Raw genomic sequence first — 144179 nt, forward strand, 5'->3', positions numbered from 1 at the left:
GGTCAACCATGGTTGAATTTCACATTGTCACAAGGATTGTCTCACCATGAGTAAATCATGTTTATTTTAGTCTTTCTAATATTTATATTTGGGTTTACAAATGTTGGGTTTATAATATTAGTCCCTTGGGCTTAATATTATTCCGTTGGGTTCATAGTCCCTTGGGGTTTTATTATTAATCCCTTGGGTTTATTATTCATTTGGGTTTATAATGTAAATAAGTTGGGTTTACTATTCCCTTAGGTTTATAATATCAATCATGGTCAACCATTGTCAATCATACCCAACCATGGTCAACCATGTTTGAATGTTGCATTGTGACAAGGATTGTCTCACCATCAAAATAACCATGTTTATTTTAGTGTTTGTAGTATTTATATTTCCATGAACATCCGGTCAAAGATTCATTATAACTGAACAATGGGTTAAGGCCCCTTTTATTAATACTTGGTCAAATGATTTATCAAACAACTAACCACAGTTTGTCCCTTGATCCATCCTTTACATTCACCCTCGTTAATCCTTAGGCCTGCATATATAAGCCAACCCCCTAAACCATTATTAAACTTTGAGTCATAGATAGGCTAACCCACAAATCGTTGTCGATGCTTTAATACTATTATAAACCCTTTATAATAGATATCACATAAACCCACATAAATCATACCTTTTTTCGTCTTTCATAAGCCTTTGCACAGTTCCCAAGACTTGCCTTTATCACAGTCGCTCATCACAGTCCTCTGCGCTCATATGATTCTTACCACTCCTTCTGCATCCAATATGTGACTATTGGAATCGTTTAACGCCACTTTTACATTAAAAGACTCGGACCCCACTTTAACCGTAATACATAGAATTACATTAAAATTTCGCTCTGAAACAGATAAGCGAATCTCAAATATTATACACCGGCATTCATATTTATCGTCAGGTCCGTTAATACCAAGTCTTTCCGCATTGTTGCTCCGATTTCTGAAACACTGACCTCTGATCGCCCCGACCTCTGATCTCCGATCAGCGCTTATCGCTATAGGCTATCACACCGTCTTTCAGCTCCTAACCTTTATGATATGCAATTACATCTCAACCATCGATCATGGTCGTGATCCGGTGGTTGATGATTAATCCCATGATCGCAATCGCTTATTCCCTTGGGCCATCCAACAACACTTGAAGGGTTTCCGCTGGTGCGATATTCCTCTGTCTCCTCTGCGATTGGATTTGGTCCATTGATATGTTAGATCCAACGGTTGTTGTACACCACCTCTTCACTTCTCCACTCTTCTTTTTGCTTATGATTTTACGCTATTTCTTTAGCATTTGTATGGTTCTGGATTTCTTCAAGGTTTTGATCCTTTGGTTGTTTCACTACACACTCCCTCCTGAGCTTGATTTTGATCCTTCTAATGGATTCAACAATCCATCAAGATCCTCTTCATCATGCTTCTCTTTGTGTATTTGCCGAACTCCACCTGTAACTCTGTGTTTCACCGAATATACTAATTCATTCATTCATCATTCAATATTCAATAGCGCATTTATAGAAATTGGAATTTGAATCTCTATGCATATATATATATATATATATATATATCACCAAAAAATTACATAAATATTAAATTTTAAACATTATATTTCAGATTTAATATTATATGTTTATATTAAAATTTATGTAAAGTTTAATAATAACATTAAAATTTATATGAGGTTTAACTTTAATATATATTAGGTTTTATAGGTTTAATGTTTATATTGAACTAGTCATTAATAATATCATTATGGTAATATTTTAATATTTAATTTTGTTGTTGTTAATATTAATATTAATATTAATATCCCTATCAATTATTATATTAGTTGGGCTTAACAATGTTGGGTTTATAATATTAGTCCCATGGGCTTAATATTATTTCCTTGGGTTCATAATCCCTTGGGGTTTTCATATTAATCACTTAGTTTTATTATTCCTTGGGGTTTATAATATCAATGCCTTGGGTTTATTATCCCTTAGGTTTATAATATCGATCATGGTCAACCATTGTCAATCATAGACAACTATGGCCAACCGGTTGAATGTCACATTGTGACAAGGATTCTCTCACCATGAAAGTAAACCATGTTTATTTTAGTCTTTCTAATATTATATTACGGTTTACCAATGTTAGGTTTATAATATTAGTCCCTTGTGTTTAACATTATTTTCTTCAGTTCATAATCCCTTGGGGTTTTAGTATTAATTCTTTGGATTTATTATTAACTTGGGTTTAGAATATCAATCATGGTCATCTTTATGTTTCTCTTGTGTTTGTAATATCAATTCCTTGAGCTTTTTGATCCCTTAGGTTTTTAATATCTATCCGTTGGGTTCACTAGTTCCTTAGGTTTATAATATTAAAGAGTTGGGTTTATTAATTCCTTGGGTTTATAGTATTAGTCCCTTTTGTTTAATATTATTCCCGTTGGTTCATAATCCCTTGGGATTTTAGTATTAAACCCTTAAGTAATAATAAACAGAAGGGACTAATATTATAAACCCAATATATAAAAACCTTAAGATAAATATTAAAAATATTAAAGCCCAAGAATAATAATAATAATAGTTTATATTATTATAATAATATTCATATAATAATTATAAATATATAAATATATAAGAATATAGTTGTTATTATTTGCATAGTTATTAATTATCATAAATAATTGGTCTTTATTGTTATTGTTATAATAATATATTATTATAATATTGATTATATTATTATTATATTATTATTATTATTATAAAATATAATAATAATAATGATATCTCATTATAATATTATATTTGTATATTATTATTATAATATTATAATAAGATATTATTATTATTATTATTATATTTTATCATTATAATAAAAATACAATATAATTGTTATTATTTTTTTATAATTTTATATTATTAATAATACAACATTATTATGAGCTATTCTTATTATTAATTAATATATATATTGGGAGTTTATAATATTTATATAATAATATATATAAATAATCTGGCTGTTAATATTTATATAGTTACTAATAATTCTAAATACCGATAATAATTAACGCAATGTATACAAACCCTAAGATAAATATTAAAAATAATAAAGCCTAAGAATAATAATAATAATTAATAATACTAATATTATTATGAGTTTATGTTATTATAATAATATTAATATAATAATCATAAATATATAAATAAATAAGAATATAGCTGTTATTATTTGTATAGTTATTAATTATCATAAATAATAAATAATTAGTCTTTATTGTTATTATTATAATAAAATACAATATAATTGTTATTATTTTTCTTATAATTTTATATTATTATGAGCTATTCTTATTATTAATTAATATATATTAGGAGTTTATATTATTATTATAATATTAATATAATATTTATATAATAATATATAAATAATCTGGTTGCTAATATTTATATAGTTATTAATAATCCTAAATACTGATAATAATTATTATTGTGGTTGATATAAGCCTATCGGCGTATATTGACCACAATGGAAAATGTGGTTGTATATATGTTCCATATACGCCTATCTGCGTTTATCAATCACATTGGTAAATGTGATTGTGCTAGTTTAATGTTAATGAAATTGTAATTTTTAATTATTTAAAATGTATTTTTAAATATATTCATAAATTTAACACATTTAAATCTTATGAATTACATCCTTTTCAAACTTATAATTATAATGTAGCTATATACACATAGTGAAAACTGGGAAACTGATGAGCCCCAATTTTTGGTACAATTTGGGCTCATTTGGCCTACTTGCTCTGCTCAAACCATTCATTTTTTATTGCTTATGCATTCATTTCTTGGTTTATTCGTGTTGTTTGTAGGAAGAAGGGTAGGCATTCTATCTACGTGACTAATACATGATGATTTCAGGTCTTTGGCATTAAAAGGGAGAAAAGACCACGAGAAAGGAGACAAGGAGACAATGAGGTGGCACTGCTGGTTTTTAGGAGAGGATGTCCACGGTCTTGGGGACCTTCCTCGTGATTCCCACCATAGCTCCGAGCTCCAATCCATCTCCCCACCGAGCTTAGAGGCAGCCAACTGTTCTACAGGAACAACAGTTATAACTGTTCTACAGGAACAACAGTTATGACTGTCCTACAGGATCAGCAGTTTAAACTTCAGTTGGACAGCCGAGCTCCTCAAATCAAGCACACCTGTTGGATGATCATTTTGCATAAATACTGAGGCCGTAGCCTTGGATAGAAGCTTTTTGAACTTTTGTATTGCTCTTGTAATTTGGAAGTACGAGCTACAACTCTGTTTTTTGTTCCTTTTGTAAGCCATTTTGGCATGTCATCAGACTTTCGTTTATGAATAAAGGCAGGCAGATTTTGATCTCATTCTGAGTTTCTAAGGGAGCTATAGCTCTTAGGTTAGGGCCCAACCTGAGAGCAATAGATCTCCTCGGTGTTGTAATGTTGTTGCATTTCGTTCCAGCACTTTGAGTTTCTACTTTCACATGCAATTCGAATTTACAGTTTGTTAGTTTAGTCTTTTTCATGAGTTTAGATGGGATTAGTTTATGGTGAATTTGTTTCAGTTGCTTAGATTCGATAGGAGGATAGTTATAAATTATTGGAGCTCCAGCAAAAGGTTGTTAAGGCTCACTGCCATCTCTGTTAGGGATTGGGGTGCAGTCCATAACCAACCACCAAAAAGAAACGCAGTTCTTCTCACTTCCATGCAAGCTGCAACATAGACATTTTCATTGAAGATCCATCCATGTACTTTCAACATTGAACCATACTTCTACATTTCACTTCCATGCACGAGTTTCATTTCTTGGTTTTCCATTGCTATTCATAGGTTTCATGGCACAGTTATCATAGGTTAATGAATTTCTCGTTTTTGGTGCATAAGTCATTTGTTTCATTTACGCTGCTCCACACCATTCCACTTCCTTTTTCTTCTTCTTGATATCCCCTCAATCCACCTACTCAGCCTCTGTCCAACTCATCCATTGATCACTTAGCTCCATTTCCTTACACTTTCGTTGATCCCATCTTTCCAACCATCAAATCACTCATGCACTCTTCCTCCATCTGATTTTTCTGCTCCTGAGCCATCACCAGCTCCATCTCCATCTCACCTATCCTCCCACACCACTCCAACACTTCACCATCTCCCAAAACCTTCCACGGCCAACATCCTGTAGAATTGCACAGACTTCCTGTAGAAATCTCTGAGTTTCCTGTAGGATCCCCTGCAGACTTCCTGTAGAAGCCTGCAAACTCGGTTGCTGAGCATCCGAACGTGGTAGACTTCTATGGACTGATGCTAGAGACCCTCTGGGACCTCCCCTAGCCATCCTGACCTTGCCCATGCTTTCCTTCCATTCCAACCGTTCCTGCACAACCAAACCCTAACTAAAAGCATCATCACAATAAATCCAACCACTTAATGAAAAAATACAAAAACATGTCTTTTCAGATGCAAGTAGCTTAGATGCATGTATTTCAGTTCACTGCAAGTAATGGCATTCTTGGTAGTAGTTTCATTCACAGTTTTGCATTGTAAGGGTCTAGCTAGTCAAATTAGGGTTTACTAGGGTTTTCATGCTTTATTGGCTTTCAGTTTCTTTCTGCAACTAGATTAGTCTCCTTTCAGTTAGCTTTCGTCCATCACCCATAAAGCTTCTTCTGTGAGCCTATAGAAGTTGGCTTGAGCCCTAGCGGACTTGTGCCAGCTGACCAAGTGACAGCTGCGACAAGAGCTAGTACTTGTGCATACAACACCGTCACTTCCAAGTTTGTACGAACTACCGGGATGATAAAATTAGAGATAGGAAGCTCCAGGAGTTGTAGCATTATTGCTACAATACTGGAGCCCACCATATTTTTGGCGTCGTTGCCGGGGAAGCGTCAGAGTATTAGTAATTGTTGCTTTTCTTCTACTTTCTTACTCTTGCCTTCTGCTAAGTAGTTTACTTCATTTCCATTCTGCAAGAGTAGCATAGACATTTCCTGCTTTCATAGATTAGCATTTCCTGCTTCCATAGATTAGCATTTCCTGCTTTCATAGATTAGCATTTCCTTTCTGCAAGCGTAGACTAGCATTTCCATTCTTGCAATTTCCTTTGAGCAAAGTAGATTAGTTCTTTCCTGCTTTCAGTTTAATTTCGCATCTTTCATAGTTAGTTGTAGATCAATCTGTCTCAGTTTTGCAGGTACCAAAAGAAAAGCAAAGCAAAAGAAATCAAAAGAAAAAGAAAGTCTTTTCCATTTCATGCCTCGTAGGAACCGAGATAGATCAGGCAAATTCCTACCAAACACCCCCACCACATCACTAAGTCACCCTTCTCTCTTCTTTGGTGACAGTGACCCAGAAGAACCTATAGGTGAACATCCTGAGATATCCAAAGACCCTATAGTAGAAGAAGAGTTAGAGACCACTCCATCTGAAGCTATGGCTAACAATAGAAGAGAAGATGAGAGAATAGAAGGTGCCTTTCCCATCCGAGAGACCAATGGAGAGATTAAAATGAAGAACATTAGCCCCTCCGCCTTACCTCACTTCCATGGGCTGACCACTGAAGATCTGGATACCTTCCTGTTTGAGTTTGCTGTCCTTTGTAGAACCTATGACTATACTGAAGATGAGCAAAAGTTGAAACTTTTCCCTTCCACTCTTAAGGATGCAGCACTACGCTGGTTCATGGGCTTACCTAGGAATAGTATCACCACTTGGGCTCAGATGCAACAAGCTTTCAACACCAAGTACCGGGATTACTGTAGGTCCAAGGAGACAAAGGGGGAAATCTTTCGGATGTCCATGGGAAATGATGAGTCCTTAGAGGATTACGAGGAGAGGTTCCAACTAAGCTATAAGCGGGCCAGGTGCACACTTGACCTTGAATCCCTCAAGTTGGTCTTGCTCCGAGGAGTCCCTGAAGACCTCTTAGATACCCTTCACATGTTAGCTGGGGGGGACATTTACCAACTGCCTTATGAGGACATCAAGACTGTATTTAGAAACCACTCCAGGGCAGCTCGGAAACGAGGTAGAGGAAACCACCTCTCAACTAGTGTCCCTTTCTCTAAGCATGAGCTTACAAATCAATTAGAAGATCTTAAGAGTGAGGTGAGACAAACCATTGCCATGCAGCTTGACACATTCAGGATTTAGCAAAAGAAAGAAGAGGCTGAGAGAGCCTTGGCTGTCTTCTGCCCTAGGTGCACAAGGAGGCACCCTAAGAACGAATGTCCATTGCATTCGGTTGAAGTGTGTTTCGTTTGTGAGGAGGACCATCCCACAAATCAGTGTCCAACCTTACCTGGGTTTAAATCCATGTACCAAGGGACAGAAGCTCCCACAGAGCCTCTCTATTACCTCAACCAAAGGAGGCCACAGGGATCTAGACCTTATCAGCAAGGGATGCAAGGGGCATCTCAAGCCTATTACAGCCCCAACCAATCGACTCTTATGCCTTCCTGGGGTCCCCCTGCTCATCCTTCATGGTCCATGCCTCCTCCATGGTCTTATCCACCTCAGTACCCCACTCAAACTACTTCTCATTCATATCACTCGCATGCCCAGCCACAGCCTCAATGGAATGCACCTCAGTCGGGGTGGAGGCCCCAATACAACACTCCTCCTGCCATCTTGCCTCCACCACCAGTTCAACCTCATCCATTACCTCCTGCTCCTCCAAGGCAACCTCAAATGCCTGCTCAACCAAACCCGAACCCCAACAATAGACAGGCCCAACAGGTATACACTGGGGAAACCTCATGCCCTACCTATGCTGTGGAGATCCAGGAGATCAATCTTCGATCTGGAAAGACTCTACCAGATCGCCAACCTCCTCCCCCAGAGGATGAGGAAGATAAACAGGAAAGTGAACCAAAGGCTATTCCACCCTTTCCTGAGAGACTAACAACCACCACACAACCCAACCCAGAGGAGGATGAGCTTCTGGGTGAGCTCAAGCAGTTGTGTGTAAAAATACCACTTCTCCAAGCCATCAAGGATGTGCCAATATACAACAAACTGGTTAAGGAGAAGTGTTTCAAACACCTAGGCAGACGGAAGAAAGATGCCTCAACTATCAATGTCATAGGACAACTGTCTGACCTTATGTTAGGGAAAGTCATCTGCCCAAAGTACCTAGATCCTGGAAGTCCTGTAGTAGATGTTCACATCAATGGCACCATTATACCTCACACCTTGATTGATCTGGGGGCTGCCATTAATGTGATGACCAGGGATACCATGCTTAAGCTTAATCTTCAGGGTTCCTTGAGGAAGACCTCGACAGTACTGCAATTAGTAGATCGCTCCACCGTGACTCCCGAAGGGATTGTGGAGGATTTCTTGGTCTCTATTGACTCTTGGGAATACCCTGCAGACTTCCTGGTTCTGCAACCAAAGGCCAAGCTTACTGGATATCCTCTCATTTTGGGAAGGCCTTGGTTAGCTACTGCAGATGCTTACATAAGTTGTCGTGCAGGAAACATGACCATCAAAAATGGTCCCATGTCCAAGCAGCTAGTCCTATACCCTCCTGCCCAACCCTCCTTAGAGCATGACTTACCACTCTGGTTGGAAGAAGGAGAGGAAGACGAGGTGTACTCAGCACCTCTGTGCACCTTAGATACCACTAGAATAGACCCCCCAACCGAGGATGACTTGATTGAGACCTTGATCCAGAATCCACCTTCCAGTGCATTACCCTTAGAGAAATTGGTGGAAGATGCCCAAGCTAGCACCCTAGTGGATCTTTGTACAACCAACCCTGTTGCTCCCAGAGTCAAGAATGTGGAGTTCGGCCCTGAGAAAGCATTGAAGATCAGCTCCTCCCTATCTCCTTCCCAGGAAAAGGAGCTGTGTAGTCTGTTGGCCAACCACCTAGATGCTTTTGCTTGGAGCTATAAGGAGATGAAAGGAGTCCATCCTTCGGTCTGTACCCATCATATATACATCAAAGAGGACTGTAAACCAGTTAGGCAACCTCAGAGGAGAATGAATCCAGCCCTTAAGGACATTGTCAAGGAAGAATTGCAAAAACTGTTGGATGTCGGATTCATCTACCCCATCTCAGATAGTGAATGGGTGTCCCCTCTAGTGTTGGTTCCCAAGAAAAATGGGAAATGGAGGATCTGTGTGGACTACCGAGAACTGAACAAAGCTACCAAGAAGGACCATTTCCCTCTACCTTTCATAGATCAAGTGTTGGATGGACTGGCAGGAAAGAAATTCTTCTCTTTCCTGGATGGGTTTAGCGGGTACAACCAAATCCAAATCAGCCCGGAAGACCAAGATAAGACCACCTTCACTTGTCCTTGGGGTACCTTTGCCTATCGAGTCCTTCCCTTTGGGCTATGCAATGCTCCTGCTACCTTTCAGAGAGCTCTCTTGAGCATCTTCTCGGAGGTGGTCCATGATGCAGTAGAAATCTATATGGATGACTTTACTCCTTATGGGGCCAACTTCCAGGAAGCATTGTCCAACTTGGGAAAAGTCCTAACCAAATGCACCGAGATGAACTTGTCCCTTAGTCCTGAAAAATGTGAATTCCTAATGACTGAAGGGACCGTGCTAGGCCATACCATTTCTTGCCAAGGATTGCAGGTGGATCCTAACAAAATTGCTCTCATCAAGAGGGTTCCACCTCCTCAAAAGGTCAGGGATGTCCGGAGTTTCTTGGGATTAGCAGGATACTACCAGAGATTCATTAAAGATTTCAGCAAGCTAGCCTCGCCATTGTTTGGCCTATTGGCAAAAGATGTGGAGTTTAATTGGACTGACGATTGTCAGAGGGCTTTAAAGGAATTAAAGGACAAATTGGTGTCAGCCCCAATCCTGAGAGGTCCAAACTGGGCCCTACCTTTCCACATCCACACTGATGCCTCGAACAAAGCCATAGGTGCAGCTTTAGGACAAGTTGAGCAGAAACTTCCATATGCCATTTACTTTGTTAGCAAAAACTTGTCCAAAGCTGAGCTGAATTACACTGTAACCGAGAAAGAATTCTTGGCTATGGTCCATGCATTGAACAAGTTCCGACATTATATTACTGGTTACCAGACCTTTGTACATACCGACCATGCTGCTATTAGATATTTAATGAATAAACCAGAAGTGAATGCTTGTATTATTAGATGGTTACTTTTATTGCAGCAGTTTGATTTGACCATTGTTGACAAACCAGGTAGAGAAAATGTTGTTGCTGACTTTTTATCTAGATTGGATTTGTCTGCAGATGAGGATGGAACAGTGGACGACCAGATGCCTGATGAACATCTGTTTGCTATTTCAGTACTCTCTCCATGGTTTGCTGATATAGCAAACTATCTTGTTTCAGCACAGTTCCCTCCACACCTATCTTCCAGAGAGAAGAGCAGAATCATCAGAAAAAGTGCCTCATTTACTTGGATCGGGGGCAACCTGTTCAAGCTTGGCCCCGATCAGATCTTAAGGCGTTGTGTAAGGGAGGAGGAGGTCTTTGATATCCTCCTCACTTGTCATGATGGGCCTTGTGGAGGAAATTTTGCAGCAAAGAGAACTGCCTTCAAAATCCTGCAAGCAGGCTACTATTGGCCCACACTTCATCAAGATGTCAGAAGATATGTCAGTCAGTGTGACCAATGCCAAAGAATGGGGAAACCGACCCAAAGGGATGAGATGTCTCTCCAACCTCAAGTGACTCTTGAGCCATTTGAGAAGTGGGGCATGGACTTTGTGGGCCCAATCAACCCCTCTTCGAGGCAAAGGACTTACATCATTGTGTGTACTGACTATTTGACAAAGTGGGCAGAGACCAAAGCAATTAAAGCAACAACAGAAGAAAAGGTGGCCGAGTTCCTAAGAGAGAACATCTTCTATAAGTTTGGCTATCCAAGAGAGCTGGTCACCGATCAAGGGAGCCAGTTCACCTCCAACCTGGTTGAAGATCTCCTAGCTCATCACAAGATCAAGCATAGGACTTCCACCCCTTATCACCCTCAAGCAAATGGGCAGGTGGAAGTCACCAATAGAGCATTAGAAGGGATCTTGACTAAAGTGGTGAGCAATAGCAGAAAGGACTAGGCAGATCGCCTGGTTGAAGCCACATGGGCTTACAACACCACTTGGAAGACCACCACCGGCTTCACACCGTATGAGCTGGTTTATGGGAAGAGAGATTTGCTGTCCATTGAGTTTGAATACAACACTTTGAGGATGGCAGATCAGCTGGACCTAGATCTCAGCCATGCACAACAAGAAAGGCTACTGCAGCTGAATGGCTTGGATGAGCACCGGATGCAGGCCCTCCTTCACTCAGAAGTGGTTCAACTTCAGAGAAAGGTGTGGCATGACCAACATCTCCATGACAAGCAATTTCAGCCGGGAGATTGGGCTTTGTTGTATGACTCAAGATACAAAGATTTCAAGGGGAAGCTGAGAACCAGATGGCTAGGACCATATTCAGTGGAGAAATGCCATGACAATGGATCTGTCCTCATTCGAACCATTGATGAGGAAGTCATTCCCATGCTTGTCAATGGGCATCGTTTGAAGATCTACAGGAAACCTCTCTCAAGACAAGAGTTCATCAAAACTATGGAGAAATCTGTATTGGTCATAGAGAAGGGTTCTGCCTCTGCTTTTGGCATACCCTGAGGGATATGAAAAATATATATATATATATATATATATATATATATATATATATATATATATATATAAGAGAAAAAAGAAAAAGAAAAAAAAAGAAAAATAAATAAAGATCCTTGGGTGAAAACCTCTCAAAGGCACCCAAGGCAGGTAGTAGGGGTGAAAACCTCATTGAGGCGCCCCTATTGTCTTTCAAAAAAAAGAAAAAAGAAAAAAAAAGATAAAAGGTGAAAAAGATCCTTGAGTGAAAACCTCTCTGAGGCGCTCAGGGCAGATGGCACGGGTGAAAACCTCTTTGAGGCGCCCCTGTTATCTTTCAAAAAAAAAAAAAGAGAAAAAGAAAAAAACAATAAGCAAAATATGGTAAAATTGCATGCAGGTTGCAGATGTTCTATGGAGGAGAGGAAGCCCTCTAACTCAAAGCCAAGGGTCCTTATCATGCTGTCAAGGAACCTCACCAGCACCTCCTCCAAGAGTACCCATGTTCTTTCAAGGTATGTGCAATTTTATCATGGTTTGAATCTTCTACAGGAAGATGCTGTCTTTCTACACGAAGATGCAGTCTTTCTACAGGAAGGCGCGGATTTTCTACAGGAAAGTACAGACTTTCTACAGGAAGGCCGAACTTTCTACAGGAAGCTCTGTGTTCTACAAGAAACTTCCTGTAGGAGTTTTGGACGGCTAGAATTCATCTTAAAAGAATATTTAGTGACTATGGATTGGTATGGATGCATGCAAGCCTCTGTTGGCACCCTTGCACATTGCTGTCACCTTGCTCCACCATCCTTGTCGACATGCGACCAAGTTCCCTGCACCAACAAAGAAGATCGATGAGTTCTCGCGGGAAAAGCCATTTTCAAAGTTAAACAAATGCTGGGATCTCATACCGCAGGCATCAAAAGCTCCGGGAACGCGATTGAAAGGCCAGAACCTCCGTCATGCAGCATGCACCCAAGGAGAAAGGATTGTTACGAGACACCTCGCGGGAATCCTGTAACAGTTCAACCTGATCGAGTGGATACCATTCACAGCACCGCCATCTGAAATGAAACGCGGGCGCATGCAAGCAAAACATCCACTCCCTCATTGGCAGCCTGTAACCACGAGCCTCCGGGTCTGTGTAAGTCACATGCAGCAGGTAGATCCACTCACCATCGTCCAAGAACTGGAAAAATCGTGTGCAGCCATGCAGGTAAGTGTCCCAACCCTTCCTTCCATCAAATTGCATGAATCTTACTTTGCAATTGTTTGCAAAGCGTAAAATTGAATGGTTGAGCGGCCGTATGGCCAGTCGACTGGCCACGTCGGCTAGTTAAAGTGTAATTGGATGTTTGGGTGGCGGCCACGACAAGGAGAATGAACGGCACGCACGTGAGAACACTCTCGTCAGAGCATGAGTTTAACAGGAAGAGGCGGCGGCAAATCTGTGGGAATGGATGCGGCAGCAAGTGAATACGCAGGCGGATGATGGATGACATCGCCCAACGGTCCGGCGGGGACAGATCAGCCCTCGCGCCACGGATTGCGCCGATTCAAAATCTAATCGGCTAGATCATGCGCATGCATTTATCATCCAACACTTCAAACTCGGGTGGCTATTCTGATCTCCTCTGCACTTTGATACGCCGAGCTGTTGGCTACCAGAACGCCGGTAAAGCACACTTCGAGCGCGGGCCAACTACAGTCCTCCCCGAGAATTGCGCACTGCTTCTACAGGAACGCAGTTCTACAGGAACGCAGTTCTACAGGAACGCAGTCTACAGGAACGCAGTCTACAGGAAAGCGGGTCCCTCACGAAAAAAGGTGGCCAATTAAAGAGGTAACCCTGAACTCTTCGTGCAACTGGTTAGTAAAAGTAGCAAGACCATCGTCCACAGTCGGTTCATAAAGATATTGGTGGGAATTGTTGTTTGATGTGCCTATGCTGTCGTTCTACAGGATGTCAGTTTAGGTAGACTGTGTTGAATTTTTTGGATTATATGCATGCTCCTTCTTAATAGACCAAATCTCTTTTGCATTTGCCACCTTTAATTAAAACGACCGTGTTCATCATGCCGGGTGGGTTTATAAGATGAGAACCCACTGATTCAACCAAATTAAGGGAAAACCCGGCAGTGGTAGAGCTCTTCACCAGAGCACAATGGATGCCTTTTTGTGATAAGCTGCAGGGCTACGATGATGAAGTGGCCGAAGAATTCTTGCAGGCTCTGAAGCCTAAATCTCAGACACTGGCCACAGTGAACTTCAGAGGTCTAAGCCTCAAGCTCACCCCAGAACATATCAGTCGGATCACAGAACTTCCTATGGGTTTGCCGTGGGATAAGGAAGAGCGAAAGCTGAGCCAGCAGGCGAAGAAGGAATTCTTTCCACCTGAGGAAGAATTCTCGGAGGACAAAAATGGGGTGCGAAGAACGAGCCTGTTGCCACCTTGGAACGAAGTCAGTTTGCAAATCATGAAATATATTACTTGTGAAGGTCGTTTCAGCATCGTGTATGCATATCACTTTCGGCTGCTCACTGAATTGAGGCACCGAATTGACCTTCCTGTAGAACAAAAACTGAGCATCCCTTATTACCTCCTGCAGTCTCTAATGGAGTGTGCTACAAAGCTGAAAGAGGGAATACCAGATTAGATAGCCCACCATGGATTGATCAAGCTTCTTGTGGAGGATGCATTGCATTCATATAAGGTTCCCCTCTCATGGGAATCCTTCCGGAATTTGACAAAAGATGGGGACATTAAAATGTTGATCGAAGAAACGGGTTCCTCCAGCAGTGAGGAACACGAAGCAGTGGCCGAGGAACAGAGGGAAGAAGGCCAAGAGACCCCGACAACAGTACAGAAGAAAGAACAAAGGAAGAAGCATGAGGAAAAGGAGGACAAAGAAAAAGGTGGCACACCTATCTTGTCAGCAAGGGAAAAGAGGATGAAGAGCAGAATGGATAAAGCTGAGGTGGTCCACGTCAGCCCAAGTACCTCAACAGCACCTGCAACCAAAGCAAAAAGTAAAACTCAGGCAGGCAAGCAAGCGGAGGTGGCGACACCTGTGTCTACAGGAAAGCAGAAACAGGCTTCTACAGGAAGCCCGAAAATCATTGAGAAACAGGCTTCTACAGGAAGCCCGAAAACAAAAACAAAGGCTTCTACAGGAAGCCCGAAGATCATTGAGAAGCAGGCTTCTACAGGAAGCCCAAAAGCAAAGACCAAGGCTTCTATAGGAAGCCCGAAAATCGTTGGAGAACAGGCTTCTACAGGAAGCCCAAAAACGGAGACAAAGGCTTCTACAGGAAGCCCGAAATTGCAAAAACAGGTTTCTACAGGAAGCCCGAAGACAGAGACAAGGGCTTCTACAGGAAGCCCAAAATTGGAAAAAGGGGCTTCTACAAGAAGCCCGAAGGTCATTGAGAAACAGTCTCCTACAGGAAGTCTGAAGACAGAGAGAGGGCCTTCTACAGGAATCCCGGGAGCAGCTAAATCCGGGTCTTCTACAGGAAGCCCAAAAGCGGGAAAGAAAGAATCTTCTATAGGAAACCCGAAATCTGAAAAGGAGGGGCCCTCTACAAGGAGCTCTGAGAGAGCAAAACGCAAGAAAGAGAAGGCTGGTATTCTAGAAAATGAGGCAGCAGCGGCGCTGGCCGCCTTCAGTACACCTCCAAAGCCGAAGGAAAAGAGAGAGAGGGAGACCCCTCTACCATCTGAGGCCAGGAAAAGCAAGCGGATAACCACGGGCAAGCCACAGCCTCCACCCGGCAGCCAAACCACTTTAGGGGATGTCCCTACTTCACCCAGTGCAAGAACCCCCTCTAAAACATCAGCCACCCCCGAGAAGGGGAGCCCAAAAATAACTTCCTGGACACGAAAAATAGGCCAATCGCCTTCCGAAGCCCGGCTCAAGGAAATAGGGAAGGGGGAAGAAGCACCACCTTCGTCACCACCAGGGGCAGCAAAGGCAGGGCCGTCAAAAACAGGGAAGGAAAAGCACGCTCCGGGCTTTAGTTCTCGGCCAAAGATGAGGAGCCAGGGCAAAGTTGCTCAAGGATGAGCAAATAGTTTAGCTGGGGGGTGATGATGAGCCCCAATTTTTGGTACAATTTGGGCTCATTTGGCCTACTTGCTCTGCTCAAACCATTCATTTTTTATTGCTTATGCATTCATTTCTTGGTTTATTCATGTTGTTTGTAGGAAGAAGGGTAGGCATTCTATGTACGTGACTAATACATGATGATTTCAGGTCTTTGGCATTAAAAGGGAGAAAAGACCACGAGAAAGGAGACAAGGAGACAATGAGGTGGCACTACTGGTTTTTAGGAGAGGATGTCCACGGTCTTGGGGACCTTCCTCGTGATTCCCACCATAGCTCCGAGCTCCAATCCATCTCCCCACCGAGCTTAGAGGCAGCCAACTGTTCTACAGGAACAGCAGTTATAACTGTTCTACAGGAACAACAGTTATGACTGTCCTACAAGATCAGCAGTTTAAACTTCAGTTGGACAGCCGAGCTCCTCAAATCAAGGACACCTGTTGGATGATCATTTTGCATAAATACTGAGGCCGTAGCCTTGGATAGAAGCTTTTTGAACTTTTGTATTGCTCTTGTAATTTGGAAGTACGAGCTACAGCTCTGTTTTTTGTTCCTTTTGTAAGCCATTTTGGCATGTCATCAGACTTTCGTTTATAAATAAAGGCAGGAAGATTTTGATCTCATTCTGAGTTTCTAAGGGAGCTATAGCTCTTAGGTTAGGGCCCAACCTGAGAGAAATAGATCTCCTCGGTGTTGTAATGTTGTTGCATTTCGTTACAACACTTTGAGTTTCTACTTTCACATGCAATTCGAATTTACAGTTTGTTAGTTTAGTCTTTTTCATGAGCTTAGATGGGATTAGTTTATGGTGAATTTGTTTCAGTTGCTTAGATTCGATAGGAGGATAGTTATAAATTATTGGAGCTCCAGCAAAAGGTTGTTAAGGCTCACTGCCATCTCTGTTAGGGATTGAGGTGCAGTCCATAACCAACCACCAAAAAGAAACGCAGTTCTTCTCACTTCCATGCAAGCTGCAACATAGACATTTTCATTGAAGATCCATCCATGTACTTTCGACATTGAACCATACTTTTACATTTCACTTCCATGCACGAGTTTCATTTCTTGGTTTTCCATTGCTGTTCATAGGTTTCATGGCACAGTTATCATAGGTTAATGAATTTCTCGTTTTTGGTGCATAAGTCATTTGTTTCATTTACGTTGCTCCACACCATTCCACTTCCTTCTTCTTCTTCTTGATCTCCCCTCAATCCACCTACTCAGCCTCTGTCCAACTCATCCATTGATCACTTAGCTCCATTTCCTTACACTTTCATTGATCCCATCCTTCCAACCATCAAATCACTGCATGCACTCTTCCTCCATATGATTTTTCTGCTCCTGAGCCATCACCAGCTCCATCTCCATCTCAACTATCCTCCCACACCACTCCAACACTTCACCATCTCCCAAAACCTTCCACAGCCAACATCCTGTAGAATTGCACAGACTTCTTGTAGAAATCTCTGAGTTTCCTGTAGGATCCCCTGCAGACTTCCTGTAGAAGCCTGCAAACTCGGTTGTTGAGCATCCGAACGTGGTAGACTTCTATGGACTGATGCTAGAGACCCTCTGGGACCTCCCCTAGCCATCCTGACCTTGCCCATGCTTTCCTTCCATTCCAACCGCTCCTGCACAACCAAACCCTAACCAAAAGCATCATCACAATAAATCCAACCACTTAATGAAAAAATACAAAAACATGTCTTTTCAGATGCAAGTAGCTTAGATGCATGTATTTCAGTTCACTGCAAGTAATGGCATTCTTGGTAGTAGTTTCATTCACAGTTTTGCATTGTAAGGGTCTAGCTAGTCAAATTAGGGTTTACTAGGGTTTTCATGCTTTATTGGCTTTCAGTTTCTTTCTGCAACTAGATTAGTCTTCTTTCAGTTAGCTTTCGTCCATCACTCATAAAGCTTCTTCTGTGAGCCTATAGAAGTTGGCTTGAGCCCTAGCGGACTTGTGCCAGCTGACCAAGTGACAGCTGCGACAAGAGCTAGTACTTGTGCATACAACACCGTCGCTTCCAAGTTTGTACGAACTACCGAGTTGATAAAATTAGAGATAGGAAGCTCCAGGAGTTGTAGCATTATTGCTACAATACTGGAGCCCACCAGAAACCTCCTTTATAGAATGTTTAAAATGTACATATACCAATATCTGAACTGAGAAAATGATTTTGACAATTGGGTCGAAGCCCATTGCCTACCAGGCGACGCAACAAATCGAAAAAGCATCACGCAGTCTTCCTTTCAAGCTTTCCTCTGTAATGATTCAAATGTCTCAAAAGTTCCAGAAATATTTGGGGTCAAAGAAGATGTATTCTTCTTGTTGCTCCTCCTACCAACTTGGAATGAACTCCCACAATGACGCCTCCTCGATAGACGAGATTTTCTCCAAATTCAGGCCACCATTGTCCTCAAATGGAGACACCCACAAGTCCAAGTTCGGCGCCTTGGAGATCTGCCAACTGTCACATGCCCACTCAGTTTCTGAAACCGAAGACGTTTTGATGGCGACACTGGCTTCTCACTCACCTTGTTCTTAATATTTGTGATATTCTACAGAGAGGGCAAAGTTGAAGGGATTACGTCTAGGGCCTATTTGGCTGCAACAACCTGAATTTTTGCACGAGTTAGTGAAGACAAGGATGGAATGGAGGGCACGGAATCGGGAAAGCTGAATTTGGCATTGGTCCCTTTCAGGCAATACACTCCAGCGTCATAAGTATGGGTAGCCTGCTTAGCGGTTTTGTATGACCCCAGCCATATCTTCTCTCTGGTATTGGGCATCTAAATTTCAGACACCTAACTCCCCCATTTCGCATCCAGATTCCCTTAAATTTACAGCAATTTTGTCTACAATCTTCCTCTGATAGAGAGAGTGAAAGTTACTTTCAGGAGGTTTTATTCATAACTCACGACATAATGCCAATTCTGTGCGGATGCAGGGAAAACAATGAATCGCAATGTAGTAGATATTTTGCAGTTTGTTTACGCTGAACTGAAAATCTCAAACCAAATGAAGATGCAATATGTTGAGGATTTAAGATGTGGAGGTGCATATTTATATGTATGGTCGAAGCAATTATTGATTGTAGTCGCTGGAAAAAATGTGAGCAGGGGACTGTGCCAGCAATATTTAAAACGTGAGCGAAAATGTACATGAAAATAAAGTAATTTATCCCTATTAAATTCCAAATATTTTAGAATATGCAATCTAATTATGCTCAAGTTAATCTAAACAACAACTCATTATGAAATCATCAATCAAATGGTAACCTAGAATCTCGTTAAATAGATTATCGGAATTAAATGAACAATGCATCCTCAAAGATCATTGATGTTATCTTTAATTGTGTGTGGTAAGCTTTCAATTTGAATTAAAAATAAATATGTCATTTACAGTGGCTTTCATGCCTACGGAATGACATTTACATGTATCTACTAATTCTATTAAACAATCTCAATGCACCACCGAAAGCTAATCATTTTGAATTAGAGTGCATTTTAAAAGAGATTCTAAGCCAAGATTTTAAAAACAGTGCGATGTTGGTGGGGGCCCGACTCTATTGTTGACATCGCTTGCCACCTTAACATTGACAATTTACTTCATAAACAAATGGTAGTTACACATAGATGAAATCAACAACATGCAAGATGTGTTTTGCATTAATGAAAATGACTTGTCCCTGGTCCATTAAGAATTATCAAATTCCACATTGATTCCACTATTGAGGAACGTTTGACACAATGAACTCTATGCGTATTCCACAGTGATCATGGGTTGTATTTGATGCAACTATTATAACTACTTTTTACGCAATGTCACACATATATTCTCATTTATTTATCCATCTCCCTTTCTAAGTATGGAGATCTCTTAGCGATCACATGAATTTGACTTTTGACTTTCTATTAATATATTACAAATAATGTTTCTAAATATTTGTAGGATATTTATTCACTAAATTTAATATTAAAATATATATGCAGGCTGGCGGAGGAGACTTGGACCATCTTATAGCGTTCGTAAGTAGAAGGTTATCCAAGGTGGAGAAGAACTATTCCACCACCGAGCGTGAAGGGTTAGCCATGATATACACACTCCAAAAGTTTTGACACTACTTGTTGGGTGGCCATTTTAAGATGTATACTGATCACTCCGCGTTGAAATACCTAGTCAATAAGCCTGTGTTGGGGGGGAGAATCTGCAGGTGGTTTTTATTGTTCCAGGAGTATGATTTTGAAGTTATTGTGAACCTTGGACCACTGAACATGGGACCAGACCATCTATCACACATCAAAATAGGGGAAGAGCCCTCTAATTTGGAAGAAGGATTGCCTGACGTGCAACTATTTGTAGTGCGCGTCGCGGATGGTAATTTTGAGTATATCATACACTTCCTAACGACAGAAACTACCCTGGAAGGATACACCATCCAGCAGAAGGAGTTAGTGGTGCACATGGCGGATTTTTCTGTCATTGTTGGGCATCTATACAAAATTGTGTCAGATGAGATATTGCGACGATATGTACCAGAGTTTGAAAGAAGAAGTATCCTTGCTGACGCTCATGGGGGCGTCGTGGGAGGAAATTAAGCAAGGAGAGCGACCATGCAGAAGATTCTACGTGTAGGGTTGTGGTGGCCAACCCTCCATCAAGATTCAAAAGCTTACTGCAAAGCATGCGATGTTTTTCAAAGCACTAGCAGGCCATCATGGAGGGATGAGATGACTATGAATCCACATATGACATTACAACCCTTTGAGAAACGGGCAACAGATTTTGTGGGACCCATCCAACCCCAAGGAAAGACGGGAGCAAGGTACATTATCACCGCAATGAAGTATTTGACTCGATGGGCGGAGGCATAGCTTGTGAAGGATTGCACAGGAACGACTACTGCAAAGTTCCTCTTTGATTATGTACTGACGTGATTTTGTTGTCCAAAGATTTTGATGAGTGATCGTGATACGCACTTTCTGAATGAGAAGATCAGTGCGTTAACAAAGGAATTTCAGGTATATCACTAGAAGAGCACACCTTGTCACTCGCAGGCTAACGAGACAATGGAAGCACTCAATAAAGTGCTAGAGAATGCATTGACCAAGGTTTTGCAACACTTAGCGAAGTGATTAGGACCCACGCATACCTGCAGTAGTATGGGCCTATCAGACGACATGCAAAAAGTTGACTGGACAAACACCCTTTAGGCTTGTCTATGGTGTTGAAGCAGTAATGCCCATGGAATACATCGTGCCTAGTCTGCGCATAGCATCACTCACAGGTATGACAGATCGCAGAGCCTTGGAAGAAAGGCTCGCATAGCTGGCTGAACTTGAGGAAGAGAGATTTCTAGCTCGATTTCACCAACAGGTCCAAAAACAGCGTGAAAAAGCATGGCATGATTGGCACATTAAGTTGCGAACCTTTAAGGTAAATGATCTCGTTTTGTTATATGACAACAAGTTTGATAAATTTCCAACGAAATTCAGAATGCACTAGCTAGGGCCCTATGTCATTAAGGAGATTACCGACAAAGGAGCAGTACAGCTGGTCAAATTGAATGGAGATCCCTTCCCAGGAAAGGTGAATGGCAGTCGATTGAAGCCATACATCAGTGGTCTAACCATGTGACAAGATGAAGGTAGCATAGTCTTAGTGCTCCAAGTAGCTGAAAGGAGGCACAAGACTATAAACTACACTGCCCGCATTGGGGAGCTGCGTGATTGGAGGATTGTGCGAAGCCGAGGGTGTTGACCCTATCACTCGGTTGCCTAAGTATGTCCCTCAGTGCAAGGGCAAGACAAAGGTGCCAAAAGAAATTGATGAGAGCAAGGTCCCCTTGAGAACCCCTTTGTTGCCAGATGAAATTGTTTTTGAAGGATCGCGCATAGGGCGGGTTCCTCTATTGAAACTTGAAGACTAGGACTTGGTTGACCATGAGAAGTTCCCACACCTGGCAACTGAGCAGTTGATGCATCGCATCATCGATACAACCACTAAAATGACCACATTGGAGCCACGGAGGTGGCTCAGAGTAGTAGACAAGGCAGGGTTTCTCAACTTGCTTTAGGTGTCGCACTACAACCGCACCCTGGTTGTAGTATTCGTCATCAAGCAACTGTTGTGCTTAGTGCATGATGGGTGTCTGTGGCTGGAGGAGCCAATACCCATCATGGTTAGATTGATCCACAGGATAACGTGGTTTCCTTAAATAGGAGAGAATCTAGACATGATATTTGGCGAAAAAGGTGGTGAGCAGGCCCTCGCAAAGTCCATGAAAGAAAAATTTAAGCTGGCGAAGAAGCCACGCGGATATGCCATATCCAGCATCTGTGACCCTGCTGTAAAGGTAGCTATGAAAATTTAGCAAGGCAGGTGATGAGGAAGTGTTGCGTCAATGAGGTGTCAGTGCTTGTTGTCGCGCTAGCAGCCCAGTGTGCCGAAGGAGTCCAATTCAACTGGGCGGACTATCTACGCAATGAGTTCCTTGCGAATTGTCACGAGGCACAGGAGCTCAGCAAGATGTTCCACTATGTGTGGCTCTTGTTGCCGATTGTGCTGGTAGCATGGGAGCTGCCAGAGGACAGTCAATTCCTTTCGGTCATGCCAAACCTACCAGAAGCAGCAAAGTATGCTTCGCTGTGGGTGACCAAGGACGTGTAGTGCGTCAAGGACAACAAGATCTTCAGGATCTTGATGGAGATGAACATCCACATGGCCATCAATCACAAATCATGATTTTTTCCTATTGTGTATGCCAACCTACAAGGCTATGCAGAGTTTAAAGCAGACTTTCACCATGTGTTCATCAAGGCACGGAGGGACCCTGTGCAAAAATGGTACGACTTACCTTACCTAGCAACGGTTGACACCATTGATGCAGTACTTGATCAATGGCCGACAGAATGGTGCACTACAGTAGACTTGGTGGTGGGAGGGAGCAAGTTTGCCACGTAGAGAAAGGAGGAGGAGGCCAAGCTAAAGATGACTCAACTGGCTGAAAAACAAAGAAGGAGGCCGCTGACAAGGCCCAAGTGGAGCGCGATGCTGCTCAACAAACAGAGAAGCAAACAGGTGGTACAGAGTGGGGCTCTGACAAAGGCATGAGGTCGCCTTCACCTGAGACAAATGAGGAGACGGACGAGCAAACAGAACAACACAGTACAGACCCACAAGCAACGTCTGCCTGCATGAAGTGCCCAAGGGAGCAGGAGAAAGGAGGGTCCAGGAACAAATCAAAGGCTACCAAGACATCACTGGACCCAATCATGCTAACATAGGGTGATCTGCATGACATCAGTGACACGGTGCGACATGTCACCATGGAAGCCCTACAACAGTTTGAGCAGCAACAACAAATAATGTTGGGGGCTATCCAGACAGGTTTGAAGGAGCTGCAGACCCACACATCACAAGTTGGCATGGTGTCTACTAGCCTTGATATCGTCACTTCAGCAGCTGCCAAGATGTTGTGCGCAAAGGCCTCTAGTGCGATAGTGCTGCTTGATGGAGCACTGACCACAGAGAACGAAGCTGACAGGCCCACTGTCAACACCCTAAAGGAAGTAGGATTGAATATGGTAGTGCTCCCTGGTGAAGCACTCCACCTTTTGCAAGATGTAGTGATTGTGGAGCTGAGGGCCCATGGGCACCTCACCCTCTAGGTGATTAGTGAGCACCGGATTAACAATGAGTAGATAGCACTACAACGAGACTCTATCATCGTCGTTGTGACCGAGGTGACCAATCAGAATAAGAATATTATGCAAGTCATCGAGGAGGTGTGTCGAATGCTCCCGGAGTTGGCCATTCCTGAGGAAGAGCCAGTCGAGGTGCGTGCCCGTAAGCTGGCTATGGGGGTGCACGACACTCGGACAGAAATGGTGAGGGTTTAGTTGGAGTTGAACCTGCATATCACAAAGTTATAGTTGAAGGCCCATCCTTCAACTCTGCCAAAAGTAAAGGAGCAGCGAGCGACTGCTGTCACAAAAGCAATAGCAGAGGTTAACAGTGTAGTAGTAGACTGCACGTAACTTTTTAAGCAGTTGTTTGAGGTCCTGACGAGCTTGCAGGAGGACCCCAATGTACAACGACTGTGGACAGAAGCATGAGAGCTATAGCAGTGCCATGATGATGTCAAAGGCACAACATGAACCATCACGCTCACACAGAGACTAGCGAAGCTGCAGGAGGTCAAGCAGCTGAAGGAATAGGTGGATGAAGCATTTCACAAGGAAGCAGTATTGAAGGCACGACTAAATCCATGGCTAGATGAGGCTTACACGGAAATAGGCTCTATTGAAAGAAAGCTTGCGCCTCTGCAAGCAACTCATCAAAAGCTTCAGGTCGACAGTTCAGGAGCAGTGACCAAGAAGATGGTTGAAGACGCGAAGCAAGTGGCCGCACAATGCACTGTTGAGGTTGTGGTCATACAAGTCAAACTGGAAGGTATTCACGCTAAGATCTCCATGCTTTCCAAGTGACTCAGGGCTAGTTATGATGTTTGTGTTGGGGGCCTGTTGGGAATGGGATCCCCCAAGGACAATTTTGGGGTGAAAAGCCCATTTTTTGGGTCAAATTTTGTAGTAAAGTTGTAAAGTCTCCACATTTTGTGGTCACGGAGCGTGAATGTGTCATGAGTCATAAAGGGTTGTCCGCCCTTATTTTTGTAAAGTAAAGTCGACTGTAAAAGATCTACCCATGGTCTGCAGACCATGGGATTGTATAAAAAGAGCAAAGTAAGTAAGATTTAAGTAGTTTTTTAGAGTTAGAGAGTGATAGCATTGAAGTAAGAAGCTTAAATTTTGGATCATACGTAGTTAGTGGCTCTGTAGCTGAGTGTGCAGAGGCTTAGGGTGAAAGTCTGTAGCTGAGCGCGTGAACCCTTGCAGCTGTGTGCACAGGGTGGATAGAATCTATAATCATCTGAATATATCAATAAAGAGAAGCATTCTACGAATTTTGTGTCTTTGTTTCCTGTTAATGCATCTTGACATGTTATGTATGAACTTCATTTATAATGCTTATATGATGAGAAAATGTATGTAGTTACGCTGGTTAAGTGAATGCAACTAAGAACATTTTTTTACGCGGTGTTAACTATGATTGTTTAATAAGATAAGTAAGACACTTAAACTAGTTTGGGAATCTGCATGGTATGCTTCCCTAACAGTGCGAAAGTACCTGAGCCGCAGGTTAGGGCTGCGTGAAGGCCAATTGTACCTTTTCGCAGGGGTACTGAAAGGTGGAATAAAGGACTAGTCTGGCAAAATCTAGAACTAAGTGACTTGCGTGAAAGCAGGAATAGAAGGGATAAACCAGCATCAAAACCATCTCACGGTGCAGAAACTTGGTTCCAGCATCCCCCCATACTGCTTTGGGTGAGACTTCGGTCTGCACTCCACGGGCTGATGCCGAAAGGGCTAGTAGTGTAGGGATTTGTTTGGCTAATTAACATTGAACCTAGGTCAGGCCCCACCAAGCCAACAAGTTCATAGGAAAAGAGGGAAGGTGAAAGGTTCATCCTTCAGGACTACGCTATGAGTTCAAAGGGAAAGGAGTATTTACAGAGAGCACAATTTAACTAGTCGAAGGTAGAGAGGAGGCTTCCTCCATCCTTCCCTACTGCATCATGCACTCTATAGGTATAGGTTAATACAATTTTGGGTGCACATTGTATTGGGGAAGGGGGAAGGGTGAGGCTTCTACCTTCGAGAGTGCGCCATTCCCTCAAAGGAAGGGAGGCTTGAAAGAAATTTAAATTATCTTCAAAAAGGGGTGATTGCTGATTTTCAACTCTATTTTCATTCTATACTAGCAAATGTTTACCCAACAGTGGGCACTTGACCATTTAGAGTGTGTTATTCATTGCTCGAGGCCATAGGTATGAAGGCAGTTCGCTTAGGAGGGTTTTCACTACATTGGGAGGATAGGAGGATCTTTGCATTGCATTTTTTTCCTCTACAAAAGGGTGAAATAGGTCCATGATGTCATCTAGGAGTGCTCTATGTTCCACGCAAGGTAAAAGTGACCAAAAATCAATGTAGTGAGTCAACACGATCAATAATGGTCAATTGACTGCCCTTGGGAGGATCATAATGTGAAACATATTTAGGGTGGCCTTGAGAGTGACTTATTGCAACAATTTTTGGTAGTATGATTTCATCACTAAGGCCTATGGGTATGTCGATATCAAATTTGATGGGATGGCCCAAGGCTTCACAACTTGCAGTGGGCTAATGGACCAACAAGGGCTCCAAAATGGCTAAATGTGGGATCAACAATGTAAAAGAGGGAAATACATCCAGACATGACTCAAACTTGGATAACACATGCAAAACCATCAATATAAGCCATAAGGATACACATGATTCATGAATAAAAATCACACCTCGAAACGACAACAAAGCGACACTTATGTCTAAGTTTGACAGTTGAAACAACACATTATGACACTTAGAACACAAGCTACGACAATTATGATGACTGTGACCGAACAGTACGCTAAGCTATAGGAACATGTATAACACATATTTTAATGATATGTAATACAATCCAATGGAGTAGAGTGCGCTAGAACTAACTTTGGTGATATGCAAAAGGTTTGACACATGCATGAGTGAAAATCACAAAGGTGACACCTGTGACATGATGAAAACATAAGACATCACTTGCAAGATGTGAATGACCTTGAAAGTGACACATGTCATAGTGAATATAACGTTAAAATTACACTCAAATTTAAATCAAGTCAAAATGACAATTGAGAATATGAAAACGACACTTGTGAAAGTGAAAATGCACAAAAGGTGACAGTTGAGAAAACTCACCAAAATAAAAGTAAAAACACAAAAACGTGAGGGGGACTATCAATAAAAGTGAACACTTATTGTTGACATGATTTGAACATCACACCATGACTCTCTTGATAGGCGGTGTTATGTTTGTTCTAGCTTTCATAAAGGAAGTGTTCTCATGAAATCATTAAAGACTATGCATGTGAGTGCAAGTGAATTGATAGTTCAAAATTAGGAAGAAGACTTGAATGCTTTGAAAAAAATTAAGTGATCATGGGGTAACCATAGAGCGAAAGATTTTAAGATCGTCATTAAGCTACAAAATTCAAGTGTGAGAAAAAATTTGGAGGGTGTCAATCGCAACGACAACACTTGGTTACACATTGGTAGAACTCTAGATTCTTTGTTTATGTTTAATTCTCTAAGAACAAGGTCTTTGTATTTCTGGGAGTATTGATTCATCTCACATATTCCCTTGGCTTCCCTACTTAACTATATTAGAGATATAGTCCCATTCATTCCATTACTGGGTTAGACGCATAACAAGGCTTGGAAAATCTCAATTGTTTCGATTTGGGAAGTGGTATATATGCGGTGATTTTAGGATATTCAAATAATAAGTTTCATCTCTAGTGTTTCTCCATTGCCAGCAGGCCTGAACAATAGACCGACAAAGCCACTACAGTGGCATAAGCATTTCTTCACTGCAAACGAACCTCGATAGTACCCCGACAAAGTCACTTGCTTCACCTCCTTGCATAGGAAGATTTTCTCTTCTTTCATCCTTTATTTATTTATGTAATAGGGTTGTTCTTTGGCACTTATTATTTTGAATGAGAAGAACAGGGACCTTGACTTATTGAGAGCAGAGGAGGTTTCCCTTTCAAAGAAGTCTTTATATAACATCTAATATATTTTGCTATCTTTAGATTTCCCTTTATCCTTTTTCTACTTGACTGGATTGGAAATAAAGACATTATTTACTTAAAATACTGAGTTGAGGAATGAGAATTGTAAAATAGATACGGGATTTATATTTTGACCAAAATATTTCCATTCAAGTGGATCATATTTTCCTTTCAGACATCATTGAACTTAAAGATATACAAACCTAAGATAGAGAAGAGGTAATAAATTAGCCAAGCATTGTTCGTCATCACAATTTCCCTTTTCTATTTTTTCCACATTGTATTTTGAGCCAAATAGGAGTGTTTTTCATGCAAATTAATATTAAACAAAAAAGAGGAAAATATATGACTAAACAATGAAACAAATAAAAAATAACCAAGCCAAATGAGGTGGAACATAAAAACAATATGTTGAATACATGTAAAGAAAACAAACATATGCATATACTTGATGAAGAGCAAGATAGAGGGTGGATGAAATGCAAGGGAAACTAAATGCAACTAAGCGTACTCCTAACCTAATCAACTAGAAGTTCAGGGCTAAGTGTAATGATATTTCAGTTGTAGCCATCATCATTCCTGACCTACAACCACAAAGATACAAGCAATTAAAATCAAAATAAAATTGTGTGCGATAGAAAATATAAGAACTTTGAAAACTTGAACAATAAACTAACGGTCTTTCTTATTACAAAAATAATGTGTCATACTAAATGGTTTGTGTCAAATTCATGATTTACCTTGTTGTTTGAAATGTTGGTTATAGAAACCTTGTAGGATTCTTGCAAGTGTACATTCATCTACGCTCACGGTTCTTGAAAACATTAAAAAGGATAGGAACTTATTATTTGCATAGGAGGTTGCCATGTAACATTACTCTAACCATTCAGCAATTGGATCAAATTGGGACTCATGGGAATATGAATTTTCAATTAATCTATTCATATCACAATGAAAATATTTGGTATTCTGATCATATTGATCGATTATCATATAATTTTCTTGATTCTCTATTGGTTCCCTATGTATCCAATTATGTGCAATGTAAACAATAAGAAATATTAGGGAATTTAAGACAATTTTTGAGATTATGAATCTAGGAAACCAAACAGGATAATGAGTTGACAAAATATTAGAAACAAATGATAGATCAAACTCGATGCTAACATAATGGATTTGGTCAACTAAATGAATGAAACAATTGCAATTATTCTAAAAAATGAAATGTGCCATGGATATTAGTAGCTTCATGATATGCACCAAAGACATAATGAGATGATATGATTCAGAAAAGTTTAATAGAGAAAAATATTTCTATCCAAAATTACCTTTATCTCGGTCATCAAAATGGCATGCCTTGAAACTATAAGGACCCATGAAAGGTGTGCTCTGCAACACTCGGTCTAGCTCAAGGGGTTGACATGAAAAGGGACTAAATAAACTAGAGTCTTTCATCTGATTAGAAATTATATCTTGGAGATCATGAAGATCAACTTGAAAATACCAAGAGTCCTTTAAGGATGAGCTCATAACCAGTGGATCAATGTTAAGGAAATAATTATGCATGAAAATATGGATCTAAATTAGTTCGGATATCTCAACAAAATTGTGAGAACCTGACATAAGCATCAAATTTTTTTGAAGTTCCTGGAATTTCTGACAGGTCTCTGAACTTTTGGATGTTGGATCATCAAATATGGATGGCTTGGAAAAATCAATTGGTATATATGCATCACTATCAACAAATGTATCAATCAAAACATTGTTAATGCCACTTGGTTGATCATATTTAATATTAAACACACGATATTCTTGATGGATAGGAAATTGAAATACAGCAATTAGAAAAATACCTTGATCATTCAAGGTTGGAACATATTCGTCCTGATTTGTGAAAGATTTACAGTTGAGTAGATCATGAATAATAGATTCAAACTTTTCATCCTCTTCTTGTACTATCACACCATCCTGTACCTAATTGCAACCATGATCAACCGGATAAATATCTTGGTACAATGAATAATGTGCTAGAGGTGAAGAATGATTAAAAGATTCAAGAGGAGGAGCAACAATTATACTTAAATTAGATTGAACTTGAAAGAAAAATGGATCAACATCATTGTCATTAGTATAATGGTCCAAGATAGGCATACCAATATGACACTCAGATTGAATAGGATCTTCAAAATCCTTACAAATTACCACTTCAGATTTTCCATCCAAGGATGCATGAATTAGAGAAGATTCAGGATCATTTGAATTGAAAGAGCATCCATATTCACAAATGGAGACTGTAAAGTATGATAAAAAGGTTTTGAATCGATACCTTGCAAATTTAATCCCTTAGAAGAAGAGAAGATATCATCCAATATAATTGTATGCTCACCACCACATGTGTTAATGGAAACATGGATATCACAGTGACGATTATCCAAAGTCTCTACTTGGATGTGAGGTTGTGCAACCCCCTTATTATATTGTTGAGACCATGTAGTCCCATATTGCTATTATTGTGCCCCATAGGAGCCCACTATTGTTATTTTTGTGCGCTTACATTATTATTGTTATGTCGACTTTGATTATATTATGACCCCTTAGACTCCTATATATAGAAATGAGGTCTTATCATTTGTATCATACAAGAATTGTTCATTTGTGTAATGCAAAGGAGGTTTCCCCATAGAAGGGGCTGATTTTGAAGTCGTTGATCTATCTTTTCTATCTTTTTGTGAGCTGGTTTCATAAAATTTGGTATTAGAGTTTTGGATTCTAGGGTTTCACTACACCAAATAGGTAATCGTGGAATGTTCACTATAACTTTTTCTCTAGGAAGTTTCAGAAGCTAAAAAGAAAATCCATTTGAGTCGAACTCGTTTTGAAGTTCGGGTTCAAATTTCAGATATTGTCTCGTTACATTTTCGGAGATATGATCTGAGGAAGTTAAGGTTTTTGCAGACTCCCGAATTACATTCCAACAGGTGGCCTTGGGAAACTCGTCATAACTTTATCTCTGAAAATCAGATTAAAATTTCGTAAGAAATAATAGAAAGAGGACGGACTCTAGTTTTCAGTATAGAATTTTCAGATCCGAAGGTGGAAAAATGGATACGTGAAACTTCATACAAATCTGCTCTACTAAAGATGTCTATAATCTAGTCAGTGTGGGATATTTGGCCTAACTCTTTCTTGAAGACTCCAATATTGATCAGACCTATGGGACTAGAAAGAGGTTTTAGAAGGCTACTACAAGATGTAATTTTAGAACTTGGAGATCTTAAATTATAGAGTTACAGTTGTTTCAAAATCAAACTCCTAAAATCAAGAAAAATCGATATGAGGAAGTTTGATGGCAAGGATCCAGTAAATTGAATACTACGGATGGAGCAATATTTTGATCAACATGAAGTACAACTGTTACAAAAGGTACATATTGCATCTTCATATTTAGAACCAAATCAATTTGTATGGTATAAAGGGCTTTGTTCTCATAAACCACTTGTCACCTGGTCAATTTTCATGGAGGAAATGATAGCACATTATGAGGATACAAAAAGAAACACCTTCTTTAGCCAATTGATAAATCTCAAACAAAAGGGTTCAATGGCATAGCACATTGAGGACCTCCAAAAATTGAATATAAGGGTAAATGATATTCCATAGAAGTAGAGGATTGATGTCTTCATAGGGACTTTAAAGGATAACATTCAACATGAGGTTCATCTTTAGGAACCTGATTCATTGGAGAAGACATTTAGTTTGGCAATAAAAATGGAAAGAAAAATTGTGGCAACAAGGAAGCCTAGCACTCACAACTATAAAGAGCAAAAGGGCTTTGTTACAATTGTGATAACAAATACATTAAAGGTCATAATTCTGCTGAGAAGAAATTATTTTACATAGATTGTGAAGAGGAGGAAGAAAAGGATCAAGAAATGTCAAAAGAAGAGGATATAAACTAGGAACCAACCCCAGATAAAGAAGAAATGAATTTGACCATATCTTGTAAAGCATTGGCAAGAATTACCACTCCTCAAACTCTCAGGATGGAAGGGCATATCGAGAATAAAAAGGTTCAAAAAGTGAAAGATCACATCGAGCATCAAGAAATAAATCTGACCATATCTTGTAATGCAATGGAAGGAATTACCACTCCTCAAACTCTTAGGATAAAAGGACATATCAAGAAGAAAAAGGTTCAAGCAGTGAAATATCACATTGAGCATCAACAACAAGTTCTCCAACTTTTAAAGGATAACCCCACTTTGGTGCAGAATCAAATGAAACAAAAGGGAAATCAATATTGCAGTGAAAGAAGTTTTGATATAGGCGATTGGGTACTTTTACAACTACAACCATACAAACAAATGTCCCTCAAGCAAGCTAAGAAGGATAATAAATTATCACCAAATTACTATGGTCCTTACAAGGTGATGTAAAAGATTGGTACTATGGAATACAAATTGGAGCTTCTTGCATCTTCCTGAGTACCCCTAGCTTTCCATATTTCATGCTTAAAGAAGGTTATAGGTGACAAGCTCCCAATTCAAACAATATTGTCGGAACTTAACGGTGAAGCAATCACGGAAAAAAGAACCTAATAGCTATAGAATCGATCAATTTCCAAGTACCTCATCAAGTGGAAGAACTTACCCACTAAAGACTCCACATGGGAGAATAAGAATTTTATACAGAAGCATCCAGAACTACTCAAGCGTTGAAGACAACACTTTTTGAAGGAGAGGGGTATGTTAGGTCCTTATACTACTAGCGTAACCCCTTATTGTTAATAGTGCAACCCCCTTATTATATTTTTGTGCCCATGTAGTCCCCATATTGTTATTATTGTGCCTCATAGAAGCCCACTATTGTTGTTGTTGCGACCTTACATTATTATTGTTATGTCAACTCTGATTATATTATGACCCCTTAGACTCCTAAATATAGAGAGGAGGTCTTGTCATCTGTATCATCTAAGAATTGTTCATTTGTGTAATGTAAAGGAGGTTTCCCCCTTGAAGAGGTTGATTTTGAAGTCGTTGATCTATCTTTTCTATATTTTTGTGAGCTAGTTTCATAATAGATACACATTTACCATTATGATGAAACCTGTACAAATTACAATTTGACAATGATGACATGGACTTCATGATGAGGTGGAAATGGCAAGCTATCTTCCTTGATGCTTCATATTTCCTTCTTAATCTTCATGAAAGATCCACTTTATTGTTTATCTTCACCCTTCAAAGGGTATTTGATCAATATCAAAATCCTCTGAGTGACCATGAAATGTCTTCTTTCTATCACGATCCATGATCTGCCTCATGTCTCCATGGTAGCTCTCTTTGTGCTTCTTCTCTGCAAGTGTTCTTTGTTCATATTATTTACCATCTTCCTTGATTGTCACTTTTTCATGTTGAGATAGTACTCCTGCTAATGAATATCATTCATGGAAAGGAAAAATCGGTGTTAAAATAGCAATTCTATCACTACTTACCTCTTGGAATGATCTTATCATGATAGGCCTATGAGAGGGTCGAAACAAGGCTTGATTAAGAGGGCAAAATAAAAGTCATCAGTGGATCACAAAAGCTCCATTCATTTTTACTATGCCATGCACTATGAATAGGAGTTCTCCTTGGTCCATCACAGCGAGGGAAGCTCAAGGGACATGGTGGAAAGCTTTATTCTTCAAGGATGCGCTATGCGCTCCAAAGAAAAGAGAAGAAAGCTTACGACCATAGTTTGACCAGTCAAAGGTGAAGGGAGCATCCTTCAGCCTTCCCTACTGCACCATGTGCTCAAAGGAAGGTCAAAGGAAGGTTATGGGCACATGAGAGCATAGGGAGGGTGAAAGGTTCAGCCTTCGAGACTGCGCTATGCACTCAAATGGAAAGGAGTCTTCAAAAAGAGAACAATTTGATTGGTCAAAGGTAGAGAAGAGGCTTTCTTAAGCCTTCCCTATGGACCCATGTGCTATATAGGAAGAGGTTATTCCAAGCTTTGTCATGGAGCACATTACGCAAGGGGTAAGGGTGAGGCTTCAACCTTCGGAAGTGCGCCATGCGCTCAAAGGAAGAAGAGGCCTAAAAGAAAGCAAAAATTTCTTGAATAAGGGGTCACTGTTGTATTTTACTTCATTTTTCATCCTAGGCTAGCATAGTTTGACCCATTAGTGGGTGCTTTACCATTTGTAGTGTGCTCTTTATTGAGGGAGGTCATAGGGATGAAGCCACTTTTCCTAGGAGGGTTTTCACTGTAACCAAAGCATAGTAAGATATTTGAATTGCATGTTCTACCTTTGCAAAAGGGTGAAAGAGGCCCATTTTGTTATCTAGTAGTGCTTTGTGTGCCATTTAGGGAAAAATTCACCAAAATTCAATGTAGTGAGTCTTTATGAACAAGAAGGGTCAAGTGACTGCTCTTGGGGAGGATCATATTCTGCAACATATTTAGGGCGACCTTGAGAGGGACGTATTGCATAAATATTTGGGAGCAGGATTGTATCACTAAGGCCTATGGGTAGGTTGATATCTACACTCAATAGGAGGGCAAAAGGCTTCACAACTTACACTAGGCTAACGGACGAAGAAGGGCTCTAAAATAACTAAATGTGGGATCGATAAAATAAAATATAGAAATGCATTCAAACATGACTCAAACTTGGATCACGCACGTAAAACCATCAATACAAGATAGAAGGATACACATAACTCATAAATAAAAATCACACCTCGAAATGACAAAAAAGCTACACTTATCTCTAATTGTGACACTTGAAACGACACATTATGACACTTGGAACACAAGTAATGACAACTATGACAATTGTGACCAAACAGTGCACTAAGTTCTACGAACATGTCTAACACATATTCTAATGATATGTAATACCCTATAATGCATAAGAGTGCACCAGAACTAACTTTGGTGATATGAAAAAGGTGTGACACATGCAAGAGTGAAAATCACAAAGGTGACAACTGAACATGAGAAAACATAATATGACACTTACAAAATTTGAATGACTATGAAAGCTACACATTCCAGAGTGAATATAACATGAAAACGCCACTTATAAAAGTAAAATAAAGTCAAAACGACAGTCACACATATGACAATGACACTTGTGAAAGTGAAAATGTTCAAAAGGTGACAGTTGAGAAAACTCACCAAAATAGAGGTACAAACGTAACAAATTGAGGGAGGTTGTTAATAAAAATTCACATTGATTATTGACATGAGTTGAACATCACACGGGCATTATCTTGATGGATGGTGTTATTCTTGTTCTAGCTTGCATAAAGGAAGTGTTCTCATGAAATCATTGAATATAGTGCATGTGGCTACAAGTGACTAGACAGTTTCAAACTAGGAAGAAGACATGAATGCTTTGCAAAACTTCAAACACTCATGGAGTAACTATAGAGTGACAGATCATAAGATCCTCAGTAGGCTCTAAAATTCAAGTATGAGAAAAAATTTAGATGGTGTTTATCGCAACGACAACAAATTCCTATTCTACCAACCTTAATACTCAATAACTAGTCATGTTGTAGGAGAAAGGAAGAGACCATATGGAAACCACACATATGAGTGACTAGAAGTCATTGTAGGATCCATTATAACAACATTGCTCTAGTTGATCTTCTCTGAAGAGAATAAACATAGCCATCGATAGGGGAGTATACTAAGAAACTATCAAGTTCATTACCATTTTCTACTCCTACGATGGACATATTTCTATAAATGTGTCCAAACATGATAGCATATTCTCTATTTCAGTCACCCACATTGAAGGACTTGTAAAATAGCTAGAAGATACAAGTTTTTATTATGCATCCTATGGTGATCCAAATAACTTGACTCACAAACACAGATTTTTGGGATGATAGGGTCAGGTGTCCAATCTTGAGATCTTGCATGAGATCTTCAATAGTTGAGACTATTGAATTCATCACTCTAGAAGTAGCTAAGCCTACTAATATACTAACAGTGTCCCTCCCCATAATGGATGGGGAAAAATTTATTAAATATTAATGCTATTGATTTATATAAACTAAATTTACTCTAATTTATTATTAACTAGAGTTTCCTTTCCATATGAATAACATATGTATGTGTTCCAAGAATTCTAGTTATAGGTGTTGGTATAAACTAGGCGAAAATACAATTTAAATGATAAATTTAATGTTCTCCATGAACTCATAAACCATGTCTTTCCTCTTTGAAACTATTAAGTAATAAACAACTACCTTACATGTTTTTTCTCTGTACTGGGTTCCTTCATTGGTGATGTTGTTGGTACTTTCCTAGATGTGGGGTCACTTGACAAAGTGGATTCAATTGAATTAACTGCATATTTGATTTTAGGAGCTAGTGTCTTCATGGTTTCTATTCTTTCTCCATCCCTTTAATGTAGTGAACTATATAGCACTGTAGCCACTTTACTAGGAAAGCACGTCTTTAAGCACACATCTAATAAGAAAATTCTTAATTTAAAGGAGTTTTACAAAGGTACTAGGTATCGCTAGCCTCTCTTCAAAATGTGTATAAGATTGATCATATAATTTTATTTTGAATTATGATTTAAAACTACAATTATTTTTTCCTAACAACCTTTTTTTTCAAATTTTAATCAATATCATGATATATATTATTTAAGATAAAATTTATAAAGAAAAATTTTTTTTAATATATTTATCTATATTAAATTATATATATATATATATATATTTATTTATTATCATTAGTCATATGATATAGAATAATATAACCTCAAAGCTATGAATTACAAATTTCATTAACGCAATTTAATTTATTACTCACGTATTATACGAGTACCCTTAATTTAGAAGATAACACAACCTAAATGAGCAATAATATGTTTATGCGTCTAATTATCCCCGACATCCCATGGAATCTATTTATTCCCAAAATTCATTGACAGCTATGTCTAATCTACCTTATGCATCAATATAATATCTCAACTTGCTTTGAAATGTATGGCGTTTTTTTTTTTTAATATAGTACGAGTTAATATTATGTATTTATTTTAAACAAATGAACAATAATATTTTATAAAAAAAATGGTAAATAAAATAATTTTAATGTCATAAATATATATAAATTAAATTTATAAATTATTATTAAAAATATAATACTTATAATGTAGACACGCCAATGGTTAATCACTGATTTTTTTTTTTTAATTAAAAGGCATTTTTGGATGAGTAGAGTTTCAATGACATATATGTGGAGAAGCATATAGATTCCTACCATTGTTTGGTATTTTCTATCAAAAATTTGACGATTCCTTTCCTTCCATATTTCTCAGACTAACAAGAAGTGGATTAGGGATGAGAGTCTATTGAGAATGGGTGTTTGTAAGGGGATCAAGCTCTATTTTTTTAAGGTCTTAGTGATGTTGTTCATTTTTTTTCCATGCCTATAAAAGCCATGTGTATTCTTTCCCATATTTGACTGGCAATGGGACAAGAATCGAATAGACGGTCAATTGATTCCTATGAGGATCAACACATGGAGCACCACGGCGAGCCAATGAAGCCTCATTTGGTAAGATTATCCCAAAGGATGCGCCTTCTGAAAAGGAGCCAAGTGAAGATGCCCATATTTGGTTAGAGGTGCAAGTCCCATAAATTCGACCAATATGGGTCCAAGTCTTGATTTTGGGTTTACGAGTAAATGTTATAAGCTTATTTGACACTGAAAGTACCTGAATATTTGTATCCCCACCTTGAAATGTCTGGCCATTTTTTTTTTTTAGCATTATATTAGCTAGAGCCTCCTATAGACCAGGACCATTTGAATTTGTGTCTTCCTCTTGTGCTAGAGTGAGGAGGATCCATTTGCGTCTTTCCTGAGAAGGGTCTCTTGCCAGTATTGTGAAACTAATGACCTATCTTAGGCATGAGCTTGTTGTTCGTTGAGGGGGAGTTGTAGCTCTCTGCTAAGACTGGGGGTTTGTTTCCATGAAACTGTCCAAAATCTTGCTAAACAACCATCACTTACTTCCCAGAAACTGTGACTTTGTACCATGGATTTTTTTGTGTTAGCCATTTTCCAAATGTGAGAACCCTCGATGGTTGAGCTCAAGTGGATAAGATCTTTCTTATCAATTTTCTGAGCATACTTTGTATGCCAGAGTTTGGCCCATGGTTTTGTGGTGTGCATGACCCATCTTCACCATATCTTTTCTCCCATGACTTTGTGAAGTTTTTCTGAGTCTTATAAATCAAGCCCCCCCTTCTTTTAGAGGTAAAGAATATCCCATTTGACCAATGGCCATTTTTGTTTGATTTGAGAGCCTCCCCACAGAAAATTACGTTCTATTTTTCTAAGGGATTTAAGGAACCATTTGGGTGCTTCCACGACAGAAAAGTAGTATGAAGGCAGAGATTGTAGGACTGATTTAAGAAGAACAAGTTGGCCTACGATATTCAGAAGTCGACATGACCAACATTTGAATCTATCTTTCAACTTGTCCAAAATGCATTTCCAAGAAGAATGTTTGACAACAGAAGTTGAGAGGGGAATTCCAAGGTAATTGGAAAGTAAATTTCCCATTGAGAATCCCATAATGTAGTCTATATTCCTTTGGGTGGTAAGTCGAGTGTGTAAAAAGAAGATGAGAGATTTGTCAAAATTGATGGTTGTTCGTGAGGAAGTGGAGAATGAATCCATAATTATTTTTATGGAATGAGCTTCGTTGACTTAGGAGTGATAGAAAATGAGAGTGTCTTCAACAAATTCATCATGGGAGAGGGGGTGGGTTTCCGTGGAATCTAAGACCAGAGAGGGATCCCTGAGTGATGGTATCTTTTAACACTCTACCTAATCCTTCTTCCATAAGGATGAAGATAGAGAGGATATCCTTGCCTAATGCCTCTAGAGGGCTGAAAGGTGTTCGGTGAGGAGCCATTTACAAGGATAGAGAAGAAATTCGAGGAGATCAATGACATGACTCAGGAGGTCCTGGGAGGACTGAACCCAAAGGCAACTAGGACTTGTTTTAAGTAGTCCCATTTGAGGGCGTCATAGGCTATTGAAAGATATGACTTAATGAGCATGTTAGGTAGCTTCAAAGAGTTGATGGAGTGGATGGCTTCATAGAAAATAATGGTTACATCAAGGATTCCCCTCCCTTCAACATAACCTTATTGCTCTAGAGAAATGAGGGTCAGGATGATGGGCTTTAGGAAATTTTCAATTACTTTGGAGATAATTTTATAAATTACATTGGAGAGCGCTATGGGCATGTACTTACCTATTGTGGTAACATTTTCTTCCCTAGGGAGTAGACTGAGGAAAGTTGCATTGAGGGCCGATAGAATAGACTGGGATGCTCGAGAGTCTTCTACCAATTTAGTAATGTCCTGATGCAGGAAGTGCCATCAACTTTTGAAAAATGAAACTATAAATCCATCTGCTCCCAGGGCCTTTCCTTCTTGCATACTGAGTGGTGCTTCCTAAACTTCTTCCTCCGTGATTTTGCTGAAGAGAAAACTTTGTCTTCTTGAGAGACAAGAGAAGGGATGTTATATGTTATGTTCTTATGTCATCATCTCTTTGAATCATAGGTTCTGTTAGGATGTTCGAGAAGTGGCCGATCATAGTGGATTCCAGGTCTTCCTTACTCTCTATGATGTCCCCATTTTTTAGATGCAACAATGCAATCCGATTGTTGGCTCTTTATTGAATGGTTGAGCGGTGAAACAATGTTGTGTTCCTTTCTCCTTCTTTCAGCCAAGAGATTGTGGATTTGTCTCTCCAGTGGTTCTCTTCTGGTTTATAGCGTTCCTCCAATTGCTGCATGAGTAGGCCTTCCTGATCTATGAGTTTTTTTGCGCATCCCCTTGAGATGATAGCCTGCTGGAGAGAGGATAATTTCTCTTCTAGGATTATCTTTTCCCGAAATATGGTGTTGAACTCTTCCCGATTCCATTTTCGGAGAAGATATTTGATTCTTTTCAAGTTTTGCTAGAAGATGTACATCTTGGTACCACAAAGTTTTATCCTCTGCCACCAGTGTTGGATCTTGATGACTATTCCAGGGTCTATTAGCCATAATTGTTCGCATCGAAAATGAAATTTGAGAGGCTTACTGAAAGAGCACCATGATAAAGAGATCAACTAGTGATCTGAGCATGCTAAGGTGAGGATCTCTGCTACAATATCGTTGTTGCTCGATAAATAATGTTCTTCCATCAAGAATATTTCAAGATGAGAAGATATCTGGGTAGCACCTCCCCACAAGTTGTCCCATGTATAAAGTCCATTTGATGTCTTTATGTCCACTAGATTGGAGTCCTCTTTGAAGTTTTGAAGCTCCTCTGCTTCTGGCTCAATATGCACATGTCCACATTTCTTCTCCCCTAGGGAGAGGATTAGGTTGAAGTCCCCTCTTATGATTCAAAGATTAGGGTTGAGAGTACCACTAAGGGTGGTTAGATATTGAATCATTTCATGTTTCCTTTAGGGAATTTGGGGCCCATAGATGTTAGTGAGGTAGCCATGTTGATAAGTGCCTAGAAGGTGGAATTTCATTGTTAGGCATTAGGGTGTTGTGCATGTTGCTCTACTTGAATGAGTTGAGAGTTTCAAGCCCTTCTAAGCCCTCGAGAGGCACCTTTAGCACTTATTTCTTGTGTATGGGCTTTCTTCCAATTTTTTTGCATATAGATATTGAAGTCAATTTCAGAGCACTTGTTTCTTGATTAGCAGAATTGTCGAAATATCTTTTTGCACTTTTAGTCGAAGAATGTGATTCTTAGAGGGGGCATTCAATCCCTTGAGATTCCAGGATATAATATTCATTGATGGGTGGTGTTTTATGAGGCGTATACCTCAGTAACCCGTTTCTACTTCATGATTCAATGAACTTCCTTCCCACAACATCTATTCACTGCATGGTGGTTTCACGACCCATTTTTTGAATTCCTTGCTACTCTTCTTATCATCTTTGGAGTTATTAACTTCAACCCCAAGTTTTTGAGATTCCTTTCCTTTCTGGAGTGTTGTTTATGGAAGACTAATTTGCTTGGGTGGGATGCAGTGTAGGACATTGCGCTTGCAGGCTTCTTCCATGGCTAATATGTCGAGACCTTCTAGATATTCCAGGTAATCCTCCTCCATGGTGGTTTTTTCCTTAGTGGGTCGGGTTACCAAGGGCTCTGGATTTGGAGTTTCTTATTTCTTAGGAAGGCTTGGATCTTCCATTGGAGCTTTACCTTTTGGATTCATATCTGGATTGAGGAATGAAGCCTTTGGTTGCATATTTTCTAGATATTAGTCCATTAGATATTTTGGTAGTTATCTCAACACTTTGAAGTTGTTCTCAGTGGTGCCTTGTGTCTCTCGTGATCTTGTAGCAATGGCTTTCTAGTTGTGACACTTTTTGATGGGAAATTTGGTAAAACCCTCCTCTTTTGGTCTACCTGCTTGGTGGGTTTCTGGCTTTGATATATTTAGGGGAAAAAACCTAAAGAGATGTACGTGTTGATGGAACTTACGACAACGAAATGGTACATGCTCATGTATAGAACCATAATCCAAGCACTGTCTTCAGATTATAGGGTTATTTCCTCAGGAAGCGAGCTTGAGATGTTTAGGTAGGTGTAGGTCCTTCGTAATAGGAGTAGAAACCATTCTTAGTTTGCTCTGACATGCAGACAAACTGACCTAATTTGTTACCGATGTCCTAAAAGGTTCCAGGATCCTAGTATTCATACGAGAGTGAATGCAACCAAAGCCAGACTGGAGCCCAAGTGCATTCCTCCTTGTCTGGGTTGAATTTGGGTGTCTAGTGTCTCAAAAAAGGGCTTGTTGAGCTAAGAAAATACAGGCTACCTTCCATGATAGCTTTTTGATCTACATGGCGATCAAATACAACTATGAAGAAGCCTTTTGGGCATATATTAACTTCATAGTGTGCTTTGGGGTTCCATATTTGTGCAATATTGTTGAGGAGGGTGATTTTAGATGGCCATATACCTGTGAATTTTCCAGTCAAAGTGTGGTCCTACATGAATTGAATATTGTTTGCAAGACAAGAGGGTGAGATATGGATCTTTGGTATAACAGAGGAATTAACTTTTCATGTCTGTGTGGTGTGCTGCGAGGGCTCTAGTGGCTTGGAGAAGAGGGCATGATTGCCATCTTACGAGGTTTGCAGACGGTGCAATGATTGTTCGTGAAGTAGAGGATTTTATGCAGTCAGTTTCTCTAGTGTCTGTAGAGGGGCCGAGGATTTGGATCCCCTCCTCCTAGGGATGACATTGTGGAGACGCTCCTCCTAGGGATGACATTATTGAGACGCTCAAAGCCGAAAAGAGTTGCAAAGCTCGAACGAGAAAAAAAGATCTATGAATATTCTTACAAAAATATTATTAATAATTTAAATAAATACTTTTTAATATTTAATTAAAAATTAATTTAAATGAATATTATTAATAATTTATTTATTTATTTATATTAAAAGTAAAATCAAAATAATTATTTAATTCATTTTTTTATAATAATAAATTAATATATTGAATTAAATAATAATAATTAATTAATTAGTTTAATAAATATTAAAAACCCAAGGTATATAAACCTTAAGATAAATATTATGAACCATGATTGACCATGATTGATTTTAATATTGAGACAATTTTTGTCACAAAGCAACGTTGGAGCATCATTGGCCATGGTTGATTCTCATATTGAGACAATATTTGTCACAATGTGGTAGGGACGATGGTTCACGATGATTGATTTCCATGTCGAGAAAATCCTATGAAAAATCATAAAATAAATACTATAAACCAAGGTATATTAACCCTATGATAAATATTATAAACGCTAAAATAAACATGGTTGACCATGGTTGATTTACATATTGAAACAATATTTGTTAGAATACGACATTGGACCATGGTTCACCATTATTGATTTTCATATTGAGGCAACCTTTGTCATAATTAATTTTCACCAAATATGAAATATATTTTCACAAAAATTATTGTACTTTAACTACAGATTGAATTTACCTTTATTTAGACAATAATTTTCACAATGTGACGTTTCCCCATGGTTGACCCAAATTGACAATGCTTGACGATGGTTGATGATGGTTGACCATGGTCGATTTTAATATTGAGACAACATTTGTCACAATGTGACGTTGGACCATGGTTGACCATGGTTGACCATGATTATAAACCCAAGGGATTTATATTAAACTCAAGGATTAATATTATAAACCTTATGAATAATATTATACCCTAGAAATATGAACTGTTAGATTAATAAAACCGAGGGATTCATATTATAACCACAAGAGAGTAATATTAAAATACAAAGGATTATAAACCCAAGGGATAAATATTATAAACCCAACGTATATAAACCCTAATATAAATATTATAAACCCTAAAATAAACATGGTTGACCATGATTTACCATGGTTGACCATGATTATAAACCCAAGGGATTTATATTAAACCCAATGACTTATGTTATAAACCCTATGAATAATATTACACCCTAGGAATATGAACACTTAGATTTTAAAACCCAATAGATTAATATTACAAACCCAAGGGATTATAAACACAAGAGAGTAGTATTAAACCCAAGGGATTATAAACACAAGGGAATAATATTAAATCCAATGGATTAATATTATAAACCCAAGGTGTATAAACCCTAAGACAAATGCTTTAAAATCTAAAATAGACATGGATGACTATGTTTTACCATGGTTGATTTTCATATTGATACAATCTATATCACAATGTGATAATGGACCATGGTTGACCATATTTGATATTGATATTGAGACAATCTTTGTCACAATGTGACATAGGACCACGGTTGCACATGGTTGGCAATGATTATAAACCCAAGGGATTTATATTATAAACCCAAGGGACTAGTTCTAAACCCCAAAGTATTATAAAACCAAGGGAAAATTATTAAACAAAAGGGATTAATATTATAACCCCAAGGTATATAAACCCTAAGATAAATATTATACGCCCTAAAATAAACATGGTTGACCATGGTTCATTTTCATATTGAGACAATCTTTGTCACAATGCGACGGTAGACCATGGTTGACCATCATTGATTTTCATATCGAGACAATATTTGTCACAATGTGACACTGGACCATGGTTGATTTTCATATTCAAAAAATCTTTGTCACAATGTGATGTCGGGTTTATAATATCAATCGCTTGGGTTTATTAATCTAATGGGTTCATATTCCAAGGGTGTAATATTATTCATAGGATTTATCATATTAATCGTTCAGTTTAATATAAATCCATTGGGTTTATAATCATGGTCAATCATGGTCCCACGTCACATTGTGATAAATATTTTCCCCATATGAAAATCAATCATGGTCCAACATCACATTGTGACAAAGATTGTCTCGATATGAAAATCAATCATGCTCAACCATGGTCCAACGTCGCATTTCGACAAAGATTTTCTTAATATGAAAATGAACCATGGTCAACAATGTTTATTTTAGGGTTTAAAATATTTATCTTAGGGTTTACATACCCTGGGTTTACACTATTAATCCCTTGGATTTAATATTATTCCCTTGGATTTATAATACCTTGGGGTTTTAGAATTAATCCCTTGGCTTTATTAATCAAATAGTTCATATTGCTAGGGTATAATATTATTCATAAGGTTTATAATATTAATGCTAGGATCTAATGTAAATCCCTTGGGTTTGTAATGATGGTCAACCATGGTATAATGTCACATTGTGACAAATATTGTCTCAATATGAAAATCAACCATGGCCAACCATGCTCAACCATGGTTCAACGTCTCATTGTGGCAAAGATTGTCTCAAAATGAAAATAAGCCATGGCCAACCATGAGCCAAAGTCACATTGTTACAAAAATTGTCTCAATATGAAAATCAACCATGGCCATTCATGCTCAACCACATTCCAATATCGCATTATGACAAATATTTTCTTAATATGAAAACCTACCATCTCAACCATGGTCGAATGTTGCATTGTGACAAAAATTGTCTCAATATGAAGATAAACCATGGTAAAACATGTTTATTTTATGGTTTATAGTATTTATCTTTGGGTTTATATAGCTAGGATTTATAATATTAATCCCTTGGGTTTAATATTATTCCCTTGGGTTTTTAGTATTAATTCCTTGGGTTTATTATTTCCTTTAGTTTGTAATATCAATCTGTTGGGTTTATTAATATAAGGGTTCATACTCCTACGATATAATATTATTCAAAGGGTTTATAATATAAATCCTAGGGTTTAATATAAACACATTGGGTCTATAATCATGATCAACCATGGCCAACCATGATCTAACATCAGTTTGTGAAAAAAAATTCTCAATATGAAAATCAACCATGGTCCAATGTCGCATTGTGACAAATATTGTCTTAATATGAAAATGAACCATGGCCAACCAAATTTATTTTAAAGTTGATAAAATTTATCTTAGGGTTTACATACCTTGGGTTTATAATATCTTGTAGTTTTAGAATCAATCCCTTGGGTTTATAATATCAGTCCTTTGGGTTTATTAATTTAAGGGTTCATATTCCTAGGGTATAATATTATTCATAGAGCTTATAATATTAATCTCAGGGTTTAATATTAATCCCTTGGGTTTATAATGATGATCAACTATGGTCAACCATGTTTATTTTAGGGTTTATAATATTTATCTTAGGGTTTATAAAATTTGGTTATATAATATTAATCCCTTGGATTTATAGTCCCTTGGGTTTTTAATATCAATCCTTTGAGTTTATAATATCAATGACTTGAGTTTATAATATCAATCCCTTGCGTTTCTTAATCTAGGGGTTGATATTGCTATGGTATAATATTATTCATAGAATTTAAAATATTGGTCCTTAGGCTTAATATAAATCCCTTTATAATCATGGTCAACCATGGTCCAATGTCACATTGTGACAGAAATTGTCCCCATATGAAAATCAATGATCGCCAACCATGGGTCCATGGTAAATCATCATTATTTTAAGGTTTATAATATTTATCTTGGGGTTTATATACCTATGGTTTATAATATTAATCCCTTAGGTTTAATATTACCCCTTTAGGTTTATAACATCTTGGATTTTTAATATAAATCCCTTGGATTTATTATTCCATTAATATTAATTTAATAATTTATTACATTAATATAACTTAAACTATATTAATATAATTAATTAATATAAATGAATATAATAAATCTAAATTAATATTGATATTAATATTAATATCAATATTTATTATAATAGTTATTTTTTAAATATTTTGTTTATTTTTATTATTATATATTTATCAATCACATTTATTGATGTGGTTGAGCATTTATTCTGATAGATATGTATATTTTGGAATTGAAAGAACTTTTAAATTGAACAATGAATGTGTTCAATTGTAGTCCTCCCATTTAATCTTGAATATCTAATGTTTAGAGTTTAACATAAACCCATTTTAATCTCATATCTACAATAAATAAAAAAATCTAATTCCATCATCTTGGTGAATAAATGTCATTTCACTACTTAGAACTTGTGGGTTTTGACACCCATCTTTAAACAAAAGAGATGTTAAATAATAATTCTTTGCATGTGAAAAAATATGAACCTATTAAATCATCCATCATTCATCAATTATTTAACTTATATAGCCATTTTTGTGAGTGGTCATGAATTCACTAGATCCTATTCAAGTGAAAAACACACCTCTATCCCTGTGCATGGGAAAAACATTTTCAATAAATGACTGTCGATTAACGCTATTGCCACACTAAAGATTCTGCATGTGACATTCATTTTTTTAATAAAACCATTATGAGTTTTTCTCAAAGATTGTCTCAATATGAAAATCAACCATGTTTAACCATGTTTATTTAAGGTTTTATAATATTTGTCTCGGGTTCAATACTATTCAGTTGGGTTTATCATCCCTTGGGTTTATTATTCCCTTGGGTTTCTAGTATCAAACATGGTGAGCCATGGTCAACCATTATAATCCAAGTTTTATGATGGTCAACCATATCCAACCATGGTCCAATGTTGCATTGTGAAAAAAATTGTCTCAATATCAAAATCAAGCATGGTAATCCATGGTCCAACGTATGATTGTGACAACGGTTGTCTTGATATGAAAATCAGTCATGGTCAACCATGGTTGAGCATGGTCCAACATCACATTGTGACAAATATTTCCTCAATGTGAAAATCAGACATGGTCAACCATGTTTATTTTAGAATTTATAATATTCATATTAGGGTTTGTATACCTTCGGTTTATATTATTCCCTTGGGTTTACTATTATTTCCTTCGGTTTACTATTATTCCCTTAGGATTATAATTCCTAACCCTTTTAGTATTAATCCCTTGGGTTTATAATATCAATTATATTCAATGTTCAACCGTGGTCCAACGTCGCATTGTGACAAAGATTGTCTCAAGATGAAAATCAATCATGGCCAAACATGGTCCAACATCACTTTGTGACAAATATTGTCTAGATATGAAAATCAATCATATTCAATGATGGTCCAACATTGCATTGTGACAAGGATTTTCTCAATATGAAAATCAACCATGGTCAACCATGTTTATTTTGGGGTTTATAATATTTATCTTAGGGTTTATACAACTTGGTTTTATAGTATTAATCCATTGGCTTTAATATGATTCCCTTATGGTTCATAATCCATTGCAGTTTTAATATTAATCCCTTGGGTTTAAAATATCAATCCCTTGGGTTTATTAATAAGGGTTCAACCATGGTCAAGCATGGCCAAATATCACATTGTGACAAATATTGTCTCAATATGAAAATAAACCATGGCCAACCATGTTTATTTAAGGGTTTATAATATTTATCTTAGATTTTATATACCTTGGGTTTGTATTATTCGCTTGGGTTTAATATTGTTCCCTTGGGTTTATAATCCCTTGGTTTATTAGCATTAGTTCATTAGGTTTATTATTCCCTTGGGTTTATAATATCAATCATGGTCAGCCATGTTTAACCATATTTTTAAAAATCAATCAAGGTCAACTATGGTCCAATGTCACATTGTGACAAAGATTGTCTCAATATTAAAATCAACCATGCTCAAGTATGGTCCAACATCGCATTGTGGCAAACATTGTCTCGATATGAAAACTAATCATGGTCAATCATGGTCAAGCATGGTCGAATGTTGCATTGTGAAAAAGATTCTCTCAATACGAAGATCAACCATAGTCAACCATGTTTATTTTAGGATTTATAATATTTATCATAGGGTTTATAATATTAATCCCTTGGGTTTAATATTATTCCCTTGGGTTCATAATCCCTTGGGGTTTTAGTATTTATCCCTTGGGTTTATAATACCAATTCCTTGGGTTTATTAATCTAAGGTTTCAACCATGGTCGAGCATTGTCCAATGTCACATTATGACAAAGATTGTGTCAAAATGAAAATCAATCATCGTCAATGATGTTTATTTTAGGGTTTATAAAATTTATCTTAGGGTTTATAGACATTGGGTTTATATCATTTCCTTCATTTTAATATTATTATATTGGGTTTAATATTATTCCCTTGGATTTATAATCCCTCGGGATTTTAGTATTAATCCCTTTCGTTTATTATTCCCTTGGTTTTATAATATCAATCATTGTTAACCATGGTCAATCATACTCAACCAAGGTCAAACATGGTCAATTATGGTCAAGCATGGTCCAACGTCGCATTCTGATAAGGAATGTCTCAATATGAAAATCAACCGTGGTCAACCATGTCTATTTTTGGGTTTATAATATTTATCTTAAGGTTTATGTACCTAAAGTTTATAATATTAATCCCTTGGGTTTAATATTATTCCCTTGAATTCATAATCCCTTGGGGTTTTAGTATTATTCCCTTGGGTTTATAATATTAATCCCTTGGGTTTATTAACATAAGGGATCATATTCCTAGGGTATAATATTATTCATAGGGTTTATAATATTAATCCTAGGGTTTAATATAAATCTGTTGGATTTATAATCATGGTCAACCATGGTCCAACTTTGCATTGTGACAAATATTATCTCAATATAAAAAACAATCATGCTAAACCATTTTCAACCATCATCAACCATGGTCAATCATGGTCTAATGTGAGATTGTGACAAAGATTGTCTCAATATGAAAATCAAGCATGGTCAACCATGGTCCAACGTCGCATTTTGACAAAGATTGTCACCATATGAAAATGAATCATGGTCAACCATGGTCCATCGTCACATTGAGACAAAGATTGTCTCAACATGAAAATAAACCATGGTCAATAATGTTTATTTTACCATTTATAATACTTATCATAGGGTTTATATACCTTGTTTTATAATATTTATCTTGGAGTTTATCATAGGATTTTCTCAATATCAAAATCAACCATGGTCAACCATGGTAAATCATGGTCAATCATGGTCAACATTGGTCAAACATGGTTGACTATGGTTAGTTACAGTGAATCATGGTTAACCATGGTCAATAATGGTCCAATGTCACATTGTGACAAAGATTGTCTCAGTATGAAAATCAACCATGGTCCAAGGTCACATTGTGAAAAATAATTTCTCAATAAGAAAATCAACCGTGGTCAACCATGGTCAAACATGGTCGACCATGGTCAATAATGATGGTCACATTGTGAAAATGATAATTGTCTCGTGTTCCAACGTCACGTTGTGACAACCATGGCCATCGATAGTCAACCATGGTCCAACGTTGCATTATGAAAAATATTGTCCCAATATGAAAATAAACAATGGTTAACCATGATCAACCATCATCCAACGTCTAATTGTGACAAGGACTGTTTCAATATGAAAATAAATCATGGTCAACCATGGTCCAACATCGCATTATGACAAAGATTGCATCAATATGAAAATCAATCATGGTCAACCATGCTCAACCTTGTTTATTTTAGGGTTTGTTATATTAAACTTAGGGTTTATATACCTCAGGTTTATAATATTAATCCCTTGGGTTTACAATATTAATCCCTTGGGTTTAATATTGTTCCCTTGGGTTCTTACTATTAATCCCTTGAGTTTTAGTGCCTTGAGTTTATAATATCAATTCCTTTTATTTATTAACATAAGGTTCATATTCCTAGGGTGTAGTATTATTGATAGGGTTTATAATATTATTCCTACGGTTTATTATAAATACCTTGGCTTTATACTCCATTGGGTTTATGATATAAATTCCCTAGGTTTATTAATCCCTTGGGTTTTTAATATTAATCCCTTCAGTTTATAATACGAATCCTTTGGGTTTATAATGTTAATCCTTTTTGTTTAATATTATTTCATGTGTTTATAATGCATTGCGTTTATAATATTAATAAATTGCCAATAATATCAATATTTTTATCGAAAATAATAATATCAATATTTATTAATAATAATATCAATATTTATTATATTATTGATCATCCTTATAATATTATCATATTATTATAATATAATAATAATAATTATTATAAATTGTCATTTTGATTGTTATAATTATTATCGTATTTATAATATAATGATAATGATATTTTTTATTACAATTATTATTATATCATTATTACATTTATATATGTATTTATATCAATATTAAGTTTATATCCATTAACGCCTATTGGTGTATATCAACAACATTTAATAATTTTCTTGTGCTTGTGATTGATATATCCTTATCGACATATATCAACCACATTTATTAATGTGGTTGTGCTAGTTTAGTTTCTTATATTGTTCTCTAATCAACTAAATATAGGACCCTACCATCGTACAAACCCGAAATCTATTCCCAATCACTGATGCACTAGGGTAGATAAGATTTTCAAAATAAAGATCAAATAAATATCAGAGTATCTAATGGCTAGAAAACAATAAGTTCTAGTGTGAAAAGTTGATTTATGAACCAAAATTTCACCCACCTAATGTTATTCTATGAAAATACGAGAAAGAAAAAATAAGATCTAGTATAATAATTTACAATAGAAAGATATATTTTAAAGGACCATCTCTAAAACAAATACTTCTACACCTGAATTTTCTCTATTTTAATAGAAATCACAAAATCATAACAACAAAAGAATCAAACCAATGGAGACCAATTTTCGTATATTGGTAGAAATTTATGAGGCATGTTTTCAGTAATAGATCTAGAATGATAACATTAAATCCAAACATATAACAATACTTTTGATCCAACTTTAGGCAGGAACTAAATAAAGTACAGAAATAACAATAAATACAGAGATGCAGTGGAAATAATACTTCATTTCATTAATGTAAAATACTGAAATATTCTTACAGACATAAATGGAAATAAACCAACTAGGGCGATGGTAGCTTATCTCTGAGAAGAGATGTGGCGGCTACATGTCTCTGAACTGTGTTACAATGAGGCTCGAAGCCCTATTTATTGTTGAGAAATAATGAAAATGTTGAAAATAATACTGAGAGGGGGGGTGAATCAGTATTATCTAATTCTTTTAATAAATCTTCCTTATTTGTTCTTTGAATTATTTTTGCATGTCAGTACCATAAAATAATGAGCATGAACAAGGAAAAACAGATAGTCACACCAAAGAACAGAAGATGTAAGGTGGAAACCCAATGTGGGTGAAAACCACCTGCTGCAATATGTCTCTATCTTCTTTCAAATTAGAAACTTCTTTTACAATGGTTTTGTACTGGTGCAGTCCTTTACCAGTACGCAGGCTGCAACCTGCAGAGAGCTACAACTCTCTCTCTCTCTCGTTTTCCAGTCTCTCCTGGAAGGGAGCTACAATCCCCCTACTGCTTTTCATAAAGCATCAAATGATCATCAAGTACATAAAAGTTACAGTCCACTACAGTTATCAGATCAGCAATAACAGAACTAACCCAGAACACCTTATCAATAGAAAAAATTCAATCAACAGAACAGATACGCAATTTTCCCTTCTGTGGCCTGCGTCGCTACGCAGTTCACCTTCTGCTTCCCTGCGTATACCCGCAGAGATCCTTTTGCCGCACTGCGTGCCCACGCACTGTTCCTTCAACCGCACTGCGTACTATTACTGTAGGGACGCACCCAGAGACATTATCGCGCCGCGTACTGTTACTGCAGGTACGCACCCAAAAATACTATCGCGCCGCGTACTTTTACTGTGCAGACGCACCTGAACTTAGGTCGCTCTGCGTACCCACGCAGCTCTCCTTCTTCTGCTCTGCGTCCCCACGCAGATCTCCGGTTTCTGCTCTGCATCCCCACGCAGATCTCCTGTTTCTGCTCTGCGTACCCACGCAGATCTCCTGTTTCTGCACTGCGTACCCACGCAGCTCTTCTGTTAAACACCTGTGGCCTTCTGATTAGGGCCGAATAGGCAGTCCACCAGAGTGGCACAGTTGCTCAAGATCTGATCATGCGCTCGAGAGATCCCACTTCACAGATTCGCCTTCAACTTCCCTTTCATATAGATCAAGCTTTTAAGACCATAACCCAAAATTTCAGATATAAAGATATTCAATTGCAAAAGATACTTAGCCAAGTGATCTCCTTTGCTTTATATAGGCAAGCTCCTCCTAAAATCATGGAACAATACCACAAGCCAAAACCGTAATAACACAAATATCGTCGGCTAAGTACCAAGAGTAAATCATAAGAAACCCCACGTGTGCTTTTCTCTGCCTTGAAATGTGTGCACTGGGGGTACGTACCTCCTGAACGGTTGGCCTGCGTCTCTGGACGCAGTCCCTGCATGGTGTACCTGCGGGTACGCACCTTCTGAACTGATTTCCTGCGTACTTCTTAATTTTCAACATATTGAGAGCCTTGCCACGGGAGTTGCCATCAAGTACAACATCTGTAACATATAGCCATACCAGAAACATAATGCCAAAAATCTCCCCCTTTGGACTTGATGGCAACCTCACAATCTTCAGCTTCATTCTCCCCCTTTGACATCAAGGGCAAAGGGGTATGCTCCCCCTAAGAACATGCTCCCCCTCAATATGAACCAGATCTGCAAAAAAGAACCATAATCCACCATGAAAGAGATAGAGACATATTGCAGCTATTTCCAAGATCTCCTTCTGACCATCCTCCATAATGCCAACAATGCATTATATGCTCCCCCTGAACCTGTACCATCAATCAGAAGAGGTTCAGCAATAAGATGATGCATCAACAACCCCCAGCCTTTGCCTGAGGTATTCAAAAGTGTCCCTGGGCAATGGTTTGGTGAGAATATCAGCAACTTGTTCCTTAGAAGGAACATACTCCAACTTGACCTTCTGTTCAAGCACTTTTTCCCGGAGAAAATGATACTTGATTGGTATGTGCTTGGTTTTTGAATGCATAACAGGATTCTTTGAGATGCTGATTGCACTTGTGTTATCACATAAGATGGGGATTGGTGGTGTACAAGTGATTTGAAAATCCTGCAAAGTCTGCATCATCCAAAGGAGTTGGGTGCAACAAGATGCAGTAGCAACATATTCCGCTTCAGCTGTAGACAAGGCAATTGAACTCTGTTTCTTGCTGAACCAAGATACCAGTCTGGAACCCATAAAGAACGCACCACCACTTGTGCTTTTCCTGTCATCCATGCTTCCGGCCCAATCTGCATCTGTATAAGCATGAAGTGTAAGATTTGTATCTCTAGGATACCATAAGCCATAATTTTGAGTCCCTTGAAGATATTTAAAAATTCTCTTCACTGCCTGAAGATGAGTCTCCTTCGGATTTGCCTGAAATCTTCCAAATATTCCAACTGCATGCATGATGTCCGGTCGGGTACCTGTCAAATAAAGTAAACTTCCAATCATAGATCTGTAGGTTGGTTGATGTACTGCTGCAGATTCATCATTTGCACTAAGGCTACATCCTGTGACCATGGGTGTACATACTGGTTTTGCATCTTCCATACCATATTTCTTCAAAATCTGTTTGAGATACTTGGTTTGAGATAAAAAGATTCCTCCTTCCTTTTGTTGTATTTGCAAACCAAGGAAATATGTCAGTTCTCCTAGCAAGGACATTTCAAATTCTTTCTGCATGACCAAGGCAAAGTTTTGACTCATAGCTTCTTCATTTCTCCCAAAAATATTGTCATCTACATACACAACAAGTATTAGCAATTTGTCATTTTCAACTTTTATATAAAGATTGTTATCTGCCGATCCTTTTGAGAAGCCTTGTTGATGAAGATATTTGTCCAAACGGTAGTACCAAGCCCTTGGAGCTTGTTTGAGACCATAGAGAGCCTTTTTCAATCTGCATACAAGATTTGGATCATTTCCAAGAATGAACCCATCTAGCTGTTCAATGTACACTTCTTCTTCCAAGTCTCCATTCAGAAAGGCTAATTTCACGTCCATTTGAAATACTTTGAAGTTTTGAAAACTTGAGAGAGCAAGGAACATTCGGATGGCCTCAAGTCTTGCAACAGGAGAAAAGGTTTCTTCAAAGTTTATTCCTTCTTGTTGCGCATACCCTTTACAAACAAGTTTGGCTTTGTTTCTAATTACTTCTCCATTTTCATTCAACTTGTTTTTGAAGACCCATTTTGTCCCGATAACATTCTTATCTTTTGGTCTAGGAACTAGCTCCCAAGTGTTGTTCTTTTCGATTTGCTCAAGTTCTTCATCCATTGCTTTCACCCAACATTCATTTTTGCATGCCTCTTTCACATTTTGTGGTTCAGTAGAGGAGAGTAATGCCAAATAGCTTGAAGCTTCTGCAACTGTTCTTCTTGTTTGTACACCTGCTTCTTTCTGCCCCATAATCTGAGATTCTGGATGGTTCTTCTGAACATATCTGGATGGAGTCTTTTCTTCTATTCTTGTTTGCTCCTCTAGTTCTTCTTGAGGTTCTTCTTCATCATTCTGTCGTTGGGGGTAGCCTTCATCTTCTTCGATGTCTTCATGATGTACTTTCCTAGGAATGTATCCCTTCTCATCAACCACTACATCAATGCTGTCAACAATTCTGCCAAGTCTTTTATTGTAGCATTTGTATGCTTTGCTATGTGGAGAGTAACCAAGAAGAATGCCTTCATCTGCTCTAGGTTCAAGTTTGCCAAGCTGCTCATCAGTATTCTTGATATAGCATTTGCTCCCAAAGATTTTGAAGTGCTTTACCGAAGGAGTCCTACCACTCCAGAGCTCATGAGGAGTTTGAGTGTTGTTCACCCGGACATTTGTTTTGTTAAGAATAACAACCGCAGCATGTGCAGCTTCACCCCAGAAAGTTGCGGGAGTTCCTGACTCATCAAGCATAGCACGAGCCATTTGTTGGACTGTTCTGTTCATTCTTTCCACAACTCCATTTTGCTGAGGGGTTCTTGCTGTAGAGAATTCTCTTCTTATCCCATGTTCTTCACAGAAATCGAAGAATTCATTTGAAGTAAATTCCCCACCTCTGTCGGATCTGAGGCACTTAATTTTGTGACCTGATTCATTTTCAACCAAGGCTTTGAAGGATTTGAATTTTTCGAATGCTTCATCTTTGTGCTTCATAAGTCCTAGCCAGACAAACCTGGAGAAATCGTCAATGAATAATATCAAATATTCTTCTCCTCTAGGTGTTCTTTTCCTGAATGGACCGCATGTATCTGTATGTACTAGCTCAAGAGGCATGCTAGTCGATCCTTCCTTCTCTGGAAAGTTAGTTCTGGTTTGTTTTCCAAACTGACATGATTTGCATATGGTGTTGTCAGGAATTTTGATATCTGGAAGATCGCGAACTGCCTGATATTTGCATTCTTTCCTTATTTATGAAAAGCTTAGATGCCCCAACCTCCGATGCCATAACCAGTGCTCATCATTCTTGCTCAGATAGCATTGTTGTTGTCCTTCTTCAAATATGTACAGATTATTTGGAGTTCTTTTGCCTTTGATCACTGTTTTACCTGTATCAAGATCACGAACAAGACATCCATTTGATCTGAATATAACCTCGGTTCTTTGATCACACATCTGGCTGACACTTAGAAGATTATGCTTCAAACCATCAACATACAAAACATTTCCAGCCTTGACCTTTTCTTTTAACTGAGCAATGCCCTTTCCTTTTATAGTTGTAGGAGTATCATTTCCAAAAGATACTTTCTTTCCCTTTTCTAGAGCAGAATAAGACTCAAGTTTTTCTTTATCACCTGTCATATGCTTCAAACATCCACTGTCAATGTACCATAGATTTTCCTGTCCCTCTGCGTAAAATGCTATCCCACATCTTTCTGTTTGAGGTTCCTTTATTCTCCATGTTTTGGTGCTTGAGGCTTGTTCCTTTTTCTGCTGAAACCTGCTCCTGCATTCAGAGTCTTCATGACCAAAGTTATTGCAAATAGAACATTCAACTTCATTTTCAAGAACCGAAAAGTTGTTATAGGTCCTTTTTGTAATCCCTGTCATACTTCTTTGTTTTTGAGCTTCCCTAGTCATGATCGTTTTATATGCAACACATTGAGCTGCTTTGTGGCCAAAGTTATGACAAGAAAAGCATTGTCCATTGAAGAAACTTCTGCAGTTATCGAATCTACCAGCCAACTGATTGTAATTTCTATTTTCATCTATTCTTGAACCAAATTGAGAAGATTTTACCTGTGGCTGGTTGTAGTTTTTGTTCACCCTTAAGATGGATTGCCCCTGATATTTTTTGTTTGTAATTCGTCCCTGCTTTACCTGATGATCTTCATTGTTCTTTTGCTCATTTCTTCTTGCTGCATCAAGATAACTTTTTGAGGTGGATGCTTGAGAAGTTTCTCCATTATAGCCCAGACCTGTCTTGTTTAGTGGAGACCGCTGCACATTGATAATCTCATCCAAAGTTTCAGATCCTTTGACAAACTTGAGATTAATAGTTTTTGTTTTCTCAATCTCTTTTCTAAGACCAACAATTTCACCTTCTAATTTTTCAAGATGTTTTTCCTTTTCATCAATTTGAAATTGTAGAGTATCAATGATCATGTTCTTTTCTTCTATACATCTCTTGAGTCTAGTAATTTCATCATAAAGGTTATCCACATCTATAGCATCCATATAATCATCATCTTCAAATGCCATTAACAACTTATATTCATTACCTTGTTCATCTTCATCACTGTTTGATAGACCATCACTATCTTCATGAGTGTAGTAGCTTTTCTTATTTGCATTCTGTTTCTTGTTCCATCTAGCAGGTTCCTTTCCTTTATCCTTATAAGGACATTTTGCAGCATAATGACCTACTCTTCCACAAGCAAAGAATTTAAAAGGTAACTTACCTCTGAACCTTCCAGAACCCTTTTGAAGATTTCTGACAAAGTTTGATTCTTCTTCCTCTTCTTCTGTGACATGGCTTGCTTCATAATAATCTCCTTTGCCTGATGCCTTGAAAGCAGCTTCTCTTCTGTCTGATGGACCTCCCTTTCTCATTTCATAAGCAGTTAGAATTCCATGTAGCTGAGACATAGTAAGAATTCGTAGATTTTCCTTTTCTTCTATTGCAGATACTTTAGATTCAAACTTGGGAGACAATGATCTTAGAACCTTTTCAACCACAATAGCCTCTTTTATTTCTTCACCCAAATTTTTCATACAGTTAACAACCTCATCTACTCGAAGAAAACAGTTAGCCACACTTTCATCATTATACATTTTGAGAGTCTCATACTGAATTCTGAGAGTTTGAAGTTTAGCACGCTTTACCTGTTCATCTCCTTCATAGCTTGTGACAATTTTGTCCCATATCTCTTTTGCGGATTTATAGTGCATTACCTTCATGAATTCTGATTGAGATATACATCCTAATAGAGTACTGACTGCTTTCGCATTTGTTTCATACTTCTTTTTCTCGGCGGCATCTGTAGGAGTAGCTGAAGGAAAAGCATAGCCTGTCTCTACGATGTCCCAAACTTCTGTACCAAGAGATTGAAGATAGGCAGTAACTCTTACCTTCCAATAATTGAAGTTTGTCCCATCAAAAACCGGTGGCCTGATTGATGCTTCTCTCTCGTAGTTGCTCATGATGAACGATCTACCTTCAAGCGATCAAGCTTCTCTGAAGGACCGGCTCTGATACCAATTGTTGAAAATAATACTGAGAGGGGGGGTGAATCAGTATTATCTAATTCTTTTAATAAATCTTCCTTATTTGTTCTTTGAATTATTTTTGCATGTCAGTACCATAAAATAATGGGCATGAACAAGGAAAAACAGATAGTCACACCAAAGAACACAAGATGTAAGGTGGAAACCCAATGTGGGTGAAAACCACCTGCTGCAATATGTCTCTATCTTCTTTCAAATTAGAAACTTCTTTTACAATGGTTTTGTACTGGTGCAGTCCTTTACCAGTACGCAGGCTGCAACCTGCAGAGAGCTACAACTCTCTCTCTCTCTCGTTTTCCAGTCTCTCCTGGAAGGGAGCTACAACCCCCCTACTGCTTTTCATAAAGCATCAAATGATCATCAAGTACATAAAAGTTACAGTCCACTACAGTTATCAGATCAGCAATAACAGAACTAACCCAGAACACCTTATCAATAGAAAAAATTCAATCAACAGAACAGATACGCAGTTTTCCTTTCTGTGGCCTGCGTCGCTACGCAGTTCACCTTCTGCTTCCCTGCATATACCCGCAGAGATCCTTCTGCCGCACTGCGTGCCCACGCACTGTTCCTTCAACTGCACTGCGTACTATTACTGCAGGGACGCACCCAGAGACATTATCGCGCCGCGTACTGTTACTGCAGGTACACACCCAAAAATACTATCGCGCCGCGTACTTTTACTGTGCGGACGCACCTGAACTTAGGTCGCTCTGCGTACCCACGCAACTCTCCTTCTTCTGCTCTGCGTCCCCATGCAGATCTCCGGTTTCTGCTCTGCGTCCCCACGCAGATCTCCTATTTCTGCTCTGTGTACCCACGCAGATCTCCTGTTTCTGCACTGCGTACCCACGCAGCTCTTCTGTTAAACACCTGCGGCCTTCTGATTAGGGTCAAATAGGCAGTCCACCAGAGTGGCACAGTTGCTCAAGATCTGATCATGCGCTCGAGAGATCCCACTTCACAGATTCGCCTTCAACTTCCCTTTCATATAGATCAAGCTTTTAAGACCATAACCCAAAATTTCAGATCTAAAGATATTCAATTGCAAAAGATACTTAGCCAAGTGATCTCCTTTGCTTTATATAGGCAAGCTCCTCCTAAAATCATGGAACAATACCACAAGCCAAAACCGTAATAACACAAATACCGTCGGCTAAGTACCAAGAGTAAATCATAAGAAACCCCACGTGTGCTTTTCTCTGCCTTGAAATGTGTGCACTGGGGGTACATACCTCCTGAACGGCTGGCCTGCGTCTCTGGACGCGGTCCCTGCATGGTGTACCTGCGGGTACACACCTTCTGAACTGATTTCTTGCGTACTTCTTAATTTTCAACATATTGAGAGCCTTGCCACGGGAGTTGCCATCAAGTACAACATTTGTAACATATAGCCATACCAGAAACATAATGCCAACAGAAAAACCCTAAACATCCAAAATCCTAACCCTAGGAGATGAAACGCCAAACTATGGGCCCCGTTTGGGTAAATTCATACATCAACTTCCCGGGGTCGTAACTTTGGCATACAATCTTAGTTTAATGTGCACCATAGCTCGTTAGAAAGATATATCCGAGGACTACTACTTTGGGAAGAGAAACATCGGTCCATACACCCATGTTGCTCCCAATTTTCCCAAAAACATCGTTTAGGGCCTCAAAACAGCTCCGGAAGTTCAGGACCCGAAAAATTGCTAAAACTAGTAAATTGTGCTACAAATAAGGAAACTAAAAAACTAAAAGAGACAGTTGTGGGGGTCCAAGTGGAATAGGTGGGTGGCCACCAACATCCACCTGGATCAAATTTCAAAGAAGATCTAGAATAATAATAATAGATCCTTTAAGATTAAGATTAGACCTTGGAGTAAATGTTTAATTTCTAAAGGTACCCAAAGTTTAAACCTTATCCGCTACCATGTGTAATGATCCATAATTTAAAATATACCATTTAAATACAACAAATATGTTATTCTTAACACAATTCTTCATTTGATTAGTATGTAATTTTCACATTAACATCAGCAGATAAAAAAATATGTGCATAGTGAATAACTAAAATAGATCTTACTGATGTTTTTAGGGTTGTAACCCCATCCATATTCTCGCTACCACAACAAAGTATTGGGACAACTCTCCACCCATCCTTAGACAAGTTGTGACCAATATTTTTACAGATGTCTACTCGAGCCCTCAATCAACTTAGTATTGCTTGGCCTTTTGTCTTACAACATTTCCCTCCTCAAAGAATGAGTGAATGAATGAATGCTTCTCATCTCCCTTTTTCTCCACTAAATAGAACCAAACACTCTAAAAATGATAAGGGGATTGGAAAGGGATACACATGTGCACAATCGATCCATCAACATTCCCACAATTATCTTTTCTTCGTTACTTGTTATTTTATTTATTATTATATTTTCTGTGTTACTCATTATTTTATTTATTAATATATTTTTTTCATTATTTATTATTTTATTTATTTCTTTTTTATTTTATTTATTATTATATTTTCTTCATTATTTGTTTTTCTTTTATATATTATTATTTCATCTATTATTATTATTAGTGCGATAAATTACATAATGGAAGCCGAGCGAATAGTCGAGTGATGCAAACCTTTTCTATCAACATTTTCCTATTTATCAACCATCAACAACAAGAGTTAGTGTAGAACTTTACTTGACACCAGTAAAACATTTTCCTAGCTGATCTGATGAATACCAGGTGGTCATGTTAGTTAATGGACTTAACAGACATACTCTTTCACATAAATGATGTATGTCTACTACCACTAACTAATTGTAGAAGTAACAAGGGTTGTAAAGAACCAACAAGTGATGAGGATGTCCTATCAACTAAAGAACCCAATAAACATGTCATTTCATGGTGGTTGCAATTTTATTTACCAACATTGACCATATTCATCACCGCTAATTCTATTCGCAACCATTAAGTTAAAGAGAGAAAGTTCCAACAATCATGGGGGTTCTGATAGGTCTAGTACCTTTTATTTTGAGCCTTAGTCACAATGGTCTTCATATGGACATTAAACTTAGCATCTAGGCACTAGGGACAAATGGGGGCATGTGAGATGGAAAAGTTCCTATAAACTTCACTGGGTGAAGCTGAAGGAGGAGAGCGTGATTCAATTCAATGTGCATAACCATCAGATTGTGAATTCTATTGTTGCTAGAGATGTGATCAATATATTTCATGGTCTTATAACCTGTAGGTCCAATCATCAAATTCACTTATAAATTAATTTGAAGGACCCCCCAAATTGGTCTTCATGAAGTGGTACCAGAGCAAGGAAAAAATTCTTTCTTGTTGGAGAGGAGAACAATTTCTAGCTACAGTTGGGTAGAATTTGTTGACAACTCCACAGTTGCAAAAGTGGGTAGATTTGTCTAGAGAAAAACGGTAGATGGAGCTCTCAAGAGGAAGTGAGAAAGTGAAAAGGTCTATAGTAAGATGCAAGAGCATAATAATAATTGCACCCTAGAAGTTTGATTTAAGAGCATCAACCCCCACAAATTATAATCAATTTTTTTGACCATCTAGAAAGCACATCGTGGTCAGGAGGACACAATTTCCTTGTAATTTCCTTGTGGATGCATATATAGTATGATAGGGTTGTTATTTAATTTTTGTTTTGAGAATTTAGTTAGAGATATGTGGAGAGGTTTGTGGATCTAAATGATCAACAATGTTGTATTTATTTATATATGTAAGCCAATGGTCATTCAGATGGAGGCAAGCATAATGTAGATAAGGCCAAGGAGTGGCGAGGGCCAAACTTGCACACTTAATATGTAAACATCAAGCTCGATTGTAATAAAATTATTGTGTGATGATTTTTCATGTGTCTATAGTTTCCTATTATTCTATGTGTAACCTTTGTGTGAATCCATGGATCTAAATGTGTGTCAAAGTGTTATAGGTTTCAAGGTGCAGCGGAAGCTGAGAGAACAGTCAAGTGATGGAAACCATTTCCATTAAAATTTTGGTTTTTATCAACCATCGATGACTGGCTTTAGAGTATAATTTTACTTGGCACTAGTAAAAACTTTTCCTAGTCAATCTGACTAACACCAAAATATCTTGTTAGTTAACGAACCTAACAGACAAACTCTTTCACGCCAATTGAAGTTTTTCTACCACCACCAAACAATTGTGGAAGTAGCCAGGATTGTAAAACACTAATGAGTGACAAGGTGATATCGTTAACTAATGGACCCAAAAGATGGTTCATTTCATAGTGGTTGTAGTTTTATTTACTTCCATCAACCCTATTCATTACCGCCAATTTTGTTCCCTACCATCGAGTTAAAGAGAAAAATTTATAGCAGTTATGGGGAGTTTGACAAACCTAGTTCCTTTGGCTTTAAGACTTAATCATACCGGTGATTCTGTGAGCTATTCCACTTAGCATTCAGGTGCTAAAGGGAACTAGGGGAAAGTGAGATGGTGAAGTTTTTATAAAATTCACGAGACAAATGCACATAAAGAAAATTTGAGTCAAATCAAGGTGCATAACTAGGAGATTGTGAGTTCTATTGTTGCTACAGATGTGATCAATATATTTTGTGTGCACATAGACCATAGGCCCTTGGATAAAATTCACTCATAAATTGATTTGAAGGACCCCTGTAATCTACCTTCATCTAGTACTAAGGTATATTCATAAGAATTATTATTCTACTTACCTCAATACTCAGTAAATAACTGTATTACAGGAGAAGGGAAGAGCCCATATGGAAACCCCACACATAAATTACTAGAATCCATTGTACGATCCATTATAATAGCATTCCTATGGTTTATTTTCTCTTAGGAGAATAAACATGGCCATCAACAGGGGAATATACTAAGACACTATCAAGTTGATCACCATTTTCTACTTCTACGAGGGACATGCTTCTATAAATGTGTCCAAACATGGTATAATATTCCCATTTCGGTTTCCCACATTGAAGGACTTGTAAAATAGCTAGAAGGTATAAGGTTTTATTATGCATCCTATGGTGGTCCCAATAACGAGACTCGCAAACATAGATTTTTGGGATCGTAGTGTCAGGTGTCTAGTTTTAACATCGTGCATGAGATCTTCAAAAGTTCATACTATTGACATCATCACTCCAGAAGTAGCTAAGCCTACCAATATACTTCCATTGTCCCTTCCCGTAATGGACAGGGAAAATTCTATTAAATATTAATGTTGTTGATCTACATTAACTAAATTTGCTCTAGATTATTATTAACTAAAGTTTCCTTTGCATCTGAATAACATATGGATGTGTTCCAAGAATTCTGTTTTCGGGTGCTGGTATAAGCTAGATGACAGTACAATCTAAATGATAAATTTAATGTTCTCCATGCTCATAAACCATGTCTTTCCCCTTTGAAACTACTAGGTAATAAACAACTATATTACATTCTTTTCCTCTACACCAGGTTCCTTCATTGGTGATGTTGTTGGTACTTTCCTAGATGTGAGGTCACTATTGATTCAAATGCAATAAGTGTGTGTCAATAACATGTCATTGTCTTCCAAAAGTTTGGTTTTAGGAGCTAGTGTCCTCATGTTTGCTATTCTTCATGGAGACTGTGCAGACTCCATCCCTTCCATCCCTTTGATGTAGTGCACTCTATAACATTATAGCCACTTTAATAATAAGAAAGCATGTCTTTAAGCACACATCCAATAAGCAGATTCTCAATTTAAAGAAGTTTTACAAAGGTAATAGGTGTCACTACCATGCCTTCAAAATTTATAGAAGATTGATCATGTAAATTTATTTTGACTTACGATTTAAAACTACAATTGTTTTTTCCAACTATTTTTTCTAAATTTAATTAATATCATAATATATAAATATTATAAAAAAACAATACGTTTATCTATATTAAATTATTAATATAAATAAATAAATTTATTTTATTTAAAATAAAAATTATTATTATTACTAACATGAATTCCTTATTACACAACTTGTGATGCAGAATAATATAACCTTGGAATATATAATTAAGTATATGAATTAAAATATTTAAAAAATAACTTACAAATTTCATTAACACGATTTAATTTATTGCCCAGGTATTATACCAGTCCTTTTGATTTAGAAGATAATACAACCCAAATGAGCAATAATATTTTTATGCGTCTAATTATCCCCCAACATCCAATGGAAGATATTTATTCCCAAAATTCATGGAAAGCTATGTCTAATCTACCTGATGCATCAATGTAATATCTCAACTTGCTTTGAAATGTATGCCGTTTTTTAATATGGTATGACGTAATATTATGTATTTATTTAAATAAAATAAAAATATTTTAATATCATAAAATTATTGATATATAAAAATGTATAAGTTAAATATATAAATTATTATTAAAAATATAATATTTAATATCTCAAACTTTCTCTGAAATGTATGTCATTTTTTAATATGGTATGAGTTAATGTTAAGTATTGTATGGTATGAGTTAATATTAAGTATTGATTTTTAAAAAATTAACAATAATATTTAAATTTTATTACAGTTAATTTTAAATAAAATAAAAATTTTAATATCATAAAATTATTGATATATAAAAATGTATAAGTTAAATTTATAAATTACTATAAAAAATATAATATCTATAATGTAGAGATATAATGGTTAATCACTATATTTTATACAATATCTATAATGTAGAGATATAATGGTTAATCACTATTTTTTAAGTAAAAATACTTAATTTGCTTTATAATTTTATTTGGAAGTTAGAAAATTTCAAATTAAATGATTAAAAATTAAAATTATTTATATTGTAATAAATATTTTGAAATTGTAATTTAATATAATTATATATCAAATATTATTAAAACAAAAAAATTATAAATCAAATTAATATTAGTACATATATTTTAAAAATTTTGAATTCAGGTTTGTGATTTATAGTGATTTAAGAATAAAAATTTTCGATACAAATCACAAAGGAGAATTTTTACGATGCGTTTTTAACCGTTCATTGTGCTAAAATTATAATTTAATATAAATAAAAAAAAAATAATATTATAATACATATTTTAAAATTATAATTTAAAATAAATATATACAAAACAATATAATATAATATAATAGCAAAATTCACATTAATAGCACAATATATAATAATAAATACTAAAAATAACAATGAGAATTTTTCTATTTATATATTTAAAAAAATATTATAACAAAATTAAAATAAAATTTATTTTAATTATAATTTATATCAAGAAAAATGTTTTTTTTTAAGAGTGGTAGGTGTTTATTTTTCTATTAATTTTAATCATCAAGTTACAACGAGTTTTGAGATTTGTTAGGTGGCCTCAACTTGCCCTGCGGGAAACCAAGTCTGTTGGTCACCTAACAACATGGTAAGCCATCCAAAAATGAAACATTTTGAGTCTTTCTCTCCAAGCTACATATGACTGTATGTCCATATCTATCCATCTATCTACCTGCCAACTAACATAATTGTAATTACAATTAAAAGTAAATATATCCACATCAAAAACAATTAAACAAGAGACATTGTTTCATTGATCTGCTTGTTCCGAGAAAGAATCAACTAGATCTGGGTCTTTTGCATTCGACCCCAAGTTTTCATCTATTGGCAATATGCATGGAAAATGATTTTCAATTCGTTGGAGGCGTCCATCTTGCTTCTACATCTGAAACATGAGTTTCTAAACTTCATTTTTGTAATCTGGGAATGTCGGCACTGCAACAGTCATATTCAGAGACATTTGTTCAAGGGCCTTGCCTAGGATTCCCTTCATCAACTAGTAGAGGAAAAGAGTGTGTTTGAATTAGGTCACTCGGTCACGGGTGTGGTCGGGATCTAGCACTAAGACCCACTAGTCATCAACTTCAATCTCTGTATAACTTGCCTGTTGAATCAGGTCAGCCCCCCACTTCTCTATCAGCTGTGGGATTTCCTCATCTATGCCTTCATGATAGGCTTACGTTTCTTCATTAATAATATTCATAGGCGGTTTGTGACCTCTCAGCTTGGCCCCCGGACTGTTAGGTTCCCCTTCCTCTTGCTTATCATTTTTTTTGGCCTCTTCCTCGGTCACGAGGGGTTGGGCTGTGAGAGCTTAGTGCTACACGAGCCATCTTGTCCCACCTCCTGCAATGTGTTTTGTGGCGGTGGATGCCCTTCGGAGGAGTGTGCCACCAACTTTCAGAATGCCCTAGACTTGTTCCGAACGACTTACCTGTACAAAGATCACCCAACATACATAAAACCTAAAAGAGCTTCTCACCATCCATTCAAGGTTCATTACAAATTTTAATACAATTTCCAGAAATGACACAAGTCAATTCAGACTCACGATTGCGATTACCGGGCACCTGGCCCCATAAATTGCTTCTCGCATGAGTGTGATTCGAGCGATTAACCTCCCTGTGCTGACAGGAGGTTGTCGCCACTACTATGTCTCCCTGCACCTAGTTACCTTGCTCTCCCTTAGCCCCATTTGCCCCAAACTTCCAACATCCGTCATGCAGAGTTTTTTTTCTAACTACCCAGTTCTTTGTTGCATCAACATCGCTAAGTTGCAGAGTCGAGGCCATCGTTTTACCAAACCAGTTCATCTTTATGCTTACAGAGGCTCGCCCATCCCCCTGGCATTAACCTCTGACCAAGGCCATTTGAACAAAAACCCAGCAGGTGTCATGCATGCAATTCCCCAACCCTGCCTACCCTCCCTACAAACCCTCCCAGCTTTCAAGGTTAGGAAGATCCCCCGGTGGGATAACCATATGCCAAATAACAAGGAAATGGTGGCGCCTCTAGGCCAGTTTCCAATGTAGACCCCTCAATTTGACGCAAATCCAGACAGTACAAGACTTGAACTCACAGAACGCCACTGAATGATGCCCTCCCAACCAAGACCATAAATCACGTAACCTTCCAACATTGTGAACAGGGAGATGGGGCAGACTACATAATTCACCCTCGCAGTGGCTGGTCGAGTGTGTCCTTGGTCCATCCACCGACCGTTGCTTCAATCTCATTGTAGACTCCAAGTATCTACCCACAGGAAGTCCTTCAACACCTCACAGTGATAATGGAGATGAATACACCTCCTGCAACCACCCTCATGCATATTACTTCTCCATCTCCCCAAAATGACCATGCTAGCCTTACCACGCATGAAGGTGGTGGGTTGAACTCAAGACCTTCACCATAAAATTTTTTGATTGCGTCAGGATCCTCGTATGCACCCCGATGGGAGGTATATTAAGAAAAGTGTTAAAAATATATGTATTTAATATATTTATATTTAAAAAAATTTATAAAAAAAAATTTATTTGTTGGAAATAACACTGAGAGGGGGGGTGGTGAATCAATATTAGCAAATCAATAACCTTTTCATTTCCATAATCAGACTCATATACGCTACTACAATTAAGGAAACTCGCGTGTACACACAACTGTGTTTAATGCAACTAGCGTATATTCAGCAAACTTATGATTCAGTTACTTCATCATATGTTGATCTTTAATCAGTGCATCAGAACATCATTAACCATATAAATAGTAACTAGGTGCAGTAAAAATAGAACAGATCATCACACATAAGAGACACATATGAACACCATGATATAAGGTGGAAACCCAATGCGGGGCAAAAACCACTTGCTGCTATTTTCTTTAAGATAAGAAAAACCTGTTTATAAACTTGTACTAGCACAGACTCATACCAGTATGCAGGCATCCACCTATAGAAGGCTACAACCTTCTCTCGTTCTCCAGCTTCTACTGGAAGGGAGCTACAACCCCCTAGCTCTTGTACTAGCTGATATATTTACTAGTACGTAGGCGCCAGCCTACAGAAGGCTACGACCTTCTCTTTTCTTCCAAGGACCACGTTTCATAAATTTTCAGACTGGATCCATCAATAACATCAAAGCACAAAATCAATCACCACTGCAATACAACCATCAACTATATCTGCATCATCAATCTCTGAATCACCCAACACTAAATCAATGAAACCCTGTTATCAAAACACAGTCACAAGAACACATAGCAGAACCCAGAACCCTGCAACAACCACTAGAACCAACAACAACCTCAAATATCAAATCTCATAATGTATACGCTACTTGGCTGTGTCGAACCAGCATGTATACGCACTTTCCCCAAAGGGAACCAGCGTATAGATCTGAAAATAATTACTTATACCTTTGCTGCAATTTTCTACTTCAAATATATCCAGATCGTCAGATATAAAGGATAAGACATGTGTCAGTGTTCAGATCTGAACTATTCATGATCGTACCATATAATGATAATGCATTTTAGTCTTCATGATCCCGATCCATCAACCTTCATTTGCCACATAGGTGCATCCTTAACAAAGCATCACATGCCCATAACCTGCATACTATATCTCACACTTCATCAGATATTCATCACTTGCACACTTGCACTTTGGCCTAATGATCTTCTTCTCCTTATATAGGTTTAGGCCTCTCTCAATACCATGGTCCAAAACCACGTAGGACCAATACCTTGGACCCAATACCTGGGGTCAATACCTCAGACCAAATACCATAGACCAATACCAAAATAACAGGGACCAAATACCACGGACCAAAACTTAGTTTCCCAACATGTATGTGCCTTTCCTTCTGTGAAAGTGCGTGTGTATAATATACGTGCCTTTGTATATAGTGAACCTGCGTGTATATGCGACTTGGTATATAGTGAACCTGTGTATACCTTTTCGTATACACGACTTTGTATAAAGTGAACCTGCGTGTATACGCGCCTTGGTATATAGTGAACCTGCGTATACCTTTCTTTCTTCATTTTTACTGTTTACTTGCTATATTGTGATCTTTCATCTAATAGAGTTGCCATCAAGGACAACACTTGTGTCATACCTGTATCATAATGGCAACAATATTAATTATAATTTATATTAAGGAATATGTTAAATATATATATATATATATATCCTAATAAATATTATAATTATATATGGTAATTATATATGGTAGGTATAAAAAAAACATATTATATTTTTCCTAATATGTTATTTCATTAGATTGAAAGTTATATTATGTTTTTCTTGGTATTTTTCTTGACATCTATTTTCATTTTCACTCTCATATAAAAAAATATGGGGATAAAAAAAGTATTGATATTTATTTTTGAAACATTTCTTAGTATTTACCTTCATTTTTCTTATAAAAAAAAATTGCATATAAATTCTTTACACAATTATTCTTTTTAATTTTAATATGACCTCCTCTATATATATATATATATATATATATATATATATATATATTCCCAACTTCACCTCACTCCCTAACATCTCAACTTCACCCTCACTCCCACATATGTTTGTGTGAATATGTTCAACTCACTGAAACCCTCCTCTTAATATATAAAGGTGGCAGGGGTGAGAACATAGATTAATGACATATTTTTTTAATATCTCCTCCCATCCTTTCTGAGCATTGCAAAGAACACACAAAACACTTGGACATATAACACACTTTTATCTTCATCTATATTACACATCCTAAAATACTTGCATATAGGACAAATGAAACAAATTGTATATATTTTTCAATTATTGTACATTTTTAATAATATAAAAATAAAAACAAAAAAATTATTATAAATCATATTTTATTAAAAATAAGTAAAAGAATAAATTGTTAAAGTGTTGAAATTATAATTTATATGGTTGGTATTCTTTGTTTTGTTGTGGTTCATAAACACTGGGTGGCCCACTGGCCCACGAAAACTAGGACGGGAGTTGGGCCTACAAACACTAGGTGGCCCACAGGAATAGGGTTGTCAAGCCCACGAGTCAGGCATGTTGGATGGGCACATTTAACTGATGGGTTGGCAGACATTCGACACAGGCGCACGATGGCGAGGCTGGCCGGCCATGTTTAACCGGCGAGTCAAGGGCGTGATCGCATGGTGCGACGAGCCAACCGAACGATGGAAACGACCACGCGAGTCCCACACAGGTGGAAAGTTTATATGTGGGGGAATTCCCGCACAGGTGGAAAGTTTATATGTATGGGAAGTCCCACACGAGTGGAGAGTTTATATGTGGGGGTGGTCCCGCACGGGGGCACCCACACCACGGGCCAACGTGACGGAGGTGTGAGTTGGACGAAATGATGGGTCAGCTTGGTGGGCAGATGCCCTAACCGATGGGCCAACTGCCATATAAGTAGAGCAGTGAGATGGTGGAGAAAGACACCAGGAAAATCCTCTAAGTGTCTTGGAGAGCAATAAGTGCAAGCTCACTTAGAGGAGGTAAAGGTGCAAGCGGAGCATTGGGGCTGAAGCACCTAGCCACAGAGTGGTGGAGCAGCGTTTGGGTGGCCGTAGACAGGGCAGAATCGCAAGTCGTGCAAAGTCGTTCGGCTGAACGGACGAGGGCGTGTGAGGGCATCTGGCTAAACGAGCCGAGGGCTTCGGTTGACATGAGCTGAGGGCGTTCGGCTGAACGGGCGAAGGCCCCGGGTGAAATGAACCATAGGTGTTTGGGTGAACGGGCGAAGGCGTTGGTTGGAATGAGGATAAGGCGTTCCGGTGAATGAGAGAGGGCGTCCGGCTGAACGATCCAAGGGCGATCGAGTGAACAGGCGAGCGCATCCAGCTGAACGAGCCGAGGGCATTCGTCTAAATGGGCGAGGGCATCCAGCTGAACGAGTCGAGGGTGTTTGGCTGAACGAGTGGGGGCGTCCAACTGAGCAAGCCGAGGGTGTTCAGTTGAACAAGCTAAGGGCGAGTGAGGGCATTCGCTGAAACGGTGAACGACTTGCTGAATGAAGGAATAGTGCGACAAGTCAGTGCGCCAGTGAATGACTTGCGAAGGATGGTAGAACCGGGGGGCACTTGAAACGCTGGTTTGGGTGGAAAGAACGGTGTAGACCAAGTTGCACAGCTGTGACAGAAATTGTACAAAGGAAACTTTGGGTTTCCTGCAAAGCTTGTAAATTGTAGACTTTGTAAAATATTGTTATTATCATCCGGGAGACTCATATTTCAGGGAATTGCCCCTCCCATTAAAATATATGTTGTGCATATGTTTAAATGGTAATAATGATGAAGATGAATAATTGAATGTTTCTGTTATGTATGTGAATGTATCCTTAGAAAATTTGAAAAATAAACTAAGTATAGAAAGTAGGCATAGTCCACATTGTGTCAGTATTGTTAAAAAAGAAAACGGGTGGTGGTGTCGCACCCCCCTTCGTGCGTTTAGAACAATACCGCCAAGGTAGGGGTATGACAGATGGTATCGGAGCCTTGATTTTCCGCAGGACTTCATTGAAGGATTTAAGAGAATCTGATCCCACTATCGCTTCGTGACAGATGGTATCAGAGCCCTGGATTGTGCGGGCTTTGGTGATTCAAATTTTCATAAGTGAAGTGCTACACTTCGTGACAGGTTTAGCAGGGGTGAAGTATCGTGCTTGGGCCAAGCTAAACGACAAGACATGGCAGGTTTGGAAGAATGCCAAGGGAGGTTATTGCTGACCTTATACAGGTTTAAGCTGATGAAAGAAGAGAACCCACGAATTCGAGATGAACTTGAAGTCTTGGAAGGGAATGTTGAAGATAAACTTCTTTGACTTGGTTGGGCAATGGAGCAAGATGTAGCTGCAGATTGTGATGATGAAGAAAAGGAAGATGTGATGACTGAGGATGTTGCAGACATGACAGCGATGGAGGAGGAACTTGAAATTGATCAAGTTGGACTAGGATCGTGCAGTTTGCAGACATTGGTGGATGAGGAGACTCACATGGAGGAGCCTCATGATGAAGTAAGTACTACTTATAATTGTGTTTCATTGGAGATTTTGGTAGATGGACCATATGTAGGGAAGGGAAAAGTCAGTTTGCCAATGCAGTGGAAGCTCTTATCATGGATGTCTATGATGAGAGGCAGGGACCATTGACGGTTGCAAAGCTTGTTGGGGCTATTTGTGACCTTATGGCAGAAGGTTTAAATGCCCGTGACAAGGGAGGAACGTGGTGATCATTGCGGAGGAATGGGTCATGCTTTATCCATATGGAGAATTGGCTAAGTGCCTGGCATGACCCATGGATAGATTGGAGAAGGGCACACACTTGAGGTATGATGATACTTGGGTGGACTTCTCATGGTCGAGACTAAGAGAAAGTCTTGGTGGAACCTTTAGTGGGGGAGCTATGATGGAAGAGACTCATATGACTTGATGATATGGTTTGGGTGACCGAGTTCACTAGACCGAATTATAGACTTGGGTGAGGATGACCGATGTTGTGATGGGTCTACTTAGTTGGACAACATGGGCAACTTGAGTCATGGACATTGAGTTGGAGAGATGGAGCATGGTAGTATTATGCAGGAACATTATGCAGGAGCACTTGTAGAGGTGTCACTTATGGGAATTCAATGAGGGGTGCCAAGGAAGGGATGTTGCGCGCATGGATTTGCTTATGTGATATGAATATATTTTACTTATGAGCTAATGGGGATGTGGTGCACTTGGGTACAACAAGGCCGTGGACTTGGTTGGATTTGTGAGCAGACGATGGAGCATTCCTACTACATGGAGAGCCGAGGCATCTTGAAAATACCTTTGGGCCGAGACATGTATGCTTGCTAGGATGTTTGTCGGAGGTGACTCATGGAGCTCATGATGACATGAGGTTGTGACTTTTGGGGACTTCATATTATGGTGGACTTGGAGGATCCGATGCATTGATGAGCTGAGTTCAGGGACTTCGATGCAGGATGGGGTGCATACTTTTGAGTACATTTATGGTTGTGCTTGAGAGAGTGGCTTGATGTGGAGGATTGATATGAGACACTTTGGAGTGATGGAGTTGCAGTGATGATGATGCCTTGATGGCAACACTTAGGCATGGGTTGAGCTGAGAATTAACCACTTTTGATACATGGGAGTTTATTGGTCTATGATCATGGGCAGCACATGGATGATGAGACAGGGCTATACTTGTTTCTTTGGCAGACTTGAGGGATGTCACATTAGAGGTATGATTGAGGTTGCTTCATGGACCTTGATGTGGCACATCGAGAGTCGATCTGATGAGAGGATCTCTTAACTTTGAGGAGATGGCTTTTACACATATGGATGATTATGTTGGGATAAATGAGAATGATTGACATGCAACACATTGACACCAAAATCATGGACAACATGTTGCAGATGAGATGAAGATTACTTCATGGACTTGGGCATGGCTTACATTTTGATGGAGATGGAGATGGATTCTTGATCGAGTTGATGTTGTGACAAGATGTTGAGAGAAACCACTGATGATGGCATGAGGAAGTGCATTTTCATGGTTTGAGTGTGACAGTTGGACTAATCACCCAACTAGTTCGAGTCATGGAGGCTAGCAGTGTACTGAGATGTGTTAGCATTGTGTTGGAGTATCATGGCAGCAATTCACATGATGATGATACATGATGGGGTCGACACGATATGTTGGAGTGAGCATGTAGCTTGAGTTGGAGGGACCAACCTTCCACGGTGGGGCAACATGTGGGAATTGCGGCAGATGTGGTTGATGATCATGGATTGAGGAGACTTTAAGATTTCTGGAGACATGAGCCTTTATGGTTTGTGAGATGGTAGAGCAGAGGTATGTAGCATGGGCATTTTGGATGTTGGAGCTAGTGACACTTTGCGATGTCATATGACGATGTTGTCGAGGACGAAAACCATTTAGAGTGGGGGAGTATGTCAAGTGCACGAGTCAAGCATGCCAGGCAGGTGTGTTTAACCGACGGGTTGGTGGAGAGTCGACACGGGCGCAAGATGGCGAGGTGAGATGGGTGCGTTTAACTGGCAAGTCAAGGGCGCGCCCGCACAGTGCGAAAGGCCAGCCAAATGATGGAAACGATTGCGTGAAGCCGATTGTGAAAATGGCTAAGTGTTGAGTCAGTTGGAAAGTTTATATGTGGGGGCAGTCCCGCACAGGGGCGCCCACACCATGGGCCAACGTGACGAAGGGGTGAGTTGGATGAAACGATGGGTCGGCTTGGTGGATTTATGCCCCAACCGATAGGCTAACCGCCATATAAGTAGAGCGGCAAGATGGTGGAGAAAGACATCAAGCAAACCTTGTAGTGTCTTGGTGAGAAATAAGTGCAAGCTCACTTAGAGGAGGCGAGATGAAACTTAGGCAAAGGTGTAGGCGGAGCATAGGCTGAAGCACCTAGCCGAAGAACAATGGAGCAATGTTCGGGTCGCCATAGGAAGCGCAGAACCAGAGGTCATGCGAAGTCGTTCGATTGAACAAATGAGGGTGTGTGAGGGTGCCCGACTGAATGAGTCGAGAGCGTCGGTTGACACGAGCCGATTGCGTTTGACTGAACGGGTGAAGGTGCGGAGTGAAACAAATTGCGGGCATTCAGGTGAATGGGAAAAGGCGACAGTTGAAACGAGCGAAGGCATTTGGGCGAATGGGTGAGGGCGTCCAGCTAAACGAGCCAAGGGCGTTCGAGTGAAAGAATGAGGGTGTCGGCTTGAACAATCCGAGGGCGTCCAGCTGAATGGGCGAGGGTGTTCGGCTGCATTAGCCAAGGCCATTCGGCTGAATGGGTGAAGGCACCCGGCTAAACGAGTAACGGGCATTCCACTGAACGGGCGAGGGTGTCCGACTGAACAAGTTGAGGCCGTTCAGCAGAACGAGCCGAGGGCGAGCGAGGGAATTTGGTAAAATGATGAATGACTTGCTAAACGAAGGAACAATGTGACGAGCCGGTGTGACAGTGAAAGAGTCATGGTGGACAGTAGAACCAGGGGGCACTCCGAATGGTGATTCAGGTGGACTGAACGGTGCATGCCGGGTTACACGGTTGTGACAAAAATTGTACAAAGGAAACTTGGGGTTTCCTGCAAAGACTGTAAATTGTAAACTTTGTAAAATATTGTTATTATCAATGTGCAGACTCATATTTCAGGGAGTTTCCCCTCCCATTAAAATATCCGCTGTGCATATGTGTAAATGATAATAATGATGAAGATGAATAATTGACTATTTCCACTGTGTATGTGAATGTATACTTAGAAAATTTGAAAAATAAACGACGTATAGAAAGTAGGTGTAGTCCACACCGTGTGAGTATTGTTAAAAAGAAAATGGATGGTGGTGCCGCACCCCACTTCGTGCGGTTGGAGAGTACCAGCAGGGTAGGGGCGTGACAAGGGTGGTCTGGGCAAACAGGATAGTCTAGGCCCACAGACACTGGGTGGCCCACGAGAACGGGGTGGTCATTACATCCAGGGAAAAAATCATGGGAAAATCTATGGCCATTACATTCATGAGAAAATCTAAAGTTTTGAGAATAATTGACCCTATAACCTCCTGATCAGTGAGGCACTTAAGAACAAGAACTCGAACATTTAAGTTAACCCTAGGTTTTTATATTATTGATATTATAATAATGAGTATTTGAATAAACCTAAATTTTTTTTTTTTTTTTTTAAATTTACAATTATTATAATAACATATTTATATTAAACTACAAAATTCTCACCAATATTAAAATCATAATTTCACACTAAAGGGAAGAACCGATATAATGACCCTATCTTATACCATAGCAGAGCTGTTATTCCATATATATCTCACAAACGAATTTTAAAAACCTATTTGACTTGGATCTTGAGTGGTTTCCTCACTGCGCTTATTCCATATTTATCTCATAAATGAATTTTTAAAACCTATTTAACTTGAATCTTGAGTGTGTTCTTCACTATGTTGACCGTATCTTCTGGTGTAACACATTCATTCTACCCTAGGGCCAAAGTTGTTACTTAGCAGTTCTTGTATAAACGGAACTAGGACCTATTTTCATGGTTGAAATTTCATTCCTTCAACGTAATAGTTTGTAGGAGTACATTCAAGGGCGTAATCAGGTTACTTTATTTTATATAATATAAAAATTATTAGTGTAATTTAATTAATATATTTCATTATATTTAAATATATAATTTAATGTTGAATGATGTTATAATTTTTAATTATTTAAACTCTATTTCTAAATATATTAATAAATTTAACACATTTAAATTTTATGAATTACATTCTTTTCAAACTTATAATTATAAAAAATGTCGACGATGCAGCTATATACATGTACTGAAAACAGGGAAACCTCCTTTATAGAATGTTTAAAATGTACATATCCCAATATCTAAACATAGAAAACGATTTTGACAATTGGGTCGATTTTCCCTGTAATGATTCAAATGTCTCAAAAGTTCCACAAATTTGTGGGGCCAAAGAAGATGTATTCGTCTACTTGCTCCTCCTCCCAAGTCAGAATGAACTCCAGCAGTGACGCCTCCTCAATCGATGGGATTTTCTCCAAATTCAGGCTGCCATTCTCCTCAAACAGAGACTCCCACTGTTGAGATTTTCTGTTTGACCAAAATAGGAAAAATCTCAGCTGATGACAACAATAGGGATTCAGTTCCTAGATTAGCTCCAGGTTGTTGGGAGGGAGTTAATGCCTCCTATATTTGATGTGAGGGAGTTATGAGGCTGTTAGATTCTCTATGCTATATAACAGGCAATCATTCGGATGATTTTCCAAGAGAGTGTGAGGATTTCATGATGTAATCTCCTAATTTGATTAATAAACTCCTGATGCCTATGTTTGGTGGACGTAGCCCAGATTGGTTGGGTGAACCACGTTAAAAGCTGTGTCTTATGTGCTTGTTTATTTTTCTGCTGTGTGTTTAATTGATTTGCTGTGCCTCTGAATTCCAACAATTGGTATCAGAGCATGTTGGAGGTGCTGAGATTGCATGCTGGAGGGTGAATATCACTGCTGCGCGGAAGAGACCAGACCTGCGTGCTGGAATTGGGCGCATAATTGAGTGTTGTGCGTGGTGAGGAGCAGCCGCTGTGTATCCGTGTGAATGCTGGTGGATTGCTGTGCGGTGGATAGCTGATGCGTGGATTGCTTTGCGCGTGGAGCTGATGCGTATGGTAAGAACATTGTTGCGTGTATATATCATAACCAGCGTGCATTCAAAACCGGTGTGCATTCAATTAAAAATCTGCATGGGTATATATCATAACCAGCGAAAGGGTATGTTTTTTTTAAAACAGCGTGACTGATATTTCCAACAGCGTACATATATATTGGAACCAGCGTGAATTATGTGGATTTGATGTGTTTTAAACCTGAGTATATATATATATTGGAAAACGCCATGAATATATATGTTATAAACAGCGTGGATAGATTAAATCAATGCGCTGTTTTTTTACATATTGCTGGTGCGTTGCATATTTGAATTGAATGGCTGGTGTATATTTTGAATTGAGTAGTGCGTTGCATATTTGTATTGAGTGGCTGGTGCATAGCGTTATTGAGTGGTAATGGATGTAAAACGGTGTTGATATAGTATCCAAACAGCGTGGGTATATTTTTTTTAAAACATCGTTCATATGTTTTTTAAAACTGCCTGGATATATGCGTTGTATTTATGGTGTGCTGGGATTGGCATAAAGCACAGAGGTAGCAATATTGGTATCAAGAGTGCGCAGTCAATTTTTTTTTTAAAACGCAGTGCCAGTTGTATGTGGGATTGTTTATGCGGAGTCAATGTTTATGTGCTGGGACATCTGGTGCGTATCTGCATATTTGTGTGCTGGGATATTGCAGTTTTTTTTTAAAAGGATATATATCATCTTTTTTTTTTAGAAGTGCATATGGCAGAAAGTTTTTTTTTTATAAGTGCAAAGAGCAGTTTTTTTTTGTAAAGGCATAGGTAATTTTTTTTTTTTAAATTGCTGGTTGGATATTTGGAGATTACTGTGTTTTTTGATACAAATGGCGAAAACTCAAAGTACCCGGTTTGAAATTGAGAAGTTTAATGGCAAGAATAATTTTGAGATCTGGAAGGTGAAAATGCACGATCTGCTGGTTCAACAAGGTGTGGCGAAAGCACTGTTGGGGAAAAACAAAAGACCTCCTTCCATGACGGAGGATGAATGGGATGAGATGGATGATAGAGCTCTGAGCGCAATTCGGTTATGTCTGGCGGACGATGTTCTGTTCAACATTGTGTCAGAGAAAACCGCCGCAGGCCTGTGGACGAAGCTTGAGAAGCTCTATATGACGAAATCTTTGACAAATCGAATTCTCCTGAAACGGCAGCTTTACAGTTTGCGGATGAAAGAAGGTACCTCAATTGTTGATCACCTGAATGTTTTTAATACCTTGTTGGTGCAATTAAACAGTCTAGATGTGAAATTTGATTCAGAGGATAAGGCGATAACTTTATTATGTTCATTGCCCGAATCCTGGGATCACTTTGTTACTTCCATAAGTTTTAGTACATCAGAAATTCTTGAGTTTGATGATGTTGTTGGAGCCTTGTTGGCTGAGGAGACGAGGAAGAGGTCGAATGCAGACACCTCTACATCAGAGGTAATGATGGCCAGAGGGCGCTCACGAGAGAGACACTCCGGGGGAAAGCATAGCGACTCTCGTTCAAAGTCCAAAGGAAAGAAGCCAAAGATGAAGTGCTGGCATTGTGGCAAGGCTGGAAATCTGAAAAAGGATTGCTGGAAGCGAAAGCAGGCTGCTAAAGAAGGCTCTTCGACAGAGAAGAAGGAAGCCAACACCACAGATACAGGTTCAGTATCTGGTTCAGGTATGAGTGATGAGGTATTGTCAGTTAATATTTCAAAACATGATCAACATTGGTTGTTAGATTCCGGGGCATCTAACCACATGTGTATTCATAAAGATTGGTTTAAAACATATAAATCAGTTGATGATGGAGTCGTGTACATGGGTAATGATGTCACTTGCAGTATTGTTGGAATAGGAAGTGTACAACTACAAATGTTTGATGGCACAACCAAAATATTAACTGATGTGAGGCATGTACCAGATTTAAGAAAAAATTTGATTTCATTAGGAGCACTTGATTCAAATGGATATAAAACTGTAATTCAAGGTGGAGTAATGAAAATTTACAAAGGCATCTTACTAGTTATGAAAGCTAAGAAAGTAGGAAATCTATTCCAGTTAGAAGGTAGAAATGGGTCAGATCATGTGTCTGTGTCTGAACATGATAGTAGTTCCATTCACTTATGGCATCAAAGATTGGGGCATATGAGTGAAAGAGGATTGAAAATTTTGGCTGACCGAAAGTTACTTCCTAATCTAAGATCTGGAAAATTGGATTTCTGTAAACATTGTCTGTTTGGTAAACAAAGTAAACAAAAGTTTAAAACAGGCAAACATACTAGTAAAGGCATACTTGATTATATCCATTCAGATGTGTGGGGTCCAGCTCCTACAGCTTCATATGGTGGTTCGTCTTATTTTGTATCATTCATTGATGACTTTTCTCGGAAAGTTTGGGTCTACATGTTGAAAAAGAAGTCTGATGTTTTTACGGTTTTCAAGCAGTTTAGAGCATTGGTAGAAAACAGCACTGGTAGAACTATAAAATGTTTAAGAACTGACAATGGTGGTGAGTTTTCCTCCAAGGCGTTTGACAACTATTGCAAGGATGCAGGGATCGAAAGACATAAGACCACGGTTTATACTCCTCAGCAGAATGGAGTTGCTGAACGCATGAACAAGACTCTTCTAGAGAGAGCAAGGTGTATGCTGAGTAACTCCGGGTTGCCGAAGGAGTTGTGGAAGGAAGCAGTGGCAACCGCTTGTTATGTGATAAACCGATCTCCATCAACGGCAATAGACTGCAAGGTTCCGCAAGAGGTATGGACAGGACACCCTTGTGACTATTCTAAACTCAGAGTGTTTGGTTGTGATGCATATGCTCTAGTGCCTAAACATTAGCGAACTAAATTAGATCCAAAGTTTAAAAGGTATATCTTTGTTGGGTATGGTGATGGAACGAAGGGATATAGATTGTAGGATCCTACTACCCGCAAAATCATCATCAACAGAGATGTAAGGTTTAATGAATCCTCTCTTGTACAGTTAGATGTAGATAGAAGATTGAAACAAGATGATGTATCTGATTTCCAGCATATTCAGTTTGACAGCATTTCTAATGATATTCATAACGACCATAGTTCAGATTCTAGTCATGAACAGGTTTCAGATTCAGAACAGGGTTCAGATGGAGGACATGAACAGGTCTCAGATGGCGATCATGAAGAAATTCCTACAGTTGATAGACAGCCAACTGTGGAAGCACCAAAAACGTTCTTAAGGAGGTCTACAAGGATCAAACGTCGTCCGAGAAGGTATGATGATCATGTTACTTCAGTTGCTTTGATCGCTAATGATGATGAACCTTTGTGCTATCAGGAAGCTGTAGAAGGTTCAAATAGTGACAAATGGAAAGTAGCCATGAAGGAAGAAATGATGGCCTTAGGTAAGAATGGTACGTGGGATCTGGTTGAACTTCCCAAAGGCAGGAAAACTGTGGGATGCAAGTGGGTGTACAAGCTGAAACGGGGTGTGAATGATACGGAAGACAGGTACAAAGCTCGGCTGGTTGCAAAAGGGTTTTCTCAGAAAGCTGGCATAGACTTTCATGAGATATTTTCACCAGTGGTTAAAATTGTTTCAATTAGAATTGTGTTAGCATTAGTGGCTTTGTTTGATTTGGAGTTGCAGCAGTTAGATGTTAAGACTGCATTTCTACATGGTGATTTAGATGAGGAAATATATATGGAACAACCGGAAGGGTTTGTTCAGCATCGCAATGCGAAATTTGTCTGCAGGCTCAAGAAGTCATTATATGGCCTGAAGCAGTCGCCTCGACAGTGGTATAAGAAGTTTTATTCTTTCATGTTGAGTCAGAAATATGTAAGAAGTGAATATGATCATTGTGTGTATTTTAAGCAGTTAAATAATGGCATGTTCATTATCTTAGTGTTATATGTTGATGATATGCTTTTAGCAAGCAAAAGCATTGAAGAAATCAACAGGTTGAAGACTCAGATGGCAAGGACGTTTGATATGAAAGATCTAGGAGCCGCAAGACAGATTTTGGGCATGGAGATTTTTAGAGACAGGAGTAATGGTAAGTTGTGGCTATCACAACAGAAGTATGTTGGGAAAATACTTTTGAGGTTTGGTATGAACAATGTGAAGCCTGTGTCAGTCCCTTTAGCTTCCCATTTCAAGCTTTCTTTGAGTTTATGTCCTAATACAGATGAAGAAAAGGATTATATGTCTCGAATTCCTTATGCCAATGTAGTAGGATGTTTGATGTATGCGATGGTGTGTACGCGACCAGATATTTCTCATGCAGTTGGGGTTGTCAGCAGGTACATGGCAAATCCGGGTAAAGAACACTGGTCAGCAGTGAAATGGGTGCTTCGGTACTTGAGAGGCACAAGTAGTTATTGTATTTCTTACAATAAGAGTAGTGAATTTGTTTGCGGATATGTTGATTCTGATTTTGCAGGTGACGTGGATAAGAGAAGGTCAACTTCAGGGTACGTCTTTACTCTTGCAGGTGGAGCTATTAGCTGGATGTCAAAGCTACAGAACATTGTTGCTTTGTCTACTACTGAAGCAGAATACATTGCTGCTTCTCATGCTTGCAAAGAGGCGGTTTGGTTGAAAGGTTTGCTTGGTGAGTTTGGTAGGTTACAGGATAACATCAGGTTACTTTGTGACAGTCAAAGTGCAATACATTTGGCTAAGAATCCGGCCTATCATAGTAAGTCAAAGCATATTCAAGGACAATTTTAGGGGCGAGTGTTCGCCCTTTGGCGAAATTAAGGGGTTTTAAATTTTTAGTGGGCGAATATTTTGTATCATAGTACATTTTTACAAATCACCTCAAATAGCCCACCTTATTTTAAGGGAGAGGGCAAAAAAGGTAAATTTAGCCTTTGAAATTAGGACTTACAACCTTCCATTCGCCCATTTTCAAGAATAGGTTTTATTTAAGTGAATCCATTCGCCCATTTTCAAGAATAGGTTTTATTTAAGTGAATCCTATGGGCCAAATACCATATTTATAAAAGAGGTATGGTAAATTAATAAAAATATAAATAAATGAGAGGTATGGTAAATAAATAAAACATTTTTTATATTTACTCCATAAGTCACCTTATATACATGTAAGGGTGTAAACAAATAAAAATATAAGTAAAGTGGAGGTATGGTAAATAAATAAAATGTCTTTTTATACTTACTCAAAAGGTATGGTAAATAAATAAAAATATAAATAAACTAGACGTATCGTAAATAAATAAAACCTCTTTTTATATTTAGTCCATAACCCTCGTTCTATATATGAAGGCTCAAGAAAGAGGTTTTTTTTAAGTGAATCCTATGGGCCAAATACCATATTTGTAAAAGAGGTATGGTAAATTAATAAAAATATAAATAAACGAGAGGTATGGTAAACAAATAAAACATTTTTTTATATTTACTCCATAAGTCACCTTATATTTACGAACACTCAAAAAGTGGGTTATATTTAGGTGAAACCTATGGCCAAAATACTATGGGACAAATACCATGGACTAGATTGTTATTAATACCATGCAAAAAACCATTATTAACCCTAATATTAGAATTAATAAAAATAAAAATGGCACATGGTATTGACCCATGGTATTCACCTGGAATGTAGCCTATTTAAATGGGGGAATTAAACCAGCATGTAGCCTATGCTAAGATTCACTAGGACTTTACAAAGTTTTATTATTTAGTGAAAGACTCGCCAAGATCTTACAAGATTTTATAATTGAGTAAAATATTCACCATGCCTGGTGAGAGATTCGCCAAAAAATTATATATACATATTATATTATTGATAAAATCGCCTTCCATTTTTCCTATATACCATGGAGATTCGCCCATTTATTATATTTATAAATTTAGAGGGGGTTCTTAAAATTTTCCCTGATCATATTCCAATCAAATATCATTTTGTAAGACAGGTTATCACTAAAAGGGGAGTTTCTCTTGAAAAGTTGCATACAAAGGAGAACTGTGCAGACATGTTCACGAAACCAGTTTTGTTGGAGAAGCTACGCTGGTGTTTGGCTTCTCTTGGCTTGCAGAAAAGATAAAATAATAATAACAGGGCATCAGGTGAATTGTTGTCAAGGTGGAGATTGTTGAGATTTTCTATTTGAGCAAAATAGGAAAAATCTCATCTGATGACAACAATAGGGATTCAGTTCCTAGATTAGCTCCAGGTTGTTGGGAGGGACTTAATGCCTCCTATATTTGATGTGAGGGAGTTATGAGGCTGTTAGATTCTCTATGCTATATAACAGGCAATCATTCGGATGATTTGCCAAGAGAGTGTGAGGATTTCATGATGTAATCTCCTAATTTGATTAATAAACTCCTGATGCCTATGTTTGGTGGACGTAGCCCAGATTGGTTGGGTGAACCACGTTAAAAGCTGTGTCTTATGTGCTTGTTTATTTTTCTGTTGTGTGTTTAATTGATTTGTTGTGCCTCTGAATTCCAACAATAACCCCAAGTCCAGTGCCTTGGGTATCTGCCAGCTGCGATATGTCCAAGTAAAGATGCGGACGGTATGGCAGGCATGGAATCGATGAAGTTGAATTGGGGGTTGGACCCTTTCAGGCAATACACTCCGGCGTCATAAGCACAGGCAGCTTGCTCGACGATTTTGTATGACCCCAGCCATATCTTCTCTCTGGTATTGGGCATCCAGATTTCAGACACCCAACTCCCCCATTTTCGCATTCAGATTCCTTTATATTTGTGGCAATTTTGTCTGCAATCTTGGTCTAATAGAGACGACGAAAGGTACTTTCGGGAGGCTTTTTTTTTCAGATGAAAAAAGCAGATATATATTCAAGTATTAGAAAGTTCTTATAGATATTCATATTCTCAAAGACTATCTATAGGATTTCAAGCATCACATGGATAGATTATTCGATCATAAAACAAAAAAAGATGCTGAAGCAGTCATCTGAGATATTGGGTATTGCCGTCAAGAATCATCCAAAAAAGATGTTGAAGAAGACATCTGAAATATTGGGTAATGTCATTCAGAATCAACCAAAAATGATAATATGTAGTGTGTAAATAGGAAAAATTCTTGGGATAGAGAGATCCAAGTACTAGCAAGGGATTGGAAAGTTCCCAGCATTGAGCCAAGTCTCTTGCAATTTAATACATACATGTAAACCATCAAGCTCCAAATCTAGAGCATTCTTTGATAATCTGTCTGCCATAGAATTTAAGTTTCTGCTAATATGTTGGATTGTGGGATTTTTGAGGGAACTCCAAATATTTCTGATTTGCTTTAGCCAACATTGTAGAGAGGATTTATGAATATGAGCCTATAAACAAACATAGTCAATGACAACCTTGGAGTCGCCGAAAACATGTAAATTTGGAATGTTCAGAAAATTTGTGAACCAAAGTAATCCCCAGAGAGCCACTACTTCTGCCTTAGTGTTTGTTCCAGAGCCAACCCCCTAGTAGACGTGATATAATAGTTCTGAATGAATGTTTATTATGAAACCACAACCACATTTGTGATCTCTTGAGCCCCATCGAAGAAACCAGATGGATATACCAACTCCATATTTTTCAATGGCCGAGATGGCTTCTATTTTGGGGAGGATTGTAGAACATCATCTATTTTTTGAGCAATTCTCTCCAGCACATTCGATGCCAACTCCCTGTGATTATTGAATATGATGTTGTTGCGCCATTTCCATATTTCCCATATAAATATGGCAGGAATGAGTCTTCTTGGGCTGGATTGGTTGCTCAACCAAGTCAGCCAAAGTTAAATGTCGCAAATATATGGTCCCAGGCTGCCTATTTTGTGCTCTAATTGATGCCATAAAATGGCAACCGAACTACAAGTTTTGAAGAGGTGAGTATTGTTCTCAGCTTCATTTCCACATAGAACACAGTATCCAGGGCCATACCAGTTCCTCACTTGTAGGTTTTCCCAAGTCAGATTCTTATTCTTCCACACCAGCCAGAGAAAAATAGTGATTTTTATGGGAAGAAGTGGACTCCAAAATTTAGCGAACCACCCATTCCCCAGGTGGTTAGATTGCAGTAAACATAATTGATAATATGCATTAGCAACTACAATATTGTTTTCGGATAATTTACCGGTCCAAGTAATAGAATCCACAGAATCATTTCTATAAAGACCCGCCAGATTCAAATGTGAGCATATGAGCTTCCAATCGACAGCAACAGTGCTGGAGGTATTTAGCTGAGCAACCTCTTTCCAAATTGGTCTGTCATTTCCACAAGTAGAAATCACTTGGTGCCAAAAGAAGATACTACTGCGATGAAGAGTTTTGATGAAGTGGTTTTGGAGGAGGACGAAGTCAGGCAGTCCTTTGATGTGGTCACGGCCCATAATTATATGGTGACCAGAGCCCAGGTTCCAAGCCAGCGTATTAATAAAAATATTTTGAATTTTAATGAAACTTTGCCAGATAGCAGAGCCAGACGCGTTCCCGATATGGCCATTTCTCATCTAGACTTTAAAGTCAATGTTGCTCAAATATTTACTATTGATGATATCACTCCAGATACTGAGCCCAAAAATCCCACGCCAAATGTATTTAAGAAGGAGAGCTTGTCAAAAACGGCGTAGATCGAGGATGCCCCATCCATCGATAATTTTTGGAAGGGTGATGTGTTGTAGCTTAGTTAAGTGAAACTTCTTCCGTTGCTTCATGGCGGACCAAATAAAGATGGCTGTGATTCTGTCAATTTTTTTAATGAGGGCTGCTGGGAGATGGAACAAGTGCACATAATATACATTGATTTGTGTTGTAACTGCTTGGACCAGAGTGAAATGTCCACCCAAAGAAAGACATTTGTTCTCCCACGTGGATATTTTCAAAAAATATCTGTCAACTAACCAATTCCAATCCATATTTCTGTACTTGCATGGTTTTAAGTGGAAGCCAAGATATTTCAGACTAGATGAGAAGCATTTAGAAGGAATACCAAATAAGTTAGCAATATAAGGGATGGTATCATAAATTTCCAGATTATACATTATAAATGATTTGGATTCATTCATTTTGAGGTCCAAAGAAATTCCAAATCTATGAAAAAATTGAAATTAGTGAAGCCAAGCAAACCTGTTTAGAAGTCCCAGAATGAGAACATCATCAACAAAAAAGCTATGTGAAATTTCAATATTTTTGCCAAGCTTCAGAGGAGAGAAGAGCCCCGTGGCCACAACATTAGATATATGAAGGCTCAGACCATCCATTGCAAGGATGAATAAAAGGGGTGATAGTGAAAAACCCTGCTTGAGTCCCCTACCTACTTGGAAAAAAGTGGTCGAGAATCCATTTATGATAATAACAAACTAAACAAAAGTGACGCAGGTCGTGATCCAATTTATTTCCAGAGCTTGTACATTGATCTTGTGGAGAACCAGCCTCAGGGATCCCAGTTCAACAGTCGAATGCTTTTTTAAGGTCGACTTTCATAATAGCAATGTCAAGGTTTTTCAACTAGATGGAATGTACACATTCCTGCGCTGTGGCAATAGCATCATGAATTTGTCTGTGCTTAAGAAAGCCATATTGTTGGGGAGAGATGAAATTAGACAGAATTGGCTTCAAGCGATTTGCTGTAGTCTTGGATATTATTTTGTAAACAAGATTACAGAGCGATATGGGTTGGAAGTCAGAGAATGTATGAGGGGATTTCTTTTTGTGGACAAGAGCTATATATGTGGAGTTTAAGAGGGGGTGGATCGAGCCCACGATGCAGGATTGTTCAACCAGGTTAATCAAATCAAGCTTGAATAAATCAAAGAAGTGTGAAAATATTTCCATAGTCCAGCCGTCGGGGCCCAGACTTTTATCTCTTTGGAAGGAAAGAATGATTGTGCGAATTTCCTCTGAAGTGATAGGCTGGAAAAAATCACGGTTAACCTCTTCCTCGAACATCAATGGAAAATGAGAAACTCCCCATAATAAATCTTCTGGGTCCCCCAAAGGTATCTGAGCATAAGCCAATTTGAATTATGAGAGGGCAGCCCTGCTAATCTCTTCATGGGATTGAAATTTAGTGTCGTCTGAATCATAAATCTCCCAAATGGAGTTTTTTTTATGATGGGAGTTTGCAAATCTGTGAAAAACAATTTGTATTCCGGTCACCTTCTTTCAGCCAAGTGACTCGACTTTTGAGCTTCCAAGTTGTCTCTTTAATAAGCAAGATTTGTGATCTTATTTTTTCAAGGGACAATTATCTGGATTGGGTGTTTGGATTGAGAGAGTGAGTTGACATTGCCCTACGGATAGTATCCAACTCTTGATCAATCTCACTAAGTTCTCTTCTGAGATGTATTTTCTTATCCCGTTCCCACTTTTTTGTTGCAATTCGAAGAACTTTAAGTTTGTCAAGCAACAAACCCATATAAGATGAAGAGGAATTTGGAATAGAGGTCCAAGTATCTTTTACTAGGTCGACATAAGAAGGGTCTTCTAACCAGAGTCGATTGAATTTAAAGGGAATTCCCCTTCTGAAGTCTTGTTGTATCCAGTGAAGAATGATAGGGCGGTGGTAAGAGACATAGTTGTTCATAATTTTGGATGATACCAATCTGAGTCTGTTAATAAGCATATTATGAATGAGAAACCTGTCCAATCTTTTAGCAATATATGAGTCCCTTGATCTTCCATTATCCCAGGTGGGGGCAATAGAGTATGGGCAGATGTCAACCAGATTGTGATCCAGAATGATGGATTTAAGAGAGTCATCCATGGGGTCGCCACAACATGTATGACCCCAAGATTCATGGTCCCCAAAAGTACAATTTAAATCTCCAGCCAGCATGAGCGATGGCAGGAGTAGGAGATCTGATTCCACCAATCGATGCTAGAAATGCTCTCTATCTTAGAACAGAGCATATATATTTAGGATATGGATATTTCCCAAAACGCTGCGCATATTACCAGCAAGAAAGATGCCTACAAAACAAGAGAAATCCCGAAGCTGGACCCGGTTTGGATCCCAGATGGCAATATGTCCTCCAAATAGCCCAGCAACATCTATGGCAGCCATGTGCCAAGTTGGGAACATTCAACGAAAGTATTGAGTCGATTGTACATCAAGATGCATAGTTTCTTGAAGTAGGATGATGAATGGATGGTGGATGGAGAATAACTTCTTCAAGGCAAGATATTTGGGAGCCACCCCTAGCCCCCACATATTTAGGGAAAGAATAAACGTTATATGGGACGCTTGTTGGGCTATCGTGCTCCAAGGGCCCGAGATGATGTTTCGGCAATGGGAATGTCGATGAGGGAGGTTGTCTCCGGATGATGTAGGGCAATAGGATTATGGAGGTGGCCACGGAAGTGCTGGCTGTCCTTAGGATTTTTTTCCTCACAGTAATATTGCCCCTGGATGTAGGGCTAATATTAGGGGGAAGATGGGTTCGAGGGTTTGTGTATGGTATGGGACCAAAGGTCCAAAGGTTTCTTTTGCAGAAGGAATTCCACATCACTGTCCACCAAATTTGTGGGTGATATGATCGGAGTAGAAGGGGAGGAAGGATTTGGCTTAAAAGAGGCTGATTTTGATGGGGTGGTATGGGGTGATGTTATAGCTTGGACATAACAAATATGATTCGCTGTCAGGGGGTCGTTTATGGAAGGCTGAGGAGGAGCATTTTGTGGAGGGGGTGGAACATCGAGGTTGTGGGAGGGAAAATCAGTAGGGGTTGAGGTAGTTTGGAGGTCCACGTCATCCGAAGGAGGGAAGGATGTAGAAGGAATCAATGATGATATTGATTGATTTTTCATTGTGAAATGAGGGGAATGAGGGATCGGAGTCCCTAAGAGATGTGGAGGATTTTTCCCACGTGGGGGAGTCTCCGAGCCACCGAGAGATGAGCATTTAGAGCTCTAGAGGTCTAAAAGATATTCTGTTTCCAAAAGCTTTTGCACGGCTTGATTGCAGAAGAAGGGTGGGCGCTCCATCAGCGGGGGCAGTGAGCCAACAGATGACCAATCCAGTGGCAATTTAAGCAGCAGAATGGAACCCCCCAGTGGTTCAGACGTTGTGTGAGCATAGAATCATTCCAACTTATAGATATGTGGTCAGGAAATCCACCCTTGTAATTTTTTTCGATGAGGATCCAAGCAACTCACTTTTCCAGAGCACCCAGACAGCGAGGATCCACATATACAAATTTTTCAATCGCATCTCTGATATCTTAAAGAGTCTTTTGAGACCAAAATTTTATGGGGAGCCCTGGCAATTTCACCCAGATTAAATTATTTTGTGGAGTGTCCCTTAAGGGATTAAATCCAAAGTACTAGGAATGCAAGGCAAGAAAACTGCGATCGTTTACCCAAGGAGAGTTGCAAATCAGCTCCAGATCCTCGTGACATAAGAAATGAAAACTATGCCAACCATTAAGTAGTCTAAACACCGTTGGCATGTAGTTTGGAAGAACATGCTATTTAGAATGCAACCAAGCATGCATAGTCGAATCATCCATCTTAGAAAAATACTATTTTCCAACTAATGAGTGATTTTGCAGACTAGAGATTCTATTAGAGAAGTCTTCATCTCCAAAAGACATGCATGGAGCAGGTTCAGAAATTTTAATAGCATGGATAGGGTGGCGAGGATGTTGATTGCGACCCAAGTGTGAATGTGCATGCAGAGAAGGTGCCGTATGTAGTCCATGTGGCAGCGATGATGAAGGGAGGGAGTCTGACCCCTTGTCATGGATAGTGGACCCCGTCGAACCCCAATTGGTCGCACAATTTGCCTGGGAAATAGGCCCAACATGAGTCTAGTCATCCAGTAATGTGGCAGGTGAGGTCATTCCAAATGACCGTTCGGCTTCCAATGTTGTGTGGATGAGGTCGTCATTGATAGCGATGTCAGAGTCTGTCAGCACCATTATTAATGGAGAAAATAGAAGGAATGAATACAACTGCGAGAAGAGGACGCGTCATGGACTATGTGTCCGGAATATGGAGAAGGAGGATCCTTCCAGAATAGGGAATGTCTAGGAATTCCCCCGGTTAGAAAAAATGACAACCCGATACCTCGGGAAAGTTGGACAACGTAAAAAAAGCATTAAATGGATGCCACCAAATAAGAGAGCTAATTTAGGAAATTAAATAGGGATATGAAGCAGAGAATATACAAAAAAAATTGAAGGTTAGAAGGGGAAGACCCGAGATTAGCAAAGTAGGATCCCTTCTGACAAGTCAGAGATATTTGTAGAGATCCAACACACAGCCAAGCTCGCTTTTTAGGAATTAGGTCGGAATTTTTGAAAGATGTCGGGATTCGGAAGGGTGATGCCGGAGAAATAATGAAGGAAGGATATAGGAAAATGGCGAATATGCAAAAAACAAGGGAGGTGAATTGTGGAATTAATATGCTTGAGTTAAATAACTGTCATTGTAGCAGCAACAACAGTAACATCCCGGGAGAATCCACCAACAAGAACAGATTTTGAAACTTATAGAGTGGCAAGGCCGAGAGATTATGAAAGAGTTTTTCTAGTGGAGAAAAAGAGTGCTATAGTTGGTCGTATGAATACATTCTAGGTTGACTAGAGAAGAATAGGAACAACACGATTCACTCCAAATGAGCATCTGAACTATGAGATGAGGAGAAGAAATGGAGTTTGATGATGCATATATGGATGTATATCGAGATATAGATTAGAATGAGAATGTGCAGGATTTCCCAGAGTGGGAATTCAAGGGGAATAAGAATAAGATTTTTCATTATATGAAACGAAACCAAATAATAGATATAGGGAAAATCACTGTTATAGATCAGCGATAATATAAAACCCAGCAAACAAATGGGCTATTATACCCAGAAGTCTCTATTAGTAAGCTAATAGCGAAAAACAATTTAATTTCCACACAGATTTGGGAGAAAATGAACACTGTCCAGTGGGTTGAACCCAGCAAACAAAAGGAACATTATACCAAGATTAACTGTTAGCATGCAAACACCTGAGAATATGGCACAAAAGCATTGTTGTGTACATACCTGTACAGTGCTGTTTTGTTTTTTTGGACACAGCTCAGCTCAACCGTGTGCGATGTTTGAAAAGGAACCGACCATGGCTTTCACCATCTACCAAGTGATCAAATATGGAAAAAAACTGTTTTATGGAAAACGACAGTTTAGGGTAGGCAATCTTGGTAGAGGACACTGTATGCCCAGTGGTCAAGCAAAAGCTTTGCGTCAGAGATTGGTATATACCCCCCTCTCAAAATCCAGTGAGGCAGGAGCCATGGTGTTCACTCATTCACCAAATCCAAGCTTCCTATCCATGCCCATTTTGCACATTTCATGTACTGATAACATTCCATTCCATTAACTCACGACGCAATGCCAACGCTGTGCATATGCAGGGTAAACAATGAATCACAATGTAGTGGATATGTTGCAGTTAGTTTACGCTACCTTAGAGATTGGTAATTGCTGAACTGAAACTCTCAAACCAAATGAAGATGAAATGTGTTGTGGATTTAAGATGTGGAAGTGAATACTTTTTTTTTTTTTGTAAGCTGAGGCGATACTCTATTTTTCCATTACTGAAAATAAAAGACATTACATATATAGGCAGGTCTCAACCCACCCTTAAGGGAAACCGGGTTTCTTGACCATCTGAAGTTTTTAAAAGCCATCCAAAAAAAGTATATTACCAGTCTATCTATCCACGCTAAATACCCGTCTATTCTTACTATAGTCAAACTGTTTTTTCTCTGAGTCATTAACATCTAATATTCCAAAAAACAAAATAGAAATATATAAAAACCTCCTTGCAGCAGCGTCATCTTCTACTGATTCATTGTATCTAGCTTGGGCTCTCTCTCTGCCTTGACTCCCATTCCGCTCGCTTTAAGCATCTGCAGAATCTCGTCCATCTTTCTGTCTTGCATAAGTAGAGTGACCTGGATATTCTTCAATTCCTTTTTCAGGGTGGGGATTCCTTGGGCCAATTCAACCATTTCCATAGCCACCTGCTCCATTGCTTTGGCCAATAACCACTTCATTCCCCAATAAACATGTAACGATTGTTTATACAAGGACATTCTTCCTCTCGTATGCCCCGGATCAGGGAGGAACCGCTCCCAATCTTCCATTTCGGGATCTGAAATCTCCTGCATGGCTTCTTCCTCTAAGTGGTCAATGATCCTTCTGATATTCGGATTTGTATCGTGGTAATACGCTTCTTCTGCTTCCTGTAGTTTTTTCCTCATGTCTTTCTTACCTCTTTTTCTACCTCTGACCTCACTAGCAGTTCCCTCCTCGTGTTCCGATCTTTCGCCCCTACTTCCTCGTCCTCCAGTCCCCCCTCTGCCTCTCTGGTTAACGCGCCCTCTCGTTCCTCTGCTCCTTCCTCGTCTACCAACCTCCTCTTCTTCTTCATCTTCCTGACCCTCTTCCTCGTCTTCCCGGTCTCCCGTTTCAGTCTTGTGTCCCTTCCACTTACCTTCTTTTCCATCCTTTGCTCGTCATGGCTCCTCATCTAAAATGTAATTCCGGATGTCAAACTCTTCCTCCGACTCGTCCGGGATGGTAAGATAAATCTTCTGCAAGGTTTCCTCTACTGAGCTCTTTCCTTTCTCTTCTGGATTTGCCACCTTGCTTCTCGTCCACCTTCTTGCTCCCCTGTCTTGGTTCTCTGCCATTTTACTTGCCTTCGTCTGTTGCAATTTCGTAATTCTCCCCCTCACTATGCTTTGGTTCACTCCTGGTTTCTCCCTTTGCTTCGTTCTACTGCATGCAAGCCCTATTTTATCCCTGCTCGGCCACCTTTTCTTCTTGAAACTTCTTTGTTGCATGTCCTCTTCATTATACGCGTTCCATTTTCTCTATCATGATGGGAAATGATCGTTGTCTCTCTGGCGATTCCCCCTCTCGTCCTCGGTACCTTACCCACTTTCCTCCTTGGGATGAGCATCCTTCCCGTGGGTTGATTGATCCCACCCTCCACGACTTTAAATTCATATACTTGATCTTGCAGACACTCTGATCGATCATTGATTACTCTGTCCTTTCCCCTCCTTTCCATAATCGGGAGGCGTCTAATTATTCCTTTCCTGTGCAGTCGCTTCATTATGATCCTGACTTAGTAGATTATTTAACTCGTTCCAACTTGGATCATCCTTTAATGATGTCCAGCTGCCATCCACTATCCTGTTCGAACCTTCACTTCCCCAATTGGCCAATAGATCAGCTGCGCGATTTCCAGTTCTCAATACATGATTTATTATTGTATATTCTATCCTACTCAGCAGTCCCTCGATATCCTGTATTATCCCTGCTGTCCTCCAGCTCTTCGTCACATGATCCCATCTCTTACCATCCCTTAATTTCCTTAACATATCTATCGTGATTTGGGAATCTCCTTCGATTTCAAGATTCATATACCCCTTTCTAACTGCTATTCGTAGTGCATGGTGTACTGCCCACAATTCCGCTTCGTTGTTCGTCATTTCCCCTCCCCATTCAGCATACACCCACCGTGTATTGCCTCTGCTATCTCTGAAAATGCCTCCCAAACCTGCTTGTCCGGGGTTACCCTTTGAGGCCCCATCGAAGTTTAATTTAATCCGTCGATCCCCGGGAAGTCTGAAATGGTTGGGGCTCTGCATGCCATTTCTGGTTCTCCTCTCTGTATTGGGGTAGATCATCGTAAATTCCATATTCAGTTTTGAGACTATTCTCTGTTCCTCCGGGTTCAACTTCCAATCTTCTTCCTCCCAAACTTCAGACAAAACCGTTTCTTTAATCGACCTGCATATTTCATCCCAAATTCTCGATTCTTGACAGCTTTTATCCCTAAAGATTCTTCGATTTCGCTCTTTCCAAATCTCCCATATTACGAAACCTGCCGCCAGATTCCATATTCTCCTTACGACTTTGCTTTGGAAATTCCCCTTTCCCCATTGAAACAGAGTATTCCTGATGTTATCTGGATCCCTTTTTGTCATACCAAAGAGTACCCTAATTTCTTCTCACAGACTCTGAGTATATAAACATACTTATATGTATCGTCGAAGTGCATATTGAGTCCACACTTCACCTTAGTTCATTATTCAGTATCTACTTTTGATCAGGATGTACCATGGAAAGTTGTTTACACTCAAATTATATAATTTGAGTGGGTTGAATGGTTAAGAATATGTGTTTTTTTAAGAGGTCATAGATTTAAAATTAGAAGGGGTAGAGTATGTATGCTTTTTTAGATTAGCAACCATATCTTTGTGCGGAGGTGGGTCCCTTGTCCCACAAACAAGACTGTCTAATACACAAATTTGGTGTATGGCTTGACCTTGACCTTAAAATTGGATAATAATGAGTCCCTTGTCTCACAAACAAAAAAATTTATACAACAATTTCGTATCTATCTTGACCTTAACCTTTGGATAATAATAATAATGAAATATTGTCCAGTAATAATTAAAAAGCTAACCTATCTTTATGTGAATTGTACAATTTTAAAATATTTTCAAAAATTATTAGATAAATATGAATGAGGTAATTCTTGTCTATTAAATTTATTTACAAATATTTTAAAATATGCCATCCAATTATGCTCGAGTTAATCTAAACAGCATCTCATTCTGAAATCATCGATCAAATGGTAAACTTGAATCTGGTTAAATAAATTATCGGAATCAAATGAACAGTGCATCCTGAAAAATCATTGATGTCAGTTTGAATTAAATAGAAATTTGTGTTTTACAGTGGCTTTCATGCTTACTGAATGACACCTACATTTATATACCAATTCTAATAAACAATCTCAACGGACCACCGAGACCTAACCGTTCTGAATTAGAGCGCATTTTAAAACAGATTCTAAGCCAAGATTTTCAAAACATTGGGACGTTGGTGGGGTCTGACTTCGTTGTTGACAACTATGGGTGACTTAACATTGACAATTTACTTCACAAACAAAGCCTTAACATTGACAATTTACTTCATAAACAAACGGTAGTTACACATAGATGACATCAGCAACATGCAAGATGTGTTTTGCATTAATGAAAATGACTTGTCCCTTGCCCATCAAGAATTATCATGTTCCATATTCATTCCACTCGTGAGGAACGTTTGACACGATGAACTCTATGAGTACTACACCCAGGAGTCATGTGTTGTATTTGATGCAACTATCACAACTACTTTCTACGCAATGTCACACATATACTCTCATCTGTTTATCCATCACCCTTTCTTGAGCATGGAGATCTCTTCGTCGTTTAATCAATTTGACTTTCTATTACTATATTAAAAAAAATGTTTTTAAATATTTGTATGATATTTAATCATTAAAATTAATCTTAAAAATAAAAAATATCTTTAAATATTTAATAATTATTACTTTTAATTTAATATTAATTATAATAAATTAATTTTAAATAAAAAATTACTAAAATTATTTAATGTATAATAAAACTTCCATGTTATTTTAAGATACTGATTTGATTATAAAATAATATATTGATTTATTAATAATATTTATATATATATATATATATATATATATATATATATATATATATATATATATATAAATTTACTATAGAATTTGTTCATCATATGTTATGATTTTTAAGGCTCATTTGCATAAACATTATATTTTTAATAGGTTATTTAATAGGTTATTTGAATTATTAATATGTTTAATTTATAATTTGAGTAGCTTATTTATATGTATCTAAGTTATCAAAATCCCCCTAAAAATAGCACTTGACCTAAACACAAGACCCCTTACCATTATCAAAATTGTACATTAACAAAACACCATATCATCATCTACTCTATCTTAAATGAAAATTATAATTATCTTAATTATTATTATTATTAATTGTTATAAAATTAATTTATATAAAAAATATCAATTTAATATTTTTCTTTTAATTTATTAATTAGTAAATATATTTTAAATTAAAAATAAAATATAAAAATTATAAAAATAATTCTAACTTAATTATAATACTATTGACATATCCAACAATATATTTTCTTAAGATAAATAAATATGATTAAACCAAACTAAAACAAAGAATTTAGATATTTCAATTTTCTTAATTTCTTAATATACATTATTATGCTAAATTCTATAAAAACAAAATGATATTTTAATATCTTAAAATTATCTATTTAAATTTTTAAAATCTATTATTTCAGTTATGGTAAGCCATACTTAAATATAGTCAATCTCATGCTTTATCTATTTTTAATGGTTAATCACAGTTAGAATGTTTGAACATAGTCCACCAAGGTTTTTATTGTTAAAGACAGGGTTGGAATTTGATGGGCAAATTGCCCGTCATGGGGTGATTTGCCCTTCAAATACAGGTCAAAAAATTACAAAACCATCAAAAATCAGCCTTGAAACTGTGGAAATAGGTTGGAAACTCTAAAAAAAGTCAAATTTGACGAGCTTGTCTTTTTTGAAATTCCAACCATGGTTAAAGATGTTCAACCATAATGGTTAATCAATATCTTTATGGTGGTCAACCCTCTTCAACCATGGTCAACTCCATCAACCATTTTAATCATTAATGTAATCATTTTTGTACCATTAATGCAATATTAGCAATAACACTAATATAATCTTAACCATAGTCAACCTCATCAAATTTGATTAACTTTGTCAACCCTCATCAACCTTAGCCAACCATGGCCAATGAGTCCACCCCACATATCGACTATAATTAGCAGGAGTTGTCTATAATGTGACTTTTTGGAGATTCCGGTGACGGAATCCGGTGGAAGAAATTGAGGTTAAATCTCGATTTGTTGCAATTAAAATGGTTTTTTAACTGCATATTTGGATTCAGCACCCTGAAAAACCCCTGGGACGCTTTCATTGTGCAGAAACTAGCTATCAAACTTGCGATTCCAATAAATTCCTACCGGATTTCGACCGGAAAAACCCGCCAGAAAAGCTTTCAAAAAGTCTCGTTATAGACAACTGCTAATTAGCATAACAACATTTAGTAATATGGTTGATATATAGATTTAAAGCATTTTCCACATTTTATAAGCTAGTCGACTTATGAAAATGATGTTGATCAACATACATCAATCAAATTAGTAAATACGATTGCACTAATATCTATTATTGTTATAAATTATATAAAAACTAGATAATACTTTGATATTTAAAAAAATATCAAAATATGGGGAGATGATTCTTTTTTCCGCTCTTTTATTAAGTGGCACTAATTAGTGGTTACTTATCTTCATGGCTTTTATAAGTTTTCTCCGTTCAAAATTGATTAATATCATATAAATTCTCTCTGTTTATAATTAATTAATATCAATTAAGCAATTAGTTATATAAAATAAATGTATGATAAATATTAATAAGCTTGAAATTACTCTAATTATATATATATATATATATATATATATATATAATTTAATAAATAATATGGAGTGTTTTAACTTGTAAACAGGTTTTGTTATAATATTATGGGACAATACCATGGCTTACTAATGCCTCATGCTTGAAAAAACATAACTCATGTTCCTAGAATACATGTTCATGTGACATTTTTTTAGTTAATTAATTTATTTAAAAGGGAAAAATGGCATAACAACTTTTGAGATAAATCTCAACTTTTGATTTGTGACTACTACTAATAATATTCTAGAATATTCCATGAAGGTTAAATCCCTAACATCTACCTAATAATTATTGATAAGTGAATTAAAATTCGAAAATCTCTATTCCAAAACACACACACTTATCAACTTAATTATATAATTTAAATTCTACTAGCAAAGATCTTTGTTACATTGATAGATGTGTCTATTTTAGAATATGACTTCCATGATTTTAATTTGATTATCATTAATTATTACATGGTTAATTCACCATTGCCACGAGAGGTGATCTCCAACACAGTATGCAAGAGATGTTGTAATGTCCTCTCATGTAAACCTCTCCAACACAGTATGCAAGAGATGTTGTAATGTCCTCTCATGTAAACATTTTGACTCAGTCAAAATAAACAAAATTAAATTAAATTAAAAATAACACTATGTTAAATTAAAAATTTTATGTTTTATTTTTTTATCAAATTTTTTTGGTAACTAAAGTAAACTTGAAAAAAAAAAAATAGCCCTATGTTAAAATAAAAATTCTAAGTTATTATTATTTTTATTAATTTTTGTTGGATAGTTAAGGAAAACATGACTTGGTCAAGTTACTAGTGGTTTTTGAGCTCTAGGTTTATGAGAGCCCATGGTATTGCCCATGGTTGTGGAATATAACCTATTCAAGGGATTGATCCCTCTAGGCAGTTGGTAGATCTAGAGTTAAGATGGATCAGTTGGTAGATCTAGAGTTAAGATGAATCTAGATTGGTTAATAAATAAATTCAAATATGTAGATTACAATTACATCATATATTTGTATAATATTGTTTTATTTTTTATGTTTTTATCTTGACATATATAGCATGGATATATTTTTTTTAGCAATTGTATGTTACACCAATGCAAGCCAAGATTTATGATATATGTATATGGATATGTGTATATTTATACTATCATCCTTAAACCTTTGACATCCTATTTTTATGGATAAGTAACATTTTATTTTAAATCTAAATTTAACTTTAAATTTTTTAAAAAGAAATGTAAAAAACAAAAAAATTTGTTCTCTGCAATTGTAGAAATTATTTAAGGAAATTTCATCATTTAGATACCAAATCACTATATCAAGGTATGCATGAAAAACACAAATTTCACATAGTCATGCATAGCTTCTATAAATAAAAAATTACACTTGGGAAGCTAATTTTATTCGTTATAATTTATCTTATAGGAGTATATTTTATAAAAGTAAATTGAATCATTCATTGAAGCTTTAATAAGCCTTAAAAAAATGGTTGCACCTACATTTTTTATGTTATCAAATTATGAGTTTTTGCTGTTGTCGGTTTTTATGGTATTTTGAAATAACTTGCATTCCTGGATTTTTTTATTGCTAACAGATTGTTATGATCCTTATCTCACTTTTTCTCCCACCTTCCCAATCTATGTCTTTGAATGCAATGATGTAGGATTAGTGTAGGGCACTAATTATTTTTGCACTTCGAGGTTTGATATCATGTTGATTGTCCATGTGTTACCCCAATAATATTCACTACTCTCAAACCTTTCCTTAGTCACTTAATTCCTTGATTTGGTGATGTTCCAATTATTTAGTTTTTTTAAGTGCATTTAGATCTATAATCAATCATTTTTCTTGACTCGCCATTAGTCATGCATGTGTAGGTTCATTAGAACTTTTTCTATAAAGATATCCATAACTACTTTGAATGATTATTACCTAACTCTCACTTCCTCATCTCTTTCTTGGTTGACCATCTAGATGGATAAGAACATTTTAGTTGTTAATATTTCTCGATAATGGTGCCCCTGTCAATCTTTGATATCCCAATCCCATCTCACTATTGAAGAGTTTATTCAACACATGGTGTGTTGTCATTCACTCCAACCTTTGTTCTATCTACATCATCTCCCATTGATGAACCAAGTTATTTGTCCCCATTGTGTCATTAGTTATCCACGTGTACGGTTATTGTATCCCCGACTAGTAGCTTTTGCTAGTATATTGAATGCTAGCAATCTTGCTACATTTTAATAATAATATAATTCCCAAGTTCTCTCTTATAGTCAATGTGTGTGAACAACACTTCCCTTATTATTGGTACACCTTTTTTCCCAATGACAATTATATTTTTCCTACATTGATTCAATTTCATGATATGCCCCCCTCCCTCCCCCTCTAATGCATTTCAATACAATGTGTTAGTGTGAAATCTTCTCTCATTTCCTCTACCCTATCAATGATGTGACAACTACCTCCATCTTATGTTTTGATGCAACATGGTCATATCATGTATCCTTGGCTCAATATTTCCTTGGATTCCTGTCCATATAAATTAAAATTATATGCCTTGCTTCGACTAGGTAACCACAATACTACAATCCGCACCAATGATGGGCCATGACTGAGTCCACATTCCTTCAAGGTTCCCCATGCAGGAGGTACTTCTTTAAAACATAAATGAATCCAAATATGCCCCAAGGGGATGTGAAACCCATTCTAATGGTATTTATGGACCTGGAAAATCACACAATTAAATCCTATACCAAGACTTATGTAATATTCAAATGAGTTAAGAGCATTAGGGAATATGTGTCTCCTTAAAAAAAAGAAAGCACGATGGAATATATTGGGATCAAGAGCTTCAAATTGTGATGTATTATTAAATCAATATTTCATTCGTTTCCCATAGAGTTCCCGAGTATTTGGCAAGTTACCCATCAATATGGACACTTTCATTAAATCCACAACATTTAACGCCAAGTTTCCAAGCCTCCATTTATTAGCTACACCCACCCATCATGGAGCTTCGATTAGGTAGGCCCAAGAACAAGATCAAACAATGGTGATGTCACTTTGGAAATGTAAGAAGAAATTAGAAGAAAAGAAAGACTAATAATTCCCTCATATATTAGTAAATGTGTTATTGGATATTATCGCCTCACCTCAAGTTAGATGTTTCATCGTCATAACAATAAATAAAGGTTGAGAGCCCAACTTCATGCCCCCATAATTAAGTCAAAATGAATGTTTTAAGGAGAAGTTGGTTATTTATGGGTTCAAAACATATTTAATAAGGAGAAATAAAAATGTGCATTATTACTAGTATTTCCCATATTCAACCACATAGGGATGTAAAATCATATTTGTTGGGCGTCAAGGATTTTTAAGTGATCATTAGTTTAAGGATCATAAATCCAAGTTTCATATTGAATAAATTCACAACATTGTCTTACATGTCAATCAACATACCTAGGTTAAATAATCCTCCAAATGTAGGATATTATGCATAAGCATGAACTCTAGTGATTGTGGTGTAATAGGTTGTAAAATGAATGCATTCAAGAGCTGTACTAGATAGGAAATGGTAACCTATCTTAACAAAATTGAAGCAAAACCATAATAAAAACGAAATGATAAGAAATAATCAAGGGGTACTAAGACAGCTATTGAAAAGTAGAGAGATAAATAGGGGCACCAAATATTGGCAATAGAAAAGGTGACTAATTATCATTCTTCAAAAGATTACAATAAAGAATTGCAAATGATCACTTTAGACATCAAAGAAAGGTGAATTAACAATGGATCATATCCATCTTTGTCATTCTAAGGAATTCAAACTAACTTGAGGGCGTTGGGAAGGCCACATGGCTAAAATTCACAACACGACTACCTCACCTCCTCTAGCAAGTTGAATTTATTACTGGCAATTACAAGCCAAAACTAGAACCATATTCAATTTCATGACTGAGCCCCCTGCCTCATAGAGGATGGATGATATTTTGTAATACTACATATATGGGAATTTCCTCAAGGATTAAGAGTTGGGAATTTTTATATTTGAAGGGAATTAGAATTTTGTAAGAACTATTATTCTCTATTATTAATACTAAGAAGCCATTTCCTTGCCATTTTTTTCTTACGAGAGAGTTTCATGTAATTCTTGAACTACTCTAAGATAATTGATTTTCCTTATGCAAATTAGATTAGATCAATTTTTCTAATATCTTCCTTTCCTTAAGAGATGTGTGTGCTTCTTGGACTATTCTAGCATGGAACAGATTCCCAAAATAGAGAATGTACCAGTGTTATTTGTCTCAATTTTGTGTTAATAAATTTAGTTGTTAACATCACTTCATGATTTCCATATTATAACTATTCAAAAATATGGGACTAATGGACTCTTTAGGTAATAATTTGCATGACAATAGACTATTATATATATGTGAATATTCCTTCACTTATTATATTAGCATTTTATTTCTTTATCTGATCGTTAGAATTTTAGTTATTCTTCTTATATTATCTCAATGTAAAGTAATTTCTCCTTATGCAATTATAATAAATTTCTAACAATGTCATTTATAATTTATTTGGACTAATCATATTTGTTGAATTGCACTGTTATTTTGCTTTACCTCTTTATACACTAGTGTTTGAATTTTTCTTTAGTGGAACTAAACTATCCTTATTTATTGATTTACAATTACTCTTTAATAGGTTTTAGAATAATTTTTTAAATGGTTTCCATTGTTCTTTATCCATTCTTAGCATTAAATCCCATCAAAGCTCAAGCCTTAGCCATATAATACAAAATATTCACCTATCTTGAATGGAAAAAAGTCTAATTGTGCCTCTCTCTAGGGTTGGGTCCCTTTATTATTTGGGGGGACATCACCACCCCATCAATATTTCTCTTGCACTAAAAATGACAACTCTATATTACCTTTTATTGAAGGTGTTTTTGATCCATGGTGTTCAACTAAACCAAATAGAAAATGAATCCATGTTTGAGGTCCTAGATTTTAACAAGAATATTTTTAAATACATTACAAAACAATATGCAAGGGAACTTAGTATTCTCCCCACTACCCCTCTTCTCCCTTGTTAAACTAGGATAAGAGTACCCTTGATATATTATAGGGGTTAGGTTTTAGTTGAGAATGTTGGAGATGTAATATATCTATCATTCTATGATATCCATAAACCCTCTAAACTATATCCATCCATCCCTTATACTCCCATCTAGGGAAGATAACTTTGGGAAAGAGGAGACTGATATATATTATGGATATGACAAAAAGCACATAAGAATGAGTCCAAAATACTTAAAAGGAAATTTTCACTTTTGAGGTCCACATGGGACATAAATCATCCTTGGTTGGATAAGGACATATTTGTATTCCGAAGGGTTACCCATAATTTTCCCACACACCATGATAGGTTGTTTCTTAAATTTGACTTGAATATATCGAAAAATTACAAATATCACATTAAGGAGTTTATCCTGACTATCCAGTTAATTAATATTCAACATGAAAATGACACCAACTGTATTTTATTATTTATATTTGAGAACAATGCATCCACATGGTATTTCAACTTTCCTATTGCATGTATAGCTAGCTAGAATACCTTCCAAAATTTATTTCTAGAAAAGTTTGGAGTACCAACCATGATAATGATCTCGGTGGCAAGGTTTATTTCTTTATCCATGGAGCCAACCAAAAATATTAAATACTTTTTGCATAGGTTTATTTCAGCATTGAATAGGTTTAAGGAAGTTACACAACATTCCATTAATCTATAGAAATAAATCTTTGCCAATTCTCTACTTTCCCATACATACATGTAGTTCAAGAGATTCTCTAGGGAAACCATACCTAAGAAAATTATACAGGCTATCAATATCGAGTTAGAAATGATGGTTTTCAATGAGAATCATTTGAAAAGAGATAAAGCAGGGAAGTGAATATAAGCTAATAGAGCCACACCTAAAGTAAAGGAATGAAATACAAAGTTCCCTAAATTGGGATATCTCTAAAGAATGATTAAGAAACTCACTAATGAATTGATTTATATCAAGAAAAGTAGAGGGGAATTCATAACCAAACCTAAGCCTTATAGATCCTTCATTAGGAGACCAATTCCTCCTAGTTAAGCTATCAATCTGGCCCTATCCAATATTAATATTGATCTGTTGATCTCACCATGGACAACTTCCATAATTACTATCAAGAGAATCATTGAGAGAAGACCTATCCTTAGTGTAACAAATCCATGAAATTAGTAGTCGATAGGTTTTCCTAAACAAACAACCATTCTTATTCCTAAATATTTAAAAGGAAATTTGGTTCGAAATGTCGACAAAATCTCAAGAACGTGATTAATCTGAAAGAAAATACTATTATCAATATGGATCACAAAAGTCTAAGATCTAACATGTTTATTCTTGACATTAATTATCCTGGAGTTCATGATGATGTGCGTATATAATATTCGAAAGTCCTATTTGAATGATTGTTTCTAAGATCAACATTAGGGAAACATAAATCAAATCTGTATTGCAAGGGGGTATCCTTTGAAAGTAAATGTCCTACCCTAATTTTAATTAACACAAAGGTTACCTGATCCATAATTGAAAAGAAGAAATCTCCCATCTGACGTTGAATTAACCTCCTAGGGTATTGCAACCCATTCATAACCATTTTCACCATCCAAGAAAAACACAATGTGTAACCCATAGAATGAAATGTTGTAGATGGCCTAAAGAAAATTAAATGCAACATCTTAGTCATGGATGTATATAAAATGAGCCTATAATTGTAATAGTTGGTGATTAAGGTGCTAGTAGAAGATCCACTTTATTCCATGGGGAATATCCTTATAAAAAAATTAGCAATCAAATAGGAGAAGTAAGAGTCAAATTCTCCTATTCCAAGTAACCTTCTAAATTTTCAACCAAAATGTCCATAATTACATCATTGATTTTGGGTCCTTTATGAAAGTTATGCCCTATTCAATGTGTCAAAACCTTGGGGTCACCTATTCCAAGATATGTACAATGATCATATAACTTGATTTAATGGGGGTGAAATATATAGGGTAGTTGAAATAAGTCCTCATTAGGTTGGATACAAATGCTTGAGTCCACCAAATCATTGACATTGTAACAATAAACGTGTTATAAAATTATATATTACAGAGTAATAGAACACATAAAATATTGCAGAAACACAAACACAGAAAATGCATAAAACAAGAGAGACACAGATATACATGGTTCACCCAATTTGGGCTACGTCCATGGAGAAATAGCCAATGATTCCTTTTATATTATTGAGCAAAATGAAGAGATATAACCTATAACATATCCACTATAATTTCCTCTTCACTCTCACACAATCTCCTCTCTGTTTCTCACTCAGAATACACACATTCATAGCTGCAATACAATTCCCTCATATATAGCGAGGGGTTGCCTTCTAGGGAAAAAAACCCTAAATTAAACATAATTTCTACCGTCAAATCATCCGCCTAATGAGTGGCTCAGATTGACTATGAAATCACAATATTTTACAAGGCAATTTTACATCTATTTTTAGCTTTAGGGGCACTGCCCCTCGAACCCCTAGCAAGGAGGGGTTGTAAAAATCACTGTTGCCCCCCATGGAGGTGAAAAAATGGGCGGCGCTGCCGCCCCATTATGAAATTGGTCCAATGCTGTGATACCTCTGAATAAAGAAGATAATCAAGCTCCACACCCAACAAGATGTCCCTGGAGCTTATGAAATTTTACTAACTACGGATTGGTATACTAATCCATGGGGATATTTCACATATAAAAATCCTCATCTATAGTTCTCATTGAAAGGGGCACGTTATAAATCAACGTACATGAAAAAAATTCACCCAACTTGAAATTCAAAATGAGCCATCTAATATGGAATTTTTGAATTTGGGCAATTATTTTACATTTTTTTTTCCAGAAACTTCAATTATCAACCATATCCACTCGTATAAATTTATCACTGTGAAATTACCGTTACAAAGTATACTAATGATGAAGGTAAATCTTATGTACATGCTCTAACAAAATTGTCATCCAACTTTGTCAGCGTAAATTAAAACTTCTCGCTAAATCCCAAACCTCATGTCTCGAACCTATTCTTCAATGGATATAAATACATAAAGTGAGTAGGTATATGATGTCTCATTGTGTATACTTTAAGAGAAAGGAGATTTATCTCATGTAGGATTGAATTGTAATGTACTAGTAATATTGTTGATTATCAAAAAAATAAAAGAGGGAAATGCATTCGGACATGACTCAAACTTGGATCACACATGTAAAACCATCAATACAAGCCAGAAGGATATACATGAATCATGAATAGTAATCACACCTCAAAAAGACAACAAATTGACACTTATGTCTAAGTGTGACAGTTGAAATGATACAACACGACACTTAGAACACAGGTTATGACAATTACGACGACTGTGACCAAACATTGTACTAAGTTGTAGGAACATATCTAGCACATATTCTAATGACACGTAATACCCTATAATATAGAAGAGTGTGCCAAAACTAAATTTGGTGATATGCAAAAGGTGTGACACATTCAGGAGTGAAAATCAGAAAGGTGACACCTACAACATGAGAAAAAAATAATATAACACTTGAAAAATGTGAATGACCTTGAAAGTGACACATGAAAGGGTGAAGATAACGTGAAAATTCCACTTATCAAAGTAAAATCAAGTCAAAACGATAGGCGTGCATATGAAAATGACACTTGTGAAAGTGAAAATACACAAAAGGTAACAATTTAGAAAACTCACCAAAATAGAAGTACAAACACAACAAAGTGAGGGGGTCTATTAATAAAAGTGTGCACTGAGTGTCAACATGAGTTGAAAATCACACATGAAATTTCTTGATGGATTGTGTGATGCCTGTTTTAGCTTGTGTAAAGGAAGAGTTCTCATGAAATCATTAGAGATTATGCGTGTGAGTGCAAATGACTTTACAGTTTGAAACTAGGAAGAAGATTTGAATGCTTTGCAAAACATCAAATGATCATGGAGTAACCATAGAGCGACCAATCGTAAGATCCTTAGTAGGCTCAAAAATTCAAGTGTGAGCAAAATTTTGGAGGGTGTTGATCGTAGTGATAACAAATTCCTATTCTACCTACCTCAATACTCAGTAACTAGCCGTATTATTGGAGAAAGGAAGAGGCCATATGGAAACCCCACACCTAAGTCAGTAGAATCCATTGGAGGATCCATGTTTCTATAAATGTTTCTAAACATGGTAGAATGTTCACCATTTCAATCTCCCACATTGAAGGACTTATAAAATATCTAGAAGGTATAAGGTTTTATTATGCATCCTATGGTGGTCCCAATAACTCGACTCACAAACATAGATTTTTGGGATGAGCATGAGATATTCAATAGTTCAAGATAATGACTTCATCACTCCATAAGTAGCTAAGCCTACCAATATAATTGCATTGTCTGTCCCCGTAATGGAGAGGGACAAATTTATTAAATATTAATGTTATTGATTTTTATTGACTAAATGTACTCTATTTGTTCTTAAATAAAGTTTCTTTTGCATCTGAATTGCATATGGATGTGTTCTAAGAATTCCAATTCTGGGTGTTGGTATAAACTAAGTGACAATACAATTTAAATGATAAATTTAATGTTCTCCATAAACTCATAAACCTTGCCTTTCCTCTTTGAAACTATTAGGTAATAAACAACTACTTTACATGCTTTTCCTTTGCATTGGGTTCCTTCATTGGTGATGTTGTTGGTACTTTTCTAGATGTGGGGTCACTTGACAAAATGGATTTAATTGAATTAAGTGCATGTCAATAACATTTAAGTGTGTTCCAAAGGTTTGTTTTTAGAAACTAGAGTTCTCATGTTTGTTATTCTTCATGGAGACCCTGCACACTCCATCCCTTTGATGTAGTGCACTCTATAACATTGTAGCCACTTTAATTGTAAAGCATGTCTTTAAGCACAAATCCAATAAGAAAATTCTTAGTTTAAAGGAATTCTACAAAGTACTAGATGTCACTACCATCTCTTCAAACTTTATAAAAGATTGATCATGTAGTTGTATTTTGAATTATGATTTAAGACTACAATTATTTTTTCCCAACAATATATTTTTTCTAAATTTAAATTAATATCATAATATATTATTTGAGATAAAATTTTATAAGAAAAAGTAATTTTTTTAATACATTTATCTATATTAAAGTATTAATATAGCTACCCCAATCGGGGTGCGGGCCGTTGGTTGGGAAAAACTGGGTATAGTAATGATATGTACCTCTGAGACATGTACTGTCACCCCCCACACGCTCAAGGAAATGGGTGAGGTTACCCTTGGAATGAGTGCATGCAACAGTGGTGGGAAAGGTGGCAGGGAAGGAGGAGAGGTAAGTTGTAAAGGAAAGCAAGGCAGGCAAGAAAGAAAAGTTGGAGTTTTTTCTTATGGAAGAAGGAGGTGCTGCAAAGGAATGGGAAGGAGATAGATTTTTCTTTCCCAAGCTTGGAGACAACCTACAACTGTATTCGGGTATGTTTTGTGTCCTTTCTCCTCCATTGTAATGACGTCCTGTTTGGGGTTTTGCTAGTGCGAGAGGGGGGAAAGTAGGAAGATTACGTAGGGGGTTGAGAATTGTTGGTGGCAATGGGGTAAGCAACTGGTGGCAATTTCCTAGTTTTGCGTCTATATCCTGCACCAGCCAAGCATTGCCTATGGCCATTGTTGTGATGACCTTGTGTTGTCTCGTTTGGGCAACTCGAGTTCTGTCAACCAAGTTTGGTGTGGGGCTAAACATAAAAGGAAAGTGGGTGGCGGAAATGAGATGGAAGTTGGGGTAAGGCAAGTGCAGTCAACAAGGCGCATAAGAGGCAAGCCTTACAACCACATCCAAAAAAACTGTTGGGCTAACGGGAAATCCCACTATGACTATGGTAATGCCAGGGGCATAGAATGGAAGGTTGAGTATGAGAAGGAGAGTTGCAATGCTAAAAATTCCTGGGTAGAGGGGGAATGGTTACCAATTTCTTCTTGGAATGTTGTTGGGGTGAGGGTGGGCTCGCGTGTTTGGCTTAGGCAAGGGGTGGCATACCCGACTGTAACTAGAAGGTGTTGGGTATGGAGGAAGGGAGTGGCAGAGGAATGTTGGAGGCAAACCCACTTTGTGGACCAGTCTTCCGACCATCCTAGCTCTAGTTCCAAGAGTGCAAGTATAGAGGAGGAGCATGGTGTGGCTCACTTCACCGGAAATACAATACAGGAAAGAAATCAAATTACAATAATCTATTTTAGATTAACAAATTGTTGATGTCAATAGGTCTTAGGAAATTCTGATATGGCTCGACCTGCGAGAGGATGTGGACAAGGAAGGCAAGGATAGGCTCCTAGGAAGGATAAAGAGCCAAGTACGCCGAAGCCCCACAAGGGAAGAAAGTCGGTATAACACCTTATCACAAAAGTTGTTGAGCCTTACCGTGAGGGTATTGATGAAGGAATCTAGAAGCTGTTAGAAGAGTGGGAAGAGGAAATAAAATAGGATAGTGTGACAGAGGAGGATATGGAAAATTGGAGGACCTTAGTCCTGGACCCGGGCAACACTAGAGGAAGAATTACGCAATTCAAACAAACTCTATACCTCTATTGGTTGATGAAGAACTTGTTGGACAAAGCTATGGAACAAATCTCTGTAGGAATGACAATTACACTACAAGGTATTCCGAGCTACAAGGAAGACCTGCAGAGAATTCAATTACAGCTACATAAGCAAGACATCAGGTTGGAAAGAATTGAACAACACATTCCATGCATCTTAGAACTAACTGAGATGCCTAGATCAACAACCAAGGACCAAACACCTGTGGAATCGGCCTCAGAGGAACAGAAGGTTGTTATAGACATATTTGGGCACATCGACCCCAAACTTATATGTTGGTTTATTAGGGCTAATAAACCCCTAAAAGAGTTGTTTCATACCCCAAAGGAACATGGTCATCTGAATACATCATTCCTCAAAAGTTCCATCTGAGAAACCATCCAGAAATTGCCTAAATTGAACCATACTGACTGCTCCACTGGCAAAGTGCGATGCATACTGAGTGGTACACTACCTAGGTGCGATGCATACTGTTTAGGCCTTCTATAAGGTGCGATGGGCGAGGATGGACAAATGTCCGGGATAGTTTGCTAGGTGGATACTCATGGAATCTTCTAGAAACTTCTCCTGTGCCACTTGCCTCTCTGAATTCACCCAAGGATGAATAAGGGATCTAAGAAATCTCCAATCCCTTCTCTTGTGGAACCAATTGTAACAAGTGGAATGACACTAATCAAACCCCATGGATGACTCACACCCTTGCAAACATCTATAAATGGATCCCTCATCCAAGAGATCTAGAGGCTAAAATGTTGTGAATTGCAAGGAAGTGCTGATAGTTTGTAAGTGAGGAGAGAGCATTGTATTCTTGTTGGTGTGATCTTGCTATTTCATGAGGTGAAGAAGGATTGAAGCTGGGAGGATGATGCTGGATCAGACAACTGGGTTGTAATTCTCCCTTCTATTAATAAAGCTCTTCAAGTTTTCTTCCATATGATTGTGCAATTGTGAATGTCATCATTTGTGAACGTTATCATTTGCTCATTATATATCTGCTTCTGTAATGTTTATGTTGTAATAGATCGCGATGCTTTGATGTTTCTTTGTTGTTGTACTTGTGCAGGTACTCTCCAAGCATGTTCAGTACAGGGAGGAGTTACATGATCTGTCAAAGGGGAGAGAGATCAAGTAAGGGATTAAGCAGAAGTTCCAGGTTGGTTCAATTATATTTCTCTTATCTGTTACACATAGAAGAAATCATTGAATTGCTTTAAACTAGTTTTTCTAGGGTAGCTGCCAAAGCTAGAGGGCTAACATTCTTTAGGAATACTAGTTTTCCCAGAAACAAATTGGCGACTCCACTGGGGAGCGAATATATGTTTTTTTGTTGTTTTTATTTGTTTTATGTTCAATTTTATAAACTATAGATAGAGTCTGAAGCCAGCCAGGTAGCTTTCAAACTGCTCTTGCTTTGCAATTGCATAGTAGATGAATGCTGCTTCAGTCAATCTCTGATTTAGTTTATGAATTAAAAATTTGACTTGCAATGACATCTAGATGCCCTTTTGGTAGCTCAGTAACATCTCAAGACATTCCATCACACTTTGCTCATCATTGTTCATCAAAACTTAGCTTAATTCATTGAAAATAGCTCCACATTTGAGCCAAAACCCATTTCAGTTGCACTCCCTGGACCATCACACTATCTTCCACTGTGAATCAGTATGCATAGCACCTCCTGAGTGCAGTAAGTGCGATGCATCTCAATTTTTGTGAGCCCTAAGTGCGATGATCGACTGAACTCTTTTTCCATCTAGAAATTGAGGGTTTTTTACCTGTCTTCAGTTTTGTTTGGTTGTTTTGCTGCATATGAACAGTGCCTCTTTACTGAACCTTACTTGCATCACTTAGATCAGCCTCAATTACATTAGGATTAGTGAATGTTTTTTTTGTATTTGTTCATCATTTACAATCCTTTTTCGAAAAGTTGTTTTAGTCGATTTGTCTCTTTGGTACAAAAAGTGTTGTAATTGTCGTTTTTTGTCGAAAAGAGAAGTGTCGTAAATTCTTCCTTCCCTTGATAATCAATTAAGATTTTCTTGATGCATTTGACTTGATTTTTTTACATTCAAAGTGTCGAAAGCATTTTTATTCAAAATTGAAAGTGTCGTTTTTGAGTCTTCCTTTCTATTTTGAAGAAGAAATTGTTGAAAATGTCATTTTGAGTGAAATATTTCAGATCTTTACTGCATTTAGTTTTCCTTTTTGCATCTTTCACATTAAGGAGAGCGAAAACAAATACATGCATTTGCATTTATAATTTTTTAGTTTGTGTGTGAAAAGATGATTTAGGGAAATGCACTAGTGTGTGCTCTTTGCTTAAAAGCACTGTTATCTTCTTTCCCTAGTAGCTAGGAATTTCATTGCTCAAATAAACAAAGATTGTTTATCATTGTAGATTGCATCTTAGGAATTTTAGATCATCATCACGCGGTGAACCATTGAAAGGCAAACTATAAACAAGATCAACTTTAAAATTAATTTCAATTAACCTAACAACGCTTTGGAACTTAACGCAACATATCTAGAGGTCTAGGCGAGGGCCGTGTTCTAGCGTCATTAAAACTAGTGGCTATCATTTTCATTGAAGGTTGGGTGATTCCTCCTCCTTGATACAACAAGTGCTAGCACGGATTTGTGCTCCCCATACCGTCACGTATATATTGGGAGACCACAATAGGTTTAAATCCTTTATCCATAGGAAACCGAGTCTGTCGCCTTATTGATCGCAATGCACTAAACACAACATTCGGGAAGATTGACTGCCGTACATAGTCCTTGGTAATTTCTTTTTAATTTATCACCAAGGTGTATATCGCAGTTTTGCAATTGGTTTGGTAATCCCTCCGTCTAGATCTTCTAGAGTAGTCACTTTCGTTCCTTTTCGACTCTTTAAAAGAAAAGGTCCATCTAAGCACTTATCCTTTCAGGCTCATTAAAAATCTAAGGAGACTAGAGTCATCTTTAGCTTTTTCTCGACTCTTAAAAATTGAAAAAGCAAAGTTGTGTCCAAAGTGTCATTAAAATTAATTGAATGCGAATAAAATCCCTATTCTTTAGTTGATCTTAGGCTGAGACATATGACGACAAATCTGGAGTCCACTGATCAAGGAATCCCTTTTGATGAGAATCCTAGTCCTTTTCCTTCTTTCGGAAATATTGGTGCTCCTTATATGGCTACATTATCCCTTCTAGGATTTACCATTGGCCTACTAGTATGGTTGTTTTCAACCTCTTTGGTTCAAAATGTCATGATTTATCCACAATCGAGTACACCTTCAATTGGACAAAATCAACCTCAAGTTGATCCTGAAGTTGACCCTTTGCCTTCCTCTTCGTTTGTTTCTTCCTCCCCTTCTTCCTCTTCACTTGGTGAAAGTATTGATACTAGTAACCAGGTGGCTAAGAAGAAGAAGAAAGGGCAGGAGAAGAAGAAGAAGCCAATTCAGCAAGGGGGCAACCAAGCAACCATTGCTATGGATGCAACATCTGATGAAAATCCATCCATTAAGCTTTACAAAGCCAAATATCCATGCATAGTTTATGCAGGAGACCATTTTCATCGAAATTGTCCTTGCTTTCCTCAGATCTTGAAAGAATGGTCTTCCCATTGACACCATCTTGTGTCATCAACCTCTGGAGATCATGTTGGTAACACAACATCAACTAGTGATAGTAAAGTTCATGGACAGAAGGGAAAGGTCAGGATTCCATGTAGGTTATGTGAAGGTAATCATTCCCTTCACCTTTGTCCCTTTTTGGATGAAGCCAAAAGAGTGTTGGATAACCGTCCTGCTTCACCGCAGAAACTTCCATCTGGTTACAGGAAACTCTCCCTAAATCCTTCACTAGTTGATGAACCGACTAGCCAAAATCAACCATCAGTCGAAACCACTCTCTCTGAAAGTGAATCCAATGAGTCTATACCTGACCCAAATCAACAGGTTGAAACAAAAGTTGACTTAATTTCATCTTCAACAAATCATACATTTTCCGAAGAAAGTGAAAATGATACTGCTCAAGTTCTTTTTGTTACTTCGGATTCTAATAATCTTGGGGGAAATCCACCTGTTCCATCAAGACAGGAGGAAAATCCTCTAGTTCTCGTAACTCAAGGGGTTAATTCTCCCATTTCTACAATACCCTCTCCAAGTAGTCTAGTCACTTCCTTTGATTGGAATCGATCGGCAGGATCCCACCTTCCTTCTTATGTGCCTTTCTAGATCATAGTACAAGTTTGTGAAATGATTGTATCTGGGACTATTATAGATGAAGGGGAATCAGTGAGTATTCTTTCTTCAACTACTTGGAAAGTGCTTGGGTCACCACCGCTTGTCCCTGTTACACAGAATTTGTTGGGCTTTAACAGAGGAACCAGTCGACCGTTAGGGATCCTTCCTAGGTTACCTATTACTTTGGGAGGAAAGATCGTTTATCTGAATGTGATGGTAGTACCAAGACCTTTAGACTACAATTTACTTCTTGGGAGTGACTATGTTTATAACATGGAAGCTATTGTTTCAACATTTTTCCGAGTGATGTGTTTCCCGCATGAAGGCAAGATTGTCACTGTTGAGCAGCTTTGATTTCTCAGTCCAAATATAGCTCCAAGTCAATCATCATCCCTAAATAATCCATTTATATCAACGGTATCATCCTCACCACAAGTTAATTATGTGGCAACCTGTTCCATACCTACATCAACTGGAGATCAATTCGGTGATGTTGTACATCATGTACTGGGGTCATTGGAACTAGATTTATCCTTCATGACCTCTTACGAGTTGTGATCGGGGAGCTCGAGGATAGTTCGTTGTCTTGTGTCAACCTCGTTAAAAAATGAAACCAAGGATCTCCGAGGATAGTTCGTTGTCTTGTGTCAACCTCGTTAAAAAATGAAACTAAGGATCTACGAGGATAGTTTGTTGTCTTATGTCAACCTTGTTAAAAAATGAAACCAAGGGTCTCCGAGGATAGTTCGATGTCTTCTGTCAATCTCGTTAAAAAAATGAAACCAAGGGTCCCCAAGGATAGTTTGTTGTCTTGTGTCAACCTCGTTAAAAAATGAACCCATTTTCAATTTTTAACCCTTGTGATTGCCATTCTGTCATTTGAGCCTTCGTTGTTTTCATCTCATCACCACCATCTCTTTAACCGATCATATGCTTTCACTTGGTTGTTTTACCCGTTTTGAGGAACAGTTGCAATGAGTGGTCTTATTAGCTAACCTCTTCACATAAATCAACATGTTTTAAGAAGTTCCAACATCATCAAAACCACTTGCTACCCTAGACACCACTCGTTCCTCAAAATAGAGTCCTCTTTAAACCCTTTTCAAACTCGTTAAACAAGCAAAGATTGTCGAGCACTTGTATTTTCCAGCTCATTAAAGTATTGGAAACGTCATCCCTCCCGTATTATTTTACCCTTTTTCGTACCCGAGGGATTATTTTACGAAAAAGAACTTATGGAGTTTTATTTTCATCCCTTTTCAAACTCTCTAAACATGAAAAGGACCGAGTTATCCTTGTCGTTAAACTCATTAAAATAATAGCGACAAACTTGTCCATCTAGACGAGACCGAGTTTCACTATCACTAGACTCGTTAAAATATTAAATAGCAACAGGTTTGCCCGAAGGGCGAATTATAGAACAAGCATATGTTATCCTCCTCAAGCTTGACAAAAAATAAAGAGGTACTGGTCAGCAATGACTGGGGAAAAAAGGGAAAAAAAACTTGAAGAATTTATGGTAGCAAGTCGCTCTTGAACATGGCACTTTCAATTCATCTCCATTATTGAGTTGGGTTGGGTTATTATGTTCATTGGTCATCACACCATTGGTCTTTCATACCATCCATCTTTTGGGGTTAACGCTACCAATTCATCTCAGTGTCGTTGACATGTTCAAGGGAAGTCATTCACTTGAGAAATCACCATCCAGTTAATGTCTCATACACTGCAATACCTCCAACCTTCATTTTTTCATGACCGCCATTCCTGAACCTTGTGTTGTCAGTTCGTTTTCACCTCCGGAAGTCATTTGATTCGTTTCGTGTTGTAGATGTGGGATAAATTAAGGCCCTCCTACGACAACTCGCTTCTTGTCGACATCAACTCATTATCCAAGAAGTTGACTTAGAAACAACCCTTTCAGTCCTTTGAAGCTTGCATACATCAATGGCAAGTTTCTCTCTTCTGGCGACAGGATGACATCAATGGCCTTCAACCAAAAGATTTTGCGTGGTGTTCGACATCGGATCATGTATTCACACCATGTGAATTATACTGTAGTACCTTGAGGATCATTAGCATTATTGGTGATTCCTCTCGCGTCTACTAACAGCTCACATCATTGGCTGGTAATCAGGCGATGTCTTTCCATGTTCGACTTCAGAACATCTCTTCACATGGATTAACTTGTACATCGAGTGAAGATTGAACGAGTTTGAAGACCCAGAATCTAGTTTCATCCATCTAAGCTGCGATATATTCAGAGATATAAAACCATCAAATGTACAAAGGCTCTGCACAGATGGTCATCGTAATCATGGATGACTCTATATCTGATGAATCACCAGTTTGTATCTGCAGACGACTATTTGATCTATGTACATGAAATGAAATTTATAAAGCTAAGCATGGGAAGGCCTCCCTCAGTTAGATCATGAAAATTATATTATGATAATGTATTGTATTGTAACTGATGCAGGTCACCTTCTAGTTCGGAACTTCAGATCCTCATGATAAATCATTTCACCCGACATGAATATTTACGACCTCATGCTTTAGGGGGCAACTGTTATAGACATATTTGGGCACATCAACCCCAAAATTATATGTCAATGTAGTAGGGCTCATCAACCCCTAAAAGAGTTGTTTCATACCCTAAAGGAACATGGTCATCTGAATACATCATTCCCAAAACGTTCCATCTGAGAAACCATCCAGAAATTGCCTAAATTGAACCATACTTACTGCTCCACTGGCAAAGTGCGATGCATATTGAGTGGTACACTATCAGGATGTGATGCATACTACTTAGGCCTTCTATAGGGTGCAATGGGTGAGGATGGAAAAATTTTCGGGACAGTTTGTTAGGTGGATACTCATGGAATATTTTAGAAACTTCTCCTGTGCCACTTTCCTCTTTGAATTCGCCCAAGGATGAATAAGGGATCTAAGAAATCTCCAATCCCTTCTCTTGTGGAACCAATTGTAACAAGTGGAAGGACACTAATCAAACCCCGTGGATGACTCACACCCTTGCAAACATCTATAAATGGATCCCTCATCCAAGAGATCTAGAGGCGGAAATGTTGTGAATTGCAAGGAAGTGCTGATAGTTTGTAAGTGAGGAGAGAGCATTATATTCTTGTTGGTGTGATCTTGCTATTTCATGAGGTGAAGAAGGATTGAAGCTGGGAGGATGATGCTGGATCAGACAACTAGGTTGTAATTCTCCCTTATATTAATAAAGCTCTTCATGTTTTCTTCCATATGATTATGGAATTGTGAATGTTATCATTTGTGAATGCTATCATTTATTCATTATATATCTAATTCTGTAATGTTTACGTTGTAATAGATCATGATGCTTTGACGGTTCTTTGTTGTTGTACTTGTACAGGTACTCTCCAAGTGTGTTAAGTACGGGAGGAGTTGCAGGATCTGTCAAAGGGGAGAGAGATCAAGTAAGGGATTAATAGGAAGTTCCAGGTTGGTTCCATTATCTTTCTCTTATTTGTTACACATAGAAGAAATCATTGAATTGATTTAAACTGTTGTTTCTAGGGTAGCTGCCAAACCTAGACGGCTAGCATTCTTTAGGAATACTAGTTTTCCTAGAAACAAAGGTCTAGTCACTTCCCCATGTTTACTTTTATTTTATATGCAGATAACTTTTAATTTTCGTCATGCAAGTATAAGTAAAGATAGAAATCTAGTGTACATACATGAAACAAACACATATATAGCTTGTCTAGAGAGATTAAGACTCTACTGTTTTTGGATGGCTTACAACGCAGATAGATGACCAACAAACTTGATTTCCCTCCGAGACAAGTTGAGGCCATCTAGCCAATCTACAGTGTAAATTTACCTTTATTTAATAGAAAATAAAATAGTCTTACAAAACTTAACAAAAAAATATTAATATAATTTTTTTTAATCTTTATCATTATCATTATTCATATAATACAAATAATATAACTTTATCCATAATTATATATAAATTAAAATATTTAAAACTTAACTTAAAAATTTCATTAACACAATTTAATCTATTACCCACGTATTATACGAGTCCCTTTAATTTAGAAGACAACACAACCTAAATGAGCAATAATATTTTTATGCATCTAAGTATCCCAACATCCAACGGAATCTATTTATTCGCAAAATTCATGGAAAGCTAGGTCTAATCTAACTTTTGCTTTTAAATGTATACTATGAGTTAATATTGTGTATTTATTTTAAACAAATTAACACTAATATTTTATAAATTTGGTTATAAATAAAATATTTTAATCTCATAAAATTTATAAATTATTATTTCATATTGTGTATTTATTTTAAATAAATTAACAATAACATTTTATAAATTTAGTTATAAATAAAATATTTTAATCTTATAAAATTTATAAATTATTATCTCATAAAATTTATAAATTATTATTTCATATTGTGTATTTATTTTAAATAAATTAACAATAACATTTTATAAATTTAGTTATAAATAAAATATTTTAATCTCATAAAATTTATAAATTATTATTAAAAATAAAAATAATAATAGTTAACTGTTTTTAAATATAAGATATTTAATTTACTTTATAATTTTATATAAAAGTTATAAAATTTCAGACAAAATGTTTTTCAAATCGATATAATTTTGATAAATTAAAAATTAAAATTATTTATATTGTAAAAGAATTTTGAAAGTTTAATTTAAAATAACTATATATTAAATATTGTTTAAAAAAATCATAAACTATAATAAAAAATTAATATTATAATATATAGAAAAATTCTTTATAATATGAAAATATATAATAATAAATACTCAAAATAATCAAACTATTAATATCATAATATAATACTACTATAATAATAATATTATTATTATTATAATAAATACCTATCTCAGAATCATGCATATTATGAATATAATTTAGGATAATAAATACCTATCTCAGAATCATGCATATTATGAATATAATTTAGGAAGTTACAATTAAAGGAAAAAAAAAAAATTAAAATTAAAACAAATTTACATTAAAAATATATATTGAAAAATAATATATTTTTAACCAATATTATAATTATATATTGTATGCATAACATGATATTATAGTGTAGAAGTAGAAAAAAAAAACATATTATATTTTTCTTAATATCTTATTTTATATTATATATTTTTTTTCTTCATATCTATTTTTATATTCACTCTCATATAAAAAATAATGAGATAAAAAATATATTAATAAATTTTTTAAGCATTTTTTAACATTTACTTTCATTTATGTTATTCACACCATTGTTTTTTCTAATATCCTCTCCCTCCCACCTCTAGCCAACTCAAACCCACATCTCCATAGTAAGGTGGGAACATATATTAGTGACATGCTTTCTTTAATATCTTCCCCATCCTTTTTGAACTCTTACAAAGAACACCCGAAACATTTGGACATATAACACACTCTTATCTTTATCTTTTTTTCTTTCAGTACAAAAAAAGCTTGATTGTATTAAATTCAAATAATGCCCTATACATCTTTATAGACTGAATGAGAGATAGTTCCTTGACAATGCAGGCTGTAGAAAAACAGTGCTATGCTTTTGTAACTGAAAACCTACATAACCGAGGTGACAGAAGAAGAAAATATATATATGAGTGGTATACATAAGGAAACAAAACTTTACCAAATAGATTGCCAAGATAGGTAAAAATCCCTGTTTGAGAGCGTTATCTACTAGCTGGGATAAAGTATGCACTATGAGCCAAAAAAAATAGTTGCAAGGAACATACCAGGGAAATTGATATATGAACAAGTAAATTTATGTGTCAGGAAGAGAAAAATCATGAATCTGGTACGTTTCGGCTTCCATTTTTATGTCCATTTTCCATTTTCCCATTTGATTTAGGAGCCCTTTCTTCGACAAATCATCTGCTTGAGTATTTTGAGATCTGTTGACATGATGAATAGTATAATCCTTCCTCCTCCTCCAGAAAGTGTCAATTCTGTTCATCCATCCTGTAAGTTGTTGATTTTTTATAGAACTCTTGGCTATGACATGATCTACTATGATTTGGAATCACCATAGATCTGCAGGGACCGAATTTTTAGGAAAAAGCTGAAGTGAAGAAGCCCTGATAGAGCCGTCGCTTCAGCTTTGTTGTTTGTTCATTTTCTCCCATTTGAGTAGATGACAAACTACTAATCTTCTTCCATGACTTTGTAGACCCCATAGGCGCATATACCATTTTGTGCCGCCCCATCGAAAAAGGCTCTTGGAAAGCTCATCTGACTTGTTTTTTGCTCCTTTGATTTTTCCTTTTTATGCTGTGAAATCTTGGGAGGAAGAGAGTTGTAAAGAGTGATAATGTTCTCAAAAACAGAGCTAAAAACTTCCTTTCTATTTTGGAACAAAATCTTATTCCTCCATTTCTAGATTGACCCAAAAACTAGTTGTGGAATAGGTCTCCAGATTGCCTTTTGATTACTCCACCATTCAAGTGGTTCTTTTAGTGAAGAATGCGATACAAAATTAAACTCAAAAAAGCATGCAAGGTTCCTCCAAAGCTGAAGGGTGTGAATACATTGCAGGAACATGTGGAAATTATTTTCTCGCTTTGCTTTACGTATTAAGCATATTCCAGGTCCAGACCAGTTCCTCTTTTGCAGGTTTTCCCATGAAAGATTTTTGTTATGGAAAACTAGCTAGGAGATTTTGTGAGGGCTCCCAATTTTCCATAATGATAAAGGGAAAATGTTAACAGATTGAGAAAAGTGAAACCTGGCAAGGGTTGAGTAGATATCTTTTACACTTGCATTCTCCTTCCCACTATTCCCCTTCCAGATGAAAACATCCTCAACTTCAATTTGACATATGCCACTGTTCCTTATTATCCACATAATGTGATTCCAATGTTGAGCTAAATTCCTTTTAAGCCCAAAGTAGAAGCATACTTATATCATATGGGCCAAAATACTTGCATATTACACGAATGAAATAAATCATATATATTTTTCAATATATATATATATATATATATATATATATATATATATATAATATACATTCTTAATAATATAAATTTAAAAATAAAAACAAAGAAATTATTGTAAACTGTGTTTTATTAAAAATAATTAAAAGAATAAATGATTAAGGTGTTGAAATAATAATCTATATTGTCAGTATTTTAATAATGTGTAGGTGAATAAATCTAAAATCTAAATTTAATTTTTAATTTATAATTATTATAATAACAATTTTATATCTAACTACAAAAATCTCACCCATATTAAAATCACAATTTCAGACTAAAGTGAAGAATCGATATAATAACCCTATCCTATACCGTAGCACAGCAGTTATTCCATATTTGTCTCACAAATTTGAGTTGGATCTCGACTGTGTTCTTCACTATGCTGACCGTATCTTTCTGTGTAACCGGTTCTTTCTAGCCCTAAACCAAAGTTGTTACTTAGCAGTTCTCGTACAAACGGAGCTAGTACGTGTTTTCATTCCTTCGACGTAATAGTTTGTAGGCGTACATTCAAGGGCGTAATCAGGTTACTTTACTTTATATAATATAAAAATTATTAGCATGGTTTAATTAATATATTTTATTATATTTAATTATATAATTAAATTAATTAATTTAATATTGAATGAAATTGTAATTTTTAATTATTTGAAATGTATTCTTAAATATCTTAATAAATTTAACCCTTTTAAATTTTTTGAATTACATCTTTTCAAACTTATAATTATAAAAAATGTCAACCATATAGCTATATACACATTGAAAACTGGGAAACCTCCTTTATAGAATGTTTAAAATGTACATACACCAAGATCTAAACTGAGAAAATGATTTTGACAATTGGGTCGAAGCCCGTTGCCTGCCAGGCGACGCGACAAACCAAGAAAACATCACGCAGCCTTCCTTTCCAATTTTACCCTATAATGGTTCCAATGTCTCAAAAGTTCCAGAATTCTGTGGAGTCAAAGAAGATGTATTCGTCTTGTTGCTCCTCCTGCCAACTTGGAATGAGCTCCCACAATGACGCCTCCTCAATCGACGGGATTTTCTCCAAATTCAGGCCACCATTGTCCTCGAACTGAGACTCCCACAAGTCCAAGTCCGGCGCCTTGGAGATCTGCCAACTGTCACATGCCCACTCCGTTTCTGAAACCGAAGACGGTTCTGATGGCGACGCCGGCTTCTCACTCACCATGTTCTTAATATTTGTGATATTCTGCAGAGAGGGCAAAGTTGAAGGGATTACGTCCAGGGCATATTTGGCAGCAGCAACCTGAATTTGCGCACGGGAAAGTGAAGACGCGGACGGAATGGCGGGCACGGAATCGGGGAAGTTGAATTTGGCGTTGCGCCCTTTCAGGCAATACACTCCGGCGTCATAAGCACGAGCGGCCTGCTCAGCGGTTTTGTATGACCCCAGCCATATCCTCTCTCTGGTATTGGGCATCCGGATTTCAGACACCCAACTCCCCCATTTTCGCATTCGAATTCCCATAAATTTGCGGCAATTTTGTCCGCAATCTCCATCTGATAGAGACAGTGAAAGGTACTTTCGAGAGGCTTTATCCATAACTTGCGACGCAACGCCAACGCTGTGCGGATGCAGGGAAAACAATGAATCACAATGTAGTAGATATTTTGCAGTTTGTTTACGCTGAACTTTAAATCTCAAACCAAATGGAGATGCAATAGGTTGAGGATTTAAGATGTGGAGGCGCATATTTATATGTATGGTCGAAGCGAGTAGCTGGAAAAAAATTGTGAGCAGGGCACTGTGCCATCAATATTTAAAACGTGAACGAAAATGTCAAAGGGTTCTGGAGACTTTTCCTGTTACTGTTGTACACCCCTGGCGCAGGAGTCAACAAGTCACGAAACAAGAACTCATTTGGTAAACTTATGATGTCAAGGTATAGATGAGGTGACATAGGAATATTTGTAGTCCCCACATGATTGAGTTTATCTACAAACAAATGGGTTCAGCACACGCAAATGCTGATTTTGATTCCACACTTGACCTTATTTCATTACTCATCTAGCATCTACTTTTGATCGGGATGTATTATTCCAAGTAGGTTGTGCTGAAATTATACAGTGTTAGTGGGCTTAATGGTTAAGAGCATATGTTTCCTCTTAAGAGGTCATAGGTTCAAAACCAGAAAGGGTAGTATGTATGTCTTCCTAGATTTAAGAGCCATATCCTTGTGTAGAGATGGGTCCCTTGTCCCACACAAACAAGGTCATCCCATACACAAACAAATTTGGTGTATGGCTTGTCCTTACTTTAAACCTGGATAATAGTGGGTTTGTTGTCCCACAAACAAGGGGTTGCATACACTAATTTGGTATCCTTGTCCCACAAACAAGACCGTCTCATACACAAATTTGGTGCATGGCTTGACCTTGACCTTAAAATTGGATAATAGTGGGTCTCTTGTCCCACAAACAAGGGGTCTCATACACCAATTTGGTACCCTTGTCCCACAAACAAGGCATCTCCTACACAAATTTGGTGTATGGTTTGACCTTGACCTTAAAAATTGGATAATTGTGGGTCCCTTGTCCCACAAACAAGGGTTCTCATACACCTATTTTGGTGTATGGCTTGACCTTGACCTTAAAATTGGATAATAGTGAGTCCCTTCTCCCACAAACAAGGGGTCTCATAAACCAATTTTTGTGTATGGCTTGACTTTGACCTTAAAATTAGATAATAGTGGGTCCCTTGTCCCACGAACAAGCGATCTCATACACCAATTTGGTACCCTTGTCCCACAAACAAGGTCGTCTCATATACAAATTTGGTGACCTTAAAATTAGATAATAGTGAGTCTCTTGTTCCACAAACAAGAAGTCTCATACACCAATTTTGTATCTCACTTAACCTTCACCTTGACTATAAAATTGAATATTAATAAAATATTATCAAATAATAATTGAAAAACTAGCCTTTGTAAATTATACAATTTTAAAATATTAAAAATTTAAAAATTTATTTGGTAAAAACGAATAAAGTAATTCATCTCTATTAAATTTCCAAATATTTTATAATATGCCATCTAATTATGCTCAAGTTAATCTAAACAGCAACTCGTTCTGAAATCATCGATCACACGGTAACCAAGAACCTGGTGAAATAAATTATCGGAAATAAATGAACAGTGCATCCTGAAAAATCATTGATGTTACTTTAATCGTTCGTGGTAGGCTTTCAGTTTGAATTAAATAGAAACTTGTGGTTTACAGTGGCTTTGATGCTTACTGAATGACACTTACATGTATCTACTAATTCTAATAAACAATCTCAACGGACCACCGAAACCTAATCGTTTTGAATTACTGAATGACACTTACATGTATCTACTCTCAACGGACCACCGAAACCTAATCGTTTTGAATTGGAGCGCATTTTAAAAGAGATTCTAAGCCAAGATTTTCAAAACTTTGGGACGTTGGTGGGACCTGACTCCGTCGTTGACATCGCTTGGCGCCTTAACATTCACAATTTACTTCATAAACAAACGGTTGTTACACATAGATGACATCAGCAACATGCAAGATGCGTTTTGCATTAATGAAAATGAGTTGTCCCTTGCCCATCCAGAATTATCATATTCCATATTGATTCCACTCGTGAGAAACGTTTGACACCATGAACTCTATGGGTACTCCACCCAGCCGTCATGTGTTGTATTTGATGCAACTATTACAACTACTTTCCACGCAATGTCACATATATACTCTCATTTATTTATCTATCTCCCTTTCTGAGTATGGAGATCTCTTAGTGGTCACATGAATTTGACTTTTTATTAATATATTAAAGGTAATGTTCTTAAATATTTGAAGGATATTTATTCACTAAATTTAATAATAAAAATATATATATTTTTAAATATTTAATAATTTTATTTTAAAATTAATTATAATAAATTTAAGTATTGAGGGCCTTTCGTAGTGCATTATATTATATGCTATTTTTTGGGATTCAACTCTTTTAAGAAAGTCATTCATCTATGACAATATCCATGAAAAGTAGTTGTAGCTCACTAATTTATCATGATTTTTGAATAGTCCACTTAGCATTCATTGCATCGGCTAACTGACTAATTTCTCATGATTTTTTAATAGTCCACTTAGCACTCATTGCATTCATCTATGAAAATTTCCATGAAAAGTAGTCGTAACTCACTAATTTCTCATAATTTTTTAATAGTCTTTTCTCATCATTTTTGAATAGTCCACTTAGCACTCATTGCATCGGGTAACTGACTAATTTCACATGATTTTTGAATAGTCCTCTTAGCACTCATTGCATCGGATGATTTTTGAATAGTCCTCTTAGCACTCATTGCATTGGGTGATGCTCACAGGGGTGAAGAAGTGGGATTGAAACTAGTGAGATGAATCACATAGCGTGAATCATCACTTCCAGGGCTTGCACCCAGTAACCAGGACTTCCGGGGAGGTCACCCATCCCAGATCGCCTTTGGCTCAAGCGCGCTTAACTGTGGAGTTTTCCCCACAATCAAGCCCACTTAGCTTGCTACTCCATTTGCAAAACCTTAGCAATTGTTGTGCCGCATGAACCATTTTAGTAGAGCTCCCTTCACTCTTATGTATTTAAGTATTGAGTGTCTTTCACGCTGCATTATATTAGATATCATTTTTTGGGATTCAACTACCTTAAGAAAGTCATTCATCTATGGCCATTTCCATGAGAAGTAGTTGTAACTCACTAATTTCTCATGATTTTTGAATAGTCCACTTAGCACTTCTCATGATTTTTGAATAGTCCACTTAGCACTCATTGCATTGGGTGATGCTCACCTGTCACGTACCCGAAATTTTTTTATTATTATTAATCGTATTTAATATTCTATTGCTCGTTATGGTTTCTGGTACGAACGCCTCACTGTTCGTTGACTTACCCACATATGGATTTATATGTTGTAATGTATATGAACATATATTGTTTACACAAATGATTGCTGGGAAATTAATTTATCAACGATTATGGTTTTCATAAACCTAGGGTGGCAAGGACCCTTGAGCGATTTGGTTGATTGCTTTATTAAAATTGGGCCGCCATATGAACCTTGGGTGTTATCAGAGTTGACAACCCGAGGCATCCGCTGGCATTCCATTGTAATGACAGGTGGGCACGACATTAAACACGCCGGCTCGATCACGTGAAGGGAGTGGGCTGGCGTTAAGTCCCCGCCTAACTCTTTACCGCCATGATCAAGGGTGTGGATGGCCCGGGATGGATCCGAGGGCGGAGACGCCTCCAGATGTCATAGCCGAGGTTTGGATGGTATATGACTTTCCCTTCTCGATTAATCGGGTTATTGTGAAGCTTGGCAACCCTTTGCTCTGCTCCGCGCCACCTCATTCCAGTTTGAGCTCTTCTGGTAAATTCCTCATGCGCTGAGCGCTCGTTCCTCCGCCGAGCGAGTAATCTTGCGCCGATCATCTGTCTGTTCATTATATATAAACATATACTACTGAACTCTGGAGGTATGTCACGGATTGTAACCTACCGGCTCTTTTTTTTCTGTTGTTCTTTTGCTTTCGGGTAGATGATTATCTTCCTTCATGTGGCGGTGCTAATTGTTCCTTGCCATGGTGTGTGCATGCAGTAGAACCGGTTCGGAGTTCGTTCAGATGAGGAGGCCCTCCTTCGAAGGCTATGGTGCTCCCGGCTCTATACCAGGTGCGTTTCTCCCGGTTGCACGGTATGCGATTTGGGTTACATTTCTTACTCTTTATTTGGTCTACCCGCAGAGGGTCTCCCCTGCGCCGAGCCGTAGCCCAACCTTACCACACCGTGGTTGGTCGTAGGTGGCAACGGGAGGCTCCCCACTGTACTATTCCGAGCCTGCCCTTGTGCTGGCCATGGGTTCCGTCGAAATCCTGGCGCTTTCCGTGGTTAAGGCTAGAGATTCCTCCAGAAAGTGGAAACTGTATTCGCATTTTAACCATTTGTAATTTGAACTGTTATGTTAATGTTGTATATCGAATGGTACTCCAGCCACGGCCGTGTGGTTTACAGATGTTGGGGCTAAAGGCCCTTTTTTTTAATTCCTTTTCTAATGATATGTTACAGATATTGGGGCTACAGACCCTGTTGGTTTTCTTTATTGTGAACTATTATGACCGTATGGTTTTTTTTATCAATTGACTTTAAATCTCCACCACTGTTTCATGTCAGCTAGGAGATTTCTTTTGCGTCAAGAATGATATGGTTATGTTGGCCAAAGGCTGTGTAAACTTTCCATATAATGTTCTGGTTAATATTTATACTGTGGTTATGCTTTTGATACATGGTAGAAGTTTTATGTACATTCTAATGCATGAGGTCGCAACTCCCGTTACGGTTCTTGCATGGATATTCTATGTTTGTCTCACTAGCGGAGTATGCGGCCTCGGTTGTCCGGCCCTATGCTTACTCTGTGGACAGGAATGGTCTGAAATTCCGCTCTTACCAAGAGCCAAATGTATTTCTCTGGTTTATAGTTCAGTTACTTTATCATTTGCTGTTACTTTAACCCCGCGGATGACAGCCTAATGCTACTGGGTTTTATGTTCGGGGTTCTATTTGTTAATGCATTATACATTGATACTGTTAACACATCAACATTTGTATTATTATCCCATTAATCTTGGTATTGTTAACACATTATTCTTTGATACACGTTTTGTGGGGTCGCAGTTTGCAGAGGTGTACCGAGGCACTCCTGGTATTCACTATATGTTAGTTACTTCTTTATTAAAATCTCATTGCAGGGTTGTCTTGTATTGCAGGGGTTGCCCGACTCGGAGGGCTTGTCTCCCTTTACCCTTTCTATAATTATTCTATATCATGAGTTTAATGCCACACTCGAAAGACCACTGATCTTTCCTAGTAATAGAATTGAGTTATGGAGATTATTGTCTCACTTCCTTGTTTTTCATACCTGTAACTTGTAATTTGGCAAGATTCTCTCTCTGCTTTTCCCAACTACTCGGAATAGTAGTGTTGCGATCGGTCTGCTACAACCAGGGTTTTATTCTTACCCTTGCTCCTGTCATTTGGCAGTGAGACTGAAGCTTAACCGTTCGGGTCTCTGTATGGAACAAGGCGCAGACTCCTATACTTAAAGACTAACATCTGCTATCCAGCTAGTGTGCAATTAGGAAGTGTTGAAAAGTGTGCAACAAGAAATGCTTGTTGAGAATACAACAAGATGATGGAGCTTAGTGAAAAGAGTCGCCTTCACTAAGTGGGCCCGCAGGCTATTTTTGGCGCAAGTCTATTTTTAGACTATGTCTATTTTTAGACATATGGATCATGTCTATGGATTGCAGGTTGCTGTTTATGAATGATTGGTCAAGTTGGGAAAAATAGATGGACTTCTATTTTTGATCAAAATGTGAATGATCACAGTGTGAGTGATCAAAGTCTATTTTTAGACTGGCTGTCAAAAATAGAAAAGTCAAATATTATTGTCTCATAATAATATTTGGACTATAAACTTGATCTTATTCTCTTGGAGCACTTCAGAATGAGCTACGGATGTGGTACATGCAGATCCCACAAGGAAATACGTGGTTACCTATGGGATGACTAATATTTGCATGCAGGACTTCAGTTAGAACTCAAGTGAGTTGAGTTTAGTGGACTGGAGGTGCAGTTGATGGAGTTGTGTTCAGTTTAGCCTTGTTAAACTGGTTGTATTTAGTCTAACTGATCAATAGACTAGAGATGAGTTGGGTGAATTAGTTATTAATTAATTCACAAGTTATTAACTCATAATACAACTAAAGAATACATCAGTTAACTCAGTTGCATGTCAGTGCATGTTCAGTTCAACAGGGACAAGTGGTAGAGAATCAGATTGCTATCAGTTGTGACTATAGTTGTGCATCAGATCTTGCACAATCAAAGGATTGAGTATGCCAATGAGTTTGCTCACGTATTTGGCCCACATTTTAGCCTTTTCTCACGTCCACAAAGAGTGAGTGACTATTTTGCAGGTGAAAATCGAGTTTGGGAAGCTATTCTCATCAGTTCTTGAGCAGGTATTGAGCAGTGGAGGCAGGCAAGCAGTGGAAGAGATTTGGAGATCAAATCTGAGCTGTATTGTGTGTAACAGGTGGAGATACTTGTGAGAAGTATTATGCTATGTATTGTTACATGATTCAATCAATATAATATACAGATAGTGTGGGGTTTTTAGCGAGATGCTTTCCCCGGGATACATACTGTGTTTATGAGTTTGATTGATGCTTCTATGTGCGCCTGTGAATGTTTCTGCTTCTGTAAATTGATGATCAACGTAGAGGAGATTATGTATTATACATGTTCCGCTTATAATTGTATGATCAGGATAATCTCTGTGAATATGTGTTAAATTATTCAAAATTTCTACATGGTATCAGAGCTAGATAATTGTAGAAAAAGTTTCTACATGGTATCGGAGCAGCTTGATTTGTAGAAGAGATTTTTACAGGATATCAAGCGAGGATTGATCATCAGATCTACTATTCAGGAAGTGTTTACATTCTATTTCTCTAGGCAGAGCCTGTAATCGGGCCAGGTAGCCTCTGGATTCATCCTTCCTTTGGAAGGTGAAATATCCGGTAAAAGCCCATACAGTCAATCTCTGTACGAGAAATATTTTGTTCTCACGAATTCTAGATCGGAAGCAGTTGAGTTTTGAGCTGGTGGAATTCGAATTTAATTCCAAAGCAAGAGATAAACTCAGAAACATTCAGTGTGAGAATGGAGACAGTACGCCCCAGTATCTCACGAAGTTCACCTAATGCCGGGATGAGCTGGGAAGTGTGGGGGTGACTGTCGGATGAGGATGGTGAGTCTAGCACTCCTTGACCTTCCTAAGAGTTGGCATAGCTACCAAGACTCGGTGAATGGAGGGGAGAAACTGTCAAATTGGGAACGACTATGGTCGGATTTGATGCAGGAGGAGATTAGACGGAGCACCAGAGACGGTTCTTCATCCATGCATGATGAGGAGAACTGTGCCTTAGTGAGTAAGGTGAAGAAGGGGAAGGGGAAGGTTTCTCTTTCCGAATCCAGTTCTTCCAATGATGGGAAGAAGGTTGACAAGGCGAAGGTGAGATGCTTTCGTTGTCATGAGTTGGGTCATTATGCTACTAATTGCCCAAAGAAGAAGTCCAAGAAGGGATCCGGGGAAGGATCTGAAGGTGAGGCAGCCTCACTTGCTTCAAAGTTTGAGTTGGACTTCACACTCTTCGCATGCATGGTTTCATCCATGATGGGAAGTGGTTGGTTTCTTGACAGTGGAGCTTCTTTCCACATGACCGGTGACAAAAGTTTGTTCAGTACTTTGGAGGAGAAAGATCTCCAGATACTCATAGGGATGGGTAATGATGAGAAGTATAGTGTCTCAGGTGTAGGCACGGTTATTTTTCAGAGGGAGCATGGAGCTCGCCTTACCTTGACCGATGTCAAGTATGTACCAGGACAGAAGAGAAACTTGGTGTCGATCGTGATGCTGGAAGACAGAGGCTATGATGTAGTCTTCAGTAAGGGAAAGGATTTCCTTAGACACATCATCACCAGACAGGTGAAGAAGATTGGTTCACGGGTCAAGAACCTGTATGCTCTTGAGGTTCAAGATGCATGCAAAGCCTTGAGCAGCAAGGCAACCGATGGAGACTTGGTGGTTGAGAGGGAGCGTATATTACCTCTCAACATGCAGAGCCAGAAGAAGTCTCAGACGATTGTGGAGGAGCCACGATTGGTGCAGCAGCTTCAGGAGGTTGTGGAGTAGCCACAACAAGGGAAGCTGAGAGGAGATCGAGTAGAGACATCTACTCATCCAGAGACCTCCAACAGCGGGAAACTTCGAGCCAGGTGGGCTGAGGGATCGCATGCAGCCATACCTCCAGGTAGGAGGTGGGGTGATGTGGATTGATTGTCCCAAGGAGGAGGGGCAGGATCCTTGAGGTACCCAACCTCTTGGATGAGACCTTGCTACGGGAGCCCCGATGTGTAGTAGCAGGAACTGACTGATTGGGTAGAGACAGATGCGGATGGAGCGGCAGAGAGAGCGACAGTGCAGGGAATCCTAGGACAGCGCATAGCTAGCAGGCTGTAGCAATGCGAGAGGCACAAGTGTTTTGCACAGTGCTAGGTGGCACAGAGAGGTGTGCAATGGTGCGAGATGCATGGAGATGTTGCAGTAGCGCAGATGTCAGAGAGGGAGCACTTGTCAGCAGCAGGTAGAGCTTCAGCATCAGAGGGTGTTTCTATCCCAACAGGGAGGTCAGTTGGGAGGTGCAGTGCGGATGCAATGCTGGGAGATAGAACCAGCAGCAGCACGGATGCAGTCAGAGATCAAAGTGACAGAGGCTAGAGTAGTCAGATACTGAAGAGCACAGAGATGCAAAGTTTCAGTCGACAGAGGCGATAACAGTCAGAGACTTTGATGACAGAGCAAGTGGACCAGCCAGATGTGTTGCATGGAGAACATTCCAGAGTTACAGGATCGGGTTTGAGAGGAAGCCTTTCTTGTTGAGAGGGAGTGTTGAAAAGTGTGCAACAAGAAATGCTTGTTGAGAATACAACAAGATGATGGAGCTTAGTGAAAAGAGTCGCCTTCACTAAGTGGGCCCGCAGGCTATTTTTGGCGCAAGTCTATTTTTAGACTATGTCTATTTTTAGACATATGGATCATGTCTATGGATTGCAGGTTGCTGTTTATGGATGATTGGTCAAGTTGGGAAAAATAGATGGACTTCTATTTTTGATCAAAATGTGAATGATCACAGTGTGAGTGATCAAAGTCTATTTTTAGACTGGCTGTCAAAAATAGAAAAGTCAAATATTATTGTCTCATAATAATATTTGGACTATAAACTTGATCTTATTCTCTTGGAGCACTTCAGAATGAGCTACGGATGTGGTACATGCATATCCCACAAGGAAATACGTGGTTACCTATGGGATGACTAATATTTGCATGCAGGACTTCAGTTAGAACTCAAGTGAGTTGAGTTTAGTGGACTGGAGGTGCAGTTGATGGAGTTGTGTTCAGTTTAGCTTTGTTAAACTGGTTGTATTTAGTCTAACTGATCAATAGACTAGAGATGAGTTGGGTGAATTAGTTATTAATTAATTCACAAGTTATTAACTCATAATACAACTAAAGAATACATCAGTTAACTCAGTTGCATGTCAGTGCATGTTCAGTTCAACAGGGACAAGTGGTAGAGAATCAGATTGCTATCAGTTGTGACTATAGTTGTGCATCAGATCTTGCACAATCAAAGGATTGAGTGTGCCAATGAGTTTGCTCACGTATTTGGCCCACATTTTAGCCTTCGCTCACGTCCACAAAGAGTGAGTGACTATTTTGCAGGTTAAAATCGAGTTTGGGAAGCTATTCTCATCAGTTCTTGAGCAGGTATTGAGCAGTGGAGGCAGGCAAGCAGTGGAAGAGATTTGGAGATCAAATCTGAGCTGTATTGTGTGTAACAGGTGGAGATACTTGTGAGAAGTATTATGCTGTGTATTGTTACATGATTCAATCAATATAATATACAGATAGTGTGGGGTTTTTAGCGAGATGCTTTCCCCGGGATACATACTGTGTTTATGAGTTTGATTGATGCTTCTATGTGCGCCTGTGAATGTTTCTGCTTCTGTAAATTGATGATCAACGTAGAGGAGATTATGTATTATACATGTTCCGCTTATAATTGTATGATCAGGATAATCTCTGTGAATATGTGTTAAATTATTCAAAATTTCTACAGGAAGTAGCAATGATATTTTTAAGCAACAATTATCTCCTATGCATTACAGATATTTATAGGGTTTAACTTAAATGACTTGCAGATACTTGCAGAGATTTGAGGGTTTCAGTCTTACTTACCTGGCCTCGGCCAGCCCTTAACTCCCTTAGTAGATCACCTGCACGCAAGCCTGTGCATAACTATTTAGCCGCTCATCCGTGAGACTCGTCCTTCGAGACCAGAGCCTCCCCCCTTGCATTCCTCTTGCCGGATCACTATCCTCAACAAGGTTGCACTGTGTGCTCGATTATTTGGTCCTTACCAGACGTAGTCTTTCATTCACTCTTTTTTTTTCCTCCGCCTGTCTCTACAGCGCAGATTTTTGCCATCCTCTCCCTTTTTCCCTGGAAGCTTTTCCAGTTAGGGAAGGTTGTTAAAGTCAGTTCCAATAACTGACTTTCCTCCCAAGAGTTGCCAACACTTATCATGAGTATTCTTTATTAAAATATTTTAATGCACATGTAAAATAAAAGAAATACTCTTAGGATCTTTTTTTTTTTTTAAAACAAACAATAAAATAGTCTTCCAATGTCATTCTTAATCCAGTCTTTTACCGTAGTGAAATTTAAATATTTACATATTCCCGGGGTCATCACATCTCCCCCCCCTGAGATTGGACATCGTCCCGATGTCTGTTGTTAACAAACAGCCCCGGATAAGCTTCCTTAAGAAGCTCTTCATCTTCCCAAGTGGCCTCATCAGGCCCATAGTGCTGCCACTGCACTTTAACTTGGGTAGTAACTCGCTTCCACAACTGCACTTCTCTCCGGTCGAGAATGTTCAGTGGTTTGACCAGGACCTCTCCTTCCGGTTCGACCTGCAATCATCAACAATATCAGTCATTTCGCTTCCAAAATTCATATCCAATAATTCAACTGGAATCAGTCCTTACCCGTACATCTTGCCATTTGATCACATGGTTAGGGTTGTAGATGTATTTTTTTAGTATAGAAACATGGAAGACATTATGGATTTTAATGTGGCTTAGCAGAGCGAGCTGGTAGGCTACTGGCCCGACTCTTGCCAAGACCTGGGAAAGTCCAAAATAGCGGGGTGCAAGTTTAGCGCAACCGCTCCATTGCAGGGTACTTTTCCTGGCTTGAATTCTTACATAAACATGGTCGCCGACCTGGTACTCTTTGAACCTTCTTTTCCGATCTGCAAAGCTCTTTTGCCGATCTTGAGCAACCTTTAAATTGGTCTGCACCCTTTTTACCATGTCCTCCATTTCCTTGAGCATCTCTGGCCCCAACCTTAGTTTGTCTTCAAGGCCATTCCAACTTGAGGGCGTATGGAACTTCCGTCCGTACAAAGACTCAAAGGGAGTCATTTGTATGGATGAATGATATCCATTGTTGTATGCAAATTCCACCAAATGTAAATAATCTTCCCATTGTGTTGGTTTTTGCATTACACATGCTCTTAACATATCCTCTACAATCTGATTTACTCGTTCCGTCTGTCCATCAGTCTGGGGATGATAAGCTGTACTGAAATTCAACTGTGTACCCAGTTCTGCAAACAATGCTTTCCAAAAGGCGGATGTAAATTTTACATCTCGGTCTGATATTATCGTCTTCGGAAGCCCATGCAGTTTGAACACGTTCTGCATAAAAATGTGTGCAATCTGCACCGCTCTGTAGGTAGATTGCACTGGTATAAAGTGTGCTGCCTTACTCAACTTGTCTACTACTACCATAATAGAGTCATTGTTCCTCTTTGTCCTAGGCAGTCCAGTTATGAAATCCATGGATATGATCTCCCATTTCCATTCTGGAATGGGAAAGGGTTGCAATAACCCTACCGGATGAAGGTGCTCTGCCTTGATCTGCTGACATTCCAAACACCGCGCTAAATATTCAGCCACATGCTTTTTCATTCCAGGCCAATAGTATTCCCTTCGAAGCACAGTAAGCATCTTCTGGTATCCGGGATGACCTGCGTAGTGGCTGGTGTGAAATTCGTCCAAAATCATATTTTTAAGACTGTTGTCGTTAGGTACAAACAACCTCTTTTTATAGAGCAGCATTCCATCCTCACCTATTTCATACCCCTGCTGACTTTCCTTGCTGGAAAGTGGTATTTGCTGTTTCATTTGCTGATATTCGACATCTTGGTCCGCTGCTGTTTTTATCATTTCTTGCAAGGGATTCTTCCATTTACTGAGCGTAACTTCGTATAAGCATTGCACCTTTCGACTCAGTGCGTCAGCCACGCGGTTTTCCTTTCCTTTCAGATGTTTAATGTCGAAATCAAATCCACTTAAGAAATCTGCCCAACGGGCTTGCCTTGCATTCAGGGTGGGTTGACTGAAATAATTTGTCAAGCTGTGATGGTCTGTCAACAACAGAAATTTCCTTCCTAATAAATAATGCCGCCACATTTTAAGTGCATGTATGACGGCTGCTAATTCCAAGTCGTAGGCAGAATATTTCTGCTCATGCTCCTTTAGCTTTCTTGACTCATAAGCGATCACTTTTCCCTCTTGCATTAACACTCAACCCACACCTTCTCGACTTGCATCGGTACATACCACGTAATCCTTATTAGGATTAGCTATACTCAAAATGGGAGCAGAGGTGAGCAAATGCTTAAGTTGCTCAAAGCTTTGCTGACATTCTGAATTCCACTTGAACGCCCTTACTTTCTTTTGCAAGGAAGTGATAGGATATGCTACCCTTGAGAAGCCTTCCACAAATCTTCTATAATAACCGACCAATCCCATGAAAGATCTGATATCCGCCACATCCTTAGGTACGGGCCAATCCATTATGGTCTTTATTTTCTCAAGGTCCACTGCAATCCCTTCTTTTGTGATTACATGGCCCAAATACTGTATCTCCTCTTTGAAGAAATCGCACTTGCTGAGTTTAGCGTACAGTTGATGCTCTCGAAGAGTTTGCAGTACCAACCGGAGGTGTTCCTCGTGCTCCTCCTTAGAACGAGAATAAATCAAAATGTCGTCGATGAATATCAGTACAAATTTATCCAAAAATCGATGGAACACATTGTTCATTAAGCACATGAAAGTGGCGGGTGCATTAGTCAAACCGAAAGGTAGCACTACAAATTCGTAGTGTCCATACCTGGTTCTGAAAGTTGTTTTAGCAATGTCCTCTTCCTTAATTCTAATCTGATGGTAACCAGATCGTAAATCAATCTTGGAAAATACTGTCGCGCCCTTGACTTGATCAAAAAACTCATCGATCCGAGGTAAGGGATATTTGTTTTTGATTGTGAGCTTTTTTAGCTATCGGTAATCGATACACATTCAGAGGGTTCCGTCTTTCTTCCTGACAAATAGCACCGGAGCTCCCCATGGAGATGCATTGGGACGGATATAATTTTTGTCTAGCAATTCCTGTAATTGCATTTTCAACTCGGTTAGCTCGGGTACACTCATTCTGTAAGGTGCCCGCGAAACTAGTGCTGCCCCTGGTAGCAATTCAATGGTGAAGTCAATATCCCTTTTTCGGGGTAGCCCAGGGATTTCTTCCGGAAACACATCCGCGAATTCTTTTATTACCGGAAGGTTGTCCAGCGTGGCCGTTTTTTCCTTGGTTTCTGCATAACCCACCTGAATGGCATATATCTGGCATCTTTTTTTGATGCACTTAGCTAGCTGGGATGCAGTGATTGGCCAGACCTGCACTGGTCGTTTAATCCCTTGCATCTCTTGTTCCTTTCCAACATCATCCTTGTAATAAATGGTTTTTGTCTTGCAGTTCACTAACGCCCAGTGCTTCTCTAGCCAATCCATCCTGATTAGGATGTCATATGAACCAAGTGGAAGCATATTCAGATCTGCTACCACTGGCTGCCCTGCTATTGTTAAGGGGCAGTTATTAACCTTCGCCATTACTCGCCTCTTAGCCCCCGTAGCTAGCTATACCAGCCAAGGGTTCCTGAATTTTTCAGGTTGTAATTTACACTGTTCAACTATCTTTGGGCTAATATAACTTAAAGTGGCTCCTGGATCAATTAGAACAGTGATAGAAAAGTCTAAAATTTTACCTTCAAATTCTACCATGGTGGGCTGGTACTCTGCCTGGCGGTCGTCCAGAGCTGCGTTAATCCTTGGCACGCTTCGTCCCACATCGCCGACGGTTGATGCCTCATGAATCTGGGATATCTGATTAGTTCCCTTCCGTTGCGGACAGTTCTTGACGTAGTGCGGTCCGCCACAACCCCAGCACTGCACTAGGGGTCTGGTTATTCCTTCGATGTCCAGCTTGGCAGATTGTTCGCTCATTCTGGTTTCACCGATTGTCTTGGATCTGAACGCACCTCTTGGTGCTGTTCTGTTGTTCTGCCCTTTACTGCTTCCAGCAGTTTTACTACTCTTTTTCTCACTCCATTTCCTATTGGAAACGTCCCCTTTATGTTTGTTCTGCTGATAACAGATTCTGGCCTTGTGAATAGCTTCATCCATTGTTCTAGGATTGTCAAATTCAATCCTTTCTCTCATATACATGGGTAAACTACTAACAAATCTTTGCACCTTGGCTTTTTCTTCCTTAAGGTAAGGCACATAGCGAAGCAGGGAGGTAAAACGGTTAATAAACTCATCTATAGTCTGCTGTCCTAATCGCAGATCATGGAATTCCTTTGCCTTTTCATCATAAAAGCGCTCTGTCAAATATCTTTCTTTAAAATATTTCTGGAACTTTTCCCATGTTATGGTTCGTTCGCTTACCCCTTTAACGATTTTAACCTCCTCCCACCACAGGGTTGCTTTTCCTTGTAACTGAAAGATAGCCAATCGTGCCTTCAGGTTATGGTCATATTCATATAGCTGGAAATATTTGTTCATGTTAATTAACCATGCTTCAGCCGCTTCCTCTTGTTCCCCATCAAAGTGTGGGGGTTTGATTTTCCGGAATTCTCCCTGTAATTCCACTCTTTGACGTTTTGAGGTCTGTTGTTCGGATGCATTGCCAGATTGATCCTCTCCTTCCTCCGAATTTTCAGGTTCCGCTTGGTAGTGTTGTTCCTCCGTCATCCTCTGTTGTTCTGCACTGGGATTGGCTAACGGCGGGTTCTGTCTTTCAGACAGACTTTTTAAAATTCTTTCTTGCTCCATTGTCAATCGTGCATTATCCTCCCGCAACCGAGCCATCTCATTTTTCAGGTCCTGGACTGTCTCCAATATAGCCAGGTTCGTGCTCCGTGTCTCCTCACCAAGCTGTACCCACAGCTCTGGGTTATCTCTAGGATTTGTTGCAGGTCCCTGTTCGGCCATGGACCTGTGCGGAGCGCTGCTAGCTCGCTGCATATTACTGTTACTATCTATTGTCTTCTGTTATTCTTCTTCCCTTTTTTGCCTGGTATAAAATCAGGGGAATATTTGACACAGTGAGTTACTTTGCACATTTTACTGAAGAAAAAAAAATAATCAAATACTATGATTACTTCCAAAATTAACATGTTTAAGCTCGTCCCAGAGGTCACAGTATGGGAACCTCTGCTCTGATACCAATTTGTCACGTACCCGAAAATTTTTATTATTATTAATCGTATTTAATATTCTATTGCTCGTTATGGTTTCTGGTACGAACGCCTCACTGTTCGTTGACTTACCCACATATGGATTTATATGTTGTAATGTATATGAACATATATTGTTTACACAAATGATTGCTGGGAAATTAATTTATCAACGATTATGGTTTTCATAAACCTAGGGTGGCAAGGACCCTTGAGCGATTTGGTTGATTGCTTTATTAAAATTGGGCCGCCATATGAACCTTGGGTGTTATCAGAGTTGACAACCCGAGGCATCCGCTGGCATTCCATTGTAATGACAGGTGGGCACGGCATTAAACACGCCGGCTCGATCACGTGAAGGGAGTGGGCTGGCGTTAAGTCCCCGCCTAACTCTTTACTGCCATGATCAAGGGTGTGGATGGCCCGGGATGGATCCGAGGGCGGAGACGCCTCCAGATGTCATAGCCGAGGTTTGGATGGTATATGACTTGCCCTTCTCGATTAATCGGGTTATTGTGAAGCTCGGCGCCCCTTTGCTCTGCTCCGCGCCACCTCGTTCCAGTCTGAGCTCTTCTGGTAAATTCCTCATGCGTTGAGTGCTCGTTCCTCCGCCGAGCGAGTAATCTTGCGCCAATCATCCGTCTGTTCATTATATATAAACATATACTACTGAACTTTGGAGGTATGTCACGGATTGTAACCTACCGGCTCTTTTTTTTTTTCTGTTGTTCTTTTGCTTTCGGGTAGATGATTATCTTCCTTCATGTGGCAGTGCTAATTGTTCCTTGCCATTGTGTGTGCATGCAGTAGAACCGGTTCGGAGTTCGTTCAGATGAGGAGGCCCTCCTTCGAAGGCTATGGTGCTCCCGGCTCTATACCAGGTGTGTTTCTCCCGGTTGCACGGTATGCGATTTGGGTTACATTTCTTACTCTTTATTTGGTCTACCCGCAGAGGGTCTCCCCTGCGCCGAGCCGTAGCCCAACCTTACCTCACCGTGGTTGGTCGCAGGTGGCAATGGGAGGCTCCCCAATGTACTATTCTGAGCCTGCCCTTGTGCTGGCCATGGGTTTCGTCGAAACCCTGGCGCTTTCCGTGGTTAAGGCTAGAGATTCCTCCAGAAAGTGGAAACTGTATTCGCATTTTAACCATTTGTAATTTGAACTGTTATGTTAATGTTGTATATCGAATGGTACTCCGGCCACGACCGTGTGGTTTACAGATGTTGGGGCTTCATGCCTTTTTTTTTAACTCCTTTTCTAATGATATGTTACAGATATTAGGGCTACAGACCCTGTTGGTTTTCTTTATTGTGAACTGTTACGACTGTATGGTTTTTTTTATCAATTGACTTTAAATCTCCACCACTGTTTCATGTCGGCTAGGAGATTTCTTTTGCGTCAAGAATGATATGGTTCTGTTGGCCAAAGGCTGTGTAAACTTTCCATATAATGTTCTAGTTAATATTTATACTGTGGTTATGCTTTTGATACATGGTAGAAGTTTTATGTACATTCTAATGCATGAAGTCGCAACTCCCGTTACGGTTCTTGCATGGATATTCTATGGCTGTCCCACTGGCAGAGTATGTGGCCTCGGTTGTCCGGCCCTATGCTTACTCTGTGGACGGGAATGGTCTGAAATTCCGCTCTTACCAAGAGCCAAATGTATTTCTCTGGTTTATAGTTCAGTTACTTTATCATTTGCTGTTACTTTAACCCCGCGGATGACAGCGTAATGCTGCTGGGTTTTATGTTCGGGGTTCTGTTTGTTAATGCATTATACATTGATACTGTTAACACATTAGCATTCGTATTATTATCACATTAACCTCGGTATTGTTAACACATTATTCTTTGACACACGTTCTGTGGGGTCGCAGTTTGCAGAGGTGTACCGAGGCACTCCCGGTATTCACTATATGTTAGTTACTTCTTTATTAAAATCTCATTGCAGGGTTTTCTTGTATTGCAGGGGTTGCCTGACTCGGAGGGCTTGTCTCCCCTTACCCTTTCTATAATTATTCTATATCATGAGTTTAATGCCACACTCGAAAGACCACTGATCTTTCCTAGTAATAGAATTGAGTTATGGAGATTATTGTCTCACTTCCTTGTTTTTCATACCTGTAACTTGTAATTCGGCAAGATTCTCTCTCTGCTTTTCCCAACTACTCGGAATAGTAGTGTTGTGATCGGTCTGTTACAACCAGGGTTTTATTCTTACCCTTGCTCCTGTCATTTGGCAGTGAGACCGAAGCTTAACCCTTCGGGTCTCTGTCTGGAACAAGGCGTAGGCTCCTATACTTAAAGACTAACATCTGCTATCCAACTAGTGTGCAATTAGGAAGTAGCAATGATATTTTTAAGCAACAATTATCTCCTATGCATTACAGATATTTATAGGGTTTAACTTAAATGACTTGCAGATACTTGCAGAGATTTGAGGGTTTCAGTCTTACTTACCTGGCCTCGGCCAACCCTTAAGTCCCTTAGTAGATCACTTGCACGCAAGCCTGTGCATAACTATTTAGCCGCCCATCCGTGAGACTCGTCCTTCGAGACCAGAGCCTCCCCCCTTGCATTCCTCTTGCCGGATCACTATCCTTAGCAAGGTTGCACTGTGTGCTCGACTATCTGGTCCTTACCAGATGTAGTCTTTCATTCACTCTTTTTTTTTTCCTCCGCCTGTCTCTACAGCGCAAATTTTTGCCATCCTCTCCCTTTTTCCCTGGAAGCTTTTCCAATTAGGGGAGGTGGTTAAAGTCAGTTCCAATAACCGACTTTCCTCCCAAGAGTTTCCAACACTTATCATGAGTATTCTTTATTAAAATATTTTAATGCACATGTAAAATAAAAGAAATACTCTTAGGATATTTTTTTTTTTTTAAAACAGACAATAAAATAGTCTTCCAATGTCATTCTTAATCCAGTCTTTTACCGTAGTGAAATTTAAATATTTACATATTCCCGGGGTCATCACATCAACTGATGCAATGAGTGCTAAGTGGACTATTCAAAAATCATGAGAAATTAGTCAGTTACGACTACTTCTCAAGGAAATGATCATAGATGAATGACTTTCTTAACGCAATGGAATCCCAAAAAAATGATATTTAATATAATCAATTATTAAAATTATTTAATGTATAATAAAGCTTTCATATTATTATAATATATTGATCTCACTAAAATATTGATAAATATATTATTCACAGATCTAATACTTTATTTCATTAACCATATCAAATACATTATTGACATATCTAAAAATAATATTGATACATTTTTCATATATATTTATTTATAAAAATCTACCATAAAAATTGGACATTTTTCACGATAGGTTATAGCTTTTAGGCTTCATGTATTAGTTATGGAGATAAAATTAATCAATTATATGAGTCAAAAGTTTATTTATGTATAAAGATTTCTTATAAAATTTAATTATTTATTATATTTTCTTCTTTTTTGTTAGATTATGTGAGTTTTGAGATTATTGGTATGTCTAATTTGTGGATTAAGTAGCCGAAACATAGTAATGTTTAAATTATTAAAATGCCAAAATTAACATAACACCCCATCATCATTTACTTTATAAATATCTTAATTATTATTATTATTAATTATATAAAATTAATTTATATAAAAAAATATTTATTTCAGATTAATTCTTTAAATTTTATTAATTCTTAAATATATGGTACATAAAACTAAAAAAACACAATAAATTAAAAACTAGTTACATCTTAATTATAACCTAGCCAATAACGTATTTTCATAAAACAAATAAACAAGATTAAAACAAAGTAAAGCATTAAATTTACATCTGTCAAACTTTTAAAATCTATTGTTAGAGTGAGTTCTATAAAAATTATATGGTATTTTAATATCTTAAAAATACTTATTTTGAATTTTTAATATTTATTATTTCAATTTTGGTTAGTTATGATAAGCATAGTTATTTTTGGTTAGTTTTTAAAAGCCAAGCATGGTAAACCATGGTTACAATGTTAGAATATAGACAACCAAGGTCTCTATAGTATGGTTAAATATGGTCAAACATATTGTTCAATCAAGATATTTATATTTGAATATAATCAATAATAGTCAACCCCATCAACCATGTCAATCATTAATGTAACATTTTTTTGTAGAATTAATCCAACATAATTGAATATAATCAATAATAGTCAACCCATCAACCATGTCAATCATTAATGTAGCATTTTTTGTAGAATTAATCCAACATTAACATTAACATTAATTCAATCTCTATCATACTCAACCTCGTCAACCTTAATCAATGTGATCAAACCTCCTCGTCAATCATAATCAACCATGGTCAATGAATCCACTCCACACATTTTGGCTATAACTAGCACAGCTACATTTACTAATTTGCTTGAGATATGTCAATTGGTGACATTTTCCACCTTTTATATGCTAATCAACATATAAAATATCAACCACATTGGTACATATAATTATGTTAATATTTATTATCATCATAAATTCTATAAAAATAAAAACTAAATAACATTTAATATATATATATATATATATATATATATATATATATATATATATATATATAAAGCAGGGAGTTAGTTGTTTTTTCCCATTGTTAATTAGGTGGCACTAATTAGTGGATATCTATATCCATGGCTTGGAAGCCATGGTAAAGTGTATTTTATTTTATAAATTTTCTCGGTTCACAATTGGTTAATATCATATAAATTATCTCTATTTATAATTAATTAATATCAGTTGAGCAATTAGTTATATAAAATAAATGGATGATAAATGAAAATGTTTCAAATCACTTTGATACATCATATTATATATACAAAAACTAAATTATAATTTCATTTTAAATTATTATTATTAAGTAATAAAAATACTATAGGAATTAAACATATATACATTTTAAAATTATGTAAAGATTTTTGATTATAGAATTTCACTGCCACATTAGTATGGAGTGTTTTAGCTTGTAAATAAGTTTTCTTAGAATAGCATAAGACAATATCATAACTTACTAATGCCACATATCCAAAAAACCATAATTGGTGTTCATAGGATACATGATCATGTGCCATTAATTTTAATTAATGAGTTTAATCAAAAGGGAAAAAATGGCATGGCTACTTTTGAGATAAAACTTAGCCTTTGATATGTGACTACTACTAAGGATATTCTAAAATATTCCACGAAAGTTAAATCCCTACCATCCACTTAATAATTATTTATAATTAAATTAAAATTCTAGAAACTCTATTCCAAAATACACACTTACCAACCTAATTATATAATTTAAATTCCACCAATAAACATTTTTGTTACATTGATCAGTGTATCTATTTTAAAACAAAACATCCAGAATTTTAATTTAATTTTCAATAATTATAAATAAACCACACAAATTCATCATTAATAAATAAATTGAACTATGTAAATTACAAGTACATCATATTTTCAGGTAATATTATTTTTTGATTTTTATATATTTTCGTCTTGAAATAGATAACATGGATATTTTTCATCCATGCTATAAACATTTACTGCAATGGCCATTTTTGTTTGACAATTATATTGTACACCAATGCAATGCAAGCCAAGATATATGATATATATATCTATATCTATATGCATATGCTGACACTCTTAGATCGTCTATCAAAATTTGACATCTTACTTTTAGGGATATGCTACACATAAAAAAATATATAATTTAACAATAAAACTTAAAACTTGAAAATAAAGAAAAATTAAATTGTTCTTCATACGGTAGAAATTATTTTAGGAAATTTCATTATTTAGATACCAAATAACTATATCAAGATATTAAATTGTTCTTCATACGGTAGAAATTATTTTAGGAAATTTCATTATTTAGATACCAAATAACTATATCAAGATACGTATTCTATTTTGCATGGAATGAAATGTGTTACTTTGAAAAAAAAACAAATAAATTTTACAAATTCATACGAAACTTCCATAAATAAAAAAAATTACAATTGGGAAGCTCAGTTTATTTATTACAAATTATCGCTAATTTTATTTGTTAAAATTTATTTTGGAGTATATCTAAATTAGTTGCAAAAGAAAATTGAATTAATAATTAAATCTTTAATAAACCTAACAAAAAAATTGTTGCACCTGCGTTTTCTAACGTATCAACTTTTGAGTTATTTTGTTGGTTTTTATAGTCTCTTGAAATATCTTGTATTCTTAGATTTTTTTTGCTAATAGATTACTATGATCCTTATCTCACTTCATCTCCCACCTTGCCGATATATTCCTTTGAATGCAATGATGTAGGATTAGTGTAGGACATTGATTATTTTGCACCTTGGTGTTTATTACTATGTTGATTTCCCATGTGTTATCTTAATAGTATTCACTACTCTCAAACCTTTCCTTAGTCATTGTATTCCTCAATTATTTGATTCTCCACTATTCATCCATATATGTGGTTGGTGGTGTTCCAATTATTGGGTTTTGTTAAGTGCATTTAGACTTATAATAAACTATTTTCCTTGACTCTCCATTGTTCATGCATGTGTAGGTTCAATAGAGCTTTTTCTATTAAGATATCCATAACTACTCTGAATTATTATCACCTTACTCTCACTTCGTCATCTCTTTCTTAGTTGACCATATGTATAGATAACCACATTTTGGTTGTCAATATTTATCAATAATGAAACCCCCCTCAATCTTTGATATCCCATTCCTAAATCATCGCTCTATTGAAGAGTTTCTTCAACACATGGTGTGTTGCCATTCACACTAACCTCTTTCCTCTATACAT

The 144179-nt window shown here is 37.7% G+C and overlaps 2 protein-coding genes and 1 pseudogene across 2 annotated transcripts; all 3 read right to left on the bottom strand.

The window, feature by feature from the left end:
- Window positions 1-18031: 18031 nt before the first annotated feature.
- On the bottom strand, window positions 18032-66236 carry LOC149176277 (ethylene-responsive transcription factor ERF062-like; annotated as a pseudogene).
- Window positions 66237-120899: 54663 nt separating this feature from the next.
- Window positions 120900-121726, bottom strand: LOC149176278 (ethylene-responsive transcription factor ERF015-like). The gene has a single exon (XM_089423074.1). The coding sequence runs from the start codon at window positions 121617-121619 to the stop codon at window positions 120987-120989; it is 633 nt and encodes a 210-aa protein (XP_089279200.1). The 5' UTR covers window positions 121620-121726; the 3' UTR covers window positions 120900-120986.
- A 13420-nt stretch (window positions 121727-135146) lies between these two features.
- LOC149176279 (uncharacterized) lies at window positions 135147-135734 on the bottom strand. The gene has a single exon (XM_089421421.1). The coding sequence runs from the start codon at window positions 135732-135734 to the stop codon at window positions 135147-135149; it is 588 nt and encodes a 195-aa protein (XP_089277547.1).
- Between the last annotated feature and the right edge of the window lie 8445 nt (window positions 135735-144179).

This window comes from Pinus tabuliformis, chromosome 4_1 (genome assembly GCF_031772625.1).
Source record: "Pinus tabuliformis cultivar Carrire ecotype Pingquan chromosome 4_1, CPIR1, whole genome shotgun sequence".
NCBI classification, from domain to species: Eukaryota; Viridiplantae; Streptophyta; class Pinopsida; order Pinales; family Pinaceae; genus Pinus; species Pinus tabuliformis.

Excerpts from the sequence above, each read along its gene's own strand:
- LOC149176278 (XM_089423074.1), bottom strand. The coding sequence starts at position 121,619 with ATGGATAAAGCCTCTCGAAAGTACCTTTCACTGTCTCTATCAGATGGA.
- LOC149176279 (XM_089421421.1), bottom strand. The coding sequence starts at position 135,734 with ATGGCGAAGGTTAATAACTGCCCCTTAACAATAGCAGGGCAGCCAGTG.